Source organism: Tamandua tetradactyla, chromosome 20, assembly GCF_023851605.1.
Source record: "Tamandua tetradactyla isolate mTamTet1 chromosome 20, mTamTet1.pri, whole genome shotgun sequence".
Classification (NCBI taxonomy): Eukaryota; Metazoa; Chordata; class Mammalia; order Pilosa; family Myrmecophagidae; genus Tamandua; species Tamandua tetradactyla.
Genome location: NC_135346.1, coordinates 57,620,846 through 57,763,428, shown reverse-complemented (window position 1 = coordinate 57,763,428; position 142,583 = coordinate 57,620,846). Strand labels below are relative to the sequence as shown.

General features: G+C 42.7%; 6 protein-coding genes, 3 long non-coding RNA genes and 2 pseudogenes across 14 annotated transcripts in view; 4 read left to right on the top strand and 7 right to left on the bottom strand.

Annotated features, from left to right (window-relative positions):
* The window catches only part of CLTB (clathrin light chain B), a 23,371-nt gene extending 11,714 nt beyond the window's left edge, over positions 1-11,657 (top strand). Inside the window, exons 3-6 of one of the 2 annotated variants that reach the window (XM_077137704.1) lie at positions 5,827-5,944; positions 6,145-6,256; positions 8,281-8,334; positions 11,211-11,657. In XM_077137704.1, coding sequence (XP_076993819.1) covers positions 5,827-5,944; positions 6,145-6,256; positions 8,281-8,334; positions 11,211-11,382 — 456 coding nt within the window. In that variant the 3' untranslated portion in view covers positions 11,383-11,657. The remainder of the gene's footprint in view (positions 1-5,826; positions 5,945-6,144; positions 6,257-8,280; positions 8,335-11,210) is intronic. The other variant, XM_077137705.1, reaches the window with a different exon arrangement.
* LOC143664158 (uncharacterized) lies at positions 2,252-6,281 on the bottom strand. Of its 2 annotated transcripts, XR_013166353.1 has the most exons (4): positions 6,126-6,281; positions 4,888-4,953; positions 4,226-4,277; positions 2,252-2,783 (listed from the first exon to the last, which is right to left on the bottom strand). It is a non-coding gene; the product is annotated as an uncharacterized LOC143664158 (long non-coding RNA). The 2 variants fall into 2 exon arrangements; XR_013166352.1 differs by lacking the exon at positions 4,226-4,277.
* Positions 11,658-13,468: 1,811 nt separating the features above from the next.
* HIGD2A (HIG1 hypoxia inducible domain family member 2A) lies at positions 13,469-14,455 on the bottom strand. Its single transcript, XM_077137707.1, has 2 exons — positions 14,228-14,455; positions 13,469-13,866 (listed from the first exon to the last, which is right to left on the bottom strand). Exons 1-2 carry the CDS (start codon positions 14,379-14,381, stop codon positions 13,700-13,702), a joined length of 321 nt encoding a protein of 106 aa, XP_076993822.1. The 5' UTR covers positions 14,382-14,455; the 3' UTR covers positions 13,469-13,699.
* Positions 14,456-14,517: 62 nt separating this feature from the next.
* Positions 14,518-21,551, top strand: NOP16 (NOP16 nucleolar protein). The gene is made up of 5 exons (XM_077137706.1): positions 14,518-14,785; positions 14,877-14,985; positions 17,103-17,169; positions 18,480-18,586; positions 21,132-21,551. Exons 1-5 carry the CDS (start codon positions 14,679-14,681, stop codon positions 21,273-21,275), a joined length of 534 nt encoding a protein of 177 aa, XP_076993821.1. The 5' UTR covers positions 14,518-14,678; the 3' UTR covers positions 21,276-21,551.
* A 1,005-nt stretch (positions 21,552-22,556) lies between these two features.
* Positions 22,557-37,102, bottom strand: ARL10 (ARF like GTPase 10). Its single transcript, XM_077137703.1, has 4 exons — positions 36,920-37,102; positions 36,172-36,373; positions 33,186-33,361; positions 22,557-31,421 (listed from the first exon to the last, which is right to left on the bottom strand). The coding sequence occupies exons 1-4, from the start codon at positions 37,100-37,102 to the stop codon at positions 31,248-31,250; spliced, it is 735 nt and encodes a 244-aa protein (XP_076993818.1). The 3' UTR covers positions 22,557-31,247.
* Positions 37,103-37,296: 194 nt separating this feature from the next.
* Positions 37,297-54,892, top strand: LOC143664149 (uncharacterized). The gene is made up of 3 exons (XR_013166349.1): positions 37,297-37,595; positions 39,238-39,324; positions 54,670-54,892. It is a non-coding gene; the product is annotated as an uncharacterized LOC143664149 (long non-coding RNA).
* Positions 54,893-63,912: 9,020 nt separating this feature from the next.
* On the bottom strand, positions 63,913-65,066 carry LOC143664620 (large ribosomal subunit protein eL15 pseudogene; annotated as a pseudogene).
* Positions 65,067-71,387: 6,321 nt separating this feature from the next.
* On the top strand, positions 71,388-84,849 carry KIAA1191 (KIAA1191 ortholog). Of its 4 annotated transcripts, none has more exons than XM_077137700.1 (9): positions 71,388-71,628; positions 72,690-72,797; positions 73,057-73,145; positions 75,302-75,496; positions 78,172-78,298; positions 80,368-80,492; positions 82,932-83,038; positions 83,143-83,285; positions 83,394-84,849. In XM_077137700.1, exons 4-9 carry the CDS (start codon positions 75,347-75,349, stop codon positions 83,600-83,602), a joined length of 861 nt encoding a protein of 286 aa, XP_076993815.1. In that variant the 5' UTR covers positions 71,388-71,628; positions 72,690-72,797; positions 73,057-73,145; positions 75,302-75,346; the 3' UTR covers positions 83,603-84,849. The 4 variants fall into 4 exon arrangements, with proteins under 4 accessions (XP_076993815.1, XP_076993814.1, XP_076993816.1 ...); XM_077137699.1 differs by having other exon boundaries at positions 71,389-71,628; positions 75,318-75,496; XM_077137701.1 differs by lacking the exon at positions 73,057-73,145 and having other exon boundaries at positions 71,389-71,628; positions 75,318-75,496.
* Positions 73,055-75,997, bottom strand: LOC143664157 (uncharacterized). Its single transcript, XR_013166351.1, has 3 exons — positions 75,874-75,997; positions 75,173-75,210; positions 73,055-73,588 (listed from the first exon to the last, which is right to left on the bottom strand). It is a non-coding gene; the product is annotated as an uncharacterized LOC143664157 (long non-coding RNA).
* On the bottom strand, positions 84,772-140,873 carry SIMC1 (SUMO interacting motifs containing 1). The gene is made up of 10 exons (XM_077137698.1): positions 140,607-140,873; positions 116,769-118,595; positions 112,363-112,595; positions 111,499-111,568; positions 107,565-107,719; positions 102,779-102,931; positions 100,925-101,053; positions 94,582-94,738; positions 94,323-94,407; positions 84,772-85,780 (listed from the first exon to the last, which is right to left on the bottom strand). The coding sequence occupies exons 1-10, from the start codon at positions 140,733-140,735 to the stop codon at positions 85,518-85,520; spliced, it is 3,201 nt and encodes a 1,066-aa protein (XP_076993813.1). The 5' UTR covers positions 140,736-140,873; the 3' UTR covers positions 84,772-85,517.
* LOC143664740 (ret finger protein-like 4A) lies at positions 131,985-137,193 on the bottom strand (annotated as a pseudogene).
* Positions 140,874-142,583: the final 1,710 nt, after the last annotated feature.

Below are 142,583 nucleotides of genomic sequence, written 5' to 3'. Positions count from 1 at the left end.
TGGAAAAGCCAAAGGTGCGGGGCCTGGCCGGCCAGGCAGGAGCGGGGGCCGTGGAGGTGGGGCCCGCTGGAGGGACACAAGTGGTGGAGGGTCTGACCCAGCTTGACTAGGCCTGCCGCCCGGGCCTGGAGCAGGGCCACCGCCTCGTACACCCTGCAGTAGGACACACTGTGAACGGGCCCCCTGGATGCGACATGCAGCCGCTCTGGGGGCTGAGAGAAGCTCCTGGGGTGGGGGGCACCACAAAGCTGCACCCACACGCTACTTGGGCCCTGTGGCTGGTGGCGGAAGACTTGGGCTTCACCTCTGACTTCCCAGTGGGGTGACTCTGGATGGTCACCTAACCCCTCTGAGCGTGATTTCTCATTTGTAAATTGGGGGTCAGAGGCTCTGCCCTGCCGCTCCACGGGGCAGTTGAGAAGAATGCTCGGTAGCCTGGAAGCGTCTTATAAATGAAAGATGGGCTCAGATTCATGCCTGGCCTAGTCACTAAGTGAGCAGGCTGGCATGTGCATGGGTTTGAGAGAGAGAGAGAGAGAGAGAGAGAGAGAAGTGGGGATCTGGGCATGGGGGCAGCGGAAGGAGGGAGCTGTCTCATCTCGGGAAGGTGGACTTCTCAGGGAGACGGCAAACAACCCCAGAAACCCAGTGTGCTGCGGGAGTGACTTCGGTCCCTCTGAGCCATTGTATATATTCACAGCCAGTAATTCCACTGGAATCCTGGCTCTGCCGCTTCCTGGCTGGGTGACCTTGAGACTTTGGAGCTAGAGTTTCCCTACCTGTAAACCAAGGCTAATAAAATCCACCATGTCGGGTGGTAAGATCAAAGAAAACTGTTTATTTGCAAGTTCTCCCCAAGTTTTAAAAGCACTGTAATCTGTGAGTCTTAATGTTAGGGCAGGATTTATTGGCGGTGGGGCAGGGGTGGTGGTGGCTGGAGGACATAAATGGGAGATGAGTCCTGCCCAGAGAGCCCTCCTCCAGCCCACCTCTCCCACCCCATCTCCCCCTACATATCCTCAGCTCTGGGAGCAGCTCTGTCTTCAGAGTTTCCCATATACCCCAGGCTATGGGTCCTTGGTCTGGAGGGTCCTCTCAAGACCCCATCTCCTCCCCCTTAACTCTGCCTCAGGCTAGAATGACCTCCATTGTCCCTCTTCTTTACCTGACCTTCCTTCCAGAATGTACCTAGCCACATAGTCCTCATTTGTTGGCCTTACCAAGCTTTATCTCTGTCCCCAAGCCTGAACATCTATTAGTTCATTCAGTAAAGATTCTTGAAATCCCCTTCCAGCCAGACCCGGCCTTAAGTACTCTTACAGAGAGGCGTGCAGTCTAATGGCTTCATGGGGCTTGTTCTTTTGGAGGAGAGACAAAGGGTAAACGTGTGAACAAACAGACCATTCATTTCAGAGGAGACAAGTGCGATGGAGAACGTCCCAGAGCAGCTTAGAGAGGTGGTCATGGTGGAGGCGACTGCCTTAGCCAGAATGGTTAGAGAAGGGCTCTCTCTTGGAGCTGGGACCTGACTTGTGAGGCCCTAAGAGTCAAGGGGAAGAACGTTCTAGAGAGTGGCCCTGAAGGGGGCCAACCTGAGCTCCTTCCTGTGCCATGTGGCAAGAGCATCTGATCAAGGGATGAGATCCGAGGAGCTGGGGGTGAACGGATCCCTTGGGTTTTATCCCTACTGCAGCGGAAAGCCTTTGGATGTTCCCAAGCTCAGTGTGATATCCCTGGACTTGGGCTGTTATCATCGTTGTGGCTGTTGTGTGGAAAAGGGGCTGTAGGGGAGCGGGTGTGGCAGGGAGACCAGGAGGGGCCAGGGCTGGGACACTTATAGCAGGTGGTGGGAAGAGCCAACAGGGACAGGTTGGAGAGGTTGTGCCCAGGGGAGTTGCTGATGGGTTGGCTGTGGGTTATAAAGGAAGGTGAAATCAAGGATGAATGTGAGGTTTCAGTGGCTGGGTGGAGGGCGGTGCCTTACGCTGAGAGGAGGGAAGGTGGGGAGGGAAGAACAAACTTGGGGAATGAGAAAATCGGGTTAGGTTTGAGATGCCTGCTGGAAGTCCGGGTGGGCCCAACGTGGAAGGGCTCGGTCCATGTTTGTTGAGAGTGGGGGGACTGGATGCTCGTTTTTATTTAAAAATGTCTCATGTCAACTGGATAAACACAATAATTAAAGTAATAGTACTACATTCATTTTTTTTTTTTCCAAAATCGCTCCTTATTTATAGGTTTTCTAAAGGCTGCAGTGTTCTCTGTCAACCAACTGAAGTTACAGATATGGGCTAAAAATAGCAGATCCTGGATTGGAACCTGGGGGGGTCCTTTCCCACCAGGTCTAAGCTAATTAGGTTGAATTGCATCTCATAGTTAGGCTCTAGCTATGAAAAAAAAATAGCAGCTTACCTATTTTTTTGTTATCTTTTTTTTAAACGCAATTTCTCTCTTCCTTTTCAAATCTGTCGTTATACTTTGCATGCTGTAAAACATACAGATTTCAAGTGTACAGATGATTTTATATATGTATATTTCTGAGTAGCCACTACCCAACTGTAGATATGGGATACTTCCATCTCCCTTTGGGTCCTTTCTCATCTTTAACCTCTGCTTTGGTCACTGTAGTTTAGTTTTGCCTGCTCTTTTTTTTTTTTCGAATGTATTTTTATTGAGATATCTTCACTCTCCATACAGTCCATCCGAAGTATACAATGAATGGCTCACAGTAGCATCACATGGTTGTATATTCATCACATGATCACTCTTAGAACATTTGCATTACTCTGAAAAAGAAATAAAAAGACAAAAGAAAACCCCAAACATCCCATACCCCTTATCCTCCCCCAACTTATTGACCTTCAGTATTTCATTCTATCTAATTTGAAGGCCCACAATAAAAATAAGCTAATTAAGACAGTGTATATTGTCAGCGACAGATATATTGATCAGTGGAACAGAATAAAACATCCAGAAGTGGGTCTAGACAGACACAGCGAACAACTTTTTAGTTGGATTACACCTCAACAATTTCCAGTGTTTCCTTCTAGCTATTCTAACACACTGGAAACTAAAGAGAAACAGCTATCTAATGAGTCAGTTGTCATAATTATTTGTTAAATCCAAATTTCTCTGCTTACACCTCCTCCCTCTCATTTAGTCATTCTCTCAGTCTTCAGGAATATCTGGGCAGTGACCATTTGGACTTCTGCAAAGCGGGGCCGACCTTGTGGGGGTAGAGGAATGAACGTGGTTGATGTTCTGGAACCATTTGGCAGCCACACTCAGCCTTCTACTCGCCACATGTCTGTTGAGTGTCTCTTTAGACCAGGGGCTCCCATCCTTGGCTGCCCGTTGGGTTCTCCTAGGAAGCCTTAAAAATTCTGCTCTCTGGGATTTGGTTTTTTAAAGCTCCCCAGATGAGTCTAATGTGCAGCCAGTGTGAGAAGCCCTGGCCTGGAGGGCCACCCAGGTGGTCAGAAAAGGGGGGTGGGCTCCTGGGGTCCCACTCCCCCCAGAGGCAGAGCCCTTCTGGAGAAACATTTTCATACCTTATATTAGACAAGGCCTTGGAGATAAATTCAGAACAGAAAAAAAGAAAAGTAATCTCCAAGAGCAGGGATTCCTGGTAATTAGGGTTCTGTGGAGCTAAAAACTCCCCCAAAGGCAGGGATGCACTCCTGGCCTGAACCCACTGGAGGCCCCCAAGTGGGGTTCTCATGTCTCAGAGGATTTGATCCCTTAGAGAAGGTGGTGAGGTCCCAAGCAGCCATCCCTTGTGTGCCCTGGTGATGGCTCTGGCTGACCTTCTGTCTGTCTTCCCCTCTGGGGCTGAAAGTTCGGTCGTTTGCAGATGGGAAGTTCTATAGGATTGGGCTGGGGGTGTGGGGTGATCTCTGGGAGCTTGGCCTCAGGGCAGGGTTGTTCCCAGAAGGGTGCAGAGTGGGGCTCGCCCGAGGACTTGGTGAGCAGGCAGCTCATGCCCTCCAGATGAGGGCCCTGGAAAGGCCCCTGGAGATGTCCTGAGAGAATCTCTAAATTGAAGTGTAATGTTGCCCAGGAAAGAAGAGATGGTGCAACACCCCCGTTGTCCCACCCAAGGGCTGCACCTGGTCCGAGGTGCCAGGTTGCAGCACACTGCCCCAGACCCCCCCTTCCCACCTGCCCTGGCCCCTGGAGATGAGCCCTGGTGTCCCACGTGCTTGCTCCTTTCCCCGGGATGCCGCACCTCTTTGAGCAAATGCTGACTGAGCGCCTCCCCTGGACTGGCACAGGCTGGCCTGGTGGAGAGGGATGTGCATTCATTCAGCCTCTGCTTACTGAGCACCTACTATGTGCTAAGGATAGAGGGCACTCCAGACAGTGTCCTGTGGGGAGCGAACACTAAGAAACATGAGTAATCAGGACAGTTTTGATAAATGTGTGATGGAGGAAGCCAGAGAGCAATGAAAGGATGGAAGGGGGGTTCAGGGATTCACCCTGTCTGCCACAACCTCGGGGTCCCCCTGAGGACAACTCCACAGTAGAAGGTGGCAGAAGGTTGTGACAGAGGCAGGGGCATTAATCTGCTTAGGGCAGGGGGTGGGGGACTGGCACAGAGGAGGGGAATTCCAAGCTGGGAATTCGTGGGACGGAATAAGATTTCACCAGATTGAGAAGGGAGGGGAGACAATTCCAGGCAGAAAGCGCCAGAGAAACAAAGACGTGGGGGCACAAGCATGTGGGTGATGTGAAGGCAGGAATGCACCAGATGGGAAGAGGGTCAGAGGGGGAGTGGAAGGAGATGGGGCAGGATGGCAAAGTATGCGTGCTGCAGTGACGCCCTAGGGGTGCCACCTCCTTGTGGAGCTGCGCTCTCCACCGCCATGGAAAAGCAGGCAGAATGCTGACCTGGGTGTCTGGAGGCCTGAAGTCCGGTCCCAGCCCTGTTATCTCTCTTGGCCTCAGTTTCCTCCCCTGTAAAATGGGAACAAAGAATAGCAGTCATAATTCTGCCTGCCATTCCTGAGCCATCACTCAAGGAGCCCTTCTAAGTGTTCTACAAGTATTGTTTTATGAAATCCTCACAACTGTTGTTAGAAATGAGCTTATCATCCTCATTTTCACATGAGGGAAACTGAGGCCTGGTGAGGCCATGCACCTCGCCCCAGGCTACATGCACATTTGGTAAGCGGCAGAGCTGGGACTCGAGAGCAGAGTCCACACTTTTCACTTCTACACAACCATAGCGATGGCCATCAGCCCTGCTCAGGATGATTGTTCATTCATTAATTCACTAAATATCTACCCAGTGTCTGCTACATCCCGGGGGCACAGCAGTGAACAGGGAAGATGCCATCGCTGCTGTCATGAGAGTGATGGTGGAGACAGGCAGCGGACAAGTAAACACATCTAGAAGGAGGTGATTTCAGAAGGCGGTTTGCATCACTGAGTAAATAAAACCACGGAGCAGCTTTAGTGAAAGTAGCATGAGGGATTTCCGTGTGCCAAAAGCATGCTAAGTTCTTTACAGATACTCAGCTAATCCTTGTATCACCCCTGTGGGGTAGGTCCTGCTATTTACCCCGTTCTTTGATGAGGAAAACGGGGCGCAGAGAGGTTGCATAACTCGCCCAGGGTCACACAGCAGGAGGAGCGCGGCTGGCGGAGGGAACGCCTAGTGCAAAGGCAGGGACACGGTCACGGGGCAGAGGGTGTGAGGCTGCTTGTGTGGCTGTCGTGTCTGGAAGTGAGGGGCGGCTGTTGTTCTCGGGCTCCCCAGCAGGGGGCGGCAGAGGAGCCGGAGCAGGCGCGAGGGGCTGGGCGCCCCGCTGCGTGTTTGTGTCCTAGGAGGCGAACGGGCCCGCCGACGGCTACGCCGCCATCGCCCAGGCCGACCGGCTGACGCAGGAGCCCGAGAGTATCCGCAAATGGAGGGAGGAGCAGAGGAAACGGCTGCAGGAGCTGGGTGAGGGCAGGGCTGCGGGCCCCGTCTGTCCCGACCCAGGGCTCACAGCGGGGTTGGCTGTTTGGGACCCGTGGGACTGGGGCAGCTCCCCCCACCCGCCCCCCACTGCCCTGGTGGGGTTTGGGCAGGACGGCCCGGGGTGCCCGGCAGGGCAGGGCCCTTCTGGAAGGTGGCCACTCACTCTCCTGTTGGGACAACAGATGCTGCCTCTAAGGTGACGGAACAGGAGTGGCGAGAGAAGGCCAAGAAGGACCTGGAGGAGTGGAACCAGCGCCAGAGCGAGCAAGTGGAGAAGAACAAGATCAACAACCGGTGAGGGCAGCTGCGGGTGCGGACGGGAGCCAGCGGGGTGTGGATGGAGCCAGCGGGGGTGTGGGTGGAGCCGCGGGGTGTGGGTGGAGCCAGCGGGGTGTGGGTGGAGCCAGCGGGGTGTGGGTGGAGCCAGCGGGGTGCGGGTGGAGCCGCGGGGTGTGGGTGGAGCCTCGGGGATATGGGGGCAGCCGGGGGGCGGGGCGCTGCCAGGGAGCGTGAGGGGAGCAAGCCGGGTGTGGGGGGAGCCAGGAGGACCAGGGAAGGGTCGGGGGAGCCAGGGTTGGGGGCAGATACGTGGGCCTGAGGGGAGCGAGGGGGACTGGGAGCGCTTGGGAGTGGGGGGAGTTAGGGGTGAGTGGGGGGAGGGGGAGGCATGAGGGGAGCCAGGGGAAGAAGAGGGGAGTCATGCCGGCAGTGAGAGGGCTACAGGATGGGGGTTATCTGAAAGATGGGTGGTTTGGTGGCAGGAGCCCAGAGGAGGGAGAAGCTGAAACCCCCCAGGCTGCTGCTTGGGGTGTCTGTGGATTTCATGCCCCTTAGGGGCTGTGCACTCTGAGCCCTCACCTCCTCTCCAGGACAGAGGGGAGCAAGGTCTGTCAGCCAGTGGAATAGGTCCCAGGGTCCAACAGCCAGCAGCTAGGCCTGGCCAACCATGAAGAACCGAGCTGTGTCCAGATTTTTACTGCCTGTAGAGATGACAGCACTTTACCCCAAAGTGGTTAAAGGATAAAAGGAAATCAGTGGTCCATATAATTGAGAAGGTCAGAGATAGGGCTGCAGGCACAGCTGAACCAGGTACTCGAAGTTAACCAACACTCACTTTTCCTGCCTCTCAGCTCTGCCTTCCTCTGTGCTGGCTTCACTCTTGGGCACACACTCCTGGAATAAGGACCAGGATGGCTGCCAGCGGCTCCAGACTTCTGCCCTATTTTGTCATCAATCTCAGTGAAAATAGCTCCAGCCAAGGTCTTAGACATAATCCTCAGGGGTCTGGTTTGGGTCACATGCCCATCCCAGGAGCAGGGACTGTAGCCAGGGGAAAAGGACTCTCTGATGGGCCCAGCCTGGGCACAGTCCATTCTGTGGACTGTGCATGGAATCAGTCCCTCTGAACCACAGGGACTGAAGTGCAGGCAGATTCCACCAAGGACGCTCAGGGTGCACTTCCTGGAAGAACAGGGATGGATCCTGGGCAGGCAAAGGTAGCAGGTATCCACCAGAGCATACCTTGGCAGACCCGGTCTCAGACTGGATGCTTCCCAGCAGCCCCTGACTTTGAGGCTGTGCCCTTCAGGGTACAGACCTACCAGGAAGGGAAAGGGCCAGTCTGGGAAATTTCCACATTTTGTTAAAGAAACCACTGCATGCCAGGCCCTGTTGGGCCATGGGGAGATGTTGCTCAGAAGGACCCAGTCTGCCCTTGGAGGGTTCTGAGGAAAGAAACACATCTGTACAACTGAACTGGAATGCAGTGGGGCCCTCTGCATGGAGGCTGTGGAAGCATGGTTGTGGGTGAGGGCAGGGACCTCTGTGTCTTGGGCTTTGGAGGATGAGTAGGAGCGCTCATCAGGGGAAATAAAAGTGGGGGGCAAGGGTTGGGGGAAGGCATTCCAGACCAGGGAAGAGCAAGGTGTGAAAGGAAAGACATGGCACCTCAGACAACAAGGAATCAGCCAGACGGGAGGGAGTGGTGGGCAAGTGGGCAGAAAAAAGGTGGGGGTGGGGGATACGGGGGTGCAGGTTGAATGATAGGATTGACCAGAACCACAGGCAGCAGAGAGCTGCTGAGGGTTTATGACCAGGAGGAGTCTTATGGTCAGGGCTGAATTTTAGAAAAGGCACCACAGCCGGGGAGAGGATCCCTGCTCTACTTTCCAGGGAGTCTTCCAGAAATGTACCTCCTAACCCTTCTCCCACCGGAGGCACTAACACCGTCTCTTTTTCTCTTTAACCCTCTGCCTGCGTGTCTATCTTGCCATCCTGTCTTCCCCCACCTAACACCTTCTCCTAACCTTCCCCTCAAGGATCGCTGACAAAGCATTCTACCAGCAGCCAGATGCTGATATCATCGGCTACGTGTACGTGTTTGCTGTGCTCTCTTGTGGGTGGGTGAGGGGGGGATGGGGGGACAGCTGCAGAGGGTGAGGTGACCTAGGTGTGACTGGCACACAGTCTACGACCCTCCTGCTTTTGGGGTAGAATCGAGTGTGCCTGGGCTTGGAGTTAGGATCATAAGAGGAGGCGAGCCACAGTGGGGGCACAGGCACCAACCCATGCCTCCAACCCTGTAGCAAACGTTTATTGAGCCCTGCCTGGAGGCAGCTTTGCTAAATCTGAGCCTGCAGGGTCTGGACAAGGAAAAGAACGCACCACTCGTCTCTAGGTGGAAAGGCGAGTGACAAAGAGGCCCCAAGTCCACCATCTCTGAGATTCCTCTTGGGGGTGGGAGATGACATAAAGAGGGATTGGATTGAGCAAAACCAGCAGTGAGCACGAGGTGCTGGCAGTGGGGGAGCATGAAAAATAAGAGATGGTCTTATATGCACATGATCCCCTCCCCTTGCCCCAAAGTGCATGGATTCTCCTTAAAACTTGGGCTTGGGTTTGGCCATGAAGCCTTTCCCAGACCACCACGGGCCCCTCTCACCTGCTCTGGCTTGGGGTCCAGGTGGTACAGTGACTAACAGAGATCTAAAATGACAAACGGGTTTTGGCTTACGTCAAACCCAACCGATTGGTAGTGACAGCCTGGAGGGGTGTTGTGGTTTCTGAAGCTAAGTTAAAAATGCAGTGACTGATGAGTGATGCTGGCCATGGGCCAGTGTGCCAAGTACCTGCTATTCCTGATGTAGCCGCTCCCCCCTCGGGGGGCCTCTTAACGCTGTCTGGTTTGACCCCCTCACACTGCATGGGGCACACCAAGGCTGTGGCCTTCCTTCTTTCCTTCCTTCTGTCCACTGTCCCTCCTCCTCTCCCACCTGCCCTGTACTTATGCCAGTCTCTATTTTAGAAGCTGGTTAGATAGGAATAAGACACAGTTTGTGCCCTCAAGTTGCTCCCAGGCTGGTGTATGTTGTGATAAGAGAGATGGGGGAGCCAGGGCAGGCTTCAGAGACTGGAGACCTGCTGCTGGAATTAAAATGTGAGGAGTGCTGGGTGGAGACAGGAAACACCTAGCTATCTGCAGTAGCTGCAATGTGGTGGTGGTGGTGGGGGGGCGCTAGGGCAGTGGGGATGGGCAGGAGCTGGAGGCTGGGAAAAGGTCAGCTTGGGGCCAATGGCAAAGTGTCTGGAATGTCAGGCTAAGATTGGATCCTGGAGGCAGAGGTAGCCACGGGGGGCTTCAGACAGGATGTGCATTAGTACTGTGGAATACCATGGGAGTCCAGGGCTCACGTCACACATAGGGAAATGGCCCCTAGAGCCTCAAAGAGAAGCAGGGCTTCTCAGGCTTTAACCTGCCTTTAATGTAGGGATTTCATCCAAATGCAATTCTGATTTCAGTAGGATGGAGACAGGGCCGCAGAGTCTGTTTCTAACACGTCCCCTGGCAATGCCAATGTTGCTGGCCCAGGGGACTGCTTTTTGAGCAACCAGGGCAGAAGGGAGCCTCCTGACCCCAGAGAGTTCCCCTTGTCACCGTACATCAACTAACCTCATGCAGCACTTTACAATTTTCCCAGACTTCTCACTCTGCCAACTCATTTAGAATCTCAGGACAACCCACCCAGTGAGACAGATTGGAAGGGTGGGGGCTGTGATCCTTATTTTATGGTTCAGGAAATGGACACATAGCAGGTAAGCAAGCTCGTTAGGGAGGGGCTGGGTCACCTGAAGCTGGGCAGGTTGGTCCTTGGCATAGCTCCTGGTCATCACCTGCAGAGCTCCCCACCATCGGTCCAGGGCCTGGTGCATGGCAGAGCCAGTCCTGCCTGAGCTTCAGAGGGTCCCATGCTGGCCAAACAGGACTCAGACTAGCCCTCCCCACCCAAGAATTCTTTATTGTCTCTCCATTAATGATTCTCATGTTTCAATGTTGTCCACTAAAACATATTTACTCCTTTGTTTCCCCACTGTTCCTTAACCAGTGACTTCTATAACTGTCAACCTAAACTTTTGATGACGAGACCATCAGTTTTCAGCCTTACCTGATTCCATCCAAAAGCAAAGACTTCAATGGAGCATACCCCAGGCTGTGGCTCAATAGAGATAATAGTCATTCTGTGACTAAAAGGACTCTGTAGTCAAACATGCTTGAGAAGAGGTAGATTCTGTATCTATGACATAGCCTCAGAGATTCAAGATGCACATTAAAGACATTGAGTCTTGCTATAAAGATTGTCTTTAACTGAGTTTCCAGTATGTATTTGACCACACAACCCTTTTCTGGAGAATGGCTATACTGTCCATAGAACATGCACGCCATGCTGAACCAGGAATTTTAGTTAGTCGGGTGGCAAATCAATGTCTTCTCTCTGCCAATTTTTTTGGAAATGTTGAAAATAGCTGGGATACTGTCATTAGTTCCTCCAAGGGCCTTTGGGTTGGCAGGAGGCCCAGTTTGGAAAGTCCTTTTGAAGAAGAAATAAACAGTGCCTGACTGGAGGGGACAGGTATTTTAGCTAGGGTGGCAAGGTGAGACTTTCATTAAGAACTGAATGACTGAATGGACGAGCAGCAGCAGGGGCAAGCCACACGAAGGTGTGGGAGAAAAATCATTCCAGGTAGAGGTGATGGCACATGCAAAGGCCCTGAGGCAGGTCCAAGCTAGGCTTCCTCTGATTCCGTAACTGTTTCTGGTAGCCTGAGGTTGGAGGGCACAGGGGTGGGGAGTAGACTCTGATTGAAGTGCCCCTAGGCTGGACAAGGGATCACTGCCCAGTGGGAGCAGAGTATCACTGATTCAGGGGAAAGGGGGACAGTTGTGAAACCTCTTTCCTATCACCACCTGCAGGGCATCTGAGGAGGCTTTCGTGAAAGAATCCAAGGAGGAGACACCAGGCACAGAGTGGGAGAAGGTGGCCCAACTGTGTGACTTCAATCCCAAGAGCAGCAAGCAGTGCAAAGACGTGTCCCGCCTGCGCTCGGTGCTTATGTCCCTGAAGCAGACGCCGCTGTCACGCTAGGTGCCTGCCCCAAGCACGGCTACAAAGCATGGGCAGGGAGGGGCAGAGGGGCAGCCGCTTTGGCCAGGATGGAAACCACTTCCAGCAGCTGCTACCCACAGCCTGTTCCATTCTTCCCCATTTCCCGGGGCTGGGAAGGGGAACCTCGGTCCTTTCACCCTTTGTTCCCTCCTGGCCATATGGCCCAGACCCCTACGCCTCCTGTCAGTCTGCCCAGTTGTGACTGTCTCTCTTGATGTATTTTTTTTTTCTTGGCTTAAAGGGTGTGTTGTTAACTCTTTTACACTTATTTATTATCATTCTCATTTTTCTGGAAGTCAGAACTGGTGTCAGGGCTCAGTCTGTGCTTAAGACTCCCCCAGCTTCATAGCCTTGAGAGGTGAGGCTATCCATTGGGAACCCAGGAGCTCCCTGCCAGAAGTGGAAATCCCAGCCTATCAGGAACTGCTCCCTCCACCCCCAGGATGGAACACAACCTCCCCCCCAGAATGATTTCACAACTTTGATCCCTTATGATCCTTTAACCAGGCTGTGAGGTAGGGATTCTGTTATTCCCACAGTAAAGCCAAGGACACTGAGGCCCTCAAAGGGCACATGGCTCAAGGCACAAGATAACAAGGCAAGATTAGAGGATCTTGACGGAGGCTTCCTTTAAGCCTGGATGAGAAGCTGGTGAAGGCAGTGTCTGCCAGACCCCCTTCCCCAAAGGAGGCCTGAAAGGACTGGCCAGGATGCTGTGGATGTGGACACCTCTGCACATTTTACCCCCTCCTTCAGCTGTGTCCCCTGTGGATTTAGGATAAACAACTAGTGACCATATTGTAACTTCTCCTTCAGCAGAGATTGCAAACAGGCTATGTTCAAGTTGTGACCTGTGCAGTAGTTGAAAAGGTTTGGCTGACTGCCAACATTTAAAAATTGGAATATTTCCCACCACAGTCTGCATCGGGCTGTCTTATACCCAGGAGACCATGTTTGGGGCAAGAAACATACTTGGCCCTAGTCATAACCTCTTTACTTACAAATGTAGACTGGTTCATGGAACTTGCTCAGGTCTCTAGCCTCTTCTTCCATAACCCTGGAACCCAAAGGGACTATGTTCTTTCCACTACAGGCTTTCTGAGCCTCGGTGTTCTGTTCCAAAAGATGAATCCAGCGCTCAGATGGTCTACATTACTGGAGCCCTCAGGGGATCTCTGGAGGTGGGGGTGGCGAGAGGAAAGAAATACAGAGTGAAGGGAAGATCTCCCTGCCTCTTGTCAGGACCACAGCAGCTCCATGTTTCATCCCACTGAACCAGCAGCAGAACTCATCCCAAAAGAAGAAACAGGGGGAGACCCAGCTGGGACTGCCCCAGACCTCCCCTGCATGGGGCTTACTGAGATTCTGAAGAAAGAGGCACTGAATGCCAGGGTGATCAGTCCTTAAGCAGTTAGTAGGGAATCTCAGGTACAGAGCTGTAGCTACCTCATGACAGAGACTGGCAAGTTTATTCTAGTAAACATCTATGTCAACTGCCCCACAGGTTATATATGGTTGGGGGACACAGGTGGCTAAATGTCAGAGGCTTGCAGGCAAGTTTTGGGAAAACATCAGGGTCTGTGCTCTTTGCTCAAAACAAGATGTGCTTGGTATGGGGAATATTCAAGGTTATAGTAGCCAAAGCTCAGTGTGCTTCCAGGGTGTTACGCGGAGGGGTGCCTGGATGGGGGTGCGAGCAGGAGCAAGGCCAATCCCCGGTCAGGTAGGAGAGGTTATATGTATCACACACCCTGCTTACACTGTTTCATGGCAGATCTCACTAAAGGAAGGTTTTCCTACTGGAAGCTTGAAGACCCCTGGCTAGATCAGTTTTGCACAATTTGTCCACTCATAAGCATCACCCGAGACCCAGTGAACTAGAATGCCAAGCAGATGGACCTGGGAATCTATTTTTAATATGCCCCGAATGGCTATGAGCAGGAAAATTCGTGAATCACTAGGTGAGATAATCTCTTAAGGGCCTCTTCAGTCTGAAGTCTATGTCTCCTCCCAAAAACAAACACCATAAACCATGAAGGTGAACTTGAGAACGAAGTCACCCGACTACAAGTGGATTAGAGTTTATTAAGCAGATGAAGTGGACAAATATACACCACCCAACCTGAACCGAACACGGGATCCCTGAAGGAAAAAAAAATCAGTTATACAATCAGCCACTTCCTCCCCCAGGGGCAAAAAGGCCGTCAGGGGAGGAGAAGCAATAACCGCGCGTGGCCAGTGGTTGCTCTTGGGGCTGGGAAAGATCGCGACCGGGTTTTCAGGGCGGGCAGGGGGCTCAGTGTCCAGACTTCATAGCGGACGCAACCAGACCCACTAAGATGGCTGCGACTGTGAAGCCCTGGGCGGCGATCCGGGTACGCATCATGAGCTGCGAGCGCTGGCTGTGGCCCCGGTGGAAGCAGAAGAGGCCGTACGTGAGGGCGGCCGCCGTGCCCAGGCATCCTAAGGCGGGAACAAGCGGCTAGGGAAGGCCAGCCCCGGCCCCGGAGGCCCACCCCTTTCTGGGCCACCTCCCCCAGGGAGGTGAGCTCTCGAAAGCCGCGTGAGGACAGAGCGGAAGGGGTCCTCCGCGTTCCAGAGGGCGCCCCAGCCAAGCCCCCGGCTCTCCTCGCGCTCAGCTTCCCAAGGCGGCCGCGGCAGGGGCCGCCATCAGGCTCATCCTTCCCAGCCCCGCCCCGTCCCTTCGCCACGTATCTGGTCCGCTCTAATACCGGCTCCCACTGGCGACCCCGGTTCCTCCCCTATTGCATTCCCCACGACATCACTGTCCTCCCCGTCTACAGTTCCTACAGCACCTGCTTACCTATGGGCACCATTGGGTTTTCGCGGGTCTTCCGAAGGAACTTTTCCTTGAAACTTTCCGGAGGGCTGTAGACACTGGGAGTAAAGCCCTCAATGGTGGGGGGTCTCGACGGGTCAAAACCACCCTCCGAACTCACAGGGCCAGGAGCCGCCATGTCGCGGCGAACAGCTGTAGGAGAAAATAGGAACGCGGAGCTCCGCCCCTGATGACGCCAGAAAGAGGCGGGGGAAGCGCATTTGCTGAGCATTGCACGCAGGCGCAACTTTTCGTGGCATTCTGGGAGTCGTAGTAATTTGCATGCGCTCACGAGGCGGAGACTACGTTTCCCAGAAAGCGTGCAAGCCACGCACAGACCGTCCGGGCGCACGCGCGGATCCGCCTGAAAGTTTGCTGCACGAGGTGCTGAGAGCAAGCGCCGCAGAGTTCGAGTGGCTTGTCGTCGTTCACCGCGATGCCCAAGGCTAAGGGCAAGACCCGGAGGCAGAAATACGGTTACAATGTCAACCGGAAGCGGCTGAACCGGAATGCTCGGCGGAAGGGAGCGCCGCGGATCGAGTGGTGAGGGGGCCGGGAGGCAGGCGGGAGACCGGGGGCCAGGCCGGAACGGCGTGCGAGGTGACCGACCCACGATCTCCCTCTCTCCTCGCAGCTCCCACATCCGACATGCCTGGGACCACTCTAAATCGGTGCGGCAGAACTTGGCCGAGATGGGGCTGGCCATGGACCCCAACAAGGCTGTGCCTCTCCGTAAGAGAAAGGTACTGACATGGTAGCTGGCCCGTATGTGAACCTGGCCATTAGCTCATTCACTACGTGTCCGGGTTTGCGACCGCCCCGTGGCCGACTGTGGTTGAGAGTCCCTTCCGACCTCCCATAGTACTTCTTCCTTAGCACACATTTGTACCTGGGTCGGAGCTTCCCTTTACCTCCTCCAGTCATTTTTGCTTTTTTTCCCCTTGAAATTAACCTGATTGGGTCCCTTGTCATCTCAATAGTAATTTCCAGAATTCGTTTTTCTCTCTTAACTTTCCTAATAAGAACTTCCCAGAGTTAAGGTCCTTTGCTGTTGCTTATCCTTTCCCCAGCTCCCCAGGCACCCATCGTCCTTCGCCTGAGGCTCTGTTCTCTTAAGGCCAGCTTTTTTCTTTGCTTTTCTGGACCACCCTTTCTAAAATCACACCCTTTTTCACTCACTAGCCCTTTTCCTGCTTTTTTTTAATGATATGAATATAGATTTTTTTCATTTTTTTAAAAAGAGTTTTGTGTGTTTGTGTGTGGTTTTTTTTTTTTTTTTGTAAGTGCCAAAAAAAACAGTCCGGAATTGAACTGGTCTCTGGCTCCTGGCCAGTGAGAATTCTACCACTAAGCTACCCTTGCTCCTCCCCCTTTGTATCATTTTTAGTTTTAGTCACACATCATACAAGCCACACTAAATGTATAGACATGCTTTCACCACCATACTCTATCTGAAGACATTTCCTTTTCCACAAAGAATCTGTACTCCTTTCCCAATCCCCCCTGCCTGTTGACTTTTAGATTTGGCATAATGCCTTTGTTACATTCAGTGGAGGCATATTACAATGTTACTGTTGATCATAGACCCTAGCTTACATTGATTGTAGTTTTTCCCATATACCATTTGTTTTCAGCACCCAGCAATACTGATGTTCATGCACAGACATTTTTAATTTGTACATTTAATCATCATTATTGTACACTCTAGTCATTCTTAAATTATACTGTCTCAGTCTTAATCCCTCTGTCTTTTCCTTCTGGTTTCATATGTGCCCCCAACCCTTCTCCCTCTATCATACTCACTTCAGTTTCATTCAGTGTTTTATATTATTGTGCTACAATTAGGTAGTATTGTGCTGTCCATTTCTGAATTTTTACACTCAGTCCTGTCACGCAATCAATATTGCTTCAGCACCAATCGCCTAATCTCTGTTCTGTTTCTATCTCCTGATAATCTGTGTTCTTTCTTGACTTCAATTCTCCAAGTTCACTCATTAATGTTAATTCATATCAGTGAGACCGTACGGTATTTGTCCTTTTGTTTCTGGCTAATTTCACTCAGCGTAATGTCCTCCAGGTCCACCCATGTTGTTACATGTTTTGTGACTTTATTCTATCTTACAGCTGCATAATATTCCATCATATATATATATATATACATATGACACACACATACGACAGATTGTTTATCCATTCATCTGTTGTTGGACATTTGGGTTGTTTCTGTCTCTTGGCAATTGTAAATAATGCTGCTATATTGGTGTGCAAATGTCTGTGTTCTTGCCCTCATGGCCTCTGAATAGATACCTAGCAATGGGATTGCTGGATCATATGTCCTGCTTTATTTTAATTCATTTATCTGTGCTTCTCCTCCTCAGCATTTGCTACTTGAACTTGTTCCATTATCTTTAGTCAGGTTTCTTTTTATTCTTTCATGAAAGAGGAAATGGCACTGCTGTTGAACGAACGCTGAGCTATAGCTAAGGACCGTCACATAGGTCTTCCCCATAGAGAAGATAACTAATATCCCCCATGGCTGCAAAAAATGCCTTCTCTGTATATTGTTTCAGTTGATGATTACACTGCTAAGTGAGGTAGGCAAGGAGTGTTACAGCTGTTTTATGGATAGGCACAGGAACATGAACTGCTTGCTCTCATGTATTTTGGGAACCATGGGCTTTAAACCGTTGAAGTCTCAGGGGCAGTGCCTCTCTCTGTAGCCTCATTCTGCCTGACCTTGGGCAGTGATTCTTAGGGGTGGTGCAGTTGTGACAAGATGGACAGGAGCTCCAAAACTGCCTTCCTCTCTGAGGATCGTTTCTTTGTCTATGGGTGTCCTTACAGACTCTGTTTTCTGCAGGCGAATGCCATGGAGGTGGACGTGGAAAGGCCGAAGGAGCTTGTGCGGAAGCCCTATGTGCTGAATGGTGGGTCTGGGCCACCTGCCTCCAGGTCACTGCACTGTCAGGGCTGGAGAAAGCCCTCAGATGCCTCCACTTTACACATGGGGAAACTGAGGTTCAGATGGGAGCAGCAAGCTGGGCCAGGGCTCACAGAGCTAGGACTGTGTCCCCAGCTGGGATGTGCTCAAAAATCGACTGACTAAACTCAAGTGTATTAACTAAGATCAGAGATGTTCGGGGAGGATGTAGCCAAGTATATGAGAGGACAGAAGAGAACCACTGAATCTCAGGCATGTGCTGGGCTTCTCCTGAATTTAAGGTTGAACTGATTCTTTAGAGATTTCATCATCTCATTTAACCTTCCCAGCAGCAAAAGCAATGTGGTATGTATTACGAGTATAGAGGTGGACTATTAAGACAAAGAGCATAAACCCTGCAGAGAAGCAGGGATGCTCTGGAATTCTCCATCCATCCTTATCATCTCCTGTGTGGGCGTGAGTGGGGAAGGAGGTGTTAACAGTTTTCCTGAAGGTGAAATGGTTCAAATGGCCAGACATTTGATTAGAGAATTCCTTTTGTCCCTGTATTAGTGGTTTTCATAAGAATCATTATAACAGGATTGCACTTAAAAAAACATGTTTATTTATTATAGTAAAGGGTAATTTTGACCATATGCAATTTTAGCATGTAACCTCTGATTAAGATTTGACTGTCTCATTTACTCCTTGTTATATTTCCCTAAGGAAGCTCTTATTCTCCCTTGATAGATGAGAAATGGGGAGTATATACACAGGTCACACAGCTATTTCAAAAATGAAGCCATTATCTGGCTCCAGAGCCCGGATTTCTTCCCTGCATGGAGCAGTGAGGTAGCTGTGCCTACCTTCAGGCCCCAGTCTCAGCAGCTCTCCTTTATTCAGTCCTCTTCTATTTCATGTATTGGCATCACACTTCAAAAGAAGAGGTTCTCAACCAGAGAAGTTCAGATCTGTGGGCACACAGTGTATCTAAAGTTCTCTATCTCTAGGACCCAGCACTAAGCAGAAGTTACTAGTTTGATGCCCTCATTTTACCCATCTGAGACCCAGGGACAGGTGACTTGCCTTTCGGGTAGTTCTGACGCTAACAGATGATTATGTTATGGGAGATGAAGCTTAGGTTCCAAGGGGCTGAAAAGAAAGGTTCCAGTGATGAATTTAGAGGTAGGGAGGCCAAGCCCTCTAGATGGCTGGAGTAGCAAGTTGTGCTTGCAGTCAGGCAGAGGAGTAATTGGGGAGCTCAAATAGTGTAGGAGACAACGCCTCATTCCCTGTCTCCTGGCTTCCTCATCGCAGATTTGGAGGTAGAAGCCAGTCTCCCAGAAAAGAAAGGGAATACCTTGTCGCGGGACCTCATTGACTACGTGCGCTACATGGTGGAGAACCATGGGGAGGACTATAAGGTGAGTAGCTCAGGCCTGGCAGGACGACTCCTGGGTCGGCTGGGGAGACCACAGGTGCGGCCCGATCTGTTTGCCTGGCACTTGTTTCCTGAGATCGAGTGGAAAGAAAGACTAGGAAACTGAAATCATTGATAGAAACCTAATGTTAACAGAATGCTTATAGCTGGGATAGATTGGCTTGGGGGTCAGACCCTGCTCACAGATATGTTGTTTTGCTTGCATGGTACTTTAAGAAAATTTTAATTGTAAATCTCATTAGGGGAGATGTCAAATAAAAGTCCATATTATCAGTGTCTTAAAAAAAATTGGAAGATCTAGGTGTGCAAGGGTAGTTGGTAGAATTCTTGCCTGCCATGTGAAAGGCTGGGTTTGATTCCTGGTCCATGTGCTTCCCAAAAAACAAACAAGCAAGCAAAACAAAAATTCAACATATGCTGCTGCAATAATGAAATACTCACATGGAAAAATAATGAAATGTGACACTACTACATAGTATATAAAAAAAGAAAAAAAGGAAAGATCTGGCTACCATGGGCCCCTATGCCCAGATGGGATTAGTTGACTGGACGGGACATGAGCTCCTCGCTGGCCCCAGCTCCTGCCTGGCCCAGTAGACTCTTGGACCTGCCTGGTCCCTAAGGGCATCTGCACCCATTTCCCCAGCCCCTCAGTGCCACCTGCTCTGCTGTGTGTGAGGAATCTTTTTGTTGTTGTTGTTCAAAGAAATTTTTTTTTAATTACCCAGAGAATACCAACAAAGGGAAATAAAAATATGAAGATGAAGATGCCCTGCCCTATCTTTCCCACCCCCGTCCAGATAACATCCCAAGTTCAAGTCTTAGTAACTCTGGTTGACTCTTAAGGAGAAACGTGTACATGGAACAGTTTTCCTCATGGAATCCTCGGGTGAAAGCAGCCTGTGAAGTAGCTCCATTTTTCAGTTGATCAGAAAGTTAGAGGGTTGAGTCTTTAACTTCTTTCATTGGATGTGATTTAATATGTGTCGTGTTGGATAGAAATCTAGACAATCAGTTATACTTGTTGGATTCTTGTACAGGATGTAGGTCTTGTCTCTCCCCATCTCGGTGTCCACTGATGCCATACCTTGGACAGAGAGCTTTAATTTGGCACTACAGTTAGTTTTCTCTTTTGACTTTTTTTTTTTATTAATTTAAAAATTTTTTCTAAAATACCAAAAAACACCAAACAAATGCAAACATTCGTAACTTTTGATCATTCTGTTCTACATATATAATCACAGTATCATCACATAGTTGCATATGCATCATCATGATCATTTCTTAGAACATTTTCATCTATTCAGAAAAAGAAATAAAAAGAAAACAAATTCATACCATACCCCCCACCCTTCCCCTTCACCAATCACCAGCTTTTTACTCTAAATTTATTTTAACATTTGTTCCCCCTATTATTCATCTTTATTCCATATGTTTTACTCATCTTTTGATAAGGTACATAAAAGGAACATCAGACACAAGGTTTTCACAATCACATAGTCACATTGTGAAAGCTATATCATTATACAATCATCTTCAAGAAACATGGCTACTGGAACACAGCTCTACATTTTCAGGCAGTTCCCTCCAGCCTTGCCACTACATCTTGACTAACAAGGTGATATCTATTTAATGCGTAAGAATAACCTCCAGGAAAACCTCTCGACTCTGTTTGGAATCTCTCAGCCATGGACACTTATTTGTCTCATTTCACTCTTACCTCTTTTGGTCGAGGTTTTCTCAATCCCTTGATGCTGAGTCTCAGCTCATTCCAGGATTTCTGTCCCATGTTGCCAGGAAGGTCCACACCCCTGGGAACCATGTCCCATATAGACAGGGGGAGGGTGATGAGTTTGCTTGTTGTGTTGGCTGGAGAGAGAGGCCACATCTGAGCAACAAAAGAGGTTCTCTTGGGAGTGACTCTTAGGTCTAATTTTAAGTAGGCTTGACCTATCCTTTGTGGGGTTAAGTTTCATATGAACAAACCCCAAGATTGGGGGCTCAGCCTATAGCTTTCACTGTCCCCACTGCTTGTGAGAATATCAAGAATTCAACGTGGGGAGGTTGAATTTTCCCCCTTTCTCACCGGGGACTTTGCAAATACTTTTTTATTCACTGTTCAAATCAGTTGGGGATTTATCGGGGCATCACTCTGGACAAACCAACAAAATCTCATGTCCTACTGAAGGTTCCATGTACTTATGGTGTTCAATTAAGCTATCTACATAAGTTATATTAGGAAATGCACTAGTCAAAATACAAATTTTGTAACAAACAAACATTTTTTGCTTTAGTCTCACACATAAGGTAAAATTTTAAAATATTAATTACCATCTATTTTCAGCACCCTGCAGTAATGACATTCCTTTGTTCTTCCTCATGCAAAAACATTTTTTAAGTTTGTACATTTAGTCGTGTGTGAGGAAACTTAACCTCAGAATAGGAAGTGGCTTGCCCACCTCAGGCGGAGCTAGGGTTTGCACTCTTACTTGTCCAGACTTCCTCAAGTGCCCCTTCTCTCTTTTTAGGCTATGGCACGGGATGAGAAGAATTATTATCAAGACACCCCGAAACAGATTCGGAGTAAGATCAATGTCTATAAACGTTTTTACCCGGCAGAATGGCAAGCCTTCACCGATTCTTTGCAGAAGAATAAGATGGAGGTTGAGTGACTGATTCACACACCTGCCGCAGGCTGAGGCTTTTTCCTGAACCAGAGAAGGTGGCGCCAGGGTTTAAGTAAGATGTGTGTGGCTGCAGATGGCCAGACCCCATGGAATCAGTAGTTTACACATACGCACTTCCTTCTCTGGGCAGGGAGAATGGTAAACAGAAGCTCTGATGTAAATTCTTCTGTGGGCTCAGGGAAAAGGCAGAAACTGCTGTTTATGGAAAAGGTGGTTGGTTTGTATGGATACGGTCTGTACATAAAACAAGATTTTATTTAACTGTTGGTTTTGTATTTGGCCTTCCAAGCTTGGAAGCTGCTCCTGAGAAAACCACTTCAACCAGGGGGCCAGGAGGCCGTCCACCCCTTCACCCCTGCCATGCCACATGCCCACCAGAGGTCCAGCCTTCCTCCCCTTCCCCATTTGTGGTTCTGTTGGCCTAGGTTTCCTGCACAGAAGTTCTAACCCTTCTCCAGAAGCCTGCCAGGAGCCCTGGAATACTTGGAAAGGGCCTGCCTTGCCAGTGCTTCCCCTGCCCTCACCTGGAGTCCCACTGCTTGATTCCTGCAGTCCTAGTCCCAGCCTGAGGCTGGCTGGCCCTCAGCTGCCACGTGGTGAGGAGCTGCCGCCTCCAAGTTACCTCCCATTGTTGCTCTTTGGATCGCTTGTGTGGGCTTGGCCTGAAGCAAACCTGAGACCCTCCCGACCTGCCTCCTGGAGCCGTCTGATGGACTGCTGAACATCACTGCGTGCCAAGCACTGACCTCACTGCAGGGCCGTGCCCTGAGGTCTGGCCCTCCTGCTTTGGTGGCATGTGAGGAAATGATGGCAAGGTCACAGGCAGGGGGGTATGGTGGGCACTTGGCATTTTGAGTCTTCTTTTTCCCTAACTATTACTATTCTAGAAACCACCTCATTCCTAAGGCTTTTCCTAGCAGCCCCTATCATCTCTCCTCACCATTTTCAAAGGAGTGTTTGGTCTTTTTGCATAGTTCATTTCATATAAAGCCCTGTAAACTGTGGCTTAATTCTCATCTTACAGATCAGGAAACTGAGACTTGAAAGGTGTCAAAACAGGGTTTGACCCCAACTAACATCATGCCTCTTAACCCTAAAGAATACCTAGGGCTCTGAGACTAAACGTTTCATGCACGAAGTTACTTTCCTGAAACCCATTACCTCTAGAGAGGGGCTTACCTAGACTAGATAAGCCCCGAGACCTAGAGGGGACAGCATCTCCAAGAATATCAGCTAATTCTACCCCCCTATCCTATATTATTGACGTTTTTTTTTTTTAAGTTGAAGTGCTTTTATTTTTGAAATTTTATTCAATAACATGGGAACAGGGCCTGAGAAGACGTACCATCAGCTAGAAGGAAAGACCTGAAACTGGAATGTAACCCATACCAAACTATGAAATCCACAGCTGCTTGTTGGAGTGAGCTTTAGAAATTATTTTTTTGTATATATTTCACAATAAAAAATGTTAAAAAAGTGCAGTCTAAAGCCATGTCTGTCCAACAACTAAGCCTGAGCTCCTTGTGCTAACAGTTCTGACCCCTGAAGGCACTCCATTCCTCCCACACTGTTGAAGTAAGCTGGAAACTGGGCAGGCTGGGAAGATTCCAGAAGCACCCACTCAGTGGACCCAGCCAGCAGTGACTTCCCCTTGCAGCCATGGTGAGCACATCTTTAGAAGCTAGTCAGCAGTGCAGCAAACAAGAGCCTTGGTTATTTGGCCTCATAAATTACATCCTACACATGATGTGAAACAATGTTTCTGCATCTTCAGGCTTTTTATTTTTTTTAACACGAACATTCTTACCATATAATCATTCCATTTGTGGTATATAATCAGTAACTCAGAATATCATCACATAGTTGTCTATTCTCATGATCATTTCTTAGAACACTTGCATCAATTCAGAAAAAAATTTTAAAAAATTCATACATACCATACCTCATACCCCTCCCTCTTATTGACTGCTAGTATTTCCATCTTCCCAACATATTTTAGCTTTTGCTTCCCCTATTTTTTTCTATACCCTGTACCACTCCCGTTCATTGATCACTTGCATTTCAATCTACTAAATTTAACATTTGTTCCCCCTATTATTTATTTTTAATCCATATGTTTTACTCATCTGTCCATAAGGTAGATAAAAGGAGCATCAGACAAGGTTTCACAATCACACAGTCACATTGCAAAAGCTTTATCATTATACAATCATTGTGCTGGTTTGAAAGGATGTATGTCCCCTAGAAAAGCCATGTTTTAATCAAAATCCCATTTCATAAAGGCAGAATAATCCCTATTCAATACTGTATGTTTGGAACTGTAATCAGATCATCTCCCTGGATGATGTGATTTAGTCAAGAGTGGTTGTTAAACTGGATTAAGTGATGACATGTCTCCACCCATTTGGGTGGGTCTTGAGAAGTTTCTGGAGTCCTATAAAAGAAGAAATTTTGAAGAGATTCAGAGAGAGCAAGGAATGCTGCAGCACCACGAAGCAGAGTCCACGAGCCAGTGACCTTTGGCGCTGAAGAAGGAAAATGCCTCCTGGGGAGCTTCATGAAACCGGAAGCCAGGAGAGAAAGCTAGCAGATGACTGTTCACCATGTGCCCTTCCAGATGCGAGAGGACCTCTGACTGTGTTCACCACATGCCTTTCCAGATGAGAGACAAACTCTGACTGTGTTTGCCATGTGCCTTCTCATCTTAGAAAGAAACCCTGAACTTCACTGGCCTTCTTGAACCAAGGTATCTTTCCCTGAATGGATGCCTTTGGACATTTTTATAGACTTGTTTTAATTGGGACATTTTCTCGGCCTTAGAACTTTAAACTAGCAACTTATTAAATTCCCCTTTTTAAAAGCCATTCTGTTTATTATGTTAATGAACTATAATGCTGCTTCTAGTGCCAAACGTGGCATATTTCCATATATGATTCTGCATATAAACTGGTGATAGGTGCTTAGAATGGAAAGCATAGAATTTCACTAGAAGTATATACAACTGCCAGATTATTTGGGGCTGAATCTCTCAAGTTTATAAAAGAACAAGCTTTCCAATGTTGTCACCATATTTAGAATACTAACCAGAAGACTGTGTGGGGCCATCTTTGATCTTTTTTAAAATAGTTTTTTACATTCCTGAGTTACTTTGTCAAATTGAAGATTCAAGCTCCTTTCAGACTCAGAATCAGAGGACAACTTTTATGAAACAATAATAGTCAGTTCTATTAATATACTGGTTTACCTTCTTAGTATCTAGATGGATTACCATACGTCCATGAAATATAGACCTCAAAATCCTACGTTAATGAAACACTGATTCATTGGCTTTAAGATTGTCAGATCTGAGTCTAGAGTTAGGTAAAAGTAAGCACAGCATCTAGTGAGCTTTCTTGAGAGAAAGATTACACAAGTACTACTGTCACAATAGACAATCAGACAGTGGGTTTGAAGTAGGCAGCCTTCTAATCTGTTGGGATCCTGTGGCTTAAAGTATATGAGAATGTGTCTAATAGATCTTCACTGTTTCATAAATGCAGTGGTGAAAATGGATAAAATGACTGAGACAATGTTGAGACCCAGAGGGATCTTTAAACTGAGCTCAAATTAGAGCTACATTTGCTGCCTACGGGTGGAGATAAAGTTTGAATGTCAATGTAGGGCAGAAGTAAGTTTACATGCACAAAAGCAGGTAGAAATCATGTTAGGTAAAATTAAAATTTTAAAAATCTGTGTTAAATGTGTATACTAAGTGATTATTTGTTATACATTATAAATTATGTATATGATGCATTATATTTTACATGAAATATTTTGGTAATTTTTACAGTTTCAAACTTAAGGCTCTGATTTATAACTCTACACCAGTTTTTTTGTATGGGCAAAATGTACATAAAATGTTTAAATTTAGGCCAGGGTGGCTCAGCAGGCAAAGTTCTCACCTGTCATGCTGGAGACCGGGTTCAATTCCCAGTGCTTGCCCATGTAAAATTAAAAAAAATGTTTAAATTCAAGGGCCACTCTTTAACGGTGTGTATTAGTTAGGGTGCTCTAGAGAAACAGAATCAACAGGGAACACTCGCAAATATAAAATTTATAAAAGTGTCTCACGTGATTGCAGGAACGCAGAGTCCAAAATCCGCAGGGCAGGCTTGAAGCCGACAATTCCAATGGAGGGTCTGGATGAACTCCACAGGAGAGGCTCGCCAGCCGAAGCAGGAAGAGAGCCTGTCTCTTCTGAATCCTCCTTAAAAGGCTTCCAGTGATTAGATTGAGCATCATTCATTACAGAAGACATGCCCCTTGGCTGATTACAAATGGAATCAGCTGTGGATGCAGCTGATGTGATCAATAAGTGTTTAGAGTATGTCTATTTTGGATCTATTCTGTTTGGGTACACTGCACTTCTTGGATGTGTAATTTTAAGTCATTCATAAGACTTGGAAAATTTTCAGTGATAATTTCCTCCATTAGTTTTTCTCCTCCTTTTCCCTTCTCTTCTCCTTCTGGGACACCCACATGTATATTCATTCGCTTCATGTTGTCATTCAATTCCCTGAGTCCCTGCTCATATTTTTCCATTCTTTTCCCTATATTTTCTTTTGCTTATCGGATTTCAGATGTCCCATTCTCCGCTACTCCTATCTTCTGCCTCTTAAAATCTAACATTGTAGGTTCCCATTGTTTTTTTTTTTTAATCTCTTCTACTGTGCCTTTCATAAGTTCTGTGATTTGTTTTTTCAGACTTTTGATTTCTGTTTGTTCCTTGCTTTCTTTATATCCTCCCTCAATTCACTGATTTGATTTTTGAGGAGGTTTTCCATGTCTGTTTGAACATTCTGAATTGTTTCAACTCCGGTACCTCATTTAAACTGTTGGTCTACTCCTTCGACTGGACCATATGTTCAATTTTCCTCGTATGATTTGTTATTTTTTGCTGGTGTTTAAGCATTTACTTTCCTTAATTAGTTTATCTGGAGATTTTCACTTTTTTTACCTAGGACTTTCTCGTTGGATGACTTTGTTGTCCATCTGTTGACATTCAGTTCAGCTTATTTTAGACCTCTAGCTTAGGTTTTGTTTAACAGATCAGACTTTTTCAGTTCTTCTTGTTTCTTGCCCTGCCTATAGGTGCTTTTTTTTTTTTTTTCCATAGAAGGTTCTACTTAGGTATTATAGACCCCAGTCACATTTTCCCAGACCAAGCTGGCCTCATCTCAGGAGGAAAGAGTCACCTGCACTAGTTTTCCCTGAGGGTGAGACCCAGCAGGTAGAAAGACTTTCCTATGAAGCTTCTGGACTCAGTGTTTTTCCTATCTTGCCTGGTATGTGGTGCTTGTCTGCCTGTGGGTCCCACAAGCATAAGGTGATGTGGTATCCTTAACTTCAGCAGACTTTCCCTGCTGGGGCATGATTGAGACAGAGGAGAGGTTGTAGGCTGGCTTTAATCACTTCACTTTTCCAGACCCTAGGTCTGAATTATTTGAGGGAGGGATTCCACCTGAGTTGGGCCCTCCACTCTCCTGGGGAAGGCACAGGCTCCATACAAACTCTCAAACAAGCTTAATTTCTGCCTATACCTGGGGCAGGTGGAGCCTGAGAAGCCCTGCAGCTGTATCCAAAGTGGAGTCGAGCCACAGAAACACAGCCACACAAAAAAGGAAAAAAAGCTCCTTTTCAGAGCAGGACCCCAGTTCCTTGGGTTTGCCAATCTACAGCTGAAATTGGTACATTGCTCTGTGTACCTCCAGGTCCTATGTTCCCTTCAGGACCCAAGTACTTTCAAGTACTTTGTGCTGTCCAATCCAAAAAACCTATTTTTGTTGTTCTTTTTTCTTTTTCTGTCAGCCCTGTCCCCTCTGTGCCCGGGCAAAAGCCAGCAACCTCAGCCTTTTCTCAAGGTTCAGCAGAGCAGGGGCCTAATTTTAGTAGTTAAAATTTGTCAGTTCCACAAATGGAGCTTGGTTGTGCTCAGCCCCTGCTGCTGGTAAACTCTCTGGGAAGCAGCCTGTAGGGGAGGGGTGCTGGCCATTGCAGCTTGGGGAACTCACTGCTCTGGGTGGGATTGCAGCTGCTCCAGCTTGTCCAGACTGAGTCTGGTCACTGATGTGGCACCAGCAGTTGTTCTTTACTGTTTCTGGACATTTACTAGCTGCTCTGGAGGACGAACTAAATTCCACACCTCACTAAGCCACGACTCTCATCTTCATGCTTTTGACTGGGTTGTCCCCTTACCTTATTTCTTTACCCAGTTCAGGTGCCAACTCCAGGAAGCCTTCTTGACCACTGTTCCCAGGCTATGTAAGTAACTGATACTTCCCTACCCCTGGCTTCTGTATCATAATGACTTTTTAAAATTAAGCTTGACATCTCCCATCAAACTGCGCTTGAGGGCAGGTACCTTGTGCAGGAATCCAGAGCCTGGCTTGAATCAGGTCCTGGGGAATACTTGTAGAAATGAATGACTGCACGATTCTGTGACCCATGTTCAGACCTCTAACATGGAGGCAGTCAGAATTCCTTGTGCCTACTTCCAACCCTAGCTCTAGCTCCGTCAGTTAAAACTCCTCCCAAGTGCCAGTTAAAGGTCTGGACATCCGCAAAGAAAAGTTAGGCCATGGCTATTGTCCCCTACTACCCTGCCCCAACATGGGCTGAAGGACGAGACTAAGATTTGTCATTTGGCATGCATCAGTCATACTGTATCACAAAGAAATGCTCTGAGACCACACTCCATGGCTGCCCCTCACTGGGACTGAAAACCAGTCACACACTTCACAAAATTTAGAATTCACACCAGTTTTTTTGCATTTATTTTATACCTCAAATGTCCACTGATAATCCCATTTTATGCGGTTTGTCCTTGGCAGGAGCCAAAGAAAAATGGAGGTTCCCCTTTCCATTGCTACTAGAAAGAACTTTGTATTCAAAAGAATTAATCCCAAACTCTGAAAGCATGAGGGCCAGAAAGCAGTTGTGAGAGGGTAGTGTGCTCAGCTATCAGGTCTGATGTCTGGGGCAGCTGCACAAGGATGGATACCACAGGCAAGTTGCAGCGGTTGGTCTGAAATGCTGCCAGTGCCTACCTAAACTAGGCATCAGAACAGGATGTTTTCTAAATTCAAATGGAGATATTTTCTGGAGAATGTGGTGCTTCACTGAGGCAGATAGGCAAGAGCTGTAAGGTTCCATCAGCAACTCTGTAGAACCCTGTGAGGCCTGGATGAACTAATTCACCACCTCCTCCAGTCCTTATGGCTGAATACCACTGTTTTAGCTTCAAAATTGCAGGTCTGGGCTCCACAATTTACCAGAGTAGCTTCTTGGATGGGCAGCCAGTCTGAGGTGGTGGTCCCAGGACCACCTGAGGGCAACCTCAGGAGCCCTCTTGCCCGGATGGTCCACACGTTTCAGCTCTGGGCCAGGACGGCCTCTCACGAGCATGGCAACAGGTCAAAGAGTGGAAAATCAGAAGTCATGGCTTCTTTTAAGTAACTTTTAGGAACCAAAGCCCTCCTCTATGCCCCAGTGCCAAGGTGAATGGTCCAGGCTCAAGTTTAACAGGTAAGCAGATTGTGGTGGCTTCCCTTTTGTGGCAGGAGTGGATACTTTACACAGTCAGTGCCCACCCATGCTTTGTGATCCACAGCCTTGCTCCAGCCCTCGGCATCAAAACATGAGTGCTCCCCAGACATTAAACCCCCTGTTCCCAAGCTCAGGATGGGAACTGCTTGGGCAGCGGGATGAACGCTACCACCCAAACTGGAACAGGGACCTCACTTTGAGTTGAGCAGCTCCAGGTAACTGAGCGAATACAGCAGGTGATCTGGGCTCCTGAATCAGAAAGTAACATTCAGTAACATTCAGAAGGTCAAACAGCTCCTAGGATCTGTCCATTTTGCAAAGGGTCGCTGGTAAAAGTATCTCAAGTAGACATAATTAAACCCTTTATTCCTCAAATTCCTTCCACCCACCAAGGGCTTAAAACTTAGACTACAGAATGGTATGCATCTGACCAAACGCAGGTCTTAATTAGGAAAAAGGGTCCCCCTTAACAATCAATGCTGGTTCCAAAGGTAGCTAGGAACAAGGTGTAGTTAACGAACAAAGAAGCAAAATGTCTCACCTTTTCCATGACAAGTGAACAGCTGCTGGCAAAATGTCAAAGAATTCCTTAAAATTGTTAAGTAAAAGCAGATAATTTCCTAATGCCACAGGGACTTCTATGGAATATAACCACAACCCGAGAGCACCACAGGCCACTCTTCCAATTCTCATGCTTCTCACTTCTGGAGCTCCCCACCCGCCTCCTTTCTTACCAGGACCCTGGCCAGACGATGGAACTACAGCATACCGAGTACATGGCAAACGAAACAAAGGCACATAATCGCTATTTTCAACTGAAAAGGAAACTGAACTGGATGTTTCTTCTAAGAAAAAAATTCCATCTGTGGTGGCTGGTTATTCAGTGGCCCCTGACAAACAAAGCCTCCTCCCCTTTGCCTGCACTAAAAACAAGTGTCAATACAGAGATGGCCTTCCCACTGCCTGGTCACTGAGGTACAGGAGAATCATGGAATGTGCGCTGAAGAGTATTTTAGAAATTATGTCTTTCTTCACTTTCGCTGGGAAAGAAAAGGGTCCAGAAAAGCTGTGATATACATAAGGCCCTCCGTGGGCTGGTCTGCTCATTCCCCGTGCAAAGACTTTTCTTTTATCTGGATTCATGCGGTGGAAATTTTCTCTCCCAGAGTCACTGTTACCTGCACAGAAGGGGTTTGCATCCCTTCAACATAGCGGGTCAACTGAAGGTTAAGTTCACTGTGGGTCAATCTGAAGTTTTATGATTTCAACTATGGACTCAAAGGGGGTGGTGGGGCAATCTACAGCTTTGTCTCCATTGACTTCTGTAAATTATGACTGTCATTCATGATTCCAGCTGTTTTCCTATAAGTTCCAAAATTTCTATGACCGTCATTTGGGATTTGATAACAGCACCTAGAAACAGAGCCCTGAGCTTTGGCCTGTTCCTTTTATAAATAAATAAACAAACAAACACAATTCAGTTCTGAAGCCCACACCCAACTCCTGCGGTCAGTCATCTTCTCATGGACACAGACTCCTTCCTTTCCCAGACTTATGTAAACAAGGGCATGGGCACAGTTAAGTGCAGGAGCAGCAGCTTCTGTCTTCAGATTAGGAAAAAAACCCAACCTTTGGTTTTTCTCACTGGTGGTAAATGCCACTTATTCTGTTGTCAAAAGAGGCTGGCAGGCCAGACCTTGGCACAGGGAGAAGCAGGGAGGTCTTCGGAAAGCTCCTTGCTAGATCTCCAGGTTTGTTCTGGCACTTATCTCCAGGGCTGGGAAATGCATCTCCAAAAGAACAGATCGTGGAAATCACCACCTTTCATGAATCACAGCCCAGAGTGGAGAGGCAAAGAGACCGCACAAGGCCACAAGCAAGTTAGGGAGAGCTGGGGCCGGGACACGAGGCAGGACTGGGAGGCGTGGGCTCACTGGGGGCTACCTAGAACCTGCCCACATGAGAAGGGCACAAAGTCACCAGGAGGGAACAGGCTCGACTAGGAGACCTTGACGCTCCTGGGGTACTTATTGTGAACTACAGTTGGGGAGAGGACTGAGCATCTCACTGTACAGGTAAGAGAAGGGGGTGTCTTCAAAGGGAAACGTGGGACCCCCATTTCAGCCTGGAATGGACCAGACATGACCTCCAACCCTCTGCCTTACCCACCTCCCTGCTTGAGCATCAGTGGCTTCACCAGGAAGGCTTCTGTGCAGTTGCTGGTCCTGCCCATACCCTATTCTTGAGAGGGCAAGGAGGCGAGATGGGAAGGGCTGCCACATGGTTCCTGCCCTAGGCCTGGGCTGGTGATTAAGACGCAGGGGCAGCAGACTGCAGTTCCCTGGGCTGGGCAGTGGGCAGGTGGGTTCCAGCTTAGGAAAGAAGTTCCAAGAGTAACCTCCAGATGTGCACGGTGCCGGGTTCGTCAAAGCCAGGTCCTGCAGGAGCAACACTGGCCGCCAGGAGGAAGATCTCCCGCTGGGTGTCGACAGCCTGTAGGCCCAGTTCCCGCTGTAGCTCCATCACGCTCATTGCCCCATTCAGGTCCTGGGGTGGGACAGAGAAGCTGGTCAGGACAGAGTTGATGATGTTTCCCAACACACTCCCACCCTCGGCATCCATGAAGTAAACTGTTCTTTGCTCCTCCAGGGAACACTGGGGCCCATGTCCCCACAAGCAGGCCCTGGATCCCTCAGTCTATTTTTTTTTTGCATGGGCAGGCACTGGGAATCGAACCCGGGTCTCCAGCATGGCAGGTGAGAACTCTGCCTGCTGAGCCATGTGGCCCACCCTCAGCCTAATCTTGATACTCTCTCCCTCATCTGACTCTCCTTTGTACCCACCTCTTTTCATCCTGTCATCAGCCACTCTATTAAGAACAGTATTTCCTCTCTCTCAGTCTCTGTGACAGGTACTTATGTGCCTAGTCTTATTTAATCCTAACAGTCTACCCTTAGCGACAAGGAAACTAGCTCAAGGAAATAATGGTAAGTGGTAGAGGTGGGTTTCAAACTCAGGTTGGCTTGAAGACAAAGTTGATTCTTACAGGAATCCCAGCTCAGTTTCCTAAACCCGTCAGTGGAGAGGTCTCACGATGAATCACTTCCTAGACAAGGGCCTTACCTCTCTAGACTCCTAGAAAACTGGATGGCGGGGGGGGGAAAAAGAAGCCGTAAAGAGCAGGGCTGGTGATGCACATTTTACATTTCAGTATACGCCCAAGAATAAAAGGACTCTTCTTAGAGCAATTCATAGAATGCTTAGGTGGTGCCTCCCACAGGTTCAAAACCGATAGTTTACAAATAGGGTAATTCACTGGCCAAACTATGTCTTCTGAGATGCAAAGTGGGCATTATTAATAATTATGCCAGAATAGGCATAAATAGGGACTGTCCCAGGCAGACCAGGACATACCCATCGCTCCCTTTATAAATGACTATCATGTATTTCCTAACAGGCAGAAAAACCTGAAGTCAAAGATGTATAGCTTCTCTCCAAGCCAGGCTGGAAACATGTCCCAAGACTCTCAAGAGACACATGGCCATAGCCATGGGAGAGATGACACGGCTCTGCACCGGAGTAGTTTCACCTGATATTGAGCTTGGCACCTATGGTTTGTGATGCTGAGGGCTGTGGGCAGCAGGGAGAGGTACCATATAGTGGTTAAGGGGAGGAACTTCAAGGGAGATCCAATCTCAAGTTTTGGTTTTTCCACATACTCGTTGTAACTTTCAGCAACATCTCCAGGCCTCAATATCTGCAAACTGGGGATAGCAGTGCAGGGTATGATGGGGTTCTTGTGGATGGAAGTGAGATCATAGCCATGTGCTCAGCACTTCTATTTCTCATCACTTCCCAGCTTTAGTTCCCTGGTCAAGCCAGAAGTCACAGGGCATAAACAGAGTGGAAAAGGCACACGTTTTGGAATTAGACATCCCAATTTACAAGCTCTGCAACCTTGTGGAGATTACAAAATTCTCTGAGCTTTAGCTTCCCAGTCTGTAAAATGGGAATGGTATCCCAAACCTAGTAGGGTCAACAGAAGCATAATATGAAATACCATCCAATACTACACCTGGCAGACAGGTGCTCAATAATGATTTTTCTCATCTTTCTAAGGCGACAGATGAAAAGGGAAGCAAAAGCAAAAAAGCAGAGGTCCAGGATTAGGAAAGGTGGGGGACAATATCTCAGCCAAACTCTCTAGGCCGCAGGATGAGGACTGAATCCCTCTGTATTGCTCTCTGTCCTGCTCAGGCACCTGCAGGGAGAGGCCCGGTTAGCCTGAATCAGCTTCCCTGCGGCCCTCACCTGTTTGTTGGCCACCACGACGACAGGCAGGTCAGGGTCCTTATTCAGCAGCTTGTGCAGCTCCTGTCGGGCCCAGGGCAGCCGCAGGCGGTCAGCAGAGTCCACCATGAACACCAGCACATCTACCTCGTTCACAAACTCCTTCCAGTAGAAGCGCAGGTTTTGGCTGCCGCCGACTACGCAGAGGACAGGGGCCAGCTCAGAGCCTCCCTGGCCCTTGGCCCTCCACATACAGCCCCAAGCCACCCTGTCCCAGCTTCCCAAAGTGCCACCAGCCATGGGCAAGGAAAAGACCACAGGTTCCAAAGCCAGGCAGATCTGGATTTAGCTCTAGTTCTGCCAGCTAAGTCCCCCTTGGGCAAGTCACTGCCTTTAAGTATTGGTCTCCTCCTCACTGAACTTACCTAAAAGGTTGCAGTGAAACCCAACGGAACCAAATACAAAGCAGCTTTCATAGGTCTAACATATGGCAGGTGCTCAATAAATGGTCCTCCTTAGTTCTCTTTCCTGGGCTGCCTTCCCTCCTGCCAATTATTAGCTTCTTCTAGGTCAGTGATGGCCAGGATAGAAGCTGGGAATCCCAATGCCTAGAAAAGACTGGACCCCCTCCTCTGCCAGGGCACAGCCCACCAGTTGGTCATCCCATTCACTTTCCTTGGTAATGCCACACTCCATCCTGCCACCACATGGTGGCCCACATAAATGCCTTCCCGTTCCACTCTGCCCCTCTGTACATTCCCCACTGGTCACCCTGCATGGCAGTATTTCTTGTTGCTCTTTTGATACCTGTGGACTCTCAGCTCTTTGAGAGTTAAAGCCGTTTACCTCTGGACCCCCCCCAAAGCCTCAGCACAATGCCTGGCACATAGCAGGCACTCAACAAGTATTTACTGAGTGCTTACTAGGTGCCAAGCACTGATCTGGGTGCTGGGGTTACAGGGGTGAGAGCAAGGCAGGCAAGGTTCCTGCTCTCAAGAAACTCCCTCCCTAATCTGTTTGGATATGGCAATAACAGAAAAGAAGGAAATAAAGCACAAAAAGTGAAAGTGGCTGGGAGGTGTCTTTGGATTGGGTGGTCTGAGAAGGTCTCCCCGAGAAGGTCACATGCGAGCTGAGTCTGGGATGAAGGGGAGCCAGCCAAGGGAACAGCATGGCAGTCAGATAGAAGAACAAGCTCAAGTTAAACAGAAAGAAGGTCAGGGTGGCCGAGGCACCACCAGAGACAGAGGGGGATACATAGCCACCAGGGCTTTGTAGGCCACAGTGAGGTGATGAGGGGAGTCTCTTAAGGATTTTATGCAAGGCAGACATGACCTGATGTGGGTTTCTGAAAGATCCCCCTGGCTGACACTGGGGACAGAAGTGGAAGCAGGAAGACCAGCGAGGAGGGTGTTGCAGTATTGAGATAGTGGTGACTTGGACCAAGGAGGCAGGTCGGGTAGAGGCGGGGAAAAGTAGACAAGCTCAGAATCTGCGGGAGCAGATATACGAGGTAGAAGGAAGGGAAGAGTTATCAATGAGTATTGAATTCATTCATTCAATTATAAAATACCCAAAAAAGGGCCCAGCAGAGAATGGGCAGATATTGTGGAGAGACAAAAGTGAAGGGACTATTGCATACGAGAAGCTTCAGGACCTGGTTGGGATATCTGGGTTTGAATCCAGGCTGAGTGACCCTGCTAAGCCTGGGTTGTTACCATCAGACTATCAGGTAACACAAAAACACTAATCTCCTCCTCCCGGGGTTGGAGGGCAGGGATGGTTTCTGTCTCTCTGTCAGACTGAGAAGGCTTCCAATAGAGAATCCCCACTTCACCGGATGTGCCAGGGGAAGCTTCTGGTGAAAGGAACAGAATCCCAAGTGAATATCAATGTTTGCTACACTCGGAGAGCAAAGCCACAGCCAGGCCAGCAGGAGAATGCCACAAACCAGACGTGCCAGGCCAGTTCAGGCTAACCAGGCCCTCAGAGCTCCAGCCCACTAACTGGCAATTAACCAAGTCCAGCCGGTGTTTATAGTCTTGAGTCTTGTGGAAGGCAGAAGGTCCACCTGTCCCTCCCCACCAAGCCTGTGCCTCCCATTACCTTCTGCTATCCTCTTCTAGGAGGCCAAGAAGCCCTGAGGTTAAGGGCAGGGGCTGCTCAGCCACCCCCTAGCCACTCATTCAACCAGCTCTCCAAGGTGCCTGCCTGGAGCTGGGCCCTAGGGCTTAGAGATGGACCAGATCATCTCATCCATCTCTTCAGCTGTGCCCGAAGTGCCCATGGCCTAGTGGTAAGTGGCAAACACTGAAGTAGAAGGAGAGTCCGGAAGAAGAGCCCTTAACCTAGCCAGGAGTCAGGAGGAGCTTCACAGCACATCAAGCTTGCACTAAATTTCAAGGGATAAGCAGCAATTTACCAAGGAGGAAGGGCTTTCCAGGCTGAGGGAACAGTGCACGTAAAGGACATGAGATAAGAAAGAAAACAGCAAGCAACCGTCAGAAACAAGCAACGCAGCATGGTGCTCAAACAACAAGGGCTTAGAACCAGCCTGCATTTGAAGACTGGTTCCAGCCATTAGCAGTGGTGTGACTTTGGCTCAGTTATTTAATGGGCTGGGTATCAGCTTTTTCCTGTATATGATGAAGGTAAAAACCGTCTCTAGTTTTATGGGGTTCTGATGATTTCGAGGTTTACCACAGCACAGGGTAAACCTTAGCTGTTAGTATCTCAGTGTTAGGGGGGTGGGCTTCAACAGGGGTGGGGGACAGGCCACCAGGTGGGAAGTGTTCATCACCAATACCCCTAAATGCCAAGACTGTCCTGTGTTCAGAGAAGTGTGGGAAAGTTTTCATACAGGGGAATGGCCTGCTGAGATATGCTATTTAAAGCCACACCCATGCACTTTGAAGCCACACCCAGGGCAAAGAGTCCCGGCCTAGGGCTGACAGAAGCTCTGGAGGAAGAATAGGGAGGGGGGGTGGGGGGGGGGGTGTCTGCTCACTCTCTAGCAGGTCCACCTCGAAGTCTTTGGTGGGCAGCCGCACGGAGTTGAAGCCCCAGGTGGGGATGTGGCCTTCCAGAGGCGGCTTCCCCGACAGCACGCGGAGGAACGTGCTTTTCCCAGAGCCATCCAGCCCCAACACCAGCACCTCGCGCTGCTCCAGCTCCTCCAGCGCCGGCTCCTCGTCCTCCTCGTCCTCGGGCTGCAGGGCAGAGGTCAGGCTGCGACCGGCAAACTCCCGCCTGACCCTTCCAAGGGGGCGACCGAAAACACCAAAAGTCCATCCCCGCCCTCCACCCGCCACGGGGCGGGTCAGGAATGTTCTAGGAAGGGGCCAGCACGGCGGATGGAGTCCTGAATTTCAACTCCCACTCTTCCTGCTTTCCCTTGAGTGGCCTCTGGCAAATCCCTTCCCCTCCCCGAGCCTCTGCGTCCTCCGATTTCGAAACCCCACGCCCTGGGACTGCTGGAACAACCAAATCGGGCTACAGTGCTGCTCGGCCGCGGGGACCTGGAAGGCGGGGACGTACTGCGCAGGCGCGAGGCCCGGGAGCCCCGAGACAGCTCCCGGGCTCGGGTGCCAGAAGCTACGGCCACGCGGGAAGCCCCGCGCTGCCACACACCCCTAAACACGCCCACTCGTGCCTCGGTGCCCACACTCAGCGACTGCCTGCCGCGTGCCCACACGCGCGGGGCTGCGGAGGCCAAGGCCCCGTCCCAGACGCCCCCGGCCCTCCGCAACACTCACGTCCCACTCGTCCCACTCGGGGAGGCGGGCAGGCTCCGCGCCCCACCAGGCCTCGCCCCGCTCCCAGCGCCGCTCCCGGCCGCGGCCGCAGTAGGCCTTCCAGAGGATGAAGAGGACCGAGCCGAGCACGGCCGCGGCGCCGCCCAGCGCCAGCACCAAGGGGCCCAGCGGCCGCGGCGCCATGGGACCGGGCGAGGGCCGAGGGGCGCGGGTGCGAGCGGCGCCACTCCAGCCCGCCCGCCGAAGATGGCCCCTCTGCGCCTGCCGCGGCCGCGCCCACCCACCCAGACCCGGCCCCGCACTACAAGCCCCACAATGCACCGCTGCGGCCGCGCCAGGCCGCCTGCGACCCGGTGGCGCACCCGGTGGCGCGGGCGGGGGGCCCGGAGCGGGTTGTGCAAGGGGTGCTGCGCTTCGCCCACGCTGTGCCCGGGGTGGGTGCGAGGCAGAATGGTACAGGCTACCAACTGTCGAGCACTTTTTTTTGTGCCAAGGGATTAACACCTGGTTTTTATCGGTTGCCTCGCTGAAGGGGATGCATTTTACCCCAGGTAGTGCATTGGTGCAGCCGGTATTCAAACCCAAGCCCTCTGTCTCCAGGACAACTTTCAAGACCCCGGGAAGGAAACTGAGATTCGGTCTTGGCTGGGGGCATCACACGGATATGGGATGGCAGGTATGGAGTGCCAAAACCAGGACTGGAACCCGGGTGCCTGACTCCCAGCATTGTTTGCCCTCGTTGGCTGCTTCCTGAACCCAAGGGGTAATGCTGTTTGGGGGTCCTGGGAACGCTGACGGAGCAGGCAGGGACAGGAGGCAGATTGCTTAGACTTGACCGTCTTGCCCTTGGTGACCCCCAGTGATTGCGTAGGCTTAGCCCAAGAAGTAGGAGTAGGAGCAGGAGAAGCAGCCTGAGGTAGAACAACTGAATTCCATGGCAGAGTCCGAAGCCCTGAAGGTTCTCGGTGTCTCTCAGGACTTACCGCAGCCCCAAGGTATCATCATTCCTCCCCAGACTTGGGGAAAGAGGCCTTCTTTCAGTCCAGGGTTCCTCTGGGCTCTGCATTCCAGACATCGCTCCCCTTCCTCTTTGGCTACTTACTTGTGTTCCTCTTCCCATCCTGACTTTTTATTTCTCTCAGTATTGATTTTTCTTAAAAAAAAAAAAAATCCAAACACTGGTGTAGGGGATGCATGCCTTTTTTGGAAGAGATGATGCTTTATTTGTGAGGTGGTGCCAGGAGGCAAGAGGAGGGACTAGAGAGACTAGGACAGGAAGGAGGAAAAGCTATTGCGAGGTTGCAGCAATCAAGGACACTGCTATAGACCCTTTGGGCTGAATTCCGTTGGGACCTCTGAGAAGGTTACCAAATGGCTCTCAAAAGGATGAGAGTATGGCGCCAACTGGCTCCTGGTCCTCATTGGTTGAGGATGTGTATTAACATTTGTTTCTTAATGTATTTTTACTGTAAGCCATCCGAAATCATCTTGTAGAGCCAGGTGGGACTAATTTATAAATATATGGAATTGCATCCCCCACACCCTGTAAGAATAAAATTAAGTTTAGCTTTCACACAAGATGGCACCAGAAAGGGCTGCAGAACAGTTCAAACTGGTCTTGCAGGTAGGGAAAAAAGAAAGCCTCTGACGCAGGCCAGAATTGATGCCAAATAGGTAGAAACAAGTTTAAATAAGTAAAGATCAAGGTCACTGAAATGTAAAGCGTAATCAAAAACGGGAACCTTCGGCAGGAAATTTGAGTTCGAGTATCCGGATAGGCTGTAACCTCTGGAAAATCCAATCAGTGGAGAAACAGTGGAGGGACCCATGTGCTAAGCTTAGGGTATAAAAAGCAGTGGCATTCTATTGCTTGGTGCACCAGCCATCATTTTTCTCGGTTGGGCGCCTGTTCTTGCAAGATCGTGAATAAATTCTTTTCTTCTCTACAATTGGGTAAGCGTTTATTCTTTTTCAGGTGTGGTTTTCTTTTTAGCATCCCTGTTTCAGTTTACTAAAGCTGCCAGAATGCAACATACCAGAACTGGGTTTACTTTTTCTAAGGGGATTTATTAGGTTATACATTTACAGTTCTAAGGCCATAAAAATGTCCAAACTAAGGCATCAGCAAGAGGATACCGTCACTGAAGAAAGGCCAGTGGCATCTGGGTTCCTCTGTCTCATGGAAAGGCACATGGCGATGTCTGCTGGCCCTTCTCTCCTGGGTTGGTTTCAAAATGGCTTTCTCACCTCCTGCGGGTTCTCTGGCTTCCCTGGGGTATTTTCTTTCTCTCTTAGATTCTCTGTGTGCTCTCTTAAAGGACTCCAGCAAGCATGTTAAGACCCACCTGAGATGGGCAGGATCACATCTCCATGGAACCAACCTAATCTAAAGGCCCCAACAAAAGGTACACCCCCAAAAGATTGGATTAAAAGAACATGGCTTTCTTGGAATACAAAACAGTTTCAAACCAGCACACTCCCTTTGTCAGGCTCTTTTCTAACGGCTTACCCAGAAGTTCAGATCTCTCCCCATTCAGAAAACGTGCTACTCCTTCTGGTCACTACCTCTCTCCTATCCATTTCAGTCCCACTTCTGGGTAGTGCCCCCATCCCATGCCTCACCCCACCCACTCAAACTTCTCTCACCAGTGTCTGCAACAAACCCTTTGTTTGGTTAATCCACTGGGAACACCTCAGCCCTCACCTAGCCCTACCTCCTGCACCATTTAACACTATTAAGCGTTGGGGTCCTAGTGGGTCCATAAATAACACTTTTTTTCCCAAGTTCAGAAGTAACAGAAGACATGGGGACAGCCAAATGAAGAGGGAAAAAAAATGTCATTTTTATTGTCAGTAAAAGTTGGATTGGAAGAAGTGGCTTAGATGCGGGACCAAAATAGGATTGCTAGTGCTTCTTGAAACAGACAGACTACCTTCCCAGTCCCTGATGCAACTAAGCAAGCAAGGGCAAGAGTGCTAGTAAAAGCACTTACCAACGTATGGCGCATGTGCCAAGCAATCAGAAAGGAGCACTGATGATCTGTGAACCTGTGACAGAGTTGTCCTAGGGGACACCTGTTGACTCTACAGGGACAGGTTCCTCACCAGGAGGCAGGGGGGCTCCCACCCCATCCTCTCTGCTGTGGGCAGGACCAGGAGGGGAGCCCAAAAGCAGCTGGGTTGAGCATGCCCACTGCATTCTCCTAAACTCACCAATCAAATAATGGGAGAGAACCTAGGAATATGACTTCAGTCCTGGGTTTCATACTGTGAGTCAAGACCAGTCATGAAATCAATTTAGTAGGTAGCAACTATATAGATGTATTTAATTATAAAATGAAATAGAGTAGAAAATAGCAGCATTTCATGAAACTTGTGTGTGTGTGTGTGTGTGTGTGTGTGTGTGTGTGTGTGTGTGTGTACTGGGGCACCATGAAAGACATACTTCTTACTGTGGGGTGTAATTAAAAAACAAAAGTCCCTGCTCTAGTGTAAATGCCTAGTGTAAAAACCCCCCACAGGAATGAACAAATCTTTGTGGAGGGATACTTTGAGACTATGCAAATGCCCCATTTCATCTTAAGTTTTCATGAATTTTAGTAGTCATTGCTGAATTTTGTCTGCAGCAATTATTGGGCATTCTGATGTAGGCCTTCTACTTCTATCAGCACGTCTATATTTATTAATTGGAATTCATCCTGTTTCCTCCATTTATTTATTTCTTAAATCACTTGTTAATATCAGTATGGACTCAAGTATATTTATTTGAATCTTTTGGTTATAATCCAATACTGTCATAATTTATTTTGTTGGTGCAGATTGTTCCAAATATAGACATTGGGAGCTGTTTTAAATTGACTTCTTTTTGTTTATTTGACATGCCCTCTCTATTTTTAGTACTTCCTTACTTTCAGACATCCCAAAATGCTCCAAGCTCATCTTGTATTTTCCCTGTTCCAGGTCTGGAATTAAGCATTTGTCCAGGCACTCCTGGGTTATTTTATTGGAGAATGATATTTAGAGACCAATATCTGGGTGCAGTGTGCTTGTTGCTCCTGGAGTGTCACTGCTCCTAGGCCCTCTCAGGCAACAAACTGAGGAAATATATATGTATGCTAGCCCTTGTACACACATGTATCTATAGTTCTTTAGCTGTCTATCTATATAAATAAGCATGAGTTTGTACTGATATATCCAACTCCACTCCAGTCCCATATCATTTGTTCTAGCCTTCTCCCTTTACTTATCTGTAACGTCTTTCTTTGATAGCAGGAAACCTGGCTCTCATAAATTATAATATATTTACTTGTTTGGTTAGTAGTTATATATATATAAAGTAGTTTTGGAATCTGTGAGAAACAGATTTGCCAATTTAAGTGTTTGTGTACAGCTCTCTTTTGTCTTTCACCTTAGAATATCTAGTCAAAATACTGTTTTCTAAAGTTACTTAGGTCACTCCCTTCAGTGTAGTTATGCCATACATTTATCTATTAGAGTCATGTGCCATAATCTGTATTATATCTTGGCTTACCCTGACAATTTGGCTGATTTTTAAAAATTTTGTATACAGTAAACTCCATACATATTTCAGCCAACCATCCAAACAGTAAATGCCCTTTCTAGTCCCTCAAGCTACAACAATGAATGCAGAATATCTGCTTAGTGGGCCCATATCGATAAATTCAGTTTGACCCAACCTTATATTCTTCCACCTTTATCCCACATCCTTTATATCCATTCCCACACATATTCCCCTGATTCTGTCTATACAGATTGGAAAATTCATACAGTTCTTTTGGAGTATAGAGTATCTCCTCATGAGTCACTCTTTGTACCTCACCTTCTGGGGCCTGATGGGACTTTAGTTATAGGTCTTGAAGAAAAGAGGGATGGTGGGGGTGGGTCATGAAAAGAAACAGCAGTGTCTTTCAAGAGAATTACCTCAGGGCATTCCACTGCAGATTCACCTGATGAAACAGGATTAGTCACTCCAGACAGAGGAGTGAAGGCTATTTCCCAAAGGGAGGTGGTTACAGGGTTAGCTGGCAGTGAAGGGTTAAATCTTATTAGGTGGAGGTTGGATGGTGGACTCCTCTGAGGAGGCTGGAAGCTGGGAAGCTCTTTCCTCAGGGCAGTCCATTACAAGTCTATCTAGCAAAGGTTCAGCAGATTCCAGGGGTCCTGTCTCCCTATCACTATCATTATATATCACCATCCCACATTTCAGGATCCTATTCTTTTCCAATCAAAATCCTTACTTTAACAGCAGACATCTTGCAAGGTTGAGGTTTTAGTTTACGTTGTAAATCTGCTACTCACACAGTGAGGTTTTGAATTTGGTTTTCAGAGATTTCAAATCTGCAACTACAGGAAATAAGATTTTCTTTCAGAGCACACATGGAAACTTTTACATCATTCATGAAGAGCTGAAGTTTCAAATTTGAAGCATTCAGCACATTCATTTCCCTCCTCACTGTATCCAGAATATCTAACAACAACCAACCAACATTATTATACCTCTTGTTCTAGTTTGCTAGCTGCCGGAAAGCAATATACCAGAAGCAGAATGGCTTTTAAAAAGGGGAATTTAGTAAGTCGCTAGTTTACAGTTCTAAGACCAAGAAAATATCCTAATTAAAGCAAGTCTATAGAAATGTCCAATTAGGCTGTTCTGGTTTGCTAGCAGCCGGAATGCAACACACCAGATATGGATTGGCTTTTAATAAAAGGGGATTTATTTTGTTGGTTCTTCAGAGGAAAGGCAGCTAACTTTCCACTGAGGTTCTTTCTTATGTGGAAGGCACAGGATGGTCTCTGCTGGTCTTCTCTCCAGGCCCCTGGGTTCCAACAACTTTCCCCGGGGTGACTTCTTTCTGCATCTCCAAAGGCCTGGGCTGAGCTGCAAGTGCTGAGATGAGGAATGTCGAGCTGCTTAGCAGTGCTACGTTGCAATCTCTCATTTAAGCACCAGCTAATTAAGTCAAACGTCACTCATTGCAGCAGACACGCCTCCTAGCTGACTGCAGATGTAATTGGCAACAGATGAGGTTCACGTACCGTTGGCTTGTGTCCGCAGCAACAAGACTAGGTATGCTCACCTGGCCAAGTTGACAACTGAATCTAACTAACACACAGGCATACAGGGAAAGATACCTTGGTTCAGGAAAGCCGATAATCAACGCTTCTCTCTCAGCTGGAAGGGCACATAACGAAAATGGCAGCATCTGCTGGCTTTCTTATGGCTCTACAAAAAAGGAACTCTCTCCAAAATGTTTCCTCTTTTAAAGGATTCCTAAGCAACTCCACCTCCATGGAAATCTTCTAATCAAAAGTTACCACCCACAATTGGGTGGGTGACATCTCCATGGGAACAATCAAAACGTCCCCACCCAGCAATATTGAATGAGAATTAAAGAACATTGCTTTTCTGGGGTCTACCACAGATTCAAACCAGCACACCTCTTAATTCCACTAAAGTCTGTAAAGTTGTTAAAAACATTATCACCCGAGCCTTACCTAGTATAAGTGTACAATTAGCAGAATTTAATAGTGATATTTTGAGTATCTCTTATGCCAACTCACCCCTTGAACTGTCAGTGCTGAGATGAGGTATGCGGAGCTGCTTGGGCTGTACTATGTTGAGCTCTCTCATTTAAGCACCAGCCAATTAACTCAAACATCATTCATTGCAGCAGGCACGCCTCCTAGCCGACTGCAGGTGTAATCAGCAACAGATGAGGTTGACGTACGTTGGCTCATGTCCACAGCAACAGAACTAAGCACGTTCACCTGGCCAAGTTGACAACTGAATCTAACTACCACAGAATGTTTTTTACAAATTTATTTAAAATTGCCCCCAAACTGAAGCACAGATGTCCTCAACAGTTGAATGGCTAAACAAACTGAGGTACAAATATACGATGGGACATTACTCAGTACTAAAAAGGAACAAATTATTGACACAACAGCTCAGATGCATCTTAACGCATGTTGCTAAGTGAAAGAAGCCAGAACTAAAAGGTATCATATAGTGTGATTCCATTTATATGAAATCTCTGAAAAGGCAAGGCTGTAGGGATGGGAAATATTTCAGTGGTTGCCAATGGTTGAAGTAACAGCAAGGGGTTGGATACAAAGGAGCAGTACAAGCGAATTTGTGGGTTGATGGTGTCATCTTGTACAGTACTATGGTAATGGATACACAGCTCTATACAAAAAATCCATAGAAGTATACACCACGAAGAGTGAGTTTACTGTATACAAAATCTGAGGTCGAAATGCCAGAACTACCCTGGTATAGTGTAAATGAAGGGATCCAAAGGCTTAGAGAGATAGGAATGTTAGAGTGGATTTATCATGGAAGACCTGCTCATACACCCCAGGAATGTCTAGGGGACACATCTTTCACCATAACCTTGAGAAATAAATTTGTGAGACTGGCTCCCTCATCCTTGAAGAGTTCTGTAGTCACCCTTCTCTGTAGGTCAAATATTAATGTGGGAACTGCTGTCACTGAGCTGGAAACCTTAAACACAATGGTGATGATCAGATCCTGAGTTGGCAAAAGCCCTGTGGCAGCAGTTAATCACCATAGACAAGGTGGGCATGGCCACCATAATGGACAGCAGATTCAAAGCAGGAGTCAAAATACCTGACTTGCAGAGACTTATGGTGTTGGCTAATAGATCATGGGATACCTAGAAGTATAATAGGTGGGTAGTCTACTAAATTCTTGTTTGAGCTGTATAAGTAGAAGAATTCTAGGTCAAGTGAAGAGGTCAAATCTAACTTGAATTACAAAGACAGGGAATCATAGCCCCTTAAACAATTCCAAGACTTGAGACAGATTACAGATACAGAGCCCCTCGAATGAGGGGAGGGTGGGGAACTGTTGGGGAAGGATCCTTTTACATTGTCCAAAATTTACACTGTCAACGTTCTACCCAGCCTTCCCCAAGGAAACCTATGGCCTTTTACCAGGGTGACTGTGCACTGGGAAAAAAGAAATTTCAGGATTGTTGGATACTGGGTCAGAAGTGACACTAATTCCAGGAAACCCAAAACATCACTCTGGCCCACAGTCAGAGGAGGGGCTTATGGAGGGCAGATGATTGATGGAGTTTTAGCTCAGATCCATCTCACAGTGGGTCCAGTGGGTCCCCGGATCTATTCTGTGGTCATTTCCCCAGTTCCAGAATACATAATTGGAATCAACATACTCAGTAGCTGGCAGAATCCCCACATTGGTTTTCTGACTCATGGAGTGAGGGCTATTATGGTAGGAAAGGCCAAGTGGAAGCCACTAGAACTGCCCCTACCTAGCAAGATAGTGAATCAGAAGGAATAATGTATTCCTGGAGAGGTTGCAGAGATTAGTGCCACTCTTAAGGACTTGAGAGATGCAAGGGTGGTTATTCCCACCGCATCCCCATTCAACTGTCCTATTTGGCCTGTGCAGAAAACAAATGGGACTTGGAGGATGACAGCGCATTATCATAAACTTAAGCAGGTGGTGACCCCAATTGCAGTTGCTGTTCCAGGTATGGTATCATTGCTTGAGAAATCAACACATCACCTGGTACCTGGTAGGCAATTATTGTTCTGGCAAATGCTTTTTTCTCAATAGCTTTCAGGAAGGACCACCAGAAACAGTTTGCGTTCACTATACACCTGCACTGTCCTGCCTCAGGAGTATCTCAACTCTCCAGCCCTATGTTTCAATCTTGTTCGCAGGGATGTTGTTCTAGTTTGCTAGCTGCTGGAATGCAATATGCCAGAAACAAAGTGGCTTTTAAAAAGGGGAATTTAATAAGTTACAAGTGTAGAGTTCTAAGGCTGAGAAAATGTCCCAATTAAAACAAGTCTATAGAAATGTCCAATTTAAGGCATCCAGGGAAAGAGACCTTGGTTCAAGAAGGCCAATGACGTTCAATGTTTCTCTCTCAGCTGAAAGGGCATGTGGCGAACATGGTGGCATCTGCTGGCTTTCTCATGGCTCTACAAAAAAGGGCTCTCCAAAATGTTTCCTCTTAAAAATAATTCCATTAAGCTACTCCACCTTCAATGGGTGGAGACACACCTCCATGGAAATCTTCTAATCAAAAGTTACCACCCCATGTAATAACATGGATGGACCTAGAGAACATTATGCTGAGTGAGTCTAGCCAAATACTAAAGGACAAATACTGTATGGTCCCACTGATGTGAACCGACATTCGAGAATAAACTTGGAATATGTCATTGGTAACAGAGACCAGCAGGAGTTAGAAACAGGGTAAGATAATGGGTAATTGGAGCTGAAGGGATACAGACTGTGCAACAGAACTAGATACAAAAACTCAAAAATGGACAGCACAATACTACCTAATTGTAATGTAATTTTGTTAAAACACTGAATGAAGCTGCATCTGAGCTATAGTTTTTTTTTGTTTGTTTGTGTTTTTTTCTTTTTTTATATATATATATTTTTTATTTTTTATTATTATTATTTTTTTCTCTATATTATCATTCTATATCTTTTTCTGTTGTTTTGCTAGTTCTTTTCCTAAATCGATGCAAATGTACTAAGAAATGATGATCATACATCTATGTGATGATATTAAGAATTACTGATTGCATATGTAGAATGGAATGATTTCTAAATGTTGTGTTAATTTTTTTAAATAAATAAATAAATAAATAAATAAATAGATAAATAAATAATAGGGGGAACAAATGTTAAAAATAAATTTAGTTTGAAGTGCTAGCGGTAAATGAAAGCGAGGGGTAAGGGGTATGGCATGTATAATCTTTTTTTTCTGTTATCGTTTTATTTCTTTTTCTGTTGTCTTTTTTATTTTTTTCTAAATTGATACAAATGTTCTAGAAATGATGAATATGCAACTATGTGATGATATTAAGAATTACTGATTGTATATGTAGAATGGAATGATATCTTAATGTTTTGTCTGTTAATTTTTTTAATTAATAAAAAAATTAAAAAAAAAAGTTACCACCCACAGTTGGGTGGGTCACATCTCCATGGGAACAATCAAAATGCTCCCACCCAGCAATACTGAATGAGGATTAAAGGACATGGCTTTTCTGGGGTCCACCACAGATTCAAACGAGCACAGACGTTGATTGTTTCTCCTTCCCACAAGAGATTGGTCCATTATATTGATGATATCATGCTGATTGGACCTAATGAGCAAGAAGTAGCAACCACTCTAAACTTATTGGTAAGGCATTTGTGTGCTGGGGATGAGAGATAAGCCCAACAAAAATACAGGGGACTTGCATTAAGTGAAATTTCTAGGTGTCCAGTCGTGTGGGGCGTGTTAATATATCCCTTCTAAGGTGAAGGATAAGCTGTTGCATCTGACCCCTCCTATGACCAAAAAAAAAAGAGGCACAACACCTAGTTGGCCTGTTTGGATTTTGGAGAACAAGATTTTCCTCATTTGGGTGTGCTACTCTGGCCCATTTACCAAGTGACCAGAAAACCTGCTAATTTTGAGTGGGGACTGGAACAAGAGGAGGCTCTGAGACAGGTCCAGGCTGTTGTGCAGGCGGCTCTGCCACTTGGGCCATATGACCAGCAGATCTGATGGTGCTGGAAGTGTCAGTGGCAAATAGAGATGCTGTCTGGAGCTTTTGGTAGTCCCCTACAGGAGAATCACAATGCAGACCCTTAGGAATTTGGAGCAAAGCCTTACTATCTGCTGCAGATAACTACTCTCCTTTTGAGAAACAGCATTTAGCCTGCTACTGGGCCTTAGTAGAGACTGAACACTTGACCATGGACCAAAAGTTTCCATGAGACCTGAGTTGCCTAACATGAGCTGGGTGTTGCCTGACCCACCAAGCCATAAAGTTGGGCATGTATAGCAGCACTCTATCATAAAATGGTAAATTAGAGGTGGGGATCAAGCAGGTTTTGAAAGCACAAATAAGTTACATTAGGAAGTGGCCCAGATTTCCCATATTAGCGCTATGGCTTGGGGAGTTACTTAGAGTCAATTGACTGAGTAAGAGAAAACTTGGGCCTAGTTTACAGATAGTTCTGCACAATATACATGGACCCCAGAAGTGGACAGCTGCAGCACTACAACTCCATTCTTGGATGTCCTTAAAGGACAGTGGTGAGGGGAAATCCTCCTGGTGGGCAGAACTTTGAGCAGTGCACCTGATTGTTCATTATGCTTAGAAGGAGAACTGGCCAAAGGTGTGTTTGTATACTGTTTTTTATGGGCTGTTCCTAATGGTTTGGCGAGATGGTCAGGGACTTGGAAGGAGCATGATTGGAAAATTGGTGACAAAGGTCTGGGGAAGAGGTATGTGGATAGACCTTTCTGAGTGGGCAAAGAACATGAACATATTTGAGTCCCATGTTGAATGCTCACCAGAGGGTGACTTCAGCAGAGGAAGGCTTAAATAATCAAAAGGATAAGATGACCCATCCTGTGGATACAAGTCATCCTCTTTCCTCAGCCACTCCTGCCATTACCCAGTGGCCTCATGATCAAGGTGGGCATGGTGGTAGGGATGAAGGTTATGCATGGGCTCAGCAACATGGACTTCTACTCACCAAGGCTGACCTGACTATGGCCACTGATGAGTGCCCAATCTGCCAGCAGCAGAGACTCATACTCAGTCCCTGATATGGCACCACACTCCGAGGTGACCAGCCTGCTACCTGGTGGCGGGTTGATTACATTGAACCACTTTCATCATGGAAGAGGCAGTGATTTGTTCTAACTGGAATAGACATGTACTACAAATATGTTTTGCATTCCCTGCATGTAATGCTTCACAAAAACTACCACCATGGACTTATGGAATGCCTTATCTACCATCATTGTATTCCACATAGCATTGCTTTTGATCAAGGAACCCACTTCATAGCAAATGAAGTGTGGGAATGGGCACATGCTCATGGAATTCTCTGGTATTACCATGTTCCCCATCATCCAGAAGCAGCTGGGTTGATAGAATGGTTGAATGGCCTTTTGAAGATCCAATTATGGTGCCAACTAAATGGAAGTACCTTGCAGGGCTGGGGCAGTGTTCTCCAGGAGGCTGTGTATGCTGTGAATCAGTGTCCATTCTATGGTGCTGTTTCTCCCATAGCCAGGTATGCCAGTTTGAAAGTATTATGTACCCTAGAAAAGCCATGTTTTAATCCTCATCCAATCTTGTGTAGAAAGTGGTTTCTTTTAATCCTAATTCTATATTTTAGGGAAGAAACTTTTGATTAGATTATCTCCATGGAGATGTGACAAGCCCAAATGTGGATGTGACCCTTTGATTAGATGGAGATATAACTCCACCCATTCCAGGTGGGTCTTGATTAGTTTATTGGAATCATTTAAAAAAGGAAAAATTTTGGAAAGAGTCAGAAATGACAGAAGCCTCAGAGCTGACCAACTTCACAGCAGAGCTGACAGATATGGACATGTGGAGAACAGAGACATAGATGTTTGGAGATGCTTGGAACCCAGCAGACATTGCCCTGAGATGTTAAGCAAGCCAGAACCTGGAGAGAGCCCAGGGAAGCCAAGATATGAAAACCAGTCCTGAAGAAGTAAAGTGAGGAACCCACAAGAACAGAGGCTGAAAGCAATGGAGTCCAGGAGCAAAGGACCAGCAGATGCCAGCCCTGTGACTTATCCAGCTGGCAGAGGTGTTCCTGACCCATTGTGCTTTCTTGAGTGAAGGTAACCTCTTATTGGTGCCTTAATTTGGACACTTTCACTTAAAATTGAAAGCTTGCAAATGTATTACATTCCCCTTTTAAAACACCATTCCAGTTGTGGTATATCACAAGCTAGAACATCAGGATTCACGGGTCCAGGAATCAAGGGGTGAAAATGGGAGTGGTACCACTCATTATCAACCCTAGTGATCCACTAGGAAAATTTTTCCCTCCTGTCCCTGAAACCTTAACCTCTGCTCATCTATAGGTCTTAGTTCCAAAAGGAGAAATGCTCCTACCAGGAGACACAACAATGATTCCCTTGAACTGGAAGTTAAGACTACCATCTGGCCACTTTGGGTTTCTCATGCCACTGAATCATCAGGCACGAAAGGGGATTACTGTTTTGTCTGGAGTGATTGATCCTGATTATCGAGGGGAAATAGGACTGCAACTACACAATGGTGATAAAGGGCTTTCCTGGAATGTAGGAGATCCCCTAGGGTGTCTCTTATTACTACCATGCCCTGTAAATAAAGTCAATGGAAAACTATAACAACCCAATCTAGGCAGGATGACTACTGACCCAGAGATTTCAGGAATGAAGGTCTGCATGTCCCCACCTGGCAAAGAACCATGGCCAGCTGAAGTGTTTGCTGAGGGTAAAGGGAACACGCAATGGGTAGTAGAAGGTAGTGATAAATATGAAGTATGACTACATGATCACTTACAGAAACAAGGATTGTGATTGTATGAATATCTCTTCCCTGTTTTGTTATGAGTATGTTTGCATTTGTACATAAGCACATATCTTGTTTTCCTGTTATCATATGACATAAGTTGTATTGTTCATGTTATAGTATTAAATCATAGCATACGAAGTTTAAGGGTGAAGATTACCTAAGGACTTGCCTATTCTGGAGAGATGTATTGTGTTTCTGGTTGTATGCAGGACAGTTGAGTGTTGGTAGGTGAAACATTTCTGTTATTGTGCTTTATTTGGAAAGTAAGCATGTTTCAAGATGTAATAGTTAGGTTCTGGTGTCAACTTGGCCAAATAATTAAATCTGGTCAGGCAAGCACTGGCCTGACTGTTGCTGCAAGGATATATTGTGGATGGTTGATAAACCAAAAGGCTGGTGTATTAAATCTTCAGTCAGCTGATTACATCTGTGGTTGATTACATGTGTGATCAACTAAGGCATATTTCCCACAACAAGATAATCCAATCAAATGAAGGCTTTTAAGGAAGAAGATAGAATTTTCACTGCTTCTTCAGCCAGCAAGCCTCTCTTGTGGAGTTCATCCAGACCCTTCATTGGAGCCACCAGCTTAACAGCCTGCCCATGGATTTTGGACTCTTCCATTCCCACAGTTGCGTGAGACCTTTATAAATCTCATATTTACAGATCTCTCCTGTTGTTTTGTTTCTCTAGAATAATATAACGAACACCACCACCACCAAGTCTTCTCCAGTGCTTGCTGTTTTTTTTCTTCCTTCTTATTGTTGAAGGCTATAGTAGTTTATTTGTTTAGTGATTTTTCCAAACTATTTATATAGATGTTATCTCTTGATACACGTAGTCCCTGAAATATCTCTTCCTTAAGCTTGTATTCAGTTAGTGTTATAACATAGATTTCTGATTTCCTTGAATACCTGGACCTAACAAAAATAACAAAAAATGGACAGAAAGTATCTTTCTCAGTCTTTGCAGATGGACTTTGTGCTGGTGAACATATTTAAACATACTTGACCTCCTCAGTACTTAGCCAGCCTTACAGAGAACCTAAAGAAGAGCCTAAGGCAGAAGCATACAGCTTTTCTGGTCTTTTGTGAATATGCATATTACCATTGGCATGTGCACATGGTCTTATAAATTCTCCCATATATACAGGCATTCTGAATGCCCCACTTTTCCCAGGATATTTACAGCTTCTCCCAACCCTAGTCACTTTATTGTATGTCTCAACCAGTAATCCTTTGCCCCAGGCACTGTGTATCCATTGTTTTCTTTTGGCATTTTTTCTGCATTATCAGACACTTCTATGTTCAGAGTAAGTGCTGGGACATGTAAGACAGAATCACGCATGTTGAATTAGTCCTTTGGGCTGATACCAGATGGATTGGAACAGATGGACATGCACCCTTAAATACACATAAAGGATAATCTTCTCCCTCTAGAATCCAGTTCCAGAGACCCACACTGGGAGGTCATTCTCACTTTGGAGCACTTTTCCTTCCACATAAAGTGCATGACCAGATGCAAAACTCAAAATTCTGTTAACTGGGGAGATATTGCCTCTCTACTGCAAACTTTCAAGGCCACCCCTGAATGTAGCTGTAATGCCACTACCATCTATTTTTGGCTTGCACCACATACTCATCTGGCCTATTCATTAGTTAAAATTATTTTTTCCCTACTTCCTCAGCTGGCTATGAAGGACCCCTCTGCATATAATCTCAGGAATTATCTTAGTGAGGGGTGCTTATGCAACCATGACCACCGAAGTACCTTGTACCCCCATCCCCTAAAACTTTTTCTAACATGCAGGACTCTGAATCTTTGCAGAGTTTATCATTTCATCCTTGAGTATATTTGTCTCACCAAGCCTTCTAGCATGCAACCCACCTCTAGTTCATCCTGCCTGATCAGCATGATGTCATTGATCTGATGGCACAGATCAATGGATCACAATGGACCAATGTGATGTTCTGCAGGGTGTCCTGGATGTCAGCTGTCTTTGTGTGGGAAAGATAACATAATCTTGAGACAAAACTACAAATGCATATAGTTTTCAATTTCATATGCACACACACTTTTTCTGGTCCTCTTTCCTAAACTGTGACTGTTATTTTGTTGAGCTAGCAGTTATTCTACAGTCATTCTTCAGCATCCATCTGGTTTCTGCAGGACTCATACTGGTGAATAACATGGAGAAATTATAGGGCCCACTCCCCCTGTTTTATTGAGATCTTTAAGGTTGGCACCAATATCTGCCCTCTTCCTGCCCCCAATAAAAAATTGTTTCTGATTACTATTTTGTTCAGTGGGAGGAGGGCACTTTCAGATGATTTACTTGGCCTTCTCCATGGTGACAGCTCTAACTCTACAGGCTAAGGACCCAATGTAGGGGTTACTCCAGCTACCAGGTATGTCAATCCTAATACATTCAAGGACCAAGGAGAAGCCAACTGATTGGGTCCACAGATATAGTGGACTCATAGTAAGATGGACTTTGACCAGGATTCCATTTATAATTTAGCCCCAGATGCTGCAACTCTAATGGGGGGCCATGATGATGATTTAGGTTTCCAGGTATCAATATTATCTCCAATATTACTTATGTCAAGTAATCTTCTAAATATCTGCATAACTATATGTTACCAGAGTAAATGGCTATAGAGTTACTTTGGGGGAAGGACAAGAGATACATTTCAGTAACTACCTGCCTTGGTTTTATAGAATTTTTCCTCTTAAAGGCCCAGTTACTTCTTCTGTCAATAGATCCCTAGTCTGAAATTATCTCAGGTCAAGGGACTGGGCAAGAGGTCATGGCTTTTTATTGGGAAAACCTCTCTTAATTGCCTGCTCATTCTGGCTGCTTTTGGTATTGTATATTAAGAAGTACCTACATTGACTGCCCATTTATTTTGACTGTAGGGATACTATTAACTATCTTTACAACTCTCTGCAAGTTGAGTCTACTTAGCTCCCACTCTGACCTTGCAGATTGTTCTGATAATTACAACCCTCCAGCTTCTGGACGTTAAGCATACTATGAATATTCAGGAACCAATCACTTTAGCAAAGCTTTTAGGTGTTCGGTAGTCAGAGGTGTGCTGAGATTTCCCCACCAAAGTAAAATATAAATTGCTGTATCTTGCATCCCCCAAGACGAAGAAGGAAGCACAGTGCTTGGTAGGTCTCTTTAAGTCTGCAGGTAACACACATTCCAAAGCTAGGAATACTGCTTCAGCTCACATATCAAGTGTCATGGAAGGGCACTGCAGCCGATTCAGGCTGTGGTGCAACCAATCTGGCAACTTGGACCATATGATTCAGCAGACCTTATGATGTTGTAGATATCAGTGGTGGGAAAAGATGTAGTCTGGAATTTATGGCAAACCCGAGTGGGAGTACCACAAAGTAGGTCTGATAGAGACAGAACACTTGACTATGGCCATGGGACATCAGGTGACCATGGACCCAGAAGTGTATCATGAGTTGCATTTTTTAGATCTGTCAAGTAATGAAATGTAACAGGTCCAGTAACATTCCATTATAAGATGGCTCAGTGAGCTGGCATTGAGCCTAACCAGGACCAGAGGCATGGGTAAGCTTCATGAGTCAGAAGTCCATGTCACTACCCAATGCACATGTCAGTGACAACATTCTCACCAGTACCCCTCCCCAGCTTGCTCCTGTGATCCTATGGGTGGGTCTAGATGAAAAAGGAGGGGAAAACTTGAGCTTGATTTATGGCTAGGTCCGCTCGGTTCCTGGGCACAAGCTCAGAATGGGATAGTGGCTGCATTATGCTATTCAAAGCTGGCCTTAAAAGAGAGTGAAGAGGTGAATTCTTCCTAATTGTGAAGGTGCAAGCAGTACACCTGGTCATCTACTTTGTGTGGAAGGAGAAGTGGCCTGAGGTGCAAATATATACAGGTCCTGGGCAGAACTGTAAGATAGAAACAAAGAGGTCTGGGATTGAGGTACATGGATGATAGACACATGGGAGTGGACACAAAGCATGAAGATGTTTGTATCACATGTTAATGCCCTTAGGAAGGCACACACCCTAGAAGATGCACTGAATAATCAGGTGGCCAAAATGGCTTAGTCAGTTGATTGTTAGCCAGCTAGCTTAGTGTGCCTGAGCTACTATCACAAATACTACACAATGGGTTGGCTTCAAGAATGGAAATTTATTGCCTCATGGTTTTGGAGGTTAGAAGGCTTGCTTTCTCCTGGGGTTGGTAGTGTCTGGTGCTGCCTATTGGCAATCCTTGGAGATCATTGGCTTGCATCTCTACCTTACATCACATGGTGATATCCTCTTCTTTCTTTTCCAGGTTCCCAGTGACTTCCTGCTTCTCGCTCTTAATAAGACCTCCAGTAATCCAATTAAGACTCTTCCTTATTCAGTTCGGCCATGCTTTAAATAAAAACATCTTCAAGAGATGGTCCTATATATTTTTTCTTTTTCTTTTTTGGGAGATGGTCCTATTTCTAATAGGACCCACAGGGATATGGATTAAGATTAAGAACATGTCCAGCTTGGGTTACATAATTCAACCTACCACACCAGCCTTCAGCATCAGCCACCCCAGAAGGGGCATGATGGGTACATGAACAGATGAGCCACACTCACAGAGATGGAGGCTATGTATTGGCCCAATAGCATCACTGCCACCATTAAGGCAGACCTAGCTACTGCTGCCTCTGAATGCCCAACCCATCAACAGCAAAGACCAATACCAAGCCCCTGATAAGGAATTTCCATTCTTTGAAGATACTGACTGGCCAGTTAGTGGCATGTTAACTACTTTAGACCCCTTCTATTCTGGAAGGGCCAGTGGTGTCCTCATAGGGATAGCTGTCCATTCCAGGTATGGATTTGCCTTTCCTGCAGAGCCTCAGCCAACACCACTCTCTGGGAACCTAGAGAATGCCTGATCCACAGGATGTTTCCACAATATTGGAGGTGCAGGAGTGGGTTCCTCACCAAGGTCCATTTATTATACCATGAACCATGTCATCTAGAGACAGCCAGCTTCATATAACACTGAGTCAGCATTCTGTTTTTTCATGTATTTATACCTTTTCATGCCTTTTAGAAAACTGTCTCTATCCTATTTTCATACTTGCTTACTTGGCCTTTGGCCACACCTACTCTGCTATACAACCCAGCTGTTAAGCTCTTTAGTTCATCTGTAATATTTTTCATATCTGGTTCAATAGTTGGTTCTTCTTTGTATTTGCTTGTTCCTGCTTCATATTCCCCAAATCGTTTTTCTTTTTTTAATGTTGTTTTTGAAAACTTTATTTTAAATTCCTATTCTGCTAGTCCATCCACTCCACTTTATCTGGAGAAGGTAGTCTTGTATATTGTAGGGGGTGTGTCCCTCAGGTGTCTTATCTCCCCTTAAGGACTCGTCTTTCACATTTTTTTTAGGAGAGCTTCCAGGGCCAGTACTGAGTATCTGGGGGAATGAAGCAAAGCCCAAGCTGTTGCTGACCCCTTCCTGGGAGGAGGGAGTCTGGTGTTACAGCCTAGGTTCTACAACCCATGGTGCCCCCCACCCCCAGAGAACACTGTCCTCAGTAAACAACTGCAATTCCTGAAGAGCCTCCACATACTTCTCTCTGCCCTGGTAAGTTTCTTATTAAAAGCTGCCATCCACAGTTGCCATCAACTAGTTTCTAGAGGATAGGGAGGGGGAAAGAGGAGTGAGAAAAGAGAAGCTGCTAAGGCATAGGCCAGTTCAATCTCTTTACCCCAGTGGACCTAGGCCACCCTCACCCAGGCAGCGCCTTCTCAGCATCCAGTGATGGTGCGGTGATGGCAGCAAGGCTGGCCAAGTTCTGCCTAGGACAACATGGGGATGGAGAAAGGACACATCCATCTATCTGAAAACTCTTATGGGGCCAGATTCCCTTCTGTGGAGCCCTGTTCTCTTCTGCTCTGGGTTGCTATTCCCCCCACACCCCAATCCAACCCTGTTCTGATAGCTTCAGGGAGGTCTCATAGCATTTAACTTCCTAGTTTTTGAGATCTGTCAACTTCCTTTCCACTCTTACATATTCCCTGGCGTGGGTTAACTTGTGCCAGTCTCCCATGTTGGCAGCATATCTCCACCTCATAAAAGAGGAAACGGAGGCTTAGGGAGTGCAAGTGACTTCTCTAAGATCATGTAGTGAATAAATGGTGCAGCTGGGGTTTGAACCATGCTCAAAACCATGTTTTCATTATTCCAGATGGTGGAATCTAGGTCAACTCATTCCTTTAGCTTTTCTTCTGACAGTGTGAAACTCAAGAGATGAGTTTCTCACATGCTTCCTCAATTAGATTCTAGGATATGTCAAGTTCACAGCCACAGACAAGTTCTTGAGTTGTGTCTTCATCATTTAAATTAATTGGCTCTGTTTTCGATTTAAATTAATTGGCTCTGTTTTGTGAAATCTTTCAAACAAACATGCCGAGATACCCGGGTATTGAGTTTTAAGACTTAACAGTCAATATTTTGCCATCTTTTCATATCTCTTTTTATTAAAAAATTTACAAACATAACTAAAATGATATTCCTAGCTCTACTCTCTCCCCAGAGATAACCGTTATTCTGAAGTTGATGTGTGCAATTCCCATTTATGTTTTTTATCCTTTTATTACATATATCAAAACCTTTTTTTGTATTCCAATAATTTATATAAATGATAACATTGTTGTTTTATATATGTATATATATATATATATATATATATATATATATATTTGCTCCAACGTAATGTTCTTGAGATTTATCCAAGTTGATCTAATTCATTCATTTGTGCTGTTGTATAGTATTCCATCGATGAACATACCAAAATTTACTTTGCTACTTTCCATGGTTGAAACGGTTGGGCTGAGCACACATTTTCCTATTACAGTGATGCAATGAACATTCTCATCTATGTCTTCTTGAGCACCTTTGTGAGAGCTTTTCTAAGGTGTATTCCAAGGAGTGGAATTGCTGGGTCATCCTGTTCATGCACTTTCAGCCTTACTAGATCTTGCCATAGAGGTATTTACACTATCTGCAGACTCGTCTACACTATCAGCACTTCTAGATGGCCCCTCACTCCCCTGGCTCTTGGGGGAGAGACCACACTCCATAACTCGGTCTTCAAGGCTCTGCCTGGTTTGGGCTTTGCCAAGGTCTCAACACTGCTGCCTGTTCCCAGGCTCCAACTCTCCTTTCTCTCGGTTGCTCAGACACAAGCTTTCTCCCACTTTCGGACCTCTGTCCTTGCTTTGGTGCACCACTTGGAGTACCTTCTTTTCCACACTTCTCTGCCTCTACCACTGATATTTTCCTCTGATGCTCCAGATTGAGCTAGGACCTTATTATATAATACCTGGTGCTTTGGCTTCCTGACACCTGGCACATTGTAATGATTTATAATCATTTATTTACAGTTGGTCTCTTCTGCAAAAGGAAGCTGTAGGAATCCTGAGTCAGGGACTATGTCCTCCCCACCAGAGTATCCCAAGCCTCAAGCACAGTGCCTGACCCCAAATCAGACACTAGGATCTATTTTTTTAAACTTTTTAACTGTACAGTATAACACATATACAAAAGAAAGTAATAAAAAAGCAATAGTTTTCAAAGCAATCTTTAACAAGTAGTTATAGAACAGATCCCAGAGTTTGTCATGGCTACCATATGATCCTATCAGATTTTTCCTTCTAGCTGCTCCAGAATATAGGAGGCTAGCAGGCGTAATTTTTTTTTATCATCACAATCAACTTCTTTCCTTCTTTTTTTTGTGAAAAATAACATATATACCAAAAAATCTATAAATTTCAAAGCACAGCACCACAATTAGTTGTAGAACATATTTCAGAGTCTAACATGGGTTACAATTCCACAATTTTAGGTTTTTATTTCTAGCTGCTCTAAAATACTAGAGACTAAAAAAGATATCAATTTAATGATTCAGCATTCATATTCATTTGTTAAATCCTATCTTCTCTGTATAATTCCACCATCAACTTTGATCTTTCCATTCCTCTCTTAGGGGTGTTTGGGCTATGGGCATTCTAAATTTTTCATATTGGAAGGGTCTGTCACTAATATGGGGTAGGGAGATGGAACTATCTGATGTCCTGAAGAGACTGGGCTAGGTTTCAGGACTTATCTGGATCAGGGACCCATCTGGAAGTTGTAGGTTTCTGGAAAGTTATTCTGGTGCATAGAACCCTTATGGAATCTTATATATTGCCCTAGGTGTTCTTAAGGATTGGCTGAAATGGTCCTGGAAAAACCTATTTTTGTCTAACTAAAGAGGCCAAACCCTGCCCCAGCCTAGCTGCATAACATTGGGCCAGTTCCTTCTGTTCTCTGCACCTTAGTTGTGCCATCTCTAATGCCAGGTTGCATAAGCTGGTCTCTAAGGACAGTCTAAAGGTTGATTCTCTAGCCAAATATCAGGTTAATTTCTTCAGAGAAATCTCTCCCCCTCACCACTAGAGGAAAGTGTTACTTCTAGGTGTTTCCTTGGGAATGTGCCTTCAACTCTCTTGCCCCAAGGAAGCTGTAGGGGAGCAGCGGAGGTCAAGGACAGCCAGCAGCCAAGAGTCAGCTTTTAGCTTGGTCACTTGGTGACAGTGCTCAGCAGCCAAACTACTAGCCGCGTATTCAGTCCTTGATATGAATTTCACCTCTGCCACTTCTTGGCTAAGGTGCCTGTACCAAGCCACCCTTGAGAGCCTGAATTTCTCCTGCTGCCAAATGGGCAATAGAAACGGGCCATTCCTGAGCACTGCTGGGGGAGTGCCTCATCTGTAATGATATGGGTAGCAGGCTTCCAGATAGGACTCCCTATCTAGAGACCTCAGAAATGCAAATGCCCACTTGGCAGCCACCCAGTGACTAAGTTTCTGTCTGCTGATGGGTTGTGATAATGTCCGTAGGTTTTAGGTTCTGGATCTTTCCAAGGCCTTGGACTGGCTAGAGAGGGCAGATGTTTAGAGGATGGCAGGTGAGAAGAATTCTGTCCCACTCCCTGCCCCCACATCCCTCCTTCCCTCGTGCAGTAAGAATGAAGGATGATTTGTGGCATCCAGAGTGAAGGATTCATAGCTGAGTATGCGAGGGAGTCCCTGACCAATTCCAGTTTTTGAGGCTTCAAGTTTATTAAACTATAAAATGCCCAAGGAGGTGCAAAAGGACAATTCTGAGACAAAAGCATGCAAGCAATTGTTTTCCTGGCAAATGTGTGATATAAACAAATATAAAAACCAACCAGGGGCAGGCCACGTGGCTCAGCAGGCAGAGTTCTCGCCTGCCATGCCAAAGAGCCAGGTTTGATTCCTGGTACCTGCCCATGCCAAAAAAAAGGCAACCAGATTCCCTGGACAGCCACACAGAGTCTGCCACCAGACAAGAACTATACAGTCATATCTCAAAGATCAACTTCTCAATAAAACTGCCACCTCAGGGAAATAAACTTGTGGCACACAGAACTGGAACTAGGCTTGGCTGAGAACCAAAACCAGAAGGAGAAAAAAAACACAAAGAGGAGAATTTACCACAGGAGCTGAGAACGGTGGCCTGAGTGCAAACCACTCAGGCGATGCCCTGGTGCCCTCCTTGGACTTCGTATTTCAATTCTAAGTCCGCCTGGACTCCTTCCCCGCTGGGTCAGGAAGCTTCCAGAACCAAATCATTAAGAAAAATACTCTACTTGAAAAGAAGATTTTTAAGGAAGTCCAGGCTTTAGAAGGATTGGTTCCCCAAATAAAAAAATACAACACCCCAATAAAATACACAAATCCACAAGACTGACAAGGTTCATGAGTTTACAGTTAGCCTGTTCTTCGTGGAAAGCAGCGATTTTCTCACATGGCTACCACCCACCAAGGTCGTGACATATTTCACACATCAGTAAAGGAAAAGTCAGGGCTCAAGTTTTTGTCAGAGAATCAGTAACTTCTAGGAAAGGCTTAAGTTTTCATTTATTACGGGTTAAGAACTGAACAAGGTGATCCTTTTTTTAAAAAAAAAATATTTATATAAGGGTGCAAAGTGCTGTTTCTTCCCCTCCTGACTGTGAGATGTGATATACTTGCTTCCTTATGTTGAAGAGGGGGCATTGTGTCAACTCTGCTTCTGCAGAGGTTCCAAAAATCATGGCGTATTTTTAAAAATCAAAAATAACGAAGTAACACCTTTACCACATAAAAATCACACTGCAATGTAATTGTGCTATTGCTAATAAATGCCGAATTTATAAAAGGGATTTGTTCATGGTGCACTCAAACATTGGGATCTGGTAATAGAACTCAAGTTTCAAGCTGCAGGAGGGAAGCCTTCTCTTGATCCTGCGTATGCCTGGCAAAGTCAAATGTTGAAATCTCCATGTGAGCTCCCCATGACACCCTCACTGTATCCCCTATAACCCTTCTGAGATAAGCCTTGATGGCAAGCTTTGGGGGTTGTCATAGAAATGTGGCTGTGCCTCTTTTTCAACTTATTTTACTTCCTCCAGTTTTTAATTTTGATTTTTCTTTGTCATATCGGTAAACCCCACAGGGAAATGAGAAGTCTTTCTTTAGGATGTGACATTTGAGCTGGTACTTCTTCAAGGCTCACTTCCTTTGCATAAAAGGGGAATGACTTCTGATCATCTTCTCTAAGGGAGGCAGGTGCGGTTTGCTCCTGTTTTAGGTTCAGTTTCTAGGTTTAGTAACTCAGCCTAAGCCTCACCATTCCCTGCATAAGGACCCTGCTCACTCCACTTCTTATTAGTCAAGTGACTTCATCTCTCTGGGCCTCAGAAACAGGATGAAAAACTCTCACATCTGGGATGCTTCTTTTTTTTTTTTTTTTCTCTCTTGACTCTATATTCAGCCTCCTGTGGTTCCACTCCATTACCCTGCAGTGGGGCCACCCATTCTCCTACCCTACCAACATTGAATAGGCATACCTCTGTCTCCACATTTTCTCTAGCATTTGAAGCTTTCTGTTTATTCATTTTTAATCTGCAGATTTTGTTGAGATATATTCACATAGCACACACTCTGTTCAAAATATACAATGTCTCACAGTATCCTTACTTAGGATACTGGACTCTCCAAGAACAACTGGTTTCATCAGTTCATCCTTTTGCCCCTTAAATCTTATTAACAACTCACTCCTCTGTGAAACTGATGGGAGTAAAACCACGGGTACACCATAATAAAATAAAAATAGCACCCTCTAACCAGTTTTTCTCTTTAGACTCTTTCACAGGACTAATATTGGGAAACAAACAGCTGAGAATCCTGAAGGAGAGGAAACTGACCTTCTGGGAGGCAGATATCATTGTGAACCTCTAGAAGATTTAAAATTTATCTTCAAGAGAAAAAAATATGTCCAACTACAATCTAAGAGTCCCACTCCCCAAACCCTTAGGGTTGACTGCCCCTTTGTCAGCAGGAAGTAGCCAGAGCAGTCATTGTCCAGATATCCCCCAAGATTGGGGAATGGTCAAAAGACAGGGAGGAATTGTAACCGAGAAATTGGGATTTGAGGGATGATTTTGGTTAGTGAGTCACTATATAAAAATTCTTTTGCTTTCTGGACTGTTGGAGTAGGCAGGGAAATACCTGAGATCTCTGAATTGTAGTCCACCTGCCTTGATATCTGAAATGAGTGTAAAAAGCCCTTATCCTGTGCCTTGTGCTTGTCAGAGCTGGCCATTCTCCTGTAAAGCAAAGTCTTAATGTTGATGAAGTCAGCCATTAACTACTTCCTTTTGGTTTATGTGCTGGTTTGAAAGGAAGTATGCCCCCTAGAAAAGCCATGTTTGAATCAAAATATAATTTCATAAAGGTAGAATAATCTCTCTTCAATACTGTATGTTTGAAACTGTAATCAGATCATCTCCCTGGATGATGGGATTTAGTCAAGAGTGGTTGTTAAGCTGGCTCTTGATTGGTTTATTGAAGTCCTATAAAAGAGGAAATATTTTGAAGAATGAGAGATTCAGAGAGAGCAACACTATGAAGCAGAGAGTCCACCAGCCAGTGACCTTTGGAGATGAAGAAGAAAGACGCCTCCCAGGGAGCTTCATGAAACTGGAAGCCAGGAGAGAAAGCTAGCAGATGACGCCGTATTCGCCATGTGCCCTTCCAGCCAAGAGAGAAGCCCTGACTGTGTTCGGCATGCGCCTTCTCACTTGAGAGAGAAACCCTGAACTTCATCGGCCTTCTTGAACCAAGGTATCTTTCCCCGGATGCCTTTGATTGGACATTTCTATAGACTTGTTTTAATTGGGACATTTTCTCGGCCTTAGAACTGTAAACTAGCAACTCATTAAATTCTCCTTGTTAAAAGCCATTCCGTTTATGGTATATTGCATTTCAGCAGCTAGCAAACTAGAACAGTTTACATCATTAGTACTGAACTGATAGTTCTGCATCCCTTCCTTTCAACTAATGTTCTCCTACTGAAATGATAATAACACTTGTCTCCTTTTTTTTTTTGCTTTGAACTTACTATCTGAAATGACCCCATCTCCCCTTGCTAAAATCCTTAAAAACCTTGAACCCCCTAAACTCAGGGAGACAGAAACTCTTTCTCTCTTTAAAACCCCAGTGTCTCAGGAATTGGTTCTTGAGTGCATCAGGCAGAAGAATCCATGGCCTTTATCAGGTAACACTTATGTCTCACAGTGCCAGTTATGTGCTGCAGTGCCAGGGACAGTGTTCTGTGATGCCAGGGCCAGTTATGTTTCATCCTGCTGGTGCCAGGCTTATACCCCTGGAAATTATGTCCCACGCTGGGGGGAAGCTCACAGTTTGGCTTAGAGAGAGACCATATTTGAGCAACAGCAGAAATTTTCTGGAGATGGCTTTTAGGCACTAATCCTAAGTAGGTTCAGTTTACTATTATAGAAATACGTTTCCTAAGGGCAGGCCTCTAAATTGAGGACTTTGCTTATTAAATTGGGAGTCCCTCTTGCTTAAGAAAGGTGTCAAGAATTCCCCGAGATGGGGGCTTAATGTATCTGTCTTTCCCAGTCCTGCAAGGGACTTTGCAAACACATTTTTATTTTCTGCTCCAAATACTCTGAAATGCATCATTGCATAACATTAGCTTGTATACAATATTAAGATTTTGTTCTTTATTCCAGTTTCCATATCAAACAAAGCTGTATTACATTGTTTAATTGACTAGACAGATTAAATTAGATAGTGCAAATTTTGGACAAAATAAGCATTTTTCTTTTATCTCACACAAAAATTAAAGCTTTAAAATACAGACAGTATTATTCTTTACACTGTTTTAACCAGATCAATTTCATCATATTTTTAATTGGTGTTTGAACTCTTTTAGGTTTTTTCTTTTTCCCAGATCTTAAATACTTTATTTTTATGAAATAAATATGAATATGAATATGAAATAAATATGAATATGAATATGAAATAAATATGAAAGTCAGGATATCCTCCCATCCTACAAATTTCCAAGCAAATTCCAATAAAAAAAACTTTTCCTAATTTTCCTTCTAACCAAACTCCAAAAAATAGCCACTTGAGAATAAACCAGGAGAGTGTTTTATTCCTCCAATAAAGCTATAGACAAATCTATAGAAAGAGCTAGTTTCAGTGCTCTTCTTTTATAGAATTTATTTTACACCCATACCACACAGCATGCCATTTAAAAACACTGACATATAACTCCCTAATAAGATAATGCAAAAGCAAAATTGTTTATCTTATTAGAAACAAGATACACCATCACTTTATAGTCTTCAAACATTATTGCACTTTAACTTTCATAATTTGACATTATATATATTCATGAAACAATCTGCAGACAACTACTGTTTAACAAAGAACACATTTAAGTAGACATGACTGTCCTAAATTGTTTATTAGGTATGAATTTTACAAACATTATTTATATTAGCGATAACGATGGAGCTGGAGAGTACTGCACCTTCTCCAAGCTGTGCGGCGAGGCCACCAATAGTGTGGTGGAACCTGTGGCCCTTTCCAAGGCCACGACTCTTGCAGCCTGCAGATGTCAGCCCACGCATCTCCTTGTGCTTGCGGACTGGCTTGGTGATCCACTGGGTGCCAGGATTTCTTCTGATAGCTTTATGGAATGGATGAATGAGGATAAACTCAAAGAATTTGTATGTGGAATCTTCACCAACCCAGTAAGAATTCAGGACTCTCAGTGTCCCACAGTGGTGTCCAGCTTGCTCCTCAATAACAGACTGAAGGCTTCTAGCAAACCTCAGCTGGTGAATACCATGATGGGTGGGCTTGCCATAGGTTGCACCCTTAGGAACTGGGCGTTTGCAGCCACCATAGTGCACTCGAATCCTACAGATGACATAACCTTGCTTGGCCTTGTATCCCAGTCTGTGTGCTTTATCAGGCCAGGTGGGATGGGGGGCCCTGTGGAGTGCAGAGGGCTGGCGGTACTTCCAGCAGTGAACCCTCAGAAGAAAGCGCATCACACTGGACTGCTTCTTCCTCCATAGCTCCTGTATGGAGTTATAGGCACCCATCTTGGCTTACCTGAAGGCTGCCGCCATTTGGAAAAAAAGTGATCTCTTTTAGTTTTTAACCTTTGCTGTGTGGACCCATGCTAACTTTAAGAGCTGGAGAACCAAATCTGATCTCAGGTGTCACATAGATATTTAAAGCTCCAGAGAACTACTGGCCTATACAAAGAGTAAAGTATCTCAGAATTTATTATAACAATTAATGCTTACAATCTGAGCACTAATCTTTTTTAAATATTTTATTTATTTATTTATTTATCAAAACATAACATACAAACACAAACATCCTTACCATATGATCATTCCATTCTTTTTTAAAAATTTTTTATTAATTAAAAAAATAACAAGAAAGAACACAAAAATTCTGAATATATGCTCATTCCATTCTACATATATCATCAGTAATTCACAATATTATCACATTGTTGCATATTCATTATCCTGATCATTTCTTAGAACATTTGCACCAATTCAGAAAAAGAAATAAAAAGACAACAGAAAAATAAAACGAAAACAGACAAAAAAATTTTACATACCATACCCCTTACCCCTCCCTTTCATTGCTCACTAGCGTTTCAAACTAAATTTATTTTAACATTTGTTCCCCCTATTACTTATTTTTATTCCATATGTTCTATTCATCTGCTGACAAGGTAGATAAAAGGAGCATCAGACATAAGGTTTTCACAATCACACAGTCACATTGTGAAAACTGTATCATTACACAATCATCTTCAAGAAACATGGCTACTGGAACACAGCTCTACATTTTCAGGCAGTTCCCTCCAGCCTCTCCGTTACATCTTGACTAACAAGGTGATATCTATATAATGTGTAATAATAACCTCCAGGATAACCTCTCGACATTGTTTGGAATCTCTCAGCCATTGACACTTGATTTGTCTTATTTCACTCTTCCCCCTTTTGGTCGAGAAGGTTTTCTCAATCCCTTGATGCTGAGTCTCAGCTCACTCTAGGGGTTTTCTCAATCCCTTGATGCTGAGTCTCAGCTCATTCTAGGATTTCTGACCCATGTTGCCAGGAAGGTCCAAACCCCTGGGAGTCATGTCCCATGCAGACTGGGGGAGGGTGGTGAGTTTGCTTGTTGTGTTGGCTGTAGAGAGAGGTCATATCTGAGCAACAAAAGAGGTTCTCTTGGGGGGTGACTCTTAGGCCTCATTTTAAGTAGGCTTGACCTATTCTTTGTGGGGTTAAGTTTCATATGAACAAACCCCAAGATTGGGGGCTCAGCCTATTGCTTTGGTCATCCCCACTACTTGTGCCTATGCTCTTCTTTTAATTATTCCTAATTATTAGATTCATTTTATTAAAAGCTGTGACCAGGACCATTGGAAAAGGTCTTTACATTTTCCAGAAGCAGCCCTTTGGCAGTTTTCTGCTGCTTTAAGGAAATTCCAGGGATGGTTTCTTTCTAATGTCCTGGCTTGTTTACAGTAACTACAAAACTAAGGTTTTGAATCTTGCCATTCGGAGAGTTTTTTTTTCTTTTTACTCTTTTACTTCAGAAGTAGCAATTTATTTACAGTAGTTACCTAATTATTTCTAAGCCGTTCAAATAGAGCTCTTTAAGAATTTTCTTTTTAATTTGCTATTACCATTTGGAGGTATGAGATATACACTGAAAATGCACACAGATACAAATAGAAAATCAGCTACTCAAAAAAAAAACACAGAAATCCCTTTTAGAGGGACAAATAATGGATTGAATATATTGTCTCATCCCATTTCTTCCTTTTTGCAAAACAATTCTAATTGTAATCTTTAACTTTAACTATAATGGTAATATTTTTATTTTAAATCAGATTGAGGCCAGATCATGTTACAGAAATAAAACTTTTTTATAGATTCATAATCAAAATCTTTTCAATTATCAATACAACCCAAAGCTTCCCTTTTTAAAAGAATTTCCATAATCAGTAACCAGTCATGAACATTTGACCAATATAAATGCAGGAACACAATAATTAATAACTAGACTGAACACACCAACTAGAAAACAGGCATTAAATGCTTAAAACAGACTCCTACTATAACCAGGTAATATATCGCCTAGCATTTGAACAGCCTTATTTTTTTTTAATTTTATTTTGTTACTATTTTTTTAATTGACAAGTCAAAACAACATACAAACATGAACATTCTTAACATACAAAGATTCCATACATGTTATACAACCAATGGCTCACAATATCATCACATAGTAATATAGTCATCACCATGGTAGTTTTTTTTTTTTAAGAATACTTGCATCACTCCAGAAAAAGAAATAAAAAGAAAAAAGAAAAAACCCATACATACTATACCCCTTTCTCCTCCCTCTCATTGACTGCTAGTATTTCCATCTACACAGTATATTTCAATCCTTTGTTTCCCCTACTTTTTTCTATACCTTTTACCATTCCCTTTCATTGATCACTAGTATTTCAATCTATTCAATTTAACACTTGTTTCTCCTATTATTTATTTATTTTTAATCCATAGTTTACTCATCTGTCCATGCTGTAGATGAAAGGAGCATCAGGCACAAGGTTTCACAATCACACAGTCACATTGTGAAAGCTATATCATTATTCAATCATCATCAAGAAACATGGCTACTGGAACACAGCTCTACTTTTTCAAGCACTTCCCTCTAGCCTCTGTAATACACTTAAACTAAAAAGAGGATGTCTATAAAATGTGTAAGAAAAACCTCCAGGATAACCTCTCACCTCTGTCTGAAATCTCTCAGCTACTGACACTTTATTGTGTCTCATTTCTCTCTTCCCCCTTTTAGTTGAGAAGGGTTTCTCAACCCTTGCTGCTGAGTCCCAGCTCATTCTAGGATTTCTGTCCCACATTGCCAGGGAGGTTTACACCCCTGGGAATCATGTCCCATGTAGAGAGGGGGAGGGCAGTGAGTTTGCTTGCTGTGTTGGTTGAGAGAGACAGGTCACAGATGAGCAACAAAAGAGGTTCTCTGGCGGTGACTCTTAGGCCTAAGTTGAAGTAGGCTTAGCCTACTCTTTGTGGGGATAAGTTTCATATGAACAACCCCCAAGATTGAGGGCTCAGGACTATTGATTTGATAGTCCCCATTGCTTGTGAGAATATCAGAAATTCTCCAAATGGGGAAGTTGAATTTTCCCCCTTTATCGCCATTCCCCCAAGGGGACTTTGTAAATACTTTTTAATCCACTGTTCAAATCACTCTGGGATTTACTGGGGCATCACACTGGACAAACCTACAAAATCTCATGCCTTATTCAAGGTCCCATGTACTTATGGTGTTCAATTAACCTATCCATATAAGTTATATTAGGGAATGCACTAGTCAAAATATAAATTTTGTACCAAAGAAACATTTTTTGCTTTACTCTCACACACAAGTTGAAGTTTTTTAAAAATTTATTTATTAATTAAAAAAAATTTAACAAACGAACTAAAACATTAACATATATAATCAGTAATTCACAATATCACTTAGTTGCATATTCATCATTTCTTAGAACATTTGCATGAATTCAGAAAAAGAAATAAAAAGACAACAGAAAAAGAAATAAAACGAAAACAGAAAAAAAAAGATTATACATACCATACCCCTTACCCCTTGCTTTCATTAGCATTTCAAACTGAATTTATTTTAACATTTGTTCCCCCTATTATTTATTTTTATTCCATATGTTCTACTGGTCTGTTGACAAGGTAGATAAAAGGAGCATCAGACACAAGGTTTTCACAATCACACAGTCACATTGTGAAAACTATATCATTATACAATCATCCTCAAGAAACATGGCTACTGGAACACAGCTCTACATTTTCAGGCAGTTCCCTCCAGCCCCTCCATTACATCTTGAATAACAAGGACAAGTTGAAGTTTTAAAATATGAATGACCATCTATTTTCAATACCCTGCAATATTGACATTCCTTTTAAACAGGCTTATTTTACTTTATTTAATACCAATTAATTGTTGGATTACTCATTTTTTAGGAGGATAGTCAACAGAAAAATTTAGGCCAGGGCCTCAAACCTTGTACAGAACACGCACCAAATACATCAATTAACCATTAAACAGACATAAAACACTCATTACACCAATTTAACAATTAACTAATACTTAGGTAACACACCAGCCGGCACTTAAACAGGCCTATGTAATGTCATTAAACACCAGTTAATTGTTTGATTAAGTCAGGGCTTCAAATCCTGTACATAACTATATCCCAAATCAGAAGGTATAGAGGTCAGAGGACAGGGGATCGTTCTGGGAACATGACCCAGGCCTAGGTCAAAGGGGACTCGAACCACCTATTTACTTCTTGTGCTAGTTAGATTCAGGTGTAAACTTGGCCAGGTGAAGGTACATAGTTGTGTTGCTATGGCCATGAGCCAAGGGTACATGAACCTCATCTGTTGGTAACTACACCTGCAGTTGGCTAGGAGGCGTGCCTGCTGCAATGAATGATGTTTGACTTAATTGGCTGATGCTGAAATGAGAGAGCACAACTAGCACAGTCCAAGCAGCCCAGCATACCTCATCTCAGCACTTGCAGCTCAGCTCAGGCCTTTGGAGGTGCAGGAAGGAATCACTCTGGGGAAAGGTGTTGGAACCCAGAGGCCTGGAGAGAAGGCCAGCAGAGATCACCCTGTACCTTCCCACGTAAGAAAGAACCTCAGTTGAAGGTTAGCTGCCTTTCCTCTGAAGAACTAACAAAACAAATCCCCTTTGATTAAAAGCCAATTCGTTTCTGGTGTGTTGCATTCTGGCAGCTAGCAAACTCGAACACTTCCCAATCCATTTCTACTTCGATGACTCCACTCACCTAGTCAGATGTCCTGACCTGGGACTCAAAATGGTTTCTCTCTTTGAAGCTTTCTTAAGGCACTAAAAGTCACTGGAGTGCCGGCAGAACAGAGAAACCCCAGTGGCTGAACCTCTAGACTAAATTGAGTCCAGCAGCCCCAAAAGGCTCGGTTACTGGCTCACCTGCTCTGCTGGGGCTCCAGAGATTAGGGCATTTGTCCTGGAGGGTCGCCAAATTATTACCCGACACAGGCTGTGGATTCTTCTGCCCGAGGCACTAACAGCCAATTCCTGAGACACCGGGGTTTCAAAGAGAGAAAGAGTTTATTACTACATGTGTAATAGGAGAGCAGACAGCCTAACAGCCCCAAATCTGTCTCCCCAAGTTTAGGGGGTTCAAGGTTTTTAAGGATTTTAGGCCGGGGAGATGAGGTCATTTCAGATAGTAAGTTCAAAGCAGAAAAGGAGACATGTGTTATCACTATCATTTCAAAAGGAGGACATAAGTTGAAAGGAAGGGAGGCAGAACTACCGCTTCAGTACTTAAAGGTCTACATTCCATTAGCATTCGGGCCTTTGCTTTACAAAAGCATGACCAGCTTTTACAATCCCAAAGGCACAGAATAAGGGCTTTTTACATTCACCTCAGAAATCAAGGCAGCTGGACTACAGTTCAGAGATCTCAGCTATTTCCCTGTCTCCAACTACTCCAACTAGTCTCGACAACGCCAACATTCCAGAAAGCAAAAAGCAATTCTTATATAATGATTCACTAATCAAAATCATCCCTTGGGCGGGCCATGGTGGCTCAGGGGCAGAGTTCCCGTTTGCCATGCTGGAGACCCAGGTTTGATGCCCGGTTCCTGCCCATGCAAAAAAAAAAAAAAGAGAGTCATCCCTTAAATCCTGATTTCTCAATTTTAGACAATTTTCATTGCACCAAAGGGAAACATAACAGACACACACCAAAGAGAGACCCCCAAACATCCCATATCTCTTATCCCCCCAACCCCAATTATTTAGTCCTAGTATTGGCGTGGTACTAGTAAGGCATTCCTGTTAAATACAGGGATTTTGGTTTCTGTGATTGAAGAACTGTCTGGTTTGCCGTCTTGAACTCTAATCAGGATGGAGGGGCAGTGTAGCCAGTTGAAAAGCAAATCGCTTGGCTTGTCCAGGGCCTTGTGGTTACTCCCCTGTGAAATGGGAGTGAAGTTACCTCCCTTGCAAATGAGCCACTTTTTGGACAGATCACTTGTCACTTGTCACCTCTGATTTTTAGTGTACACGCAATAGGTAGTTTTCCCCATATACCACTTTTATTACCTCTTTGTAAAAGGGTCATACCTTTGAAGCAGTTCATGAAAGAACGTACTTACATTTGGGGTGCAAATCCGTGAGCACGGCTCCAACGACCCTTTCCGTCACATTCACCTTCGACATAGCACTGTTATTTATAACCCCAGTAACAGCCTCCATCCCCTGTATCGGTCCCTTGGCAGCCCTTTTTGAATCTTGTGGTAAACCCTCAAATCCCAGGGGTAACCCAAGAAGATGTCAGTTCCATCTTTCCTCAGTCGGCGGAGGCGCCGTCGGCGGTTACGGGTGGTGTTTCCTCTGCGACGCGGCGGTTCCACAATCCCAGCGGGAGCTGAGGCCGAGAGGCTTCCGTATCGTGGACTACAGCTCCCAGCATGCACCGGAGGCCTCCGGGCCAAGTCTCGCGTGAGAGGCCGCGGTCTCGGGAGGCTTATCACGGAGGCGGCGGTCTCGGTCCGGGTAGCCTGTGCTCCGGCGGCGGTGATACCGGATAACTTCGGTGTGGGCAGGGAGAAGACTTTCAGCAACATGGCTTGGGTCCTGGCTGCGCCACGGTTTCTAGAGAGATGCGGGTATTTGGAGCCTCTTTAATGCCGGAGCTTCGGCCGCAGGCGGTCCGGTGGTGGTGGAGGAACAGGTGACTGGCCGGACCGGGCCCTCCTCTGGTTTTTGTCCGACGCCTAGCCGTAGGGGCGCGCTGCTGCCCGCTCAACCAAGACCCTGGCCTGGGGCCTCTCTTTGCCTTTCCCCTTACTTCTTGCCCGAGCTCAGAGCTGGGCAGGAATGTCCCTTGTCCTTCACGCTCCCCAGGCTGGGCCCCTCTGGTGGGCTTCTCTTTATGATACCCCCGTAGTTGAGGCCCGGGCCTCCCCTGCCCTTCATCGGATGGGCCCAGCCCCCCACGCCCACTCGCCGCCCTCATCTTCATCCTCGCCTTCCACGTCTCCTTCTGGTCCTGCCCTTGGGAGCCTCCGCGCTCTGCCAGGCCCCGGCCCTCATCTCAGGTCGTTTTCAGCCTCGCAGGGTAGGCGGAGGTATTGTGTCAGATCTGCCTTTAATTCCAGGTGACATTGTCGTGTATCTCGTGGACGAGCTGGAGGGGCGGTGTGCTCTGGGGCGCTGGGGTAGGGGACGGCGGGGAAGGCGTCCTGGACAGGGAGGAATTTTGGTTTCTGTGATGTTTGAAGAACTGTCTGATTTGCCCTCTTGAACTCTAATCAGAATGGAGGGGCAGTGTAGCCAGTTGAAGAGCAAATCGCTTGGCTTGTCCAGGGCCTTGTGGTTACTCCCCTGTGAAATGGGAGTGAAGTTAACCCTTGCAAATGAGCCACTTTTTGGACAAATCAGTTGTCACCTCTGATTTTTAGTGTCCTTGTCTTTAAGTTGGGGATAAATAATGCTTGCTTTGCAGGGTTGCTGTGAGGGTTGAAACACAAGGTAATTTTTGTGTTAAACCCTTAAATATTAGTGTCAGTGAATTTACTTATTCTGAGTAAGAATGAATTCATAGTAAGACTGAATTTACTTATTATGGTACCCAGCCTCTGGCTGTGAGTCAAGTGATTTTTGACGTTGAGCCTTAATTTATTAAAAGTGGGGATAATACCACTTTTGCAGGGACTTAAGGAGTAAATGAATGTATGGAAGTGTTTAGCACACTGAAGCGCTATACAAATGCTGGTTGTTTATTGTTATTAGACCCTCTGGATGGACTCTTCCTGGGAAGCTTTGCTAATTTGCAGCAGCTGGACAATGTTCCTCATTAATATCTGTCTGTCAGCATAATCGAAACATCATTTCACTGTGGTAAGGTGACTTTTCATTGTGTATACTGTCTTAGCTTTGTCATCTCATATGTGTTAAGAATAGCTATGGGTGTGGTGAGACCTTTGACTTTATTTATTTATTTTTAACCCCTCTTGGGATGTTTGTCATGCATTGTCTCTTGTATGTGTGTTTCAGCCTTGTAGACTAGCCATAAAACTCTGTGCCTGCCAAGAGAACAGTGCTGGTAGCAACTCTTTGGTGTTCACCATAAGAAAATACCCTTTGTTATTTTTATTAGGTGGCAGGGACTCAGCTCTGGAATTTAATCTAGAAAAAAGCATCTGGATCCCAGTCTTTCAATGGCTTCGAGACAACCAGAAGTACCTGGTAAACTTAACTCTTTTTGGTAAATCTTATTTTGCCCTTAACATTTTAAGCTAGACAGAAACCACTTTATCGGAACAGTATATTAATGGTACTCTGCCACAAGGCAAGTATATAGACAGATTGGCATAATTGAAATATTACCTTATTAAATTCCCACTCAGGGTATGAACCCCAAACCTAACTAAAAAGAGAACAGTCATTTCATTTTGGGGTATGTTCAATTTGTCGTTTTCTCACAGGTATCAAATCAGAATTTAGAATGGGTTGTAGTTCTTGTATTATGGTACATGCCAAAATGGTTGAACTTGCTGGCTTTTGGTGGTGGTGTTGCTGGATGGCCCAGCAGGGAATGGAAGTCTGAACCAAAAGGCACCAGCCTGCTTCAGTGGCAGACTGAATTTAGTCAGGAAGTTGCTCACAGCAGCATTCAGTGAGCCTTCAGTCTGTGGAGGGAAATAATTTCTGGGTTACTGAAGTTACTGGTCCCTCCTTGGACTCTTTTAATGGGAAGGGCAGATAATTTTTAATCAAGTTCATCAAATTTTTAATCAGAATCACTCCATTTCTGATACTCTGTAGGGATGATAGTGCCTATCTCTCAGGCTTACTGTGAAGACAACATGAAATATGTGGATATGTGAGTTAAAGTTAGTGATAAATATACATTTACTGCCCAGAAAATGTTTTGGTCCCTGTTGGTAGAATATATTTTCTATTAAGTGTTAGCTGACTTCCTTATTATTATTATTATTGTTATTAAGGCTACTGGGATTGTCTTTGAGATATTTTGAACATTGCTCCCAAATTAGGTAGATTAACAGAAGACCTCCCTCACATCCCTCACTGGATTCATCTCTAGTCTCTAACATTATCAGCTTGTGTTTGATTTGTCTTTCATCACTGTTGTGATTACCACAAACCTCCGATAACCATTTTGGGCCACAGGGCTGCACTTTTCTAGGTTAATGATTGTAGCATTGGGAGCATGGAGTGTTGCCCAAGGAGTGTGAGTTCTGGCGTCAGTCCTGCGTTCCAGTACTCCCCCCACATGTGCTGGCTGGTGCTGCTGGACAAGTTGCTTAGGATACCTGCTTCAGTTTCCTGACCTGGAAAATGGGAGGAATGCCTGCTTAATGAGGACCACAAAAGATGAGGGTGTAAGAGTAGCTGCTTGCTTGGTCACTTGGTATTTAACCAGCCAGCAGATAAAAATCAAGTGTCTTTGGTGGCTTTGGACCTTTTACCAGACAGATTGATGTCTTGGAAAGTGTGATTGTAGAATTTTGGCAGGAGGAAAATGTCACCTTGAAGGTGGACCTGGAACATTAGTTCTGATATGAGAGGATTAGCAAAGTCAAATAAAATGAACTTTGCTGCCTGGTCTGGACTGGCTGAGAGTACCCTTGAAGTCAGGTGCTGCGTCACAGCGGGCATTCCGGCAGTCAGTTCCAGTGGGTGAGAACGCTGGATCTGCTGGCCCATGTTTTGCAAGAGTGTTTGTCAACAGTTTCTAGGAGGGAAATTGGTTCACTATTTAAGTCATGTGGAACATTTGAAACTAGAAATGACGCTGGACGTTTTTTCTTTTCTTTGTTGAGGTAGAAAGTGCAGAGGATTTGTGGTCAGACTTGGTCCGAGCCCCGCAGGATTTTCTGTGTGAATTTAGGCAAAATTACTTCACCTCTAGGTCTTAGTTTCTTCATCTATAGAATGGGATCAAGAGCTTTACAAGCCTTTTTTAGCTTAGTGAGTCGTTACGAAATCATGTCACATCCTTACTTTTGCATTAATTGAAAATGTTGACCTGGTAATGGGGGACAGCTTCTGTGGCATGAAGAACACAGCTTCACAATCACATGGGTTTGGGTTTTGACTACAAACTGCATGTTGAAGTCGTGTGATCATGCTTAGGTCAATTTAACTTGAATTTCCGTGTTCTAATCCATAAAGATGGATTAGGGCTGCTGAGTGGGGTTAAGTGGAGAATCTGAAGTGTCAGGAACAGAGGAAGGGATTAGCACTCTTACCTTTTCTTGAACGGATTAGCTATTCAAGATAATCGGCTCTGTCCCAGAACAAGAGCGTGTCAGAACTTTCATCTCGGCAGATTAATTGAAAGCTACTAATATGTTAAATTTCTGAACCCATCGTGACAGGCATCTCTGTTCTTAGCTCTTGAGCCTAGTGGGCCTCTAGGCAAGATGTCCCTGCCCATCGGGATGTACCGCCGGGCATTCAGCTATGATGATGCCCTTGAGGACCCTACGCCCATGACTCCTCCTCCGTCAGACATGGGCAGCATCCCCTGGAAGCCAGTGATTCCAGAGCGCAAGTATGAGCACCTCGCCAAGGTATCTGCCCCTTCTCATTACTTCAGTGGCTCCCCATACCCAGAGGATTGGGCAGCAACCACTCCCTGTATGTGTTTTCTGTGCCTTAGAGTTGGTATGTCCTTTTTATTTTTGATTCAAAACTAGAATGGCCCTGTCTTCCCTTACCTGAGGCTTCTATAGCTCCCCATTTCTCACAGCATTAAACCCAAGTGCCTTAACTTCCTCATAAGTTCTGCATGATCCTCTTCTGGGCCTTTTACCAGACCTGCACTGATCATCTATCCATGAAGCTTACCTAAGAGTCCTTGCACCTATAAGGGTTTTTTATGCCTCTGAGTCTTTGCTTTGCATTGCTCCCTTGCCTAGAGTGTTTATCCCCCTTTCCATTCTCCTACCTTTTCCTCCCCACACCATCTGCCTAACAAATGGTATCCTTTAAGTCTTAGCTCAGACACTTTGTGAAGATTTTCCTGACATCTCTTCCATCCTCCCAGTAAGACTGCCATCTCTCCCTTAGAGTGTTCCATTGTGCTGTGGACCTCTGTCATAATCCCACAATTCCGACCTTACTTTTTGCTCACCCTGAGCTTTTTTGAGGGTAGGGGTCACATCTAATTTTGTTCTCTATCTGCAGTATCTAACAGCAGGCCTAGAATAAAGTAGATTTTTAAGAAAAGTTCATTGAATGGGGAAAAATGGGCTCTTTGCCAAACACACACTGAGCTTTTTTTCCCTCACACTGTTCCTCCTGCAGCAAATGCCCTTCCTCATTGCTGGCCTCTGTCAAAGCTACCTACTTCTTCAGGCCCTTTCTGACATACACACACCCCTCTCCACAGACCCATTCCGAGCCCTTTTGTGCGGTTTGTCCTCATAGGTACTTGTGTGTTGTTGCAGTCCTGTCACTGAAACCTGAGCTTCCTAACCGACTGCAGAAACTATGGCATCTTTCACCCCTGGCTCTCCAGCCACCAAGAATGCAAGGAAGGTTATACGGTTACCTGAATAAACTAGGCCTGCCAAGTTCAGATAAGTCCATTTAATTTGCAGCTCTAGTTTACTAAATTTCATCCTGTTGACAGCTGAGGGCCTGACTGGAAGTACACAGTAAGCATCTGCTTACGTGGACCTGGGTTTGAATCCCCATTGTTCTTCATCTGAGCTCTGCCTTGGGACACACAACTTCACCGCTGAACCACAGTGTCTCCATCTGAGAGATGGGAGTAATTTATGTCATAGAAGGGTTGTGAGGCTTAAATAAAAGAGAGCTGAAAGATTTGGCACATATTAGCTGTGTAGCTGATGTTCCCACCTTAATTTTCACTTGATGGAGCTGCGTTTGATCCATTCTTTCTAATGAACTTTTTCCCCTCCCATTAAGCTCTCAGAACAGGAGCTCCTTTCCAGAAAAATGTACCCTATAGTTTTGGGGGAAATTCCCTATATCAAAGATCAACTGAAATTTGACCCAAACAGTTATTAAGGAGAAAATATTCTGTATAAAAGGTACTGGAAGTACTAGGAGAAAAGAACCCCAGCAGCCTGCCTATGGTGCCAATGCAGTGGATTCAAGGGACTAGGGCAGAAAAGAAATAAGGTTCCTCATATTGAAGGCTCCCAACATGCCTTTTCATTTATAAAAGTTACTGATTATTTTGCAAGGCAAAGAATTGCTTCCAGTTTTCTCTTGTACTTTGTCTGGAACAGCTGACAGTTTGAAACAACTGCTCTCCCAAAGGAACACTCAGTTTGACTCATTACATGCGTTCTTTCATTTGTCTATCTACCCATGTGTTGGACGTCAGCTATCTTCCAAATGAGGAAAGAGAGGTTCAAGTTAATTTCAACTCTAGGAAGGTCATAGATGAAAAGTATAATCCTATTTTCTAATTGTAATTCATTTTAATATGTCTTTCTGTTTCCGTCTTTCCTAACCATTTCACTTTCTTCTCAGTTCCTTTGGAGAAGCTGAGAACAAAGGGTAAACCTTGCTCTTCTCCCTGCCAGGCTTGAGCGTGGTGTCAGCTGTTTAGATTGCTGAAGAGGCATGCTTCCAGCTCTCTCACTTTAAAGATTAAGAGCCAAATAGATTTTTTTGTTTGCTTCAAAAGACTATTACTTGAATCTTTAGAGCAGTGGTCCTCAAAGTGTAGACTTGGGACCAGCAGAATCATCTTCACCTGGACTACAAATGCTTGAGCCCCACCCTAGACTTACTAAATCAGAAACTCTGGGGTGGGGCACAGCAGTCTGTGCTTTAACAAGTCCTCCACCTCCAGGGGTCTCTGATGCTTGCCAAAGTATGAGAACCACTCAGGGAATGCTGTGATTAAATAAGCCAGATCGAGCACAGTGTCTGGTACATGGTCAGTGCTTGGTAATAGGCTCTCTTCTGCTTTCTCTGGACATGGTCATGTAGTGGTGGAACATTGGCCAGGAAATGAGACTTCAGAGCTTCAAATTCTGGCTTTCTTGCTTACGTAAATTCAAGCTAATGCTATAATGTTTCTATCTGTCATAATCGGCAAAACGTGTAAAACGTACCTAACCTGGTGGAGAGAACCAGCACCCCTCCTTCCTTCAAATATTTCCTCACTTTTCAGATTAAAGGTGTTTTAGTAACTTCTCTAAAGAAGTAAGTTTACTTGTATGACTCTTGCCTGCTCAAGTGCCTCCTCACCTCTCTTGAACAGGTGGAGGAAGGAGAGGCCAGTGTATCCTCCTCTGCCGTGACCCCCTCGCCAGCCACTGGCAGTGTGGACAAAGTCCCAGTGGTGAAGGCTAAAGCTACCCATGTCATCATGAGTTCTCTCATCACAAGTAAGCACTCTTCACTTCCTCAGTAGTGAAGTAAGGGTGGAGAAAACTTGAGGCTTCCCTGGAGTTCAACTGTGGAGGATTTGGTAAACATGCTCACCTTGGTGCTTGGTCATCTTAGCTGTGCTTGTCTCATGAAGATGGTTCTAATCTTTTGTCGGTTTGGCTGCTGGAATACCTCAACGCCAAAGCTCTTTTTAGGTGGAAGATTTGCCAGGCATTAAGCATCTCGCTTGATTTAGGTGTGTTCCTGCTGCTTTGGTTAGATAACCAAAGGTCATTGTGGCCTTGGGCAAATTACTTAGCTATCCAGACTTTCCCTATTTATAAAATGGGGATAACAGTACCTGGCTGGCAGGTGGAGGTGCTGATTACATGGGAATTTTTATGTCAGGAGTCTGGCCCAGTGTCAGTGGCTGGAAGCTGCTGCTGTTACTGTTCCCAGCTCAGCCGGAAAAGGTGACACATTGAGCACCTCCCACCTGCACTGTCCTTTTTATTTTTTATCTTTTAAATTAAACAGCTCAAAGTTGGTCCTCATCCTGTTCCCCTTGAATGTCTTAAGTAATGTGGTTTGTGATCCTAATGAGACCTCTGATATAGGAGTCCTTATATATATATTTTAAAACCTTACAACAGATTAACTTGTTGGTTCTGGAAGACCCTTCCAGTTGCTGTGGAAAGTTAACAATTATTAGATACACAGCTCTGCTTGCCAGCAGTAGTACCTCTGCCAGCAGGGAGGGCACAGAGAGATACTCTTTGGTTGGCTTATTTTTGAAGTCAGAAGCTCTTGTTTATCTTTTTTTGGGAAGGCATCAGTTTGTCTTGGGCAATTCTTTGATAATTCACCCAAGAACCAGAAGTTTAAACTTACTTTGACTTCTCTTGTTCACACTTAAATGAATGCATCACTTGAATCAGTAACTACTATTTGTATTTTGCAGGCTTGAGGATATATTCTAGCAGCGTTAGAAAACTTACTCATTGTTCTTTCAGCACAGCATAACTTCTTCATTGAAAATATAGTTTACCAACACCCAGAACATTATAACACCCAAATATACCATTGTCACGCAGATAGTAATAATAATAAAACTTACTATCTCCACATAAATGCATACCTTTATAAACTTGTAGATATAGTATACATACTGTTGTATTTTTTTCCAGTTAATACTCCTGTAAACTTTTTTGATGTTGTGTCTTCAAAATAGCTACATTTAAAAGTCCTAGTATTGATGTACTGTAATTCATTAAATCTCCTTCCTCCTTTTAGATTTGAAGGTAAGGCTGGAGAACATCTTTATACATGTGTTTTTTCTCTTTTTATTTCTGATGGAAATGCTTCCTTAGAAGGTGAATAACTAAATTGAAAGGTATACCTTGTGTCTAGACTTTTGGTGATAGCCACATTCCTGTAGGTAGGGGTGTCGTATGTAGTGTGTATACAGATGAAGCAACAATTCAGTCATTCCTCAGTGCAACTGACCTACTGATTATGCGATAACTAGGTGAGACTGAACCGTGTTGGGTTTCTCTCCCGTGCCAGGTGCCATATTGGGTAGAATCACACGTGACAGATGTTGGGTCTGCAGACCTTAGCTCATTCCAGCAGGTTTCCTGATGTTTGAGTCTGGTGGGTCTTGGTGTCATCTAGCCTAAGTGTGGCCTGCTTCTCCTCGGCAAAGGTTTTTGTAAGGGTTATGAGGGTGGTTAATCTCCCTCTGGAAATTTCGTTTGGAGAATTTTTGGTGTTTTTGAATGGCAGCTGCTTTCTCTAGCCTGCATTTTACGTAAAAAGAAAACATCACTGTCCAGATAAGAGGAATGTAAGGTTATTCAGCTGTTCCTTTAGGAGTAACGTGTTTTTGAGCTTGGTATGAAGGAAGGCTTTCTTCTACTTAGAGAACCTGTGTGTGACATTCAGAATCACTGCCAAGATGCGTATCTCTGGGAAACCTGCTTGGATGGTCAGAGTGAGCTCGGGCTTCTGACAGCAGATACGTGTCATCTTCCAGGCTGTGATGGGAGAGGGGGGTGGGCATGACTGTCATCTCCTCTGTTCCCAGAACAGACCCAGGAGAGCATTCAGCGTTTTGAGCAGCAGGCAGGGCTGAGAGATGCTGGCTACACACCCCACAAGGGCCTTACCACCGAGGACACCAAGTACCTTCGAATGGCAGAAGCACTCCACGTAAGCTTGTTTCTTAGGAACTTAAAAAAAAATCGACAGAAACCCCACATCACTCATGGCTTGAGATAATTTGTACTCATGGCTATGGCTTAAGAAATGATCAGCTCACCTCCTTGGGATCTGTTATTGGACTCTGAATTTAGAACTGGTTAGTCCCACCTGTGAGGGCATTTCCTGGCTGACGTTTCTGGAGCCCTTGGACTTACAGTTCCTGCTAATTCATTTATACAGTGGGGTATCTGTTTTCTTACTTCAGTTTAGGAGGCTCAGATCAGATTCTCAGCTTAATACTTACCTGATATATGTGAGTGCTTTATGAACCGTAAAGCAGATGTAGGTTATTTTATGTACTGCAGTGATCAACTTTAGAGAATCGGGCAATCTCAACAGAGGTAACAGTTTAGCTGGAAAGAAACAGCATGCTCTGTATTTAATTAAAAAAAATTAAAATCAAATGTGGAATTGGAATGTTTTTCCTTTTTAACTTACAAAGTTTGGAATGAAGAATAACTTGGTAAGTGTTAATGGTCACCAAATAGTTGAATTAATAAAATAATTTCAGATTACTTTCTTCTAGGGAGTATCACTTTATACTGCATAGTGCTTTACAATATATGTAGGACTCGCATTCACTTGATCTTTGCATTAACCTTTGAGATAGATAGTTGTCTTTATTTTAGAAATGAAGAGAATGAGGCCCAAGTTTCCAAAAGTAGTTTTCCTGGACTCATCAGATCTCCTGACGCCCTATTTCCTGTTTGTTTTCCCAAAGTTGTCAGAGAACCTGGTTCCTGAAGGGGCTTACAACGGAGGACAGAGGCAAATTGTGAAGCCTTTGAAATACTGCTAAGGAGCTTAGACTCCTTTTTGTAGGCAAGGATGGGGCCTAATCAGATCTTGCTATAGGCTTTAAGAGTTTTAAATAGGGTATGAAGAGGGCCTTGAGGGCATGGTGAGAAGAGCACAAAAAGCATGAAAGGACTATGACAACCAGTATATGGAAGGGGATATAATGTGGCTCTGGTGGCTTTGCATTCTGTAATAAGCATCCCAGATGATTCTTTGTATGCTGTTTTTTTTTTTCATGTGTGTGTGAAAAATAAAATATATAAACAGTAAATGTCAAAGCTCATCGCAACAATTAGTTGTAGAACAGATTTTAGTTTGGTATAGGTTGCAATTCCATAATTTTAGGTTTTTACTTCTAGCTGCTGTAAGATACTGGAGACTAAAAGAAGTATCAGTATAATGATCCAGCAATCATACTCGTTAACCCTACCTTCTCTGTATATCTCCAATATCACCTTTGATCGTTTTCCACCTCTTTAGGGTATTTGGGCGATACCCATTCTAATTTTTTAGCATACTGAGTTTTAAAACCACTGTTGTGGGGGGTTAGAGTTGGCCTGGCAGCTAGTGGCTCTCATTTGAGACAGATGCTTGCAGAGAAGGGCATTGCCAGTCTTTGACACATAACCAATACCTTTCCAGGATTGGTGTTTGTCAGTAGAATTCCAGTTTACTATTAAATTCCTATTAATAGTAAAACTGATGTTGGTTGGCTCACCAGCTGCATTTTGGCCAAGAGGAGAGCACAAGGATAGCTGAAATGCTTGATGTGAGTAAGTAGGCCTATCTTTCATAAATTAACATGCTGGGTATTTTAGAGAATTCAGTTATTTGTTTGGCATGTAGCTTGGCCGAAGCAGTGGTATACTAGACCACAAAAGTAGAGACAGCATGGGTGCCTGGTCTAGAAAAAGAAGGTTTTCTCTCCCTTACTGGATTGTGTCTGTTAAAGTTAGGTTCCCAGTGCTGGGGAAACCTAGGGTGACTGGATAGTAGAAAAGGGAGAGAATGGGGCAGGCTTCACTAGGATGCGTTAGCATGCCGCAAGTCTTGGCTGTAAGAGACTAGGAATGGCAAGAATTATGTGTAGTGGGAGAGGCAGTGAGAGATGAGGTCAGGGCTCTGCTTAAAATGCCAAGAAGGCCAGCCTGCAGCTGGACTTGGCTCTCCCATCTACTAGCTGGGGAAATGGGGGAGCATCACTTCACTTCTCTGAAAGTAAAAGCTCATGCATAGTATTTAGTACAGAGATGTTGAAAGATGCACATGTGAGTACGTTTTTTTTTTTTACATGGGCAGGCACCGGGAAACGAACCCGGGTCCTCTGGCATGGCAGGCAAGCATTCTTGCCTGCTGAGCCGCCGTGGCCCACCCAGAGTACATTTTTTCAAAGTTGGAATCCATCTAGTATGACAAAAACAAAGGGCTATCTATTTAATAATCTAAAAGTTATTCCACCTATGAACATTTTTCTTTTTGTCTGAAGTTACAGCATGAACCAAATTGTTTATGCCCAAACTTAGCTGTTTTGTAGTTATTTTGGATTTGCTGTAATTTTGAAAAAGTCTCCCTTCTTACCTGTTTGAACAGAAACTAAAGCTACAGAGTGGAGAGATAATAAAAGAAGAAAAGCAGCCTGCATCAGCCCAGTCTACTCCAAGCAGTACCCCCCATTCTTCCCCTAAGCAGAAACCCAGGTGAGGCCTTCCTGGGAGCCCTCTGAGCCTCAGTGTACCTCAAGGAAAGTTAATGCTGCATAGGAATCTGGGCAAAGATATATTTAATTCTTCCTCTTTTCCAGAGGCTGGTTCACTTCTGGTTCTTCCGCAGCTTTACCTGGCCCACATTCTAGCATCATGGATTCCGGAAGTGGGGATAAGGACAGAAACTCAGCAGAAAAATGGAGCCTTTTTGGACCAAGATCCCTCCAGATGTCTGATTCAGGTAAAGCTCCTTGGAAAAGAGAGCAATGAAGCAGGCACCTCACCATGTTGTATATTGGAAGCTATCTACTCCTTTTGAAATAATTTGCCCTCTGGTTTTCTTCTGTAGGAGGCTTTGCCACCCAGGCCTATAGAGGCGCTAAGAAGCCCTCTCCAATGGAACTGATCCAAGTTCAGGCCACCCGCATGGCTGAGGATCCAGCAGTCTTCAAGCCGCCCAAGATGGACATGCCAGTGATGGAAGGGAAGAAACCGTCAGCACGGACCCATAATCTCAAACACCGTGACTTGAATGTGCTCACACCCACCGGGTTCTAGAATGCTTTCTATTTCAGGGACTCTGGATAGAGGGTATCTTGCCCCCTTCTCCCCCTTTTCACCTTGGCTCTGACATAGGAAAGGTATATTTTTAAAAAACCTTTTCACCTGAGGCTAGAGCTGGAGCCATAACTGGCTTCTGAAAAGTACTAGTGTGAGACTTGTCTGTACTGTGTGGAAGAAGCTATTTTGTACAGCTTTAGTTTTAAGTTAGACTGACTAATCCCAGCCCTCATTACTGATTTTTTTTTTATCATTTACCCTGGACAAGAACTTTAATTATTGCTTACTAGGTAGATAAGGTCTATGACGTTCCAAAACCCAGGCTTCTTGATTCCTTTACCACTTGCAACATGAACATTGACAAATCATGGAATAGTGGTGGTCACTGACTAATTTAAATGACCCTGGCCCTCCCGACACTGTGCCGGGACTGTGCTCTGGCCTTAGTGGTGAGGGGACCTAAGATCTCTTTGAGATCTCGGTATAGTTAAAAGCCAGACCTGGCAGGGACTCTTCTTTCTATTGTTGAAAGGCAGACTCTCCTGCCTTTTCCAGAGACCTAATGAATCATTGCATCCCGCAGCCAGTGATTCTTCATATTAGTACCTCTTGGGCTGGTGTTGTCAGAGAGATGTTTCTCTTTGATATGTCATACAGTGAACGCTAGGTCTTACATATCCTTTCTTGCACTTTAAAGTGAGATTATTGTGACTCCAGTTTGGTTGAAAACTTCCTAGAGGGAAAAATTCAGTGTACTGAGGGGATTTTTAAGCTTTTTTAAAGTCAAGATGATGGTAACCACAGTTAGAGTCATCTTGAGGTTTGTGTGAAAGTTCTGCCATCCTATTGTTTTTTTCTTTTTGTGTGTCATCCTATTTTGATTTCCTTATTTAGCCTAGGACCTGAAACCATTTTTTTCTGGGCACGGAGGAAATTAAGATTTTCCATACAAAAACATTTTTTTCCCAAAATGAGTCTCATACCTTCATACACATACACACCTTATTGAGGAGAGGAAAGAGGTAAACTGCCTTTAAATTTCTTCCCACTGTTACACTTTCAGTCATTGTCTTGAACCCTGTCTCAAATACCGGCTATTTTATGTATTAGATATTATCTCGTCTATATACGGAGCTGACCTTTCCATAGAGAGATCCTGGAGTCAAGATGATCAGAACAATTAATTTATTTGTGTCTTCTGTTATGCTTATTTTGACAATAAAAATCCTTACTACTTTCTCAAATGTAGTCAGCGGGGCTTTTTTTTTGTCCTTGGAAGAAGAGCTGTCACCTTCTGCCTCCTTAATCATGGAACCTAAACATGGCAAAAACTTGGTATTTTGAAAAACCATTGCCTTTTATTGTATCCTTTTAACATCAAAATATTTGTAACAAATTCAATCCTTGTATTTTTACCCCCTCATAACATTAGATCTTAAGACTGACTACAAAGTCAAATGCATAGGCAGTTTAACAGGTCTAATAATATAGGATACGCATGTTCCGTTAGCGAGAAATGAATTCATATGTCCTCTCTAGAAACAGGTTGTCAGTACCTTGAATGATATAACATTGATGTCTAGAATTTGTTCAGAGAGGGATTCTTTTTTCACATCTTGAATGGAAATGTTAAACATGTAGTACATATAGTATTACCTGTTTCAAAAAAAGTATAGATAAATAATTTATTAAAAATATATATATACACCTAGTATATTTAAGCCACATTTGAGAACAAGCTAGGACAGGATTATCAAAAGGAAATATTTCCTAGTATTAGAAAGTTATTAAAACCTACAGATAAATAAGATAGGTTTGGTCCTGTAAGATTTTTCAACTACTTTTCAGAATTTCCAAGTAGATGGAGATAGAGTTCAGGAGGTATTCTCGGTGTTCAGTGCTTAGAACGACCTCAGGGGCTGCTCCAGCCCCTTGGAGAGGCCTCCGCATCGGGGTTCAGGTCTGCGGTGTAGAAGAGCAGGAGCTTCAGCAAGTGCACTTTGTCCTGGAGCTGCGGGACCAGCGGTTCGCCCAGCATCTGCCTCAGGCGGCTGCGGAAGGCCTCGATCTGCTTCTCCACGTCCACCACTGTGATGTCGTCTCCCTGCTGGGGCTTGGGCTTAATCCTTTTGATTATTAAGTCTTTTCGATCGATCACTGAACTCCGTAAGTGTTCTGCAAGAGGGTAAAAATCAGCTGAATTGCTGTTTTTTATTCCTTTATGAATTAAGAAGATAAAATCCATTTTTAGGAGATAGAGTCTTGGCAAAAACTTGTTAACTAGCTACTGGGATAAAAGTCAAAGGCCATGGGGTTGCTTGGGTAACTCCATTGCCAAATTATACTGTGGTATCCAAGAACTTTTTCATATTAAAAAAATAAAATTATTCCATTTTAGTTTTTCCCCTTTGTTGAGTTAAACAAAAAATCTATATTAAATAAAACTATATTTCAAATTAATATAACCATTTAGAAAAAAAATCCAGTGAATCTTGAATATCTTCAGCGGGTTTTATTCTAAACATAAGAAAGACTGAATTAAGTAATTTGGTTCTGGAATTGGTTTATTGTGATTCTGAAACCATTTGATATGTATTGTAGGCTAGGCCTAATGAATATATTCATGTTGTGGGGTGAAGGTGGAAGAAGAGATTTTGGCATAGAATGGGAAGAGAGGAAGTTACAGAGTGGTACCAGGGTGGAAATTGTATCGGTATGAATTTATGTTTTTGAAAATTATATCATTTCCTAGCTCTGTCATCTGAAAGGACCTAGAAAGTAGAGGCACCCCAATAATAAACAGCATACTTAGCAGCCAGATCTTGGGTTTCTTAATACCCTTCTCTGTTCTCCTCTAAAAGGACCCAGAATTTTTTGGAGAAAAGGCTGATTTTAGGAGAGGCAATGAAATTACAAGGTGAACCTGGAACAGCTTACATAAGAAAAATAATGCTTAAAAACTGATGGGGGAGCCAAGATGGCGGTTTAATGAGGAGTGGGACTTAGTTTGTCCTCCAGAGCAGCAAGTAAAATAGCCAGGAGCAGTACAGAACAACTGCTGGGGCCAAATCAGTGACTGGACACACAGTGTACCCCAGTCTGGACAAACTGGACCAGCTGCAAGCCCACCCAGAACCATGAGTTCCCCAAGCTGTGGCCAGTGCCCCTCCCCCACAGGTTGCTTCCCAGAGGGGATAGGAAAGAGATTTTACTAGCACCAGGGGCTGAGCGCAACCAAGCTCCAACTGTGGAATTAATTAACAAATTCTGATTACTAAAAATAGGCCCACAGCTCAGCTGAACCTCGAGTAAAAGCTGAGGTTGCTGGTTTTTGCCCCCATGCAGAGGGGCAGGGCTGACAGAAAAAGAAAAGAAAACCAGAGGTTTTTTGGATTGGACAGCACAAAATACTTGAAAGGGTCTGGGCCCGGAAGGAAAGAAGGGGGCACATAGGACTTGGAAATACACAGAGCAACGTACCAACTTAAAATCTTGATTGGCAAAACCGAGGAAGGGGGTCCTGCTCTGAAAAGGAGATTTTTTTTCTTTTCTTTTTTGTGGCTGTGTTTCTATGGCTTAACTGCTCTTTGGATACAGCTGCAGGACTTCTCAGGCTCCAACTGCCCCAAGCATGCAGAATTAAGCTTGTTTGAGTTTGTCTGGAGCCTGTGCCTTCCCCAGGAGAGGAGTGGGGCCCAGCTCAGGTGGAATCCCTCCTTCAAGGAATTCAGACCTCAGGGTCTGGAAAACTGAAGCGATTAAAGCCAGCCTACAACCTCTCCTCTGTCTCAACCACACCCCCAGCAGGGAGAGTCTGATGAAGTTAAAGGTACCACATCACCTTATGCAGGTGGGACCCGCAGGTAGACAAGCGCCAGATACTGGGCAGGGTAGGAAAAACGCAGAGTCCAGAGGCTTCACAGGAAAGTGTTTCAACCTGCTGGGTCTCACCCTCAGGGAAAACTGACACAGGTGACTCTTTCCTCTTGAGAGAAGGCCAGCTTGGTCTAGGAGAATCTGACTGGGGTCTGTAATACCTAAGTAAACCCTCTAAGGGGGAAAAAAAGGCACCATACAGGCAGGACAAGAAACAAGGAAACAAGAACTGAAAACCCTGATCTGTTAAAGAAAACGTAAGCTAGAGGTCTTGAATAAGCTGAACTGAATGTCAAAGAACAGATAGACAACAAAGTCATCCAGCAAAAAAACCCTAGGTAAAAAAAGTGAAAACAATCTCCAGAATAAACTAATTAAGGAAATTAAAAGCTTAGACTCCAGCAAAAAATAACGAATCATGCTAGGAAAATTGAAGAAATGGCCCAGTCAAAGGAACAAATCAACAATTCAAATGAGATACAAGAGTTGAAACAATTAATTCAGAATAGACGTGGAAAACCTCATAAAAAAATCAATGAATTGAGGGAGGATATCAAGAAAGCAAAGAATGAACAAAAAAAAAAAGAAATTGAAAGTCTGAAAAAACAAATCACAGAACTTATGGGAATGAAAGGCACAGTAGAAGAGATGAAAATAACAATGGAAACCAACCATGTTAGATTTCAATAGGAAGAAGATAGGATTAGTGATCTGGAGGACAGGACATCTGAAATCTGAAAAGCAAAAGAAAAATATAGGGAAAAGAATGGAAAAATATAAGCAGGGATTCAGGGAGTTGAATGACAACATGAAGCACAAGAATATATGTGTTGTGGGTGTCCCAGAAAGAGAAGGGAAGGGAAAAGGAGGAAAAAACTAATGGAGTATATTATCACTGTAAATTTCCCAACTCTTATGGCAGACTTAAAATTACAGATCCAAGAAGTGCAGTGTATCCGAAACAGAATAGATCCAAATAGATGTACTCCAAGACACTTACTAATCAGAATGTCAGATGTCAAAGAGAAAGAGAATCTTGAAAGCACCAAGAGAAAAACAATCCATCACATACAAGGGAAGCCCAATAAGACTGCGTAGATTTCTCAGCAGAAACCATGGAGGTGAGAAGAGAGTGGGATGATACATTTAAGATACTGAAAGAGAAAAACTGCCAACCAAGAATTCTACATCCAGCAAAATTGTCCTTCAAAAATGAAGAGGAAATTAAAAATCACTAAGAGGGCTGCCAGGCCGGAGCACACTGCTGGGCACCAGGTCCACAGCGTGACCAAGTCGTGGAGACAGTACTGCTGCTGTCGCCTCGTCTAGCAGGCTAAATAGGAGAGTTGAATGATGATGTGATCGGAATCATCCCCTCCTGCATCCTTCAAGTCCTTAAAAGTGGCAGTAATCTCTGCAGTCCCTCCAGGAATCTGGATTCCAGCTCAGTGATGGCAGTTCCTACAGTAATATCTGTCCTACAGAGAAATGCAACCACAGAGCTCTTCAGGGATGATGGTGCTTGTCTCACAAATTTATTTCTCACTGTTCTGGTAAGAGGAATGGAAGACCTGAGCTTCAAATTTTTATGGAACTTCAAGGGGCCCTGAACAGCCAAAACAATTTTGAAAAAGAAGAAGAGGTTGGAGGACTAATACTTCCTAACTTCAAATTGAACTACAAAGTGGCAGTAATCAAAACAGTGTGGTAAAGGCACAAAAACAGATAGACCAGTGGAACAGAATTTAAAACCCATAAATAGATTCATACATCTAGGGCAAATTGATTTTTGACAAATGCGCTAAGCACATGAAATGGGGATAAAACAGTCTCTTCAACCAACAGTATTGGGAAAACTGGATAGTCACAGGCAGAAGAATGAAATTCAATCCCTACCTCACAGCATATGCAAAAATCTACTCAAAATGAATCAAGGACCAAAATATAAGAGCTAAAGTTAAACAACTCCTAGAAGATAACATAGAAGCAGTTCTTCATGACCTGAATTTGACAATGGGTTCTTAAATATGACACCAAAAGCATAAGCCACAAAAGAAACAATAGATAAATTTGATTTCATCAAAAATTGAAACTTATGTGCATTGATCAAAATTATCAAGAAAGTGAAAAGATAACCTATAGGATGGGAGAAAATAGTTTAAAACCATATATTAGATAAGGGATTAATGTCCAGAATATATAAAGAACTTGTTAATGAAACAAGGAAAAGATAACCCAGTTATAAAATGTGCAGGGAACTTGGACATTTCTCCAAAGAAGATAGGTAAGATGCCAATAAACACATGAAAAGCTGTTCAAATCATTGACCATTATGGAAATACAAAGCCAAACTATAATGAGATACCACATCACACATATGAGGGAGGTTATTATAACAAATTGGAAAATAACAAGTGTTAGGATGTAGAGAAATTTTAACTCTAGTGCATTGTTAGTGGGAATGTAAAATGGTGCAAAAACTGTAGAAAGCAATATGGCAGTTCTGCAAAAGCATAAATATAGAATTACCATATGAATGGGCAATTCCACATCAAGATATATAACCAAAGAGAGTTATCTATTTTTTTGATAACTAAATATCTAAAAAATAGATATTCACAAATATTATTGTGAATGGTGATGCTGTACAATATCTATTTGCAACTAGGAGTTGCAATGGATACTGTACAGCATCATTATTCACAATAATAATCACATTATAATGGTTTTTATAACACCATTGTTCACAATAGCCCAAACCTAGAAACATCCCAAGTGTCTATCCACAAATGAATGGTTGAAACAAAATGTAGTCCATATACAGATTGGAATACTATTTGACCTTAAGAAAGAATGAAATTGCAGGTTACAAGATCAACATTCAAAAATCTGTAGCATTTCTATACACTAGTAATGAACAAGCTGAGGGGGAAATCAAGAAACGAATCCCATTTACAATTGCAACTAAAAGAATAAAATACCTAGGAATAAATTTAACTAAAGAGACAAAAAACCTATATAAAGAAAACTACAAAAAACTGCTAAAAGAAATCACAGAAGACCTAAATAGATGGAAGGGCATACCGTGTTCATGGATTGGAAGACTAAATATAGTTAAGATGTCAATCCTACCTAAATTGATTTACAGATTCAATGCAATACCAATCAAAATCCCAACAACTTATTTTTCAGAAATAGAAAAACCAATAAGCAAATTTATCTGGAAGGGCAGGGTGCCCCGAATTGCTAAAAACATCTTGAGGAAAAAAAACGAAGCTGGAGGTCTCGCGCTGCCTGACTTTAAGGCATATTATGAAGCCACAGTGGTCAAAACAGCATGGTATTGGCATAAAGATAGATATATCGACCAATGGAATCGAATAGAGTGCTCAGATATAGACCCTCTCATCTATGGACATTTGATCTTTGATAAGGCAGTCAAGCCAACTCACCTGGGACAGAGCAGTCTCTTCAATAAATGGTGCCTAGAGAACTGGATATCCATATGCAAAAGAATGAAAGAAGACCCATCTCTCATACCCTATACAAAAGTTAACTCAAAATGGATCAAAGATCTAAACATTAGGTCTAAGACCATAAAACAGTTAGAGGAAAATGTTGGGAGATATCTTATGGATCTTACAACTGGAGGCAGTTTTATGGACCTTAAACCTAAAGCAAGAGCACTGAAGAAGGAAATAAATAAATGGGAACTCCTCAAAATTAAACACTTTTGTGCATCAAAGAACTTCATCAAGAAAGTAGAAAGACAGCCTTCACAATGGGAGACAATATTTGGAAATGATATATCAGATAAAGGTCTAGTATCCAGAATTTATAAAGAGATTGTTCATCTCAACAACAAAAAGACAGCCAACCCAATTACAAAATGGGAAAAAGACTTGAACAGACACCTCTCAGAAGAGGAAATACGGATGGCCAAGAGGCACATGAAGAGATGCTCAATGTCCCTGGCCATTAGAGAAATGCAAATCAAAACCACAATGAGATATCATCTCACACCCACCAGAATGGCCATTATCAACAAAACAGAAAATGACAAGTGCTGGAGAGGATGCGGAGAAAGAGGCACACTTATCCACTGTTGGTGGGAATGTCAAAGGGTGCAACCACTGTGGAAGGCAGTTTGGCGGTTCCTCAAAAAGCTGAATATAGAATTGCCATACGACCCAGCAATACCATTGCTAGGTATCTACTCAAAGGACTTAAGGGCAAAGACACAAACGGACATTTGCACACCAATGTTTATAGCAGCATTATTTACAATTGCAAAGAGATGGAAACAGCCAAAATCTCCATCAACAGAAGAGTGGCTAAACAAACTGTGGTATATACATACGATGGAATATTATGCAGCTTTAAGACAAGATAAACTTATGAACCATGTAATAACATGGATGGACCTAGAGAATATTATGCTGAGTGAATCCAGCCAAAAACTAAAGGACAAATACTGTATGGTCCCACTGATGTGAACGGACATTCGAGAATAAACTTGAAATATGTCATTGGTAACAGAGTTCAGCAGGAGTTAGAAACAGGGTAAGACAATGGGTAATTGAAGCTGAAGGGATACAGACTGTGCAACAGGACTAGATACAAAAACTCAAAAATGGACAGCACAATAATACCTAATTGTAAAGTAATCATGTTAAAACACTGAATGAAGCTGCATCTGAGCTATAGGTTTTTGTTTTGTTTTGTGTTGTTTTGTTTTGATTTTACTATTATTACTTTTATTTTTTTCTCTATATTAACATTCTATATCTTTTTCGGTTATGTTGCTAGTTCTTCTAAACCAATGCAAATGTAATAAGAAATGATGATCATGCAGCTATGTGATGATGTTAAGAATTAATGATTGCATGTGTAGAATGGTATGATCTCTAAATGTTGGGTTAATTTCTTTTTTTCTGTTAATTAAAAAAAAAAAAGAGAAGGGATAATTGGAGATGAAGGGATACAGACTGTACAACGGGACTGGATATAAAAACTCAGAAATGGACAGCACAATACTACCCAATTGTAATGCAATTATGTTAAAACACTGAATGAAGCTGCATGTGAGGTATAGGTTTTTTGTTTTTGTTTTTTTTGTTTTTTTTTTCTCTCTATTATTGTTTTAATTCTTATTCTGTTGTCTTTTTATTTCTTTTTCTAAATCGATGCAAATGTACTAAGAAATGATGAATATGCAACTATGTGATGTTATTAAGAATTACTGATTGTACATGTACATTGAAATGATTTCTAATTGTTTTGTTAAGTCTTTTTTTAATTAATAAAAAAAAAAAAAAAAGAAAGAATGAAATTATGAGACGAGCTGTAATATGGAAGGATCTTGAAACATGCTCAGTGAAATAAACATGCACAAAAGGGGAAAACCTGTGTGATGTCACTCATAAGAGTTGACCAGAGATAGCAAATTCACAGAAACAGAAAGCAGACAAAGTCAACAACAGGCTGGGAGAAAGGGAAAGGGAGGGGAAAAGAAGTAATATTTGTAAATTATTAAAAAGGACAAAAACCAAAAAAAAAAAAAAAAAATCACTAAGAGAATCTGTGACCAAGAGACCGGCTCTGCAAGAAATACTAAATGGAGCACTGGAGACAGACATGAAAAGACAGGAGAGAGAAGCTCTCTAAAGAATAAGTTTAGCTCAATAAACTTATTCTGCACTTTGGTTTTCAGAGTCTGCATTCCATTCTGAATTTAACCTTTACCCCTGACCATTTGAGAATAAGCTGTATACTCTATTTTCCTTTACCTCTCAGTATAGATTTTCTAAGGCCCAGGATATTTACTTTCATAAGCCTGAATAATTACCCAAAATAGGAAATTAAATATTGATGCAATACTACTGTTAATCTATGTAAATTTCACCCATTGTTCCAATCATGTACTTTATAGTTTTTTTTTTTTCCTGGTTTAGGATCCAATCCAGGATCATGAGTCACATGTAGTATTCATGTGCTTTAGTCTCTTTTAATCTGAAACAGTTCCTTAGCCTTTCTTTGTTTTCACAACATTGGCAAGTTTAATGGGTGCAGGCGAGTTATGTTGTAAAAGGTCCCTCAACTTGGGTTTGCCTGATGTTTCCTTGTGATTAGATTCAGGTTATAAATCCTTTGCAAGACTGTTACATAAGCAATGATGTGTGCTTCTCAGGGTATTGTGCCAGGGAGAAATGCCACATTTCTCCTCTGTAAAGTTACTAGTTTGTATTTTATAATTGGTAAGTACATCAGTTCTTCAGTTTTCCAAAGGACCACAGTTAAATCCTTAGTGAATCCTATTCCATCTTCATCCTTATCAACATTCACCTCCTAGAGTGTTAACTTGTCTAACTCTCTTAGATCCTCATCAGTCATTGGCTGACTGTATGTGATTTGAATAGCTCTAAAGAGCTACTTTCATAGGCTTTAGGGTATCTTACATATTTTGCAGGGTGTATATTTTCACCTTACAATTGATTTGTTCTGTTCTGGATTGTAATGACAGTAAGCAAATGATAGCCAGGGAGAGATGCCAGGGCTAACTGAGGTAGGGCCTTTTATATTATACTGACTTTTCCTTATACAAGCAGTCTTATAACTATGAGGACTTGTTATATGATTGGTCATAACAAAATATGTTACTACTTCTATTTCACAGCAGTGATTCCAGCTATGTCATTCCTTAGTCCTTCTAGCCGCAACCATGGAGCAATGTTACTTAAGTTAACATATTAGAATCCCCTGCATAACCATATTCATATTAATGTCTCAAAATAATGTGAGACTTTCCACAATATCTTACTTGTGAACAAATGCTCCTTACCTCTTAAAACATGCTGGTAACTGGACAATAGGAACTGCAGATGTTCAATCAGCTCATCCCAAGTTTGCCACTGGGTTTTATCTGACTGTGGAGATAGTAAAAGCAATTTATAATCAATGCCTTCCCCAGGTAAAGGTTTTGTATAGTTTTCAAGTCACTTTTACATAATGCTCAAATAGTTGTGTTTCAAGTTAAAAACCCATGAGTAGGACTAGGAAAAGGTGTTCTAGACCTGAGATTGAAGCAGGCAAAAATGTACCTGGCACTTGAGCAATGATGTGGAATTGTTCAGAAAATAGAGGGCCTGGGCTAGAGACAAGGGCAGGCGGGTAGGCGTCTCGCAGCTGTGGAGGAATATAATTTCTAGCACTTTGCAGCGCAGAAGGTGGCTTTCCATGGTGGTAAAGAACATCTCTCTGTATAAAAGAGAAGGAGGAGTTAACCATCAGAACTGCTAATTCAAGGAATGAATACCACAATTCCACCAGAATGTCCTAACATGTGCACTAAAAAGGATGGCTAAGAAGTAATAAATGGAGGCTATAGAATCACAAAGTCTGTGCTTATCAAGGGCAGAAGTAGATTTGTTCATGAGTTAATAACTTTGAGAAAGAGGGAAAAAAGTCTTTGACGTTTGAAAAGACAAGTTTAGGACACATTAAAAAGAATTACTTCATATTGTAACCAAGATAATTAATCATGAAAACAAATAGTTATGAGTGCCTACCTGTGCCAGATACTGTTCGATACAAGGAAAGTTAATATAAATAAAAGAGTGTATATTCTCAAAAAGTTGATAATTACAGGAGGTATGCTATAGGAGCCTAAATAAAGTGCAGGGCAAGTGTACATGTATGTGAGTTACCAGGAGCACTCTGGAAATATGAAGGAGCGAGAGCACATCTGGGCAGGGGACTGGAAGAGACATTCTTACGGAGGAGGTGGCACTTGTGATGTGGCCTAGGAGGAGTAAAGAAGGCTCAAGGCAGAAGGCATTCAATTTGAGGGAAAACATGGACAAAAAAGGAAGTTAAAAATATATAACTTGTGGCATTACAGCTTCTTAAATCAGAGTCTGGGACTTAAGAGTTCTCTTGCCTTGACTTTGTCACTCTACCCAGTGCAGGACTTGATGAGCAGTGGTGGGATGGGGCACCTTTAGATGCTTCTGAGTGGGGGAAGTGACAAAATTCTAGCTGTACTTCAGGAAGGGGACTCAAATTCATTGTACTAAAAGCAATATCAGCTTCCCCAAAAAGAGTCTCACTCTCAGATGCAGAGATTGCCTGAAAGTTTTTGGTCTGTTTGGCAGTCCTTGCCAGGTTTGTAAATCACAGCAATTCTGGGAGGTGGACAACGGAACAAATAAGGAGATAGCAGCAAGGAGGAAGAGCATGACTTAGCTAGTCAACAAGCAACAGGGTTAGCCCCAGACCCAAGAATTCTTTTTCTGACAATATCCTCCCCTTTGCAGTTTTGCAACATCCAAAAGACAAAAAAAAGGGAGATTTTCTTGTGCCTCTGCTATCTATAAAAATGATAAATAAAGATTAAGCCTTAAGACTCTGGCCCTATAATAAGGTGTACTTTAGAACAACTCTAACAAAATCCTAAAATCAAGCCTCAACAGGAAAAAGCTTATCTTCCAGCAAATTAACTGCCTGCCAGAACAAAACTGAATACTCTTTAAAGGAAGACAACAAAACCCAGACACTCAACAATGTGGCAAATTAATGTCTAGCACACAATAAAAAATTACTAGACATGGGAAGATGCAGGAAAATGTGACCCATAACCAAGAACAAAATGCCCATGGAAACAGATCCAGAGGTAAAAATATGTTGAAATTAGAAGACAAGGACTTTAGAACAGCTATTATAAATATATTTGAGAATTTTTTAAAAAGTAAGATGCATATAATGAGTGACTAGATGGGGAGTCTCAAAAAAGAAAAATAAAAGATATAAAAATAAACTAAATGGTCTCTTCAATAAATGGTGCTGGGACAACTGGATAACCACCTACAAAAGAATGAAGATGACCCCCTACCTTATCCCATACATAAAAATTAACCCAATGGATCAACTTAAATAGAAGAGTTAAAACTATAAAGCTATTAGAAGAAAACACCTGGGTAAATCCTCATGGCCTAATTATAGCAAAGGATTCTTATATTCAATACCTAAAGCATGAGCAACAAAATAAAAAAATAGAAGAATTAGATTCATCAAACTTAAAAAACTTTTGTGCATCAAATGGCATTATCAAGAAAGTAAAAAGACAACCAATGGGATGGGAGAAAATAGTTGCAAATCATATCTTTCATAAGGGGTTAGGTCCCAGAATATATAAAGAACTCTTACAACTCAACAACAAAAAGACAAAGAACCCAATTAAAAAAAAAAAGAAGGGCAGCGGGCTTGAATAGACATTTCTCCAAAGAAAATATACAAATGGCCAACAAGTACAAGAAAAGATATTCAACTACCCTGGTCATTAAGAAAATCCAAATCAAACCCACAATTAGATGCCAATTCATATCCACTAGGATTGCCATTAAAAAAAGGAAAATAACAAGTGTTGATAAGGATGTGGAGAGATAAGAAGGCTTGTACACAACTAGTGGGAATGTAAAATGGTGCAGCTGCTGTGGAAAGAAATTTGGTAGTTCCCCAAAAAGTTAAACATAAAATTACCATGTGACCCAGCAATTTCATTCCAGGCATATACTCAAGAGAAATGAAAACATGTCCACACAGAAACCTGTGCATGGAGCTTATAGCAGCATTATTCATAATAGCCAAAAGTTGGAAACAGCCCAAATGTCCATCAGTGGATGAAAAGATACATATCCATTCACACATATATCACCCTCATACATCTATATCTATTTATCTATTTTCTAGAAAGCACAGTTTATACTGATACCTCCAATTCCAATCCAGTATCACAGGGTTCCTTCTATCCTTTCCCTTTCTCATAAGTGTAACTCTCCTCTCTGGCAGCAAGAAATCTGGCTCCCGTTATCCACAATATATTTATTTGTTTATCCTAGAATACACAGCTATAGAGGTTAACCTATACCTCTGGATAAAGAAAACTACTAATTAGAGTAAAATATTTACTTCCAGTTAATTTTATCTTTAGCCTGAGGGTGTATAGTTCGAACACTTGTTTAAAAGATACTTCGACAGAGATGGAGAACACATTAGTGATTGGCAGATATAAGGGAGGTATAGGAAGTTGTGGCTATGATAGGGTAGCACGGGGGATCCTCGAGGTGATGGAACATATCTGTATCTTGATTGTGGTGGTGATTACATAAACTTACATGTGATAAAATTGCATAGAATTACAGAGATAAGTGCATGTAAAACCGGTGAAACTTGGGTGAGGAAAGTCTGTGGATTGTACCAATGTTACTTTCCTCTTTGTGATACCGTTCTAGAGTTATGTAAGATGTTACCACTGTGGAAAATAGGGAGAAGGGTACACAGGACTCTTAATTTTTTTTTGCAGGTTCCTGTTCATCTATAATTATTTCAAAACAAAGAATTATTTGGGCTTGTATGGTCTTCTTTCCCACAAGTGTGGTTATGTTATTCATTTAAAATACAGTTAGGAGGCAGTGTGACTGTGGCACAGCAGGTAGAATTCTTGCCTGCCATGCCAGAGACCCAGGTTTGGTTCCTGGTGCCTGCCCATGTTAAAAAAAAATATGGTTAGGTTCATTTATTTTGGCTTGTATTACATTTTTAGGGTTCCCTCTTTCCTTCTGATTTTATTATTCTTTTTTCTTTTTGGAGTATGTGAAATAGTAACATGGTTATAAAAAGTCTAAAAGTAATAATTATATCAAAACGTATACCCAGAAGGATCACCCCACCTTCCACTTCCTTTTTATCCTCCACAATGGTTTGAAGCTATATGTACCCCAGAAAAGATAATGTTCTTTTAATCTATTCCCGTGGGTGTCAATCTATTTTAGGTGGGACCTTTTTATTAGCTTATTTCCATTGAGATGTGACCCACCTTATTCAAGGTGGGTCTTAATCCTCTCACTGGAGTCTTTTATAAGAGGATAAAAGACAAAAAGTCCCAGAGAAGTTTAGAGAGAAGGACCCACAGAAGCTAAGAGACAGAGGCTAAAAGAGGGAAGAACACAGATGCTCAGAGAGGAGCCAGAAGCCAGAAGCTGGAATCAGTGACACCCAGCAGACATCACCATGGGCCTTGCTATCTGACAGAAGAGCCCAAGGTCACCAGTAGACAGTCTTAGTGAGGCATAGACCTGCTGGTGCCTTATTTTGTACACTTTTCATGGCCTCAGAACTGGAACTTGTAAGTTAATACAGTTCCATTGTAAAAGCCAACTCATTTCTGGTATATTGTGTTTCATCAGCTTTAGCAAACCAAAACACCTCCCAATTCTCTTTCTTCTTTCTATCCCATGCCCACCCACCCACCCCTGGTATGTTTGGAATTGATTAGCATGTGGTTTATCTACAAATGGTGAGAATCATGTTATTAAAAATTTCCCATTCTTTCTTACAAAAAAGGCATTTATATTTACTATATGTACTCTTTTGTACATAGAGTTTCGTTTTTTCACTTAATATATCTTGGAAATCAGTTCATAGACATTTTTCTTTTTGCTTTTAATTTTTTTTTTTTTACAGCTCCATCATGTAGTTGAGGCACAGATATTTACTCACTCTCCTATGTATGGGCATTTGGGGTTGCTTTCAATATTTTGCAATTATAAACAATGCTGTAGTGACTATAATTGTACATATGTATTTTTATATTTTTGAAGTGTATCTTCAGGGTAAATTCTTAGAAGTGAGACTTCTGGGTAAAGAGGTAAAGGTAAATATAATTTTGTTAGATATTGCAAAATTTCCCTCCAAAAGGGTTTTACCAATTTGCAGTCCTACTAGCAATGTATAAGTATCTGTATTTCCACAGCTTTGATAATGTAGTATATTACTGTACTTTAATGATATTTCTGCCATTCAGATAGGTGAGAAATGGTATCTCAGCTTAGTTTTAGTTTATATTTCTTTAAGTATCAATGAAAATAAAATTATAAACCAATAATCCTCATAAGCATAAATATATAAACCCTTAACAAAATATTAACAAATTGAATCCATCAATTTTATAAAAACGATTAACATATCACAACCAATTAGGGTTTTATCCAAGGAATGCAAGGCTAATTTAGTGTTAGGAAATTAACTGATATTGTAATTCAACACTTCAACAGAATAAAGGAAAAAAATATGTTATCTCAATGGCTACAAAATTCAATACCCATTCTTCATAAACACACTCAATAAAACTAGAAATAGAATGAAGCTTCCTCAATCTGACAAAAGGCATCTACAACTAACATCACATTTACTGGTAAGACTGAATGTTTTCCCCCTAAGATTGGAAATGAGGCAATCATGTCTACTCTCACCACTTCTCCAACATTCAGTTGAAGGTACTAGCCATGCAATAAGGAAAGAAAAAGAAGCAAAAGGCATACAGATTGGAAAGGACGGTAAACCGTCTCTATTTGCAGGTGGCATGATTGTGTATACAGAAAACAGTGAGGAAACCATAAAAAATCCTACTAGAACTAATGAGTGAATTTACAAAGGTTGCAGGATTCCTATATACTATCAAAGAATTATTGAGAAATGATAGCAGTGTAGTTTATACAGATGTATACACTTGTCAAAACTTACCAAATGGAGTACTGATGTAAATTAGTTTACAAGTTCACTGGATGTGAACTATACTTTAACTTACAAAAATTAAAATAAATCAAAATAAAGACCAAAAAAAGTATTTCCTGGTATCATTTGGATGGGTCACCAGTTTGCCTTTTTTGAGAGAGTTTTAAAGTAGGATCAAGTTTTTGTTAACTTATTTTTGTCTATTTTAAGTCTAAATTTGCTTGTAGTTAACTATTTTTTAGATTTTACATCTCTCACCAGAAGGCTAAAATGGATGTCATGGGAGCTGGATCCAAATGTAAAACTTGTGACAGAGCAGTAGAGCAAGCATGATCCTTATTTGCACTTTCTTCTATCTATCTGACTATTACCACATACTGCTTTCTTTGAAACGTGAACTTGGGGTTAAGCAGCCCTGGGTTTAAATTAGGGATGTGAATCTGATTAGTCATGTAACTGTGGGCTAGTCGCTTTGACTCTTTGAGTCTATTTTCCTTAAATAGGGACAATAATATTAACCTTATAGAGATAATTAACATGTGACAATGGCATACTTAATAGCTGAATCTCAAAGGATGACTAAAATTGTTAGCCAAATGGATAAAGTAATTTAGGCTCCATTTCGAGTATTCCATCCCTACCCAAGAGATCATGCCTTAGTTGCAAATAATAATTGGTTGAATAACTCTTTCTTTCAAGAGGTTAAGGAGACAAGAATGATCCCTTTGCCCCTTTCTTCCCAATTTAACTACTCTTTGGAATCTTCTCTTTTGAATTTCTGTTCCTTAGCAAGTTGGATAGATAGGGAAGTTATTTTATAATAAACAATTTCCTAGAAATTAAAAAAAAAAAAGAAAAAAAATCAGGGCTCACCTCTGACTCCTCTTGGGAATGTCCAGCACAAACCCGAACATCATCTCAGCTATTTTATTGGAGCTGCAGGTGGGGGTCCTGTCCACCTCTACAGCTATGGACAGCATCCTCTGCAGCTGGCATACAATCCTGAGTCCAGAACATAGAACAAAGTGAGCAGGGGGGACTAACAAGTAGCCACCCTGATAGATGGAAAAACTAGTGGTCAGTGAGAGTGGGGGAGTAAGGGGTATGGGATGTATGAGTTTTTTCTTTTTACTTTTTATTTCTTTTTCTGGAGTGATGCAAATGTTCTAAGAAATGATCATGGTGATGAATATACAACTATGTGATGATATTGTGAGTTATTAATTATATACCAAGAATGGAATGATCATATGGTAAGAATGTTCGTGTTTGTATGTTGTTATACTTTGTCAATGAAAACACACACACACACACACACACACACACACACACACAAACAAGCAGCCACCTGAGAGCTGGGAGGAGGCCTCCACCAAGGTACTTGGGAATAAGACGATTAAAGTGGGTCAGGGAAAACTATTCAAGCTGTCAGCATGCTTTTATTTGGCAATTTTACCTACCTGAAGACCTTCTGCCAGATCATACTATCTGAACCTCTCAGAACCTAGGGCTGAGCTGCAAAAGCAAGCTGCTCTTGAACTGATAAATAGAACCATATCATCGTAAGGATCTAGAGACCTATAGGCATCATATAATCTATAATAACTTCCCCATTTCCACATGAAGAAACTGAAGGCCAGAATTACTGAAAATTATTTGAATGTCTTTGAAACAGAAGAAAATACAGATTTGCCATACGATTTTCTCCAGTTATAGGTTCCTCTCAGCACTCTTCCTAAGTTTAGTCTCAGGAGTCCCACTGGTGGAACATACCTCTATCTCCCAGCAGACTTAACAAGGAGAGAGCCAAGCTGATGTGGCAAACGGAACCTGGACAATCCCTCAGGAAGGTGAACTGAACTTGCTATCAGCCTTTTCTAACAGGTATTATTTATAATAATACAAATTATTATATTTATATTATTATAAAGGGCTCTGTTTTGAGAAAATCTGCAGGATGTTTCTTAAATTAGTTTAAGACCACAAGCCTTATATGAAGTTCAGGTTTGTGCAACTAGATTATAATGTAGTATTTGAATTTAGGTACAAATACTATATTTGAAATGTCCAGTGTGACTGGATTTTAACAATATGATTGACATGGAATCGCAGGTTACATGTGCAACAGCAGCCCAAGCCCCTAAAATCCTGGCATTTCTTAAAAAATACCAAGACTGCTCTCAATCCCATTAAAAACATGCCATAGCTCTCTTTCAAGTGTAGTCTGAAGTAATGGGACCTGCCCTGGTCTGAGCCATTGTGGTTATAATCTGTTGGAATCTGCAGGTTGAACTGCTGTTTCCTCTCCGGACTGGAGGAGACATCCCAAGTCCAAGAGGATTAGAGGCTGCCAGAACACTCACTACCCACAATTCCTTTTCACTGTCAATGGACATCTGAAATGATAAGTAGTTATAATCCTTTACTGTCTCTTGGAATCCAGGAAAGGGAGGACAGCATCCTCTAGCTTTTGTTTCACTCTTGCTTTGTGAATTTGTATTCACTTAGTGACGTCTTATTCATTTGGGGGAAGCACCTGCTTTTGTTCTTTCTACCTCGGAATTAGAAATTTAGTTTTTAATCAAACTAGAAAGTGTTTAATAAGAATCAGCCTGTATTTGAAGAACTGGTTGATTTGAGGGAAGCTGCTCTTAGGGAGTAGCACTATTCCTTAAAACCCTAAATCCCAATAACTCCTTGGAAAGAAAACTTCCATCTGCCCCTTACAGCTGGTTGGTGTTCTTTGTCAGGTTGGGTTGGGGAGAAGGGTGGCTACTGTTGGCCTTCGTGATTCCTCTTTCTGAAGAGGTTTGATTCCCATCTGGGAGCTGAGTCAATGTATCTTCAGTTACTGCTTTGACCAGCCACTTGATAACATCCCTGCAATAGAAAAAAGACAAGTAAGAAAAGGTTTACCTTCCTACCATACACAACATTCTGTTGTGTGGTGCTCAGAACTGCAGCCTTAACCTGAGCTCCACCTTAGAACCCTAGGTCTCCCCAAAAGCAACAGAGTGGGATATTTTCAATATCTAAACGAGTCTAATAGAAACCCCACATTTAATTGTAATAAGGCTACAAAAGCTAACCAAAATACAATTTTTCTGGGAGTTATAATTATTGAAAGGTACTTCAGAGGTGAAAGAGTACTATCTGTGGCTTTCTGACCAGGAACATTCCTTAACTAGGTGGAAAGCTGGATAGGTGGCCCTTTTGTCATCCAGAAAGACCATGTTGGCTCTCCATATTAGGTATCATCTATAATTAAAGTTGATTATGTGCAGTGCAGTCACATTTTATACAGAGCTTAGTTTTAAAAATTAGTAAGGTAAAAACATCTCATGTAACTAAAACTACTTTGATAATCACTCAGGTAACTCAGGTAAAAATGGTGGATTGAATGTACATACATAATTTTTGTTCTCTCCTAACACCCCACTAAAACTAGTTAATGGATTTTTTTTTTCAAAAGCACAAGTCTACAAGGAAGGGGAGGAGAGGAAAGGAGAGAGCAGCTGTGAAATTTTGGAAGCTGAGAGTCAAATGCAGTGTACTCACAAGTGGAATACTGCATAGTAGTCAAAATGAATAAGATAAGTGGCAGGCAACAATGTTGATGAATATATAATGAATATTTAATATTAAGTGAAATATATAAGTCCCAATAGATTGCATATAGCATAATACCCTTTTTTGTAAAGCTGAAAGGATCTAAAAGAAAAATATATACCTTCTAGAAATAAACGTAGATGCAATAAAACTAAATAAAAATGAAAGAAAGGAAAGGATGAATATTCAGAACGATGATTACCTTCGTGCAGTGAAGCAACAGTATGGATCAATGGGGACTGGATGTATGTTTATATGCGGGTAATTGTCAAGTACTCATAGCCTCTTATTTGGGTGGTGGGTTGAGAGATGCTGATTACAAAATTAAAAGTAACCCATTAACTAAGTACATAAAGCAAATGTGTCATGTTTTAAGGATGATGTTTAGTCTGAATCTAGGACTTTGGCAAAGAAATAAATTTTAATTGACTTAGCAGAATTGAGAAGCTGAATCCTAAGCCAGCAGTAGAGAAATCTAAGAGCAAGCCTATTTTTAAAAGGAAAAAAAAATAGGATGATTAATAAGCTCTGCAAATAAGAGCAATAGGTTTCTCCCAAGTGGGTGTGAAAGGAGGCAAGTTAAAGTAAGTTGAAAGTTATTTGAGAAATGTTTAGATCCCTAGAAATTCTTCTTCAACCCTACAGAATTAACCACAGGTTAATTTTATTTATTTATTTTTTGAGCTAAAGGTTTTGAGTTGAAGGTTTACCGAAAAATTATGCATAAAGTATAGAGTTTCTATATGTCATCCCTCACATGCAGTTTTTCCCATCATTAACATTTTACATTAGTGTGGTACATTCGCTACAATTGATGAACCAATATTATTATAATTATATTAGTAACTAAAGTCCATAGTTGACATTAGGGTTTGCTCTTGGTATTGTTTAGCTCCATGGGTTTTTAAAAAATGTTTATTGTGGTAACATATACACGACAACATTTTCCACTTTAACCACTATCAAGCATATAATTCAGTGTGTTAATTACATCCACAAGAGAGGTTCTCTAGACTGTGAGCACCGGGCACAGCTGGGAGGCAAAGGCACTGAAGCAAAAACAGGGGCACCAGATGAACTTATGCACACTGAAAGCAACTTAAGTAAAACAGACACACAAAGGAAAAAAACAAAAACAAAATTGTATCATTAGTATCATCAAAGACAAGAGAAGATATGGATCCATGAAAGAAGAAAATAAGAACAGAATAGTATTTGTTTTTAAAAAGAGCTCTTGGAAATTAAAAATATCATAAAAGAACTGAAAAACTCAATTTTCCAGAGCTGAGGGATATGTTTCCAGGCTGAAATGGCCCACTGAAAGCCTAGCACAAAGGATAAATATTGACCTGTAACAAGCATACTGGGCAAAAAGAGGATCTTCAGAGGAAAAAACAGGCCATATACAAAGAATCAGTAAACAAAATAGCTTGTGATTTCTTAACAGCAATTTTGGAAGCTAGAAGACGATGGAAAATTCCCTTCAAATTCTGTAGAGTTTATTTCTAACTTACATTTCTACACTCAGCTAAACTATCAATCAATGTGTGTGCACATAAAGGCATTTTTAGACATGTAAGAGCTCAAAAACTTTACTTCCCATATACTGTTCTTAAGAAGCTACTGGAAACTAACATATCAAAATGAAGGAGTAAACCAAGAAAGAGAAATAATGGGACAAAAAGCAAGAGATCTAAGACTGGAAAGAGGTGAAGGGAATCCTCACATTTATGGTGAAGAAGATGGGCAAAGAACAACCAATCCAGATTGAAGGAGGTCAAAATGTTCCATGACAGATGTCCCCAAGCAGAAGAAAATGACAGAATACCTAGCATGATAAGCAACTTGAGAGGAGATTTCGATAAGCTAACAGAGAATATGGGATTGACTTCCAAAATGCACAGAGAAAGCTAAGAACTAAAAATAAGATAATTATTAACTCCAAGGAATACAAAAAGGTATGAATGAAAGGAAAATTAATGATAATTTACTGCTTGGCTCAATTCTGACAGAATACATGGTCATAGTAACAGAAACACTGAAAAATGACCTAAATGAAATTATGATATAACTATATGAATAGTATGGGGGCTGGGTAATGTGTGTATGTGTCAGGGGGTGGGTAGGTGGGGAGGAAAATGAGCTTCCTCCTCATCTTACATGGGGCAAACCAATAGACAATGCTTAACAAGGAAAAATCAAGAAGTAACAACACAAGCTTGTTATTTAGCCATATGGAATAAATATCAAAAGAATAAAAAAAGGTTGAAAGTAGTTAACCCTGGGAGAAAGGGAAATGCTGGAGAGGGTAACTGGGGACTAGTGCATTTCTTAAATCATTTTTTTTTCCCTAAATCTTATAGAGCTAGTTTATTCTTTGTATTCACAGTTTAAAAAAAAAGGAAGAAAATCTCCTTAGAACAGGCCATATTGGAGACTGATCTACCATCTCTCTTTCTTTAAAAATCATCTTTGATTTGGATGATTATGTGGTATGTGAATGTATATCAATAAAAATTAAAAAAATAGTTTCCAATTAAAAAAATCATATAACTGACATATGATAAATTGCACAGGTTTCTGATGAGTTTTGACAAATGTATGCATACATCCATGTAACAACCACCTTAATCTAACATCCATCTCTTAATGAACAGCCAGAACAAATGGCTTTATTTTCACTGATTGAGTACAAAATGGAACACCCAGCTTGCATTTAGAGACCACAGAAACTCAAAATGCCAATCTTTACGTCCAAGAATCACATTCAGTACAGTGAAAGGCTCATGCCACATAAGGTAGAAATAAGAGCACCTGAGAGAACAGTGGCTTTGTGCCTTCCCTCTCATATTCACGCCACTGCCAATATTCACAAAGCATCATGGTGGGTAGGATTACCCTTGCATTTACATTCTTATTTTTCAACTTAAGATGCAATGTCACTATTATTTACTATTTGCAGATTCTCTACTTTACTGATTTTCTACTCTATATAATCAGTGACATTTAAACTTAACATAAAATGCCACATATAGGGAAACGGATATGGGCATGCAAAGGGGGGAAAAGCTAACCAATGTCCCCCAAGTGATGAAACTTCCTCCTTTTTTGTTAGAGGAGTTATAATAATCAGTATACAGTACGGTTTATGAAAACCATTCTCAATAAATATGTAAGGACGTATAAGAATGTAAATTTGAATGGAAGAATTTCAATGTTGTTCTGAAGAAAGGATGCTGGCACACTATTAGGTGAGAGCCAATTCTAAAAAAAGCAAGGCATGTGGTTCCAGGAGGAAAATTCAGGCCTGACATTCCTACCCTAGAAATTCCTTTTTTTTTCTTGCCCTTGGTATAAGGTTATAGTAGTTCCATCCTGTGAAGTTTCAAAGCTCTGACCGTGCTTCTACAGAAAAAGCAAACATGCTTGCTACCTGGGCATCTGGTCAACCACATGGCCTATTACAATAATGCCTCTTTTTAGTAGCTAGTAGTGACAAATGAGATTTATCTTAAGTTATTCAGGAGGATGGACATAAATCTAGGTTGACAAAAGGTATAAAGTTTTACATAAGTTAGCTTTTCCACCTGGAAACCAAGGTTACTTAGATGATACTGACACAGATCCAAGGAAGTTTTCTTGAGAGAAAAATCATTTAAACTGTGAGATTGACATATAGTTGGTGCAGAGGAAGGGTTTCTTTTATTATTGTCTACAGTTTTAATAATTATCCCTGTTAAACTATCTAGCGACTAGATAATCTCATCCACCGATTATGGATGGAATGAAGGCCGAATCCATCTGGCCTTCACAAATGGAATCGGACAAAATAAACTTCCACTTTAGTAGCTACCCACCTATAACCCCTACCTCTTGTCATTCCAGGACTCAGATGGCTGGTTACCTGATGTTGTGGGGCTGCTTGTCACAGGATAATACAGTGCTTGCAATGGATTGCTGAAGGTGCTGTCGTTGCCTCCTCAGGATCTGCTGGAAGTCATCTTCCAGGGTCTGTACTACATAACGCAAAAAAAGGACTCGCCCAGACAGATTCTGTCCCTGTGGGGAGAAAGAATGGGAAATCAGCATTTACTCTCAACCTCATGGATGGCAGTGAGCACTGGGCTGTCATAAAAACTAAGTCCAAGGGAAACGCAACTAGTCAAACAAGTGTGGTTGTACCTACAATAGAGACTCCTGGGGAAGAGCGGTCAGCCTGGGCCATAAAAAAGAGAACTAAGGGAATTTTTAAAGGATGGAAACTCTATGAGGTTTCAGAAACCATTTTCTTATCCCTATTCCCTCATCTGTCTTCTTTCCCAGGGAGCAGGGGCCCAACTGTAAGTATACTTTCTAGTCAACAAGCCCTCCGCACCTGATAACAGAAACTGGGGGTCCAAAATAATTTATTTATTGAAAAGAGCTAGGTACCTACAGTTAACTGGAATTTCCTAACAGCTAAACTGCAATCAAAGGTCTGCTGGAATCTCTAGGAATACAGAATGTTATTTGAGGTTAAGAGATGGCCGTGGAATTTCAGCCTGTCCCTTGCACTGAAGCTCACTATAAGACTTGGGATAGAGACTATCCACAACTGTGCATAGCAGAACAGGGGCACAAAGTGGATCCTAATGACACTGCTGAGCTGCTGGAGAAAGCAACAGTTATGTCCACCCCACTGCTGAACACTCAGTAATCTGAGCAGATCCTTACTGTGTAAGAAAGTCTGAGTTGTGTTGTGTTACAGGTAAGATGATCCTGATCCTAACTGATAATGCACAACTGACAATGGTAAAAAGAACATGGGTGTTCGAGGCACACAGACATTCTTTTTTTAAAAAAATCCCAACTCCATTCCTTATTATTATTATTTTTTTAACTTCTTAAAATTGTATAACATATATACAAAGCAAAGAAAGAAAAATGTAATCGTTTTCAATGCACTCTTCAACAAGTAGTTACAGGACAGATCCCAGAGTTTGTCATGGGCTAATATACTGTCATCTCAGATTTTACCTTCTAGCTGCTCCAGAACATTGGAAGCTAGAAGGAATAAGTATTTTTTAGCATCACAATTGACCTTTTTGTGAAAAATAACATTTTATACAAAAAAGCAATAAATTTCAAAGCACAGTGCAACAATTAGTTGTAGAACAGATTTCAGAGTTTAGTATGGGTTACAATTCCACAATTTTAGGCTTTTACTTCTAGTTGCTCTAAGATATAGAGACTAAAAGAAATATCAATATAATGAGTCAGCAATCATATTCATTTCTTAAACCCTACCTTCTCTGTATAACTCCACCATCATCTTTGATCTTTCTCCCACTCTTTAGGGGTATTTGAGCCATGTCCATTCTAACTTTTTCATGTTGAAAGGGGCTGTCAATAATATGGGACAGGGAGATGGAACTAGCTGATGTTCTGGAGAGGACGGGACCTCTAGGTTTCAGGAATTATCTGGTCCAGGGACCCATATGGAGGTTGTAGGTTTCTGGAAAGTTACCCGAGTGCATGGAACCTTTATAGAATCTCAGATATTGCCTTAGGTTTGGCTGGAATGGTTTCAGTTGGGGTTTGACAAGTTATGAGAGCTAGCAATGTCTAATTGAACCTTGTGTAAGAGTGTTCTTGAGTAGCCCCTGACTGTTTGAGCTCTCTCAGCCACTGATACGTTGTTACATTTCTTTTCCCCATTTTGGTCAGGATGGAATTGTTGATCCCATGGTACCAGGGCCAGACTCATCTGTGGGAGTCCATTCCTTATTTAACTCGGTCACTCTGAGCCTCAGTGCCTCATGATTCACACAGGGATAATTCTAACCCTAATTAAAGATAGTGAAAGTACCTGCCGCATGGTTGGCATGTACAATTTGTTGGTTTCCCTTTATTGTAGGCAATAGGAGCTTAGATTTTGAAACTTCAAAGACCAAGAAGGCAACAAACTATTTCTGGACTCTTTGGGAACTACTCAAACTCCAAGGGGGTAGGCACAGAAATTCATGGGCCAGGGAATGGTGCAGAATGATTATTCTAAGTATATATTGTTTTCTTTTGTGGGAGGAATGGAAATGGGATACTTTTGGCTTCCAAATGTATATATTTTTTCTCTACGTTTAATAATTCATACAAATGGATTTTTAAAAATCAAGTACCTTTAACTAGATTTATGATGAAAGTAGGTCTTCTGACACCATGCTCCACCATTACTTGTCCCTTGTAGTACCCTTAGGGAATAATTTTTAACTCTCTCTTCTGAAAGTTACCCTACATATCTGTACAAAAATACGCTTTTACAGCCACTTATTTAATTTCTGCTATGACAGATAAGGATTTAACTCACTTATGCCACTCCACTCCCTCTTTTCTTTCTAAAACATTTGTCTTTCAATTTATGTTTTATCATCTACAGATAGTATCTTTTGGCTTCCCATTTTGTAAGATAAGGATGTTAATAGCCCTAGTATTTTCAGAGATCCTACCTCTTTTCATCCCTCAATCTTTATCTTCAATACTTTTCATTTCACATTGTCAAGACTAATAAAATCGTCTTTTATGCTTGATTATAAATTGATTCTAAATTCTGTTAACTAAATTGTGTTTAGAATATCAGGACTATTTTAAAATTATTTCCTTTATTGGAAACCATGTAGTATACTAAGGAAATATTTCCTTTCTTAGGAAACTTTTTTTTTTCCTGGAATTTCTTTTTTTATTCTCCCTGCATTGCCTGCCATTATCATATTACTTCTTCTAACTCCTCAAGAATGATTTTGGATCTTGAGAATACCCTTCTTTCCCAGACTGCTCTTTCCTAAAGCCTTCTGTCTTTTTGCCCCACTCTGGGTTGAAGGCTCCTAGGCCTACTATTCGGTCATCCTGGGACTTCTTTTCATTACTCTTCTAGATTAGATTCAGTGTTTCCTGGATCCCATGTCTTCCTCTTTTTTGATTATTCTTTCATTCTTCTGATGTACACTTTTAAGTAACCTCCTAAGAAATGGGGCATAGGGACATATTTTCAAGTTCCTGCATGTCTGAAAATGTCTTTATTCTATCCTCACATTTGACTAATAGTTTGGTTGTATATAGAATTCTAGGTTGAAAATAATTTTTTCATTCAGTTGCTTTAGGGTGAGTTGGCAGAAAGCTGGCAATTATGCTTAGGGACATCTATGGATAAGACTGTGGAAGACTATTTTTTCTGGGCACCAACCCTACATTTAGTTGCCTTCAATTATTACATATGGTTCATTTAATTTCTTTAGACAATGAATCCTGTTTGATTGTTTGTTTTTTTGCCCAAAGGTTAGGTAACATGGTTCCTGAACTTTCTTATAGAAATGGAGAGGTTGATTGTTCTATTCACAGACTTTCAACAAATATCCATTTGTAGCCCATATTTCACTCCTACCCTCTACTATACATTGTGTTTCTGATTCCAAAGCCTCTTTGGTGTTCTAAAGTATAGACTGCCTCCCTCCTTGGCTGCAGCCCCTTCTATATATAATCTAGCCTGTGGCTTTCTCTGCCCAGCTTCATCAGTCTTCACTCAAATTCCAAAACTTTGTTCAAATTTCTTCTTCTTATTTTCATTATAATTTTATCTATTCACTTAATATTATTTTTAATGGGATCTCAAGAGGGAGAGGGGATAAGTGAATATATTCAGTCCAATTGGAAGACAGCACATACCATTTCAATGGGATTTGTTTTGTGTGTGGGTAGGATTATAAGGAGGGAATAAAGGCAAAGACTTTACTACCTGATTTTCTGTCACGTCTTTTTCTAGTTAAAACTTCCTCTGAAAAAAAATACCTCTGTAACTGTGATTTTACCTCTTCCTCCATGACATAGGTAAGCAGCTTCCAGTCCCACTCCACTGTCTTGGCATTGGCTGGATGGAGCCTGAAAGTCAAATGACATCAATTAGAATTCTGGAGAGTTTAGTGGGAGAAGGGTTAGGATCTGGAAGCTGATAAAAGAAAAATGCTTCCTTTTATCCTGAGTATGTTTGCTCACTCTTTGGTACCAAACCACCTCAATCTGGATACAGTGGAACACCATTGTTTTTTGCTACCCACTACTCACGCTCTCCTTTTTGGAAGGCTTTAGTACTCCAATTTTACCTTGAAGGAACCAACTATTTACCAACCTTCAGTCCATATGCAGCTAGCTGGCTTTACCTACCAACCCGGATCCCAGGATGAGGCTTTGACCTGTTGAGCCAGTCATGATATTCTAGCCCTAAGTTCACAATGACTGCTTCAAAGATAGACACATCTCACGGTAGGCCAATGGAACCTTTCAAGACTCAATTTTAAAAGTCTTGTGTGACTCTCAGGGAAATGGAATCTTTTTCCCACAGGAGAAGTCCCCCTGAAGCTGGGGGCTATCATGTTGAACCTGAAAAGAGAGCCAAAGCAGAGCTAGGAAAGGATCTGGGTGGCCAGTTCTGAACATTGACTCAAGTCTCACCTGACCCCCAGGTTTCTAGTAACATATGAGCCCTTACATTTCTTTTATAGCAGGTAAAGCCAGTTTGGTTTGGATTTCCTGTCACTTGCAACCCAAATAACACTAATATACCAACTCAGCCTCTCTAATGGTTAGCTGAATAAAGCTTAGGGAGGAGAAAGCTGTGCCCTGAGTCTAGTTTAGGTTTTCTAGATTTGCCAACAGCTAGCTGGAAGGGTTCATACTGCTGAATTTTCATGAGAAGCATATAGGCCTCCTTTAGGACATCCACGGTCTCAGAGCCACTCAGCAGGATTTTCTGGATGATGTGAGCCACAATTTCTCTGGGTGGGTAATGCTGGGGTGACACAAAGTCCATCAAAAATTGCACAGTCCCCAAGGGAAAATTTTCTTCAATGGTGTTTGTCACCATTCTTAGTCTTCGATGAGGGATGGGCTCTAATTTTTGACCCTTGTTCTGTGGAGATAAAATGAAATGAATCAGGATGGGTTTTCACTGCACATAACAATGAGAAGTTCAGTAATAGATTGAAGACAGTCAATTTTTATTTCTGTCAGTCAGAAGGCTATTTTTAATCTGAATCACATAATTTTCAAGCTTGATCCTGACTGACATACATAGAAAACTGTATAAAATATATATTATTTTCACATGAATTGAAACATTTACCAAAATTTACCATATGCTGCATTATAAAGCAATATCGACAAATTTTAAATCAATCAGAATGTGTTTCGTGATGACTGTGAATTAAGATATTTTAATACAAAAAAAGTATGTATTAAAAATTGGGTGAGAAAAGGTAAAAAGTGGTTTTCTACTATCTGAGTATGGATTATAGGTGAATTTTTTTTTTTATTCTTTTTTGTGTTTTCAATTTTTCCACAATAAGCACATAACAAGAAATCAATAATAAAAAAAAAGAAAATCTTCAGCTATTTGAAACAATGATATTACTCTTGAGTCAATGTAGAACTACAGAAAAAGTTAGAAAGTTTTCTTGAACTTCATTCAAAACACAATGAATAAATGTTGTATCAAAATTTGTGAGATGTAACTAAACTAGTGTTTAGACAAATATATAGCCTTAATTACACATATAAAAATAGAAAAAAGACCCAAAATCCATAAGCCAAGCATCTATCGCAGTAATTTATGAGGCATATCAAATAAAACCCAAGAAATGAAAGGATTGAAATAATAAATATAAGAGCAGAGATTTATGAAGCAGAAAACCAATATTCAATGGAGAAAACAAACAAAACCAAAATATATTATTTGAAAAGAATAATAAAATTGATAAGTCCTTGAACATGACATTATGAATAGAAAGCAAAAACACAAATTACTCATATGAGGAACAAACAGGTGGACTAGAATATATTAAGTGGAAAAGTGAAGCAGGAAGGAGACAGGCAAGTTTTTGTGCACGCCAAATATTTTACAATTAAAAAAAGAAGTCGAAAGTCTTACCTAAAAAACTTTTAATAACTTGGGAAAATGCTTATATTAAGTTAAAACCAGAATTCAAAATTCTACATACTATACAATTTCCTCTATGTTAAAATTATCCTAGAAAGGAAAGTACTGAAGAGTCAAAAGTTAGCATAATTTGATTTTGAGGTCATGGTGACAAGAGATTTAGGAGTAGCTGCGATGCTATATGAGACTCAAAGAAAGATGTTTTAGGCAAATTTTATTGTTAGAAGTATCTCATTTTGCTGTTTTTTTGAGACAACAGTAAATATTAAGTTGCTTTTCAAAAAAAAGTATGTATTAAAAATTGGGTGAGAAAAGGTAAAAAGTGGTTTTCTACTATCTGAGTATGAATTATAGGTGAATTATTTCTTCTTCATTCTCTTTTGTGCTTTCAATTTTTCCACAATAAGCATATATTACTTTTATAATTAGAAGAAAAAAACATTCAAAAGTTTACTTATAATTTTTAATGATATGGGAATATAATAATAGTAATGATAATATTTGAACACCATTTATCCTCATTTAATTCTTAAAACAATCCTAAGAAATACATATTTTACATGAAAGGAAGCTGACATTTAGAAAGATTAAATACTTGTCATGGAACAAATGGCAGAGGCTGGTTTCAGACATAGGCTTTGTAATGTTAGAGCCGTTCCTTCAACTCCTACTTTCTATTCTCTATATACAACAATAACAATATATGTTTGTGTATACTATATACGTATGTGTATATACCTATATAAATCCTAATTATTAAAAAAGTTAAAATGCATATGGATAAAAACAAGAAAATAAATCAAATTATTAACAGTAATAAATGCTAAATGATAGCCCTGTGGGTGATTATTTTTTATATTTTTAAAATGTTTTATAAAAACAAGCATTATTTTAAAGTCTGAAAATAAATATTAATTAGAAAACAGCCAACCAAATAAAAATCTAACAGATTATATATATTGGAGTGAAACAGTGATGGAGGAGAAAAGATGACCAGTTCACTTCCCTTACATCTCAAATCATGTGAGGGTTCCCCTGAGTTCTCTGAAAGGAGATCACGACTATATAGGGCATGTAATGAGAACTAAGATAGAGAAACCAGAAGAACAAACATATTGCTTTCGTGACAGGTTTTACATTTGATGCATTTTATCACTCAAACTCTTACATTATTCACTTCTTACTTAACAAATGGGGACATCTACAAACAGATAAATGTTTATAAACTGCTGTAATCCCCATACCTTTAAAGGAAACTAATATTCATAGAGCACTTCGATAGTCCCTGAAATGAGGCCATGTGCTTTATGTGTTTATCTTGAAGTCAAACAACTCTATGATATGGGCATAATGTCTTTTATTTTAGAGCTAAAAAAGAAAAAGTACAAAAGACACTCAAAGGAATTAAGGCAAATGTTTGGTGTGCCAATTTGAAACTGTCATATACCCTAGAAAAGCCATGTTTTTTAATGCTCATTCAATATTTCTGGGTGGGATCTTTTTTATTGTTACCATGGAGATGTGACCCACCCAATTGTGGGTGGTAACTTTTGATTAGGTGATTTCCACGGAGATGTGTCTCCACTCATTCAAGGTGGGGTCGCTTATAGGAGCCCTTAAAGAGGGAACCATTTTGGAAAAAGCTTTAGAGCCAACAGGGCCCACACCGCCAGAGATCTCTGGGGATGCAGAAGGAGAATGTCCCTGGGGAAACCTTATGAAATGAGGAGAGAAACCTAGCATATTTTGTTGCCATGTGCCTTCCCAGCTGAGAGAGAGAAACCCCAAAGTTCATCTACCCTGCCTTTGGAGTTAAGGTATCTTTCTCTGGATGCCTTAGTTTGGATATTTTCATGGCCTTAGAACTGTCAACTCGCAACTTAATAAATTCCCTTCTTAAAAGCCATTCCATTTCTGGTATAGAGCATTCCTAAAGTTTTAACAAACTAAAACAGTTGGTCAGTGGCAGTGTGTGGACTGGTTCAAGAAGTTCTAGGGGAAAAATGACCTAGAGCAGAAGTACTTATTAAAGGTCCAAAAGAAATCATAGGAGGGATAGCAAAGATTAAAGATATGTTTTAGATTGCTGAGGTTCTTTATTTAAAGATTGTCTAAAGAGGAAGAAAAATCCACATTAGTCTAATTGTCAACTCATAATCCGAGCCATGCATATGCAGAAGGTGGATGAGCCTCCCATCTGCATTTACTGTTGGCTTATCCTAGTCTTGTAGCACCAACATATGTCCCATAGCCTTGAGAGGGAAACTGATAAATTCTTGCAAGTCTTCCTAAATGCTCTGGATAATGAACAAATGTCTCACCAATGTGACGCACTCACACCAGAGTGTGGAGAAATGACTTGATGGCTGGGGAGAGTTACTCAAAAGGAGAAGACCAGAGAGAAAAATAAAAATAATTACAACAAGAAAAGAAAAATCACTGTCAAGTTCAAATCAATGTGAAAGCCTGACACTTGCTTAGCTGAATCACTGCTCTAATGAGAAAGAGAACACACCTGTTGACCTTTTGAACTACTTCAAGCTAGTCTTCCCAATGCTAGGGATGGGGTTGTAGATAACAAATAAATAGCTTCATACTGTGGGACTTAGCTACCATTTTTTTCTTGTGCACCTGGTTTGGTCCTCATGGATCAAAGAGGACCAATAGGAAGAAGCATTCCCACTAAAATCTTAAAATTGAATTTCCTCCTAAAAGTTCAGAGAATAGTAGGTTTGGAAGCACTGAGATGTCAAGAGTATTATCTCTCTGATATGGAGCTGTAATGGGGGGATCAGGAAAGGGAAGGAATGAGAGTTGGAGACCAACATTTGATGAAGACCTAGGATGAGCCAGACACTCTAACAGGCACTTACATACGTTATCTCATTTAAGGGCCTTATGAGGTATGTTTTTAATCTCCATTTTGCAGATAAGAAAATTGAGGCTCAGAGAGGTAAAGTGATTTGTATACCAGTTTTTAATTTGGGGGCAAAACCCTGAACCCAGATCTGACTCTACAACTGAATGGTCTCCACAAGTATGGGAAAGAGAAAAATATCAAATCTATACTGGACTCCAGTCACACTAGTCTTAACTTTGCCCTATAGAAAGGACACTCAATCCTTAGGGAAAGAGATGCTGGCTCACCTCCCTTGTGTCTTTATCTGGTATTAGTGTCTGGAAGAAGAGGTGATGCACCGGAGGTCGCAAGAAGTACTTCAGTCTATGCAGGCATGGTCTGTTGGACAATCCACCTTGTGGTGTTGGTGCCTGTATGTGGGCAGGCCCACGGTTGGTAGGCTCTGATAGTGATATGTCTTTTCTGGCTGGGATTTTTGCAACAGAAAGCCAAGGAACTTTTTCCAAAGGAGATTTACGCTGTGGAGAGTGTGGACTGGGAGAGCAGCTCTGTGAGGATGCAGCTGAAATATCCATTGGGGTGTCACGGTTCTGTATGTCATTCTGGAGAGAGGCAGGCTTTTCTTGTGGTAAGTTAGGTAGGTCTCCAAGTGAGTGTAGCACATTTTCTGGTGAGTGTGTCACATCTCCTGTTGAGTGTGGCATATCTCCATGAGAGCGTGGCACATCTCCTGGTAAGTGTGGTATGTCTCCTGGTAAGCGTGACACATCCCTAGGTGAGTGTGGCAAATCTCTAGGTGAATGTGGTAAATCTCCTGGTGACCATGACATGTCTCCTGGTGACTGTGGCACATCTTGCAGTGATGGTGGTATATCTCGCAGGTATGTCACTTCTTGTGGATATGATATATTTTGAGGTGGGCCCGGTACATTTTGAGGTAGGCCCAGAGAGTCCTGTGGTGGGCATGATGAGTCTTGAGGTGAACACAGTAAGTCTTGAAGCAGGCAGAGTGAATCTTGAGGTGGGCTTGGTGAGGGTTGAGGAAGCCATGATGAGTTTTGAGGTGGGTTTGGCATATTTTGCTGAGGGTGTGGCACAGCTTGAGGAAGGCATAGCACATCTCGAGGAGGGCATAGCACACCTTGGGGAGGGCATGGCACACCTTGAGGTGGACATGGCACATCTCGAGGAAGACATGGCACAGATAGAAGAGGGCATGCCATACCATGAGGAGTACATGGCATATTTCGAGAAGGACATGGTACAGCTAGAGGAGGGCAGGGCACATCTTGAGGAGAACATGGCACATCTCGAGGAGGGCATGGCATGCCTTGAGGAGGGCATGGCACATCTTGAGGAGGGCATGGCACATCTTGAGAAGGACATGGCACATCTCGAGGAAGGCATGGCGTGCTTTGAGGAGGGCATGGCACATCTCGAGGAAGGCATGGCATACTTTGAGGAGGGCATGGTACATCTTGAGGAGGGTGTGGCATGCCTTGAGGAGGGCATGGCACATCTTGAGGTGGGTGAGACAAAGCTTCTAATCGGCACTGCATGGTTTGTGGTGGGCATGACAAGGCTCGAGGTGGGCACGAAGAGGCTCGTGGTGGACATGGTGAAGTTCGCAGTGGGCATGGTAAAGGTGGCTTTTGATTGCTGCTGGTACCATTATTGCTTGTTGGGGAGAGGCAGGGAGCATCTGAAGTCAGCTGTAGGCTTGCCAAGAAGCCAAGGTCACGTTTGAATGTTGTTGAGCTACAATTTGGCTCCACTGGATAAACAGAACCTCCACTGATAGATGTGGGAGGTTGGGGACCTAAGAACGTGGTCTCTTCCAACAGGTCCAAATCCACCGGATCGCTGTTAATGATTCTCCGTGCTATAGGCCAGGAGCTTCTGTCTACCTGCCCTTCCATCATATCTTTGCCGGAGAGGCCGACACATGTCTGGATACTAGTTGGCTCCTTCTGAGAAGGAGCTACAGGTTCTAGAGTCAAGTCAAGAGTGGCAATAGGCCTATTCTCTTCCTCAGTTTTTGTCAGGTCGATCACACAGAGTCCACTGCGATCCTTTGTCCTTGGTCTGGTTTCTCTAGTTAAGTCTATGAAGTCCTGTTAAAGGATTATGAGAAGATAAGAGGTCAAGCAGGGATTCACAGCTTTATCTAAGAAAACTTAAGCCCTAGCTTTTAAAGATGAGTATTAGTTTACCTTTTCACTTCACTGATAATGTCATCTTTTATAACATAAATGTTAATTTATTTTCTTTGGATAACATTTTGTTCTGTCAAAGCTGTCAATTTCTTTACCTTCTTAAATTAGCCAAATAAACAGATGTATTACTGGGGGCATACTAGGAATTTTTTTTCTGATCCAATGGGCACAGGAAAGAGATAAAGGCGCATTCAACCTTAAGTCACAAAGTGAAAAACAACCTTCGTTTGGAAAAGCAGATATACATTATACCATACAACAGAAGCAAAACAAGAAGGGAAGCTAAATTAGAGAATCTGCTATGTGCTAAAAATGTGCTGAATGCTTTTACATAATATCTTTAATTTTCACAATAACCTTTTAAGGTAGATATTGTCATCTCTAAGACACAGGGGGGGAAACTGAAGTTCGGAGAGGTTAGGTTATCTACCTAACGATTATGCAACTAACAGCCAGAGTCAAATTCAAACCCAGGTTTGTCTTCTTTCTCTAATTGGGGCCTAGGAATGTAGTACATAATTCAATATGTAATCAGCCTAAAGTCAGATATGGATCATATAATAAAGTTATAAAACCAACAGTCTAAATCTTAGTCCTAATTGGCATTAATTACCAAAAAAACCTATTCCTCAGCAAAATCTTAGGCAGTTCAAAAAAGGGTGTGGTAATCAACTTCTTTGCCAAGAATCTGGAATCATACTGCTTTATCTTCCACGTTTCTCCTTACTGGCTGGGTACCATGGCCACTGATACTTTAAGGCCCCAGAACTGCCAAGGCTATTGCTGCTACCACAGCTACCATGCTATATCTCTTAAAAGATGTGATGGTCACCACTGTCAATAGCATCTGTCAAAAGCATTTCTCTCAATCGATGTAATGGTCAAAAGCACAGCATAGGATTCTGGGTGGGTCAAGTGAGCAGTTGGCATGAACCTTATTCTGGAATAGGGATTGCTTGTTGAAAACTAATGCCTTGCTCCTAGGAAGCAGCCATACAGAATCACTGCCCTGCTCCAGAAGCTTTTGGTGGCTTTCTTAACTGCCAGCTGAACTGAACACAATTACTGCAGGGCCATGCAAGGTCTGAACTCAACTTCTTTTCCATTGCTAAATGGAATGCAAAATCACCACGTCTCTCCCATTTAAAACTCATCAGTGGTTCTATATGAAGATTCAGGCCCAATGTCGTAGTAAGGGACATAAGGCCCGTATCTACCTGTAGCCTCTTCTTGACTAGTCTTCCTCACATGATCAAACCATACAGAATGACCACAGATCCCCAAACGTGCCATGCTTTCTCAAGTATCTTTATCTACTTGTTTGCTGATGTTCTTTGCTTTGTCTGGAATGACTATCATCCCTTTGATTGCTTGGAAGCTTCTTGTCTTTCAAGACTCAGCACAGATATCACTGTGTGGGAGACCCTTCCATATCACTTCTCATGCGAGATTAAATTAACCACTTCCTCCCTCAGGTTCTTAGTGTACCTGCACTAACCTCTCAGTGCCTGCAATGCTGTATTGTACTTATTGGTTTTTCAAGGGTGGTAAACTAAAATGCTTTCAGGGCCAGATAGATAACTCAAATGCATGTGAGTGAAGCAGGCTTGGTATATTACAGTGGGGCATTGTGGAGAATGTGGCCTATCCAAAGGCATTCAAACTGAAAACAAAGTATAATAAAGTATGATGCACCAGTAGGCTCCCAGGTTGTAAACACTAGTATGTGCTTCTCTTTCCCACTAAATAGTAAGGAAATTAACTCATTTATTCATTAATAGCCATTATTAATTATTAGTGAGCAAAAAGGCTGATAAGGAGCTTCAGCATAATCCTTAGGGACAGAGTTTGCATCTCATCCATCTCTTATTAGCAACCAGAACCTTGAAGCATCAGTCGTAGGACTGCTTGAACTTAAAAAGCTGAAGACTTAGAACCTCACAGAACCTCCCTACCCCAAGCTGAGGCATTAACCTCTCTCTTTTTCTTCCAATATGTTATATAAGACAACATTAATGTTCTCTCCGAGAAACAGGTATCTCCTTCTACCTCCACCTGGGGGAAGACAGTGAGGAAGAGAACAAGCTATAGAAAGGGAGCATTCCAGTTTGCAGGCCAGCTTTCGGTGTGGTAGATTTGGAGACCCAGACCATCTTCTTTCTGAGTAAAGGGGAAGGCAGGAAAAGTTAGTACTATGATTCAACAGCTGTTCTTTATTGGTTTTATGTATTTATTTATTGTGGAAAAAAAAAGCAATTCATTTCAAAGTACACCACAATGATTATAGAACAGATTTCAAAGTTCGGTATGGGTTACAGTCCTGCAATTTTAGGTTTTTCCTTCTAGCTGCTGCAAGACAGTGGAGACTGAAAGAAATATCAATATAATGATTCAGCAGTCATACTCATTTGTTTAATCCTATCTTCTCTGTTAGGACTCTACCTTCTTCTTGCATCTTTCTCCCAATCTTTTGGGAGTATTTGCATAGCCCATTCTAACTTTTTCATATTGGAAAGGGCTTTCGATAATATGGCACAGGTGATGGAACTAGTGGATGTTCTGGAGAGGCTGGCCCCACAGGGTTTCAGGACTTATCTGGCCTAGGAACCCAACTGGAGGTTGTAGGTTTCTGAAAAGTAATCACAGTGCATGGAACCTTCATAGAATCTCAGATTAAGCCCTAGGTGTTCTTTAGGGTTGGCAGGAATGGTCTTGGTTGGGGTTTGGCAAACTAGGATAAATAGCAATATTTAGCTGACACACAGAGTACCCTCCAGAGTAGCCTCTTGACTCTATCTGAACTCTCTCAGCCACTAATACCTTATTTTGTTAAACTCTTTTCACCCTTTTGGTCAGGAAGGCATTGTCAATCTTACAGTGCCAGGGCCAGGCTCATCCCTGGGAGTCATATCCTACATAGGGGAAGGGTAAATAATTTTACTTGCAGAGTTGGGCTTAGAAGAGAGAGAGAAAGAGAGGCCACATCAGAGCAACCAAAGAGGTCCTCCAGAAGTAACACTTCAGCATAATTACAGGTAAGCCTAGCTTCTCCCCTACATAAATGAGCTTTACAAGAGCAAGCTTCCAGATGAAGAGCTTGGCCTATTGACTTAGGAGTCCCTTATGTTTGAGACAGTATCAGGGGTTTCCCTAGTCGTAAAGTTTAATAGTTCCAATTTTTTTCTCCCATCCCTCAAGGGACTTTGCCTATAGTTTTTAATTATCTGCTCAACATACTCTGGGATGTATCCAGGCATTATACTAAACTATACAGAATTACAAGGCCTCATTTCTATTCTGGGCTCCATGTGTTTGGGTTGTTTAAATGATCTATCCAGATAGGCTGAGTTAGATTATGTGCTACAGAAAATTTAGGTTTTGCACAAAATAAACCTCTCTTCCTTTGGCCTCATAGAAGGGGTGAAGTTCTAAAATACAGACAATATCTTCCTTACCCCTGTATTCTCATTTAGCTTAATCTCGACCCGATTGGCTTCATTCTTATCTCTAAATAATTTTTATGCTATTGTAATTTTTCAATTACTTTAACAAGTTGTTGTATGTGGTCATGCTGACTTTCAAACCTGCAGAACTCATACTCTGACTCTTAGAGTACAGTTTACTCTTTAATCCCAAATTTCACTGCAAGGAACTTACCATATCAACTACTCTTAAGACCAGGCAAAAGAGTTCACCACATCATAGTTTATAACAGAAAAAGTTAAAATCTATGAGGGACTAGTTAAATAAATTATGTAGATTTTTATATTAAAATGACATTCACTAATAAATATTCTAAGCACTGGGAATATTGTGGACAAAATGGACAATAATCGAATGAAGTTCTAATATTTTTTTTAAATGCTTAAAATATAAAGTGGTGAAAAAAGGCTAGTATGCTCCCATTGGAAATTTAAAAGCCATTTATATATGCTTGTGCACATATACATAGAAAAAAAATTCTAGAATACACAAAACTCTTATCTCTGGAGAGTGGAAACAGATAGGAGTGAGTCCTTATGTCCTGAATTTACCTCTGTTTATAATTTTTAAGTGCTTTTTATAATTCAAAATGGGAAAGAAATTTATTTTTCAAACAACATGACTATGTACCTAAAAATAACAAAACCCCAGAGAACCCATTGGAGAGTACAGGGTTTCTTTTCATGGTGATGAAATTGTTCTAAAATAAAATAATAGTGATGGTTGTACAGGTGAATTTTAAGGTATGTGATTATCTCAACAAAACTTTTTTTTTTTCAAATGCACTGGAATAAAGTAACACTGTACAAACTAGCTATTACAAAGAGAGAGAGGAAAATTCTTTTCTGCTATGGGAGAACACCCTGCTTCATGGGGAGCTGGCCTCTCAATAGCAGCACAGCAGGAATGGGGTGGCAGGGGAGGATAATCTCTAGGCTAATACGGAGTCGACCTTGATTTAAGATCTGAATTAACTTGAAATCTGATGTCTTAAATAAAAATGTAGGCAAATTTTGCCTTCTACTTTATGACATATCCATATTTGTATGTAGTTCCAAATTTCTTTATAAAAATTTAGCCTGGGACAGGTACCATATTTATCCCTCAGCTTTCCCATTTGAATAGGATATTCCGACACAATTATAACCTAATTGATCTATTAGGAGGAAAAGATTTTTTAGAAAATCAATAGTAAGAATTATTTTTCTCTTTGAACAAATAATTATTAAGCACCTACTTTGGTTGAGGCACTAAACCAGCAATACAACTGTATATAGAGGAAAATTTACAATATTTGGAGAAAGCGGTTGAGAAAGAGAAGTGATTTTTAAACATATTTTTTAAAGGCTAGAACAGGATTTTAAAAAATAATTTTTGATAAAAAAGCATGGTTGGGTCTATTCTTCTAAAAACACACATTTTAATAATGGGATTATATTTTGCAACTTGCTTTTTTCCACTTAACCATTTATTTCTAGCATCCCCAGTGGATGTTCCTGTGATCCTGACTTTCAACTTCCTGTCAGGATTTTTAAGATTGAGACTAGTGGTGGTAAACCTGCTCAACCAGTTAGTACCTAGCTGAATTTATTTCGGTTGCCTCATCTATCAAACAGGGATAGCAGTACCTAACTCAAGGAGATGCCGTGAAGATTGCAAGCACGAATCCATGGAAAGCATTCAATGCAAGGCCTGGCATAAATGCCAGCTGTTCTTATTATGTGGTGCTCACTGATATTAACATGCTCCATCCCATATGGCAAACAGTCACTCAGAATCAAAACATTCACTCCTTGATGAAAAAGGCACAGGCCCCAGATGAAGAAGGCCATAAAGTTCTACTGATTGCCAAGAAGGAAACCTCATTAAAGGAAAGTTAAATTATGCTTCTGATTAGCAAGACAATATGGTAACCATATCAATTCTTCTCTAGTTAACTTATAAATGGAGTGCAGTGTTTTTCAGTTGGGGCCAATTTTGGCCCCCAGGGGGCAACGGGCAGTGTCTGGAGACATTTTTGGCTGTGTCAAGTGGGAAGGGTGCTACTGGCATCCAGTGTGTAGAAATCAGGGATGTTGCTAAGCATCTTACAGGGCACAGGATAAGCCTCTATGCCAAAGAATTTTCTGGTCCAAAGATAACCCTGCTCTAATGCAATTTTTAATAAAATTTGGAGGAATAAATGAGCATAATAGTAAAGGTAATTGTTCACTAGATACCAAAAGGTATTGTAAAACCACAAAAACAAGACAAAGTTCTAGCCCTGAGAACAGACAAACCATGAAATATAGTATAAAAACCAAAAATAGACCCAAGTATATAAAATAATTTGGTGTAAAGGATGTGTTTCAAATCAATGGATACAGATAATTATTCAGGGTGCATGGGTGGTTCAGTGGTAGAATGCCCACCTTGCATGCAGGAGACCAGGACCATGCACCCCCCTCCAAAAAAAAAAAAAAAAGATAATTATTGAGCACAATGGCGAATGGTGATACACTTATATGATGGAATAAGGTGTGGCTACAAAAAAAGGAAGGATGTTGAGAGGCACAAAACATACTGAATAAAACTTGGGGACAATGCATTGTACAAAATAAGTTGGAAATAAAATTACAAATATGCTAAGATATTGTTCAGAAAATAATTATGGGAAAATGGTATGCCACATTTAGTTTGAAGGTGTAAATGTATTTCTATATTCTAAGAGCTGTAAGTTTATCTGTTGGAATTTCCCCAGAACTTTGAGTATTTCTGTGACACCTAAGACCCAGAAATGGAGTGCTGCAGCCCTAAAAGTTAGCATAGCTATATATATTAATAGTTAAAGTACCTGAAAAAGAGATCAGCCCTCAATTAGAGTTTAAAATGAAGCCAATTTGGCTGGGTCTAAGGTTACTTAGAATGCAGGGTAAAAAATGATAGTGTATGTATTCTAGACCTTTAGCTATTGTATGAGACTGAAGACAGAGAAATTTATTATGTCTAGAACCTAAATTTTCAGTAACACACAATCTAATTAACCTGTCTGGATAGTTCATTTAAACAACCCCAATTCCTGGGGTCCAGAACAGTAACGAGGGCTTGTGATTCTGTATTGCTTAATGTAATACCGGGATACACTCAGACTATGGTGCCTGGGATACACTCCAGACTATGGTGGGCTGATAATGAAAGAGTATTGGTAGAGGCCCTGGAGGGCCCAAAGAGGGGGTAGAATATATATATATATATATTTGGTTTATTTAGTTTATATATATATATATATATTTGGTTTATATAGTTTATATATATATTTAAATATATTTAGTTTATATATATTTCAGTTTAACTATTAAACTTTCCCATCTGGGAAACTCTGGGTATCCTCTCAACCACTGGGGACTCCCAAGAAAATAGGCCAAGCCCATGATTTTGAGGCTTGCCCTGATGAAACTTATTTTTGTAGTGGAGAAGCTAAGACTACCTGTAACAAGGCCTAAGAGTGGCTTCCAAGAAACCTCTTTTGTTGCTCAGATGTGGTCTCTCTCTCTCTTTCTTGCTAAGCCCAGCTTTGCAAGAAAATAATTAATTTCCCCCTACGGCAGACATGACATACAGGTATAAAAGTGGGATTGACAATGCCTTCTGGACCAAAAGGGGGAAAAGATGTAAAATAAAATAAGGCATCGGTAGCTAAGAGAGATCAAATAGAGTCAAGAGGCTATTCTGGAGGCTACTCTTATGCAAGCTTCGTAAGATAGTGCTTATTGCCATGGTTTGTGAAACCTCAACCAACATCACTCCTATTGACTTTTAAGAACACCTAGGGCTCAAACTGAGACTCTATAAAAAGTTTCATGCACTAGGTTTGCCTTCCTGGAACACATCATTCCTGTAGAGTTCCTAGGTCAGATAAATCCTGAAACTCAGAGGGACCAGCCTCTCCAAGATGATCAATTAATTTTATCCCTCTATCCTTTAGTGTGGACACCCCTTCTCCACATGAAAAGGCACAATGGGCATTGCCCAAAGATCCCTATAGATTGTGAGAAGGCTTAAAGGAGGAGGTATATATGTGGGTCATGGTGGCTCAGCAAGCAGAATTCTCGCCTACCATGCCGGACACCCAGGTTTGATTCCTGGTGCCTGTCCATGCAAAAAAAAAAAAAAAAAAAAAGCAGAGGAGGAGGTATAACAGAGAAAATAGGATTTAACAAATGAGTATGGATGCTGAATCACCATATTAATATTCCTGTTAGCTTCCAGTGTTTTGGAGCAGCTAGAAGGAAAAATTTGAGATGGTGGAACGGAAGCCCATGACGAACTCTGGGATCTGTTTTGTAACTACTTGTTGAAGTGTGCTTTGAAAATTATTACTTTTTTCTTTCTTTGCATTGTATATATATTTTACAATAAAAAACATTTTTTTAAAAATGAAGGCAGGGTCCCGTTCCAAAGGAATGGAGTCTTGATTGCCAATTCCTAACAGCTCCACAAAGCCTTGCTTAAACTCAACCCTAGCCACTGCATAGAATTGTCATAGCAGTCCCGAGTGCTCGTCTTTTATTCTTTTTATTGACTTTCACTCACCAGGTGCCCCAGGTCAGATCAAATTCTCCTTCTTTGCCTAGGTTTTGGTTAGGTAAGTGGGGTATCTGCATGTCCTACCTTCCTCTCAGGGACATTGTGGGGGTTGTACTGGGTAAGGGTTGCTGACTGAGCTTTCAATGAATAGAGCTGGGTAGAAAGGGCATGCATTAGTATCACTGTGCCCTGGCTTGTCAACACAATTTGAAGAGAATCTGGACATCAGTCAGAGAAAATAGAAATTTTGTTTCTTAGTGGAAACATCTGCCTGTGGGGGCTTAGATTTAAAATGAAAACATTTAAAAGTATCTGTGTGATCTTGAGCAAGGCATTTATCCTCTCTGAGTTGCAGTTTACCTTTCTATGAAATAAGCCCATACAACTAGATAAATGCTTTTCAAACTCTGCTCCCTAGACATCTCTTTGCTGTGAAGATATTTTTCTTTCCCCACCCCTGCAACCAGAGCAGCCATATGTGTATTTATTTTTACATTATATGTAATTGGCTTCAATGTAAGGCTTTTGGGGCATGTTTATTTTTTGAATAAAAAAGGAAAACAAACAAAAAAATTATTACTCAAGAAATGATGCTGGACAATCATTTAACAACATATTTTATCAATGCTAATAGCTAGGATGCCCCCCCACCTGCAATCAGGGTGCATTGAAAAGCTGTTATTAAATTGACAGAAAGTCTTGGATTTGGAGCTGTCTTAGAAATAAGGTAATAAAGCATATGGAAGATAGTAAGCATATCTCAGGCCACAGGAAACATTTCAGATGAATTAAAGAGCCAAATGTTAAGAATGAGATGGTAAAAGAACCATAATAAAACCCAATAACTTTATTGGGTTAAACTTTATTATTATAAAGTTATTATTATTAACTTTATTAATAAATCCTAATAACTTTAGGATAGGAAAAATATTTCTAGCCATAAAATATTTCTCTATTAAGAAGTAGAAAAATCATAAAGAAAAAATATACATAAATACACACATAAAACCATCAAATTTCATCAAACAAAGCACCCAAACTATAAATGTCCGAATTCAGTGTCTGCTCATTTTTTTTTTTAACATGGGCAAGCACCGGGAATCGAACCTGGGTCTCCGTCATGGCAGGCGAGAACTCTACCTGCTGAGCCAACGTGGTCCGCCCACTGTCCATTTTTTAAAGTAGAAATTATTTTGAAGTTAACAAAATGACTTTAAAGTTACTTGAAAGAATAAGCATGCAACACTCACCAGAGAAATTATTAAAAAGAGCAAGGAAGAGTATTCCCTGCTTATAATTAAAACAGCAATGTATGATCACCAAAAAAGAAAGTTCACAAATAGATGCAAGAGTACATAAATTTTACTATTTGATAAAGGTAATATTTCAAACTACTGGGTAAAAAGATAGATTATTTGAAAAACGATATTGGGACAACTAGCTAACCATCTTGGGAGAAAAAAATTAGGTTGCCACTTTATCCTTTTTGACTAATTTCAGGAGAAGTAAAGAATTAAATGTAAAAAGTGAAGCCATATAAGTACAGGAAAAAAACATAGGTCAATATTTTTATAATCTTACGAGTGAAGAAATGCTTTCTAAACATTACAACAAAGCCAGGAATCATAAAGGAAGAGACTGACAGAACTGACAACATAAAGCATTTGAAACTTCTGCAAGCAAAACCAAATGAAGCCAGATGTCGGAAAAAATGGTAAGATGTATGACAAAGGGGTCTTAGATAACTACAATTTACAAACTAATAAGAAAAATAACACCCCAAGAGAAAAATAGGCAAAAGACTAAATTAGGCAATTCACAAAAGAAGATATATAAACAGCCAATAAACATGTGAAAGATGTGGAATTCCACTAGATGCCAAGCGTGCTCTCTGATCCCAGGTTTGTGCCAGGTATGATTTTCTTTGTATGAATCCTCAGATTCACCAAGCTTCTTCTTCTTCTTCCTTTTTTTTTTTTTTGGCTTTTAAAAAGGGGAATTTATTAAGTTGCCAGTTTACAGTTCCTAGGCTGTGGAAATGTCCAAACTAAGGCTTCCAGGGAAAGATAACCTTGACTCAAGAAAGGCCAATGGGTCCAGATTACCTCTGGCAGCTGGAAAGGCACATGGTGACATCTGCTGGCTTTCTCATTTCAAAAGAATTCACTGGGGGTGTTTTCCGTCTGCATCTCCAAAGATCTCTGGCTGTGTGGGCTCTCTTGGCTCTCAAGCTTTTTCCAAAATTATTCCCTCTTAAAGAACTCTAGTAAGCAACCCACATTGAATGGGTGGAGACACATCTCCATGGAAACCAACTGTGTCAGTTTGAATCCATTGTGTACCCCAGAAACCCCAAGTTCTTTAATCCTCATTCAATATTGCTTCACTGAGCTTCTTGAACCTGAAAATTAATGACTTCATCAAATTAGGGAAATTTTCAGCTGTTATTTAGGTACTTTTTTTCTTTCTCATTTAATTACATATGTTCAAACTTTTCATATTACCAACCCACTCCCCAAGGCCCTGAGTATCTCCTCATATTTAAAAATGTATTTTCTTTTCTCTTGACCTCACTAGCTGTTCTGTCATTCCTGTCTATGCCTGGGCTAACTGCTGCCCTATAGCTAGGACCTTGATGCTCCTCCCCAGTTAGACTCTCAGTCTGGGAGATCTTATCCAAATCAATGACTTTACTATGTGTTAAGACACCAAATCTGTGTCTCTAATCAGGACTTTTCCCCCGGTCTCCAGTTGTCAATTCAATCTTTGAAACTGAGCCCTTAAAGGATGATTCCTTCCCCACACCACCCCTACCAGTCTTCTTCATCTCAGTGAATGTCATCAGCATGCATCTGGTTGATCAGGCCCCCAAAAACAGAGCATTATTTTTTTTTTTAAATTTTTTTATTAATCAAAAAAAAAAAGAAAAGAAATTAACACAACATTTAGAAATCATTCCATTCTACAAATGCACTCAGTAATTCTTAGTATCATCACATAGATGTATGATCATCATTTCTTAGTACATTTGCATTGATTTACGAAAAGAATTAGCAAAACAGCAGAAAAAGATATAGAATGTTAATATAGAGAAGAGAATTAAAATAATAATACTAATAATATATATATATATAAAAAGAAAAAAACAAAAACAAAAGATACAAACAAACAAACAAACAAACAAAAAACTATATTTCAGGTGTAGCTTCATTCAGTGTTCCAACATAGTTACATTACACTTAGGTATTATTGTGCTGTCCATTTTTGAGTTTTTGTATCTAGTCCTGTTGCACAGTCTGTATCCCTTCAGCTCCAATTACCCATTATCTTATCCTGTTTCTAACTCCTGCTGGTCTCTGTTACCAATGACATATTCCAAGCTGATTCTCGAATGTCGGTTCACATCAGTGGGACCATACAGTATTTGTCCTTTAGTTTTTGGCTAGACTCACTCAGCATAATGTTCTCTAGGTCCATCCATGTTATTACATGCTTCATAAGTTTAGTCTGTCTTAAAGCTGCATAATATTCCATCGGAGGTATACGCCACCGTTTGTTTAGCCACTCGTCTGTTGATGGACATTTTGGCTGTTTCCATCTCTTTGCAATTGTAGATAATGCTGCTATAAACACTGGTGTGCAAATGTCCGTCTGTGTTTTTGCCCTTAAGTCCTTTGAGTAGATACCTAGCAGTGGTATTGCTGGGTCGTAATCCATTCTGCCAGTCTATGTCTTTTGACTGGGAAATTCAGTCCATTAACTTTTAGTGTTATTACTGTTTGGATAATATTTTCCTCTACCATTTTGGCTTTTGTATTATATATATCATATCTGATTTTCCTTCTTTCTACACTTTACTCCATACCTCTCTCTTCTGTCTTTTCGTATCTGACTCTAGTGCTCCCTTTAGTATTTCTTGCAGAGCTGGTCTCTTGGTCACAAATTCTCTCAGTGACTTTTTGTCTATAAATGTTTTAATTTCTCTTTCATTTTTGAAGGACAATTTTGCTGGATATAGAAGTCTTGGTTGGCAGTTTTTCTCTTTTAGTATTTTAAATATATCATCCCACTGTCTTCTAGCTTCCATGGTTTCTGCTGAGAAATCTACACATAGTCTTATTGGGTTTCCCTTGTATGTGACAGATTGTTTTTCTCTAGCTGCTTTCAAGATCCTCTCTTTCTCTTTGACCTCTGATATTCTAACTAGTAAGTGTCCTGGAGAACGCCTATTTGGGTCTATTCTCTTTGGGGTGCACTGCACTTCTTGGATCTGCAAATTTAGGTCTTTCATAAGAGTTGGGAAATTTTCAATGATAATTTCTTCCATTAGTTTTTCTCCTCCTTTTCCCTTCTCTTCTCCTTCTGGGACACCCACAACACGTATATTTGTGCGCTTCATATTGTCATTCAGTTCCCTGATCCCCTGCTCGAGTTTTTCCATTCTTTTCCCTATAGTTTCTGTTTCTTTTTGGAATTCAGATGTTCCATCCTCCAGTTCACTAATTGTAGCTTCTGTCTCTTTAGATCTACCATTGTAGGTATCCATTGTTTTTTCCATTTTTTCTTCTTTGTCCTTCACTCCCATAAGTTCTGTGATTTGTTTTTTCAGATTTTCTATTTCTTCTTTTTGTTCAGCCCATGTCTTCTTCATGTCCTCCCTCAATTTATTGATTTGGTTTTTGAAGAGTTTTTCCATTTCTGTTCGTATATTCAGCATTAGTTGTCTCAGCTCCTGTATCTCATTTGAACTATTGGTTTGTTCCTTTGACTGGGCCATATCTTCAATTTTCCGAGCGTCATCCATTATTTTCTGCTGGTGTCTGGGCATTTGATCAGATTTCCCTGGGTGTGGGACCCAGCTGGTTGAAAGCTTTTTCTGTGAAATCTCTGGGCTCTGTTTTTCTTTTCCTGCCCAGTAGGTGGCGCTCGTGGCGCTCGTCTGTCTGCACGGCAGTCGGCTGGGAAACCGCGCGTGGAGGCGGGGGTCGCTGGCCGCCTCGGCTTGGGAGAGTGCCGGTCCTAATTGCCCAGCTCGCCCGAAACGCCAAGCGTGATGGGAGGGCCCCGCTATCCAACGTTCCCAGTCAGACCGGGAAGCCACGTGCGTGGAGGGGACCCCAGTCGCCAGCCGCCCCGGCCGGGAAAACACGCGTCCCTCGGGTAGCTCACCGCAGCAGATTCTCCCTGCCCGTTCAGCTGTTCCAGAATGGGGTACGCTGTCTTTTTGGGTCTGTCGTGACTCCGGGAGCTGTTTCGTATTGTTTCTGTTTCTTTAGTTGCTTTTCTGGAGGAGGAACTAAGACCCGCGCGTCTTACTAAGCCGCCATCTTCTCCGGAAGTCCAGAGCATTATTTTATTCTTTCCTTTCCCTTATTCTCCACATCCAAATTATCAGGGCTTGTTGGTTTTCCTACTTAAATATCGACTGTAGCCCTCCACTCTCCCAGTCTGTGCCGCCACTCTTGTGCAAGCTACAATGATCTCTGGCCTGGACTTCTCTGCAGCTGCCTCCTAAATGAGCTCCTGTCCCCTTACAACAGGGTGACCATGATCTCTGGTTTGTTTGGGACAGTTCTGCTTTTCATCAGTTGCTTGGCACCCTGCTCAGTTAGTGCCCCTTTTCATTCGCAAAAGGATTCCCATTAGGATGGTGAATTATAGGGTCACTTTACCTTTACAGTGTTTCCTTCTTATGGCAGCTAAAGTTATCTTTTAAATAGGCAAATCAAATCATGTCATTCCCCTGCTTAAAACCCTTCAAAGATTTACTATTACCTTAGAATAGAATCCAAATTTCTTATTGAGGCTTTCATGGCCCTAACCTACCCCACCTACTCCTCTCTTCCAATTCTGCCCTTCAGTCGTGACTTTCCAGCCTCACTGGCCTTTCAGTTCCTTTAATAAGTAAGGCATGCTCATTTCCACCTCTAAGCCTTTGGTCCTGGCTGTTCCCTTTGCTGCTCCCCTATTTCTAGAGATTATCTCAAAACAAACGTGTTCTGTCATTTGAGTCTCAGCTCAAATATTAACTCTTCAGAGAGGCCTTTCCTGAAAACACAATCTGATGTTCTCAACCCACACAAGTCACTATTATATTGTTCATTTATTTATTTATTGTCTGTCTTTCTCTGCTAGAATGCATGCCATTATCTTATTTTTCACCCCTGGTTCCCCAGGGTCAGAGTATGGGTTCAATTAGGTATTTGTTGAATGAATGAACTGCAGTGAAAGAAAAAAATTAACTATGACAATTCACAGAATCTGGCTATCAAATCAGCAAAGATTGAAAAAGAGAAGATGCCTTATTTTCTTCCTTACAGAAAGAAACCACTTGACATTATACTTGTGTGATGTGTGACTGTTTACTGTTTGTTTTCCTTCACTAAAACAAACTCTCAATGAGGGAAGGGACTTGGTTTTTTCAAATATTTTTATTGAGATATCTTCATGCACCATACAGTCCATCCAAAGTATATAATTAATGGCTCACAATATCAACTTATAGTTATGTATTCATCACCATGATAATTTTTAGACGATTTGTATCACCCCAGAAAAAGAAAAAAAGAGAAAAAAGAAAACCCTCATACATCCCATACTCTTAACCCTCCCTCTCATTGGGTATAGCAATCTACCCAATTTTCCCCCCATCCCCCTATTATTATTATTTTTGAATCTGATCATGACAGTATTTAATGTTTAAAATGCAAATTATATTCTAATTAAATTTTGGTGTTTGGGATTCATAAAGTATTCCCATTTTCCTAGTACTCTGTACAATGTGTGGGCCAAGTAGAAAAGCTGTAGATATAAACCCAAAGTAAATTCCAATAAATGGTGTTTGTTGTCTAGGCTTTATTAGTCTATTTGGGTTGTGCTGGAGGAAAGGGATACTTGGAATCATTGTAGAACAGATGCTCAAGAAATTTGCATCATCATTTTTTTTTGATTTGTGGAGAAAATAATGGCCACAGTGGCTCAGAAGCAGAAATTCTGGTAAATGTGAAGATATGAGATCCATCACTAATATCACAAAAAGTGATGTTTCTAATACCCATATCCAGGAAAATGCCCACTCAGTATAACTGGGTGTTTACTCAAAGAACCGTCTTTGGTTTAGTGCTGGCAGAGAAGTCTTTCAGTGTGCTGTTCCTGGTTGTCTGCTGTGTCCACACTGGATGCTCCTCCAGTCTCAGGAATGAGAAGGTGGTTGTGGGCTGTGTCAACACCCAAGGTCATGTCCACTTGGAATTTCAGCATCCTTGGATTCATCTGTACAGCAGCCCTCAGGTAGGGCTCCAAGTCCCTGATTTTGGAAACCAGCTTCCCCAGCTGACAATCTGTCCTAACATCGTCCTTCTGAGAGACCAAAGAACAGGTGGGACACTGTAAACCCTCCCCCAGGAGGTTAAAAATAAATAAATAAATCTCTTATCCATTGAGATTTTATTTTGTCTCATTTCTCCCTTCCCTCTTTTGATCAAGAAGGCTTTCTCAATACCATGATGCCAGGTCTTGGCTCATCCCTGACAGTCATGTCCCCCATTGCCAGAGAGATGTATAACCCCCGTAGATATGCCCCATGAAGGGGGAGAGAGCAGTGAGTTCACCTGCCGAGAGGCCACCTCTGAGCAACAAAAGAAGTTCTCTGGGGGGTGACTCCTAGGCTTATTTATGAGTGGGCTTAGCTTCTCCTTCACAGGAATAAGTTTCATGGGGGTGAGCCCCAAGATGAAGGGCTCAGCCTATTAAATTGATTGTCCTCAGTGCTTGTGAGAATATCAGGAATTTCCCAGGTGGGAATTCTCCCCAGTCCCTCCAGGAGGCTTTGCAAATACTTTTTTATTCTCTGTCCAAATTACTCTTTGATGTATCAGGACATCACACTGATCTGTACAAACCATCAAGATTTCACACCCTACTCAAGATTACATGTAATTATGGTGTTTGGATAAACTGACCATACAAGTTAAATTAGATATTGTGCTACCAAAAATACAAATTTTGCACCAAATAAACATCTTTTCCTTTGGTCTCACACAGAGGTTGAAGTTTTAAAATTCTGGTTTACCCTAGTCCTATCCAGATCAGCTTCATTCATCTTTCTAGTTGAAGTCTGATCACTTTTTCAACTTTTTAAAAATTTTTAATGTTTTCAACTTTTTAAACAATTACCGTTCGGGGTAATGCTGACTTTCATAGCTTTGGCCTCTAACTCTGAGTCTCAGGTGTCATGCAAATACTTGAAGTTCCAGGTTATACACAAATAGTTCAGCATCTCAGAATTTAAAAATAACAGTTACAACTCCAGAATAGATGTCACTGCTGTAAGAGTTTACAACCTAGGAATCTTTACAATAGGTCTTAACTTGATAAACTATGCTCTTGTTTATAGGTAATCCATATGAGTAAGGCATAATAATATTTATCTTTTTGTTTCTGACATTTCATTCAACATACTGTCCTCAAGGTTCATTCGCCTCGTCTCAGTTGCGTGGCTCACAACTTCATTCCATCTTGTGGCCACTCAGTAGTTCATTGTATGCATATACCACAGTCCCCCCTTCCTTCCTCAGTCAATGTACCCCTAGGCCACCTCCATCCATGGCAAATCATGAACACCGCTGCCATAAACACCAGTGTACAAAAGTCCATTTGTGAGGGACAAATGGTTTTGTTCATAGCTGTATTCGTAGATCTAAGACAGTGCCTGGCACACAGTATTAAGTTCCATAAATACTTACTGAAAAAATTGGTAATAAGTAGGGGTGGCTAGGCAGTGGACAATGGGGTATGACTGCTCATGTGCCACTAGTGAGAATCTAACTAGTAAAATTTCTGTAGGAAAATGTGACAATATACATCAAAAGCCCTTAAAAGGAGCATATCTTTTGACTCAGCAATCTCACTTTTAAGAGGAATTTATCCTAAATAAACAAATGAATAAGAATACCAAGATCATTTTTAAGGGATTTTCTCACTGGCTGTTTTATAATAGAGAAAATTTAGAAAGGAAATGCTATCCATTAACAGATCATAAAAAATAATTATAAACCTGTACAATAAAATACATTAGATGTACTGATGAAGATATATATTTACTGGTGTGGAAAGAGATCTAAAATATATTAGGAGAAAGAGGCAAGCCAAAAAAACCCAACATGTTTGACTGGAATTTTGCAAACACATGTATGGATGGACATATATGTATGTATGTAGGATACCATATTTTTTGAATATAAAACATATGCAAAGCAAAGGAAAAAGCAATAGTTTTCAAAGCACCCTTCAACAAGTAGTTACAGGACAGATCCCAGAGTTTGTTATGGGCTACCATACCATCATCTCAGGTTTTTCCTTTTAGCTGCTCCAGAACATAGGAGGCTAGTAGGAATAAATATTTTTTTATCATCTACAATCAACTTTTTTTTTCTGTTTTGTGAAAAATAACAAATATACAAAAAAAACCCAATAAATTTCAAAGCACAGCACAACAATTAGTTGTGGAACAGATTTCAGAGTTTGGTATGGGTTACAATTCCACAATTTTAGGCTTTTACTTCTAGCTGCTCTAAGATATGGAGACTAAAAGAAATATCAGTATAATGAGTCAGCAATCATATTCATTTGCTAAACCCTGCCTTCTCTGTATAACTCCACCATCATTTTTGATCTTTCTGTCCCACTCTTTAGGGGTATTTGGGCTATGGCCATTCTAACTTTTTCATGTAGGAAGGAGCTGTCACTAATATGGGGGTAAGGAGATGGAATTATCTGATGTTCTGGAGAGGCTGGGGTCTCTAGGTTTCAGGACTTATCTGGTCCAGAAACCCATGTGGAGGTTGTAGGTTTCTGGAAAGTTGCTCTAGTGCATGGAACCTTTGTAGAATCTTATATATTGTCCTGGGTGTTCTTTAGGATTGGCTGGAATGGTTTTGGTTGGGATTTGGCAAGTTATGATAGGAAGTTCTAATGTGTTTTTATTGATTAGAATTATGTGTATAGCTGTAATCCTTCCATCATAAACTTATTATACAGTAACATTTAAGTATCTCATACTAAAATAATTTACTGATGACTTCTAATATTAAATACAGAATAATTTTATCTCTATTAACAATTAAAAACAAAACTACACAATATCTTAGAAAATTTAAATTAAGACCATTACTTCACAATTTGGAAATCTGAATAATCCAATTTTCCAGTGATTTTTTTCATTGTTGAAGTTCACTCTGTTGATTAATAATTTGGGACTTCCTCTTGTCTCAAAACATTCTTCCATAGGACACACCTTGGAGGTGGGACCTTGCAATTGTCCTTGAACTGTGCCCTGGTTAGTGTTACGGACCCAGCCTACCATTCCCAGCTTTTTACCATCAGCTTGGCAATACTGAAGCAGATACTGAAGCAGATTCTTCAGCAAGAATTCACCTAGAGCCAACATCGCACATGGTTGCTGAATGGTTACACTGGAAAATAGGACATCGAGGGTACCAAACGCTGTGGAGACTGGCACAGCAATTCCAGCTGCCCACCACCAGATGACAGCTAAAGGATGTTGTGGATATTTGCCCCTCTATTTGCTTCAATGCCCAAGGATGCTTCCGCAGCAACTCGGTCACATTGGCTGCGAGCAGATTCCGGTCACCAGGCGGCAGGTAGATTATATTGGCCTCCTTCCCTTATCTGAAGGTGTAAAATATGCCCTTACACCTGCAGATATGGCCACTGGACTGCTGCTGGCCTTCCCAGTAGGGAAAGCTAATCAAAGAGCTACAATATGTAACTTAGAAAAGCTAAGTGCATTCTTCGGGGTCCCCACACACGTGGACAGCGACAGGGAGACCCCTTTTACTGGACAACTAACTCCAGTCTGGGCTACTGAATATGATGTCTTATGGAAATTTCATTTGACTTACCACCCCACAGCAGCAGGGTTAATTGAAAGGATGAATGGGCTTTTAAAAAAGCAGTTAAACGATGACAAGCAATCTCTGCAGCAGTGGACATGCTGCTTGTATCCGGCCCTCATGGACCTCAATTCACGACCCTGAGCATCTGCTCCTGGATAATACCATATTTACAGACAAAAGTTTTGATGAACACAACAAAATGTTAACACTGGTTATCTTTGGGCAGTGAGATTAAGGGCAACTTTTACTTCCCTCCTTTTATGTTTCTAATTTACTGCAATTAGGTCAACCAAAATTAATTGACTATCTAGGCATGTTCTGCTTTTATAAATAGGCCAAAAAAGCAATAAATATTACCAAAAACACACACATTGCATTAAATCAATGAAGACTAAAGCTCAGTTTAAGAAGCAGTTCAGAAATGTCAGCCATAGAATTGGAGATGGCTCTCTGAATTCCTTAATTATTATTTAGGAAGTTATTTTTCCCTCTCTGGAACTCAAATTCAACAGTTCTAAAACAGAAAAAATTATGAAACTTGGGTTTCTTTTATTTCATTGCCAGACAAGCTTGAGAATGTCAGGCCTGGCTGAGAAGTAGCAACATAAAGATTAGTAAAAGCTATCGTTTATACTGGGTGCTTTCTTTGCATTGTCTCATTAAAACCCTATTAACACTCCTGCCAGGCTCAAAAGCTAAGAGAAGTGACAGAATCTGCGAAAGCTCATATAGCTGCTATGTTAGGGGATTTCACTTGGAAAAAAAGTCTCTTGGACCTCAGAACCTTTAGGGAAAGCTAGACAAAAGCGCGTTAGGCTTTATAACCTTGGCAAATATCTTTGTGCCTCTGATTTTTCACATAGTTTTCCTACCACCCTTACCTAATTGGCAAGAAAGAAAAAAAAGAGAACAAAGCTTGGAGTTTTTAAAGAGCTAGAGAAGCAAAATTTAAGTTGGGAACTTGACCTTCATCCCTCTTCAACTCAAAAAGCTCAAGGTCAAAATGCTTGGTTGGGGTAGCCATGGGGGAGGGGAGCAGTGAGAGAGTGCACCCACGTATGAGTGCGAGGGGCCACAGGAGACTGGAACGGGGTGGCATCTGTGTATTGAAGAAGCAAGCGGACCAGGATAAGGGAATATGGATGACATCTGGGAGGGAGAAAAGGAAGCAGGTAGGAAGAAGGACAAAGTGAAAGGGGGACTCAGAAGGGGGAAAGAGGAGAACTAGAGGGAACTGTAGTTGAGTTACTCCACAGGTTTTCCTCCCACCTTTTCGCTACATATCCTCTTTTCCTTGATGATCTCAACCCTCTTAGCCCTTCAGGGAACATCTCTATTTGGATGACTGCCAAGTCTCTCCAGCCCTAACTTTCCTGCAGAGTTCCATTCCCAACTGTTTGACTTCTGACCGGTGGCATCCACCTAATTTCCCACTAGTCCTTAAAATCCAGAAGATCCAAAGAGAATTCAGGATCCTCTCCACCTCAAGCCTGCTCTTGAACTAGCTCTTATTTGCCAAAAACTCATCTGAATTGCTCTCTTCCCCCCATCCTTCAATCATTCTTTCATCTAACAAATACTTATTATGAATCTCTCATCTGCCACAGCACTGGATATATCCATTCACCCTCCAAGGTGGGTCACTTCTACCTTGAAAATCCCTTGTATCTGTCCATCTCCTCAGATGGCGGATTCAACTAATTTTTTTTTTTAACTGAGATTTACTGAGAACGCCTTTTGCTTGAACCATGGCAACATAACACGGTGGGTTAACTGGTCTTGCATGTTATTCATTCGCTAGTGATCACCTGGTGCTTAGTACTGTACCTCAGAAATTCTAGGGGCTCATAGTGGAAGCTTCAGGGCTGTAAACTTGCTGAAAAGGAAACTGGGAAAGCATAGCTAAGAGATTTGTCTTGAAGGAGTGTCTGCATGGGAAATGCACTGTTTTCCTTAAACTGTATGTTCCAGAGCTATACAAATAACATCTGCCTGACAGCTCTTTTATTCTTATTTCTGGGGTGTGGCTCTGGGGGACTGGGTAGATGATCAGAAGGAGGTCTGCTGTTGAGTCTCCCGAGAGAAAGCCTGCCTCCCCCATCCCCACTAAGTAGGTGCTTGATAATCACATCTACAACTCTATTAGGGACCGTGGATGTTGTGTTCTCCATTACGTGCCCAGCCCCTGGAACGACGGGTGGCCCATAGCAGGGGTTCAATAAATAGCTACGGAGTCTTCTGGAAGGGCAGGGACCTGGGATGTTTTATTCCCCAATCCCAGGAAGAAGACCAAGATGAAGGTGGCCTAAGGGAACTGCAAATAGTGCAATATGTTTATTCCCTAGCCCCTCGGTGCTTGGTACACGACAAACGTTTCCTAAGCGAAATAAATCACCGTCCCGCACGACTCCAAAATCGGGCCCCTTGCTCAGCAGCCAGGCCCTGGAGTGCCGCCACCATCTGGCCCAGGCCCGCGCTTCCCTCCCTCCCAGGCACGGCTCCAGTTACGTCCCTGCACAAATCTGTACCCCCAAGCCAAACAATTACACGCTGCCGCTTCCCTCCTCCCGGTCCGGGTCGGGGCTGTCCGCCGGCCAGGACCCTCGGCCCCTTCCCACGCCAAGGCTCGGGGGCGCCGGCGGCCCCCGCCTGAGGCCGTCGCTGGCTGCGGGCTCTGGCACCCCCCACCCCAGACGCGCCGGGGGACCGTCCATGTGCTCGGGGTTGAGCGCTGAGCCCCCGGAGGCCCGGGCACCCCGGCTCGGCTCTGCCACGCTCGTCAGGCAGGAGAGGCCGGGCCAGCCGCAAGGCGGGAAGAGGCTGCAGCTGTGAGGCGCCAGGGGGCGGCGGGCCCCGCCGAGGGCGGCGGCGAAGCGCGGCCCGAGCGAGGGGAGGCGGCGCCGCGGCCGTGGGGGGCTGGGCTAGCGGCGGCTCGCTCACTCACCACGGTCCGCCGGGGCACCGCGCTGGGGGTCCGGGATGGGGCCCGGCGGAGCCTCCGCGCCCGGCTCGACCGGGCCCCTCCGGGGCTCTCGGAGCCGCTGTCGTCCGAGATCACGATAAATTCCTCCATAGCTGCGGGGCCCGACCGAGCCAGCGCGCGGGCAGCGGGCGATCCAGGCGGCGGCGGCGACGACGACTTCGGTTCCTGCTGCTGAGGCGGTGGCGGCAGCGGTGGCGACAGCCCGGGCCATCACCCCCGCCGGTCCCGTCTCCGCGCTCCGCCCCCCGCCGGTCCCGTCTCCGCGCTCCGCCCCCCGCCGGCCCCGCCCTCGCCCCGCCCCCGCCGGCCCCGCCCCCGCCCCGCCCCCGCCGGCCCCGCCCGCGCCCCGCCCCCTTCCGGCCCCGCCCACCGACCGCAGGTGGCGGGCCGCGGGGTCGGGGTCAGGGCCGCGGGGTCGGGGTCACGGCCGCGGTCCCCGTGCTTGGCGGCCCTGCCCGGCCTCTGTCCCCTAAGGAGGGAAGAAAAGAGGAAGAGAAAACCAAGCTGCAGCCGGCTTGGGCCGGTTTTGGGGGCGCGGGCGTGCGAGGCGCGGAGACTGTTTCCAACTGACAGAAGCGGGAGCTGAGATAGGTGTGAAGTAGCTCCTGCCCCGCCGAGGACTGAACCGGCCCCTCGGACCCGCAGGTGACCTGGCCTCGCACTTCCGGGATAGAGGGGTCACCAACAATTAAGGGCGGGTGCCTGGGCCTGTGAATGGCGGTGGAGAGGGGCCTGACCTTCGGGGGTGAGCCACTCTGGCTAAACGCATGTTAGAGGGAATCTGTAGCCGACCAAGTGGGTTTCTCCCGCGGCCCCTGAGGTCAGCAGGCCTGTCTCACCGGGGCTGGAGAGGACACTGTCTGAGTGAGGTAGAAGCAGAGCACGGTGGTTGAGGGGCGAGCTGGTTATAAAGCTCGCACGGTTTCACTTGTCATAGCATGTGGAATAATATTCCACATGAGTACAGGATGCTCCAACTGACTGAGGGTGGAGGACCCAGCCTGTGACGGACCAGGGGGAGAGAGGCCACCCTTCTTTCTGCACATTGTGCAAGTAGATCTGTGGGTAAATTCTTAGAAGTGGAACTACTGGGTCAAGGTTACCTGGGTGTTATTCTTCTTCTGTTTTTTTTTTTTTAACTTATGATCATTCCGTTCTACATATATAACCAGTAATTCACAATATCATCACATAGTTGCATATTCATCATCATGATCATTTCTTAGAACATTTGCATCAATTCAGAAAAAGAAGGACAACAGAAAAAAATTCATACATACCATACCCGTTATCCCTCCCTTTCATTAATCACTAGCATTTCAATCTAAATTTCTTTTAACATTAGTTCCCCCTATTATTTATTTTTATTCCCTATGTTTAACTTGTCTGTTGATAAGGTAGATAAAAGGAGCATCAGACACAAGGTTTTCACAATCACACAGTCACATTGTGAAAGCTGTTTCACTATACAGTCATCTTCAAGAAGCATAGCTACTGGAACACAGCTCTACATTTTCAGGCAGTTCCCTCCAGCCTCTCCACTACATCTTGACTAACAAGGTGATATCTGTTTAATGCGTAAGAATAATCTCCAGGATAACCTCTTGACTCTATTTGGAATCTCTCAGTAATTGACACTTTATTTTGTCTCATTTCTCTCTTCCCCCTTTTAGTCGAGAAGGTTTTCTTAATCCGTTGATGCTGAGTCCCAGCTCATTCTAGGATTTCTGTCCCACATTGCCAGGAAGGTCCACACCCCTGGGAGTCATGTCCCACGTAGACAGGGAGAGGGCGGTGAGTTTGCTTGTTGTGTTGGCTAGAGAGAGAGGCCACATCTGAGCATGTTGTTATTACTCTTGATAGTTGATGCCAAATCACTCTCCTAAGTTGTTCTCACCCACAGTATATGTCTCCCAGGAATTTAAATTGTGATTCAGA

Bases quoted from the DNA above. Each gene is read 5' to 3' on its own strand.
- HIGD2A (XM_077137707.1), bottom strand. From the start codon at position 14,381: ATGGCGGCTCCTGGCCCTGTGAGTTCGGAGGGTGGTTTTGACCCGTCG. The intron at 13,867-14,227 runs GTAAGCAGGTGC...TTCCCGCCTTAG, and splicing joins AAACCCAATGGTGCCCATAG to GATGCCTGGGCACGGCGGCC.
- NOP16 (XM_077137706.1), top strand. From the start codon at position 14,679: ATGCCCAAGGCTAAGGGCAAGACCCGGAGGCAGAAATACGGTTACAAT. The intron at 14,786-14,876 runs GTGAGGGGGCCG...CTCTCCTCGCAG, and splicing joins GGAGCGCCGCGGATCGAGTG to CTCCCACATCCGACATGCCT. The intron at 18,587-21,131 runs GTGAGTAGCTCA...CTCTCTTTTTAG, and splicing joins ACCATGGGGAGGACTATAAG to GCTATGGCACGGGATGAGAA.
- ARL10 (XM_077137703.1), bottom strand. From the start codon at position 37,102: ATGGCGCCGCGGCCGCTGGGCCCCTTGGTGCTGGCGCTGGGCGGCGCC. The intron at 36,374-36,919 runs GTGAGTGTTGCG...TCTGCCCTGCAG, and splicing joins CCGAGTGGGACGAGTGGGAC to CCCGAGGACGAGGAGGACGA. The intron at 33,362-36,171 runs GTGAGCAGACAC...TCCTCTGCGTAG, and splicing joins CGAGGTGGACCTGCTAGAGA to TCGGCGGCAGCCAAAACCTG.
- KIAA1191 (XM_077137699.1), top strand. From the start codon at position 73,118: ATGGCTTCGAGACAACCAGAAGTACCTG. The intron at 80,493-82,931 runs GTAAGCTTGTTT...CTGTTTGAACAG, and splicing joins GAATGGCAGAAGCACTCCAC to AAACTAAAGCTACAGAGTGG. The intron at 83,039-83,142 runs GTGAGGCCTTCC...CCTCTTTTCCAG, and splicing joins TCCCCTAAGCAGAAACCCAG to AGGCTGGTTCACTTCTGGTT.
- SIMC1 (XM_077137698.1), bottom strand. From the start codon at position 140,735: ATGGAGGAATTTATCGTGATCTCGGACGACAGCGGCTCCGAGAGCCCC. The intron at 107,720-111,498 runs GTAAAATCACAG...TTCTCCCCACAG, and splicing joins CCTATGTCATGGAGGAAGAG to GGACAGAATCTGTCTGGGCG. The intron at 94,739-100,924 runs GTGAGCCCTGAT...TCTTTTATACAG, and splicing joins ATTCCCAAGAGGAGTCAGAG to AGAGATGTTCTTTACCACCA.